The following is a 128,196-nucleotide window of genomic DNA, read 5'->3' on the forward strand; positions in this document are numbered from 1 at the left end:
CTTTGAAATAAAATTCTTGAGTTGGAATATTGGTCCTTTTGCTTTCAAGGTGATGGTCAAGTCATAGAATATGAAGAAAAGAACTTGGTCCAGTAGGTGGAAAACCTCCTTCAAAAGGGTTGAGGCCGCATAAGTAGATGCTTCATGGGGGGTTTTGTAGTGGAAAGCATGGTCCCATTTGGATTAAATCCACATGAAAACCAACAAAAACAAGGTGAAGTGAGAGACTAAGACAAGCAAGCAAGGAATATTTCAATGCTGCCAACAACATATCCATCCTTAACTTCTTCTTCTTAATGCAATAATTGTGTCATCCAAGTAGTCAATTGACCAATGCTTGACTAACCATAGGCTATCTAACACAAGGCTAGGTGACCCATATGGCACATTAAAATTGACCTGTGAATTATATGCTAGCTTCTCCCCCACCTGTGAATTATATGCTTCTCCCCTCCCCCCTAATGACATTTTGTAGGACCCAGAACATTAATAAATTATCAATATGAGTTAATTCAGGTGATTAAGTATTCATTAGCATGCTCGTTTAATAAGTGATTTGTATGTATCAATTTCAACCTTTTATGAAATTGAATGAATACCCTAACCCTCAACCTTTTCCATAATAATTTTGTGAAGGATTTCTCTTCATGCTTCCAACACTAACAAAGGTAATTAATCATATGAAATATAAAATTGACCCATAAAAGCACACCAAAAATTACCAAAAATATGTCATTTTTAAGACTCAAAACGCTAATAATTTACCTACATAGGTTAATTTAATTGGTTAAATATTTATTAATATCTTGATAAATATTAAGATTCGTATCTTACCAACAATCTCATTTAATAAACGATTTGTAATCTGAATAATGCCCTGACCCTCAACTACAAGTAAACCAAAGAAAGAAAACCCAAACAAGTCCTTTTCCAAAATAATTTAGTGAAGGATTGGATAAAATTGTCTCAAGCACTTTGACACCTTCAAAGAAGAGAATGTTCTACGTTTTCAATAACTTGTGAACGTGTTCTTCCTACTTTTCATTATGTCGGCAACATATATATGTGTGTAAAATGGTTCCAAAATGTATGTGCAACAGCCAGATTTGGGTGATTGGTGGGTTAGGTTTAAGTCCAATATTGACCAAAGCAGGAAAAATGAGGACCATGAATGTTACAGCTCCTTAGTGGTGTAGACATTTTCTCTTTCATTGAAAGTGAAAGTAGAGCAGTTTGGAGCTTTACAAATGTAAAATTTCAAAGTGCTCATCTTTGACTTTATTCCATTTCCATCCCTTTTTATTTTTATTATCAATCTCGATTATGAACCGTAAAATAAATATGAACCGTAAAAGAATTTGGTTCTTGTTCTTGGGATTTGAACATATTTTTGTCTAAATTAGTCCTTGTGCTTGACAATTATTTTCACATTGGGACATGAGTTAGGCAACTGTTTTCACAATAGCGCTTAAACTTTTTTTTATCCAAATTACTTCCTGAATTTGGTAATTATTCTCACATTACGCACAAACTTTTCTTTGTCCAACCTTTTTTAAGGAAATAATATGGGCTAATTTAAACCATAAAAAAAAATTCAAGTCTCAATATGTGAGAACAATTGTTGAGTTCAAAGATTAACTTGGACCAATAAAAAATTAAACGCTAATATAGAAATAATTACCTAATTCAAACTCCAAGAGTAAATTAATCTAATATTTTTTAATGTTGAATAAAAACTTATTTAAATTCTGAAGATGATAATCATCTGGGCAGTCATAGATTCTACTGTAATAATTGACAAAGCAAATATCCTTAGTTAATTAGTCCAATATTTGCAATTTCTTTTGGGTGGTACACCTGCAATTCATTAATAATTGTAACACTAAATTATTATTAAGAATGAAAAATAAATTATATAAAATGTTTATTTTAAAATTAATAGTAATTTTAAAAGATAATTATAAGTGGGTGAAATATAATTTAGTTTTAAAAATATTTATGTTTAAAATTAATTAGATTTTTAATTAGAAATAATCTCCATCTTTAAAAGGAGAATATTATATGCTTAAACGCATTTGAATTCATGTCTTTTAAGATATTACAATAACAATAGTGTTAATCGAGCTAAAATTCAATCAGTTTTTTTTACAAAGAGCAATTGCTAGCAAAAGTAACATTTTTCAAGGTGATTTTTTAATACTAATTTAAAGTATTTTATTTAAAGATATCGCATATAAAAATTAAAAGAAAAAGTGTCTTCAAAATATTAGTTACTAATATAAGAAATTAATTTTTCAACAAATTCTTAATTATGTTGATGTCAAATTAAATATTAATTCAATTAAGAATTTTACGATAGTATAAATAAATATTGATGCATATAATCTAATGTAGACAGTATAATTTAAAATACGATATTCGAATTAAATAAATATAAATTGTATAAATTATTTTAAATTATGTGAAGTTGATTAATTTTGTACGTATCAATTAAATCTTAGCTTAATTAGCATAAATATTATTATCAATATAAGAATATGTGAATTTAAATACGCTTCATATTGAAAGTCTTGCACCTCACAGGCCTCAAGAAGCTCAAAGTGGTGTGATATTGTGGGTTCTGTTTATGGCTCCTTTTACACTCCAGGTATGGAAGGCCCATGCATATATTGGACTTATATCAAAATTTATGTTAAAAGTATTTTAGAGGTCCTTATGTTATAGGAATTAGATTAATTTAGTTCCTCTATTGTTAAATGAATCAATTTAGTCCTTATACTATTACAAAAAATTAAATAAGTTCACATTATAACAGATTTAACATTTACCATATAAAAATATCTTAAAATTTTTTCTTCAATTACAATTAAATTCCAAATAAAAGACTTCATTTAAAGAACCATAAAACTTCGAAATATTAACTCTATGAAATGAAAATGACATTTTTATACAAGAAATGTTAACTATATTCTAATTTGACATTATTTAATTCTTTTTAATAGTATATTGATTAAATTAGTCTATTTAATAGTAGAAGAACTAATTTAATTAGGTCGGAACTCAAGTAAGTTGACCCAAATTTTACTATGTAAAAAAAATGTTTTTTTCTTTTAGTTTATAAGTAGATAGTGTGTTAACAGCTTAATCACACATCATCTCATTAACCAATGTCTGTCTTGTTTAGGATTATGTCGTACCATCACCATCTAATACAAAATTGACTCTTGCAAGACAAGAAATTTTCTTGCTCCATCACAAAGCTAAACAAAGCATAATTGTTTTTTACACAATGATCCCTTCAACTTGACATGCACTTGACAAAAGTAGAACAATTCATCAATGCTTGAGAATCGCATTCTTTTAATTGGGCTTAATTCTAAATTATTGTTATGATCATCTTGCATCTCATTCACACCATAAAAAATCATGAAGATGAACATCTTGATCATCAAAATCATCCCAAGAATGGAATATTCACTCATTATGTTTGAATCAAAGTCTGCATCGTTTATTAAAGTATCATCATCTGAGAATCCAAATAAATTATAGTAATCACAGTTTAAAATGTTTTGAAGTTCAAAGAATAATCACAGTTTTGGGATGTCTGGTGCAATTAACTTTTATTATAATTTCAAGTATTGGTTATAATTTTATAAATTATAATGAGTCATTGTTATAATTTCATGACCATGACTCAAGTCTTAAGAAGCTGAAATCTATTTATATATATTATTATAAATGACTTGTAATTCTGTAGTATCAGTCAAAACAACAATATCATGAATTACAGTATATTTTGCTACCAATTCTCGCTTCAAACATTCAATGGCAGAGCAGAAATCTGTAGAACTATAACTATACACAACAAACAAGACATTGCGTACCTGCTCTTTTGCTTGTGTCAGTGATTCCTTGCGTTTGAAGCAAAAGATATAATAAACCGTCCAAAGGAAGAGATTGTAAAGAGGCATCGAAATCAGCCACTCCATCATTGCTCGAAGGTCGTCATTGTCCATGCAGGGGGTGACAATGGCGGAACAGCTGCTGCTTCATCAGCTGCATTAGTTTCAACTCCCAGCACCTTCCTAGCAGATGTTTGTTGCTGTCTGCTTCTACCAATCTTTCTTGAAGTGTGAGTCGTGGGGGAAACGACTCTTGATGAGTTACTACTATCAATGGATGCTAAAAACTTGTCCTTTGAAATAGTAGTGGGGGCGTTAGCAATAACAGAGCTGAAGACACCGGACTCTCTTAGCCCCTGGATTATGGCCTGAGATAGCAAGAGAGCATTAATAGGAAGAGAAGAGGAACAGCCAGGGATGGGAAATTTGAAAACATAATCAAAGAGCAAAAACAAATTGAAAACATATTTTGAACTGTAAAGAGAATCTGAAGATCGTAAATTCCACACAGTTCCTAGACAATTAATGGTGAAAGTATTTGACAGGTCCCTCTATTATAGGGACTGGTTCAAATTAGTCCCTATACTTTTAAATGGATCAATTTAGTCCCGTACTAAGAATCAAATAAAGCCAAATTTTAGCAGATTTCAACATTTACTGTTTAAAAAATGTCATTTACTATTTAACAGAGTCAATATTTTTGAAGCTTTTATAGTTAAGCAAATGAAATATTTATTTGGAGTTCAACTGCAAATGGAAAAAAAAAAAGTTCATGTCATTTTCAAAACAATAAATGGTAATTCTGTTAAAATTTGGACTTATTTGATTCTTTTTACTAGGACAAGAACTAAATTGATCCATTTAAATAGAGACTACTTTGAACTAGTTCCTATAATAGAGAGACCTGATACATACTTTCGCCAACAATTAATCCACTCAAGTAGCTAAATAGACAAGTTCCTAGTCTCACAACGCATACATCATTTCAAACTGAAATCTACATATGAATGCTTATAAAGGCAGTTTTGGTTTCATGTCATATATAATTTTCACAAATGTCGAATAATTGGCCTTACCATTGGAGCATATATGCGAGTTAAAATCCCCTTTCTCAAGAGTTTAAGCCTTAGGTCTTTGTCACCCCACACGACACGTTCACGATACCTACAATAACCAAAGCCAATATATTTCAACATCAGCACATCCACACACCATATACAAGTCGAAAAGGACAATTAAAAAGAAAAAGACCCTCAATTGGATCATATACCAGTTAAGCATCTCTTCCTCTGTTTGTGTTGAAGCAATTATAAATGCCTGCAACAAATAACACTAACATTAGATAATCAAATAACAGTTAGAAGGAATTGATATCCAAAACAAGCAATAATACCAAGCACGATTATACATCAGAAGAGCAGTCTAACCATATAATGACATAAACCACAAATTCACCCCAAAACATCTGGTCCATGCTGGTAAAAGTACCATGGAGGCCTTTGTACTAGGAGTTGGGTAAATTAGTCCCTGTACATTAGATCAAAGAGCAAATTGATCCTCCTTTTAACAATTTCATCCATTTTTACTGTTAAAAATTGGTCACTGTATGTCAGAATGAGGTACATGTGGCACGTCACGTGTAACTGTCTAGTTATTCTGTCAGCAATGACAATTTTTAACAGAAAAAATGGATGAAATTTTTAACAAATATGACTAGTTTGCTCTTCGTTCTAACGTACAGGGGCTAATTTGCCCATTTTTTAAGTCAAAGCGGCAAAATGCAATCTGACTCCTAATACAAGGGCTTCCATGGTTCTTTTACCAGTCCATGCTCTAAGAACAAGGGAAAAAAGGAAACAACTGGGCAACTCAGGATTCCATTAAATCAAGAACCAAAATGGTGCTCACTCAAGTCATATAATGCTAACTACTTGGCTGTCCACTACCTCAGAGGAACATTACCATAACAGATGCATCAAAATATTGCCTTATGAATCGCTTGGGACCCTATCAAGCATCACTCCTAATATTGCTCCCCGTTTTATCAATGTTAATTATTAAACTGATCTTCAATGCTTCTAGCAACCTAGATCCATGTCTATAATAGTCTTTCCTTTTATTTTAGGCTCTCCAAATTTCTCAAAGAAGAAAACAAATATGGATATCATGACCAAAAGTTCTTATTTCAATGGTAAACATCTAGTTCATATGTCCTGAGGCTTACTGCATTTCCCATATTCTAATACTTGCCACAACTCATAAATAGCAGTAGTAAAGCTATCAAGAGTGTATATATACAAAAATACAAAAATAATAGAAGGTACCAAACTTACAGCTCTATCAAATTCCAACATGAAGCATCTCTTGACATCATCCTTGGTAGGCTTGCAGCCACACCGGTCACGTCTAGATGTAAGGTCCGAAAATTTGGCATATGTGTAGTGTAGAACAGCAGCCTCCTCCAATTTGATTTCACTTGAAGGAAAAAATAGTTATGTTCAGAGCCATTTGTATGCACACCGAAAATTATACAAATATAAGCAGTTACATTCTCACAAGTTACACAGTTTCAATTAAGATATGCTTATCCATGATAAGATGCCAACATAAAAATGCTCTCATTGCCAATGAACAAGCTGGCCCCATCCCCCAACACCAAGGCCCCAAACACTACCTTCCCCATCCTTCATGCTATATGCAAGTATAAGAATTTATGAGATATGTGCATTTTTGGTCAGGTTATCTGACCATGATTTTCTCAGAGTACAGAGAGTCATCATACTTTGGGGTTTTCATATAATTGTGCCATCTGTGAGCACCATTTGGACGAAGATGATCCTGAATGCGGGCAGCTGCTTTCCCATTCCCATAAGTCAAGAAATAATTTGGATTACCACGAGTTGATTCTTTATACATGCCAAAGTATGTGTCCTTTGGTAGATGGTCATAGTTCTTCTTGAACATTGACACCTGTTGTATGAAAAGAAACGTAAGCCACTTATGAAACTCCAAATCTTAACTTCAGCCATTCAATTTACTGAACTAATGAAAACAACAAAAGAGGACAAGTGACAATTTACCTCAGTAAAAGGATCCTTGATATCATCTCGTTCAACGCTGCTCTCCTAAACAAAAAGAAAGAAAAATTCCACTATCAAACATCAGAGACCAGCAATCTAAATGAAAAACAAGATATCAAATCATAACCGCCAGTTCCAAGCTCCCTTATTGATAACTTTTCTCATTAATCTATATACTGCCACTTACATAGTTAGGAAATATGACCATATCAACATTGCTAGGTACATTAAGTAGCAACTGCCTCAAAGAATATTCACTTGCACCAGCTGGGTGTATTAGCTCATCAGTATCAAGATGCAGTATCCACTCCATTCCAGCATCCTTATATTTCAGAAAGCAAAAGGGAAAGAACTTATCAGAATAAGCTCAAGAGCCGAGACTACTGTGCTAATAATTACAATCAACAAAACATTTCCATTCATGGAAATAGAATTGTTCATAGAGCATACCCTTGCCATGACAATGGCCATTTCCATATTGAGAGACTGCTTCACAAATAGTTCATAATTGCAAGGCTTGTAAAAGAAACTCGACAACCATGTTTCATTCCAGATCCGGCTGATAACCACAGAAAAATGGAAAAAGAATAAAAATCAAGTAAACAAACTCTGATGGTAAAATAAAGAACAGAGAAAGGGAATTGTCCCTAGAGAAATGGAAAAGAAACAGAATGAAGTAAACACAAATGCATGCACAAAAATATAATGAAAGAAAGTATCAAATAAAGTCAAAACAAAGACAATTTATCAGCAGCAACCTCCACATTATAGCTAACAGGAAGAAATATTGAGACAAGACAACCATGCTCTCACTTAAGCTTTAGAATCTATGAGATGTATTTCAGTCATAGAAGGGAAAAAGCTAATTGACCTTTTAGCCTGCTGCTCCTCAAGCTCTTTTGTTCTGTATACAACTTTTACTCCCTGAAGGGTAAAATCATAACACATTCTATAAGCAATTCAGACCAACAACAACCACTGCTAAATCAAGTGGAATAGTTCTACTTATATATGAAAAAAAAACAGAGTAAAACTAATTCAGAGGAGGCCAAAGACTTTGTAAACTCACGGGAAGAGACTCCAAAACTTTAGAAACATTAGGAGAAGCAGCATGCCCTTCCACAAAGAGGAAAAAGTTTGTGACACCAAGAACTCTATGATAAAACATCCATGGTAAAATCTGCTCCAAGCCAGCTGATGTACTTGTTGTAATACAAATCTGCCATTTCAAAAGCAAAATTGCTGAGTCTCATAAACAATCACTTCAGTTGCCTATAGAGGAAAAATCAGCTAAAAGAAACAAGGTATGGACTTGATTTAGGTCTTCCAAACATAATGAATCTATGGGTAAAAACAATACTATTGTTTTGATCTAAAGTCCAGAAAACGGTACGGATCTAATCCCATATAACAAGATCTCAAGCTGAAACTACAGCAGTTAAGCAATATCCATCAAATATTAATTACCAGAACCAAGATAACATTTTGACTTTTTTTGTAAAAAAAAGTACAGCCAACAAAATAGATCACCATAAAAGCAAAGTTCAGATCATCCACAAAAAGGGGGGAGGGTTACCTTTGGCTTTAAATTAGCTTCAAAACCAAATTTCCAGTCCCCATAGTAAGGGAGAGAATGAGAAGAGGTACGACCGAGATTGATGCAATCCGAAGAAGAATGCGATTTGGGAGAGAGAGATGAGAAAGTCTCCATGCCAGGGAAGATCTCGTGGTGGGACCCACGTGGTGCCCATCGGGAATAGGCGGCGGATGTGGCGATGGTGGGATCGGATACACCCCCTCCGCGCCACTGGAGGACGAAAGCTAAGGCAGCTAAAGAGAGAGGGAGGAGTGTTAAGAGGAGCAGGAGCTTAGAGACGAAGGATTGGGAGGAAGAGGAGGAAGCTGCCGTGGCGGACAGCAGCGGAGTAGAGCGGTGGTGATGGTGGTGGCTGGGCATTGTGATGGTTATGGTGGAGACAGTAACAAATGAAGAGGGAGATCAAGGAAAGGACTTTTCAAGTGTAAAATAAAATCAAAAAATTTCCAAATATAATTTTTTTTTCAAATTAATTTCCAAATATTTTTATTAAAAAAAGGGTAAATTAATTAATATATATTAAATGAAAGAGTAAAATAGTTTTTCTATTAAAATTTCTATCAATTTTTAGCGATAATGCTAAACGTGATTAAGGAAACAATCCGACAATAACACGTGGTGTGTCAAGTGTACCATCAGCAATTATTAAAAATAAAATAAAAATACTAAAAGTAAACATTTAACTTTTTTTAATAATTATTTGATTTATAAAAATATTAAAAATTAATAAAATAGGACCTGTCTACTTGATTAATTAAAAATATCAACTCGATTAAGTAGATACATATGTGTACATGCAACATCTACTTTTACATCATCATGATATATAGTAGATATGAATGAATTTTTTAACAAAATGGAAAATTTGCTCTTTGATCTTTGATCTAACATATAATGATTAATTTGCTCATTCTTTGAATAGACTCGTACTACAGGAGCTTCCACAATACTTTTACCTCGGATTTGTCAATTTCGATTGAATCAATTATTATAGCCAAATCGGTTATTTAGTTTATTAAATGCATAATGACTTATTTGGCCCTCAAACTTTACAAAAAATGTTATTTTAGCCAACAATGTAAAATTTTTTTACATCTTTTAATCCTCAAACTTGCGTTATTTGTCAAATTACCTAAAAATGAAAAAGATAAATCAGTTTTCCCATAAAACTCAAGTTTTTCTTATAAAATCCAAGTAATTCCATGTAAAATCCTAGGTTTTTCCCTTCTCTTTATTGAGAAAAAAAACTAAAATTAATTACGTATAATGATATAATATCATGTATATCCAAATAATTATAATAATAATCAAATCATTAAAATATATTGAAAACTATAATATTTTAAAAATATTAATAAAATCCTTAATCTATGAAATTTATATTTTGAGAAGTTATTTTTCAGAATACGTTTTTTAGAAGGTTAACTCCATTTTCATGTAGAGATGAAATAAAAAAATTTTACTTAAGAAGTAAAGATAAAATTATAGAATTTTGTAGAGGCCAAAGCTAAAAGCTTTGAATGGGCCAAAGTTAAAAAGGATTAGATTGTATTATTAATTTTTTGGAGGGGCCAAAAGTAATTTTTTTTCCATTCAATTAAGATCTAAAGACTCAAATGGAATGGTTTAATGTTTGAGAGGGTTCAAGAGATATTTTTCCCATTTACCAAAGAGGGCCAAGGCCCTTGCCTCCTAATTATGCCTTGTATTCATGGGTGCCGAGTTCTGAAAGATTTACTACATCGTTAAATTTTTTGTCCCGTTGAAATTAAGGTATTTATTTTTGAAATGCGATCCAAATAAGGAGATGTTACTTAGAATGCAATGACATTGGAGTATTCTCTTGTGTCTAAATTTCGCGGTAATATGAGAATAAATCTAGTTGATGATAGAATTATTCATCAATATATGGGTGAACTCCAAAATCTTTGACAATACCCTCGTAACCCTCAGTTACGACCTATTTCTCTTTGTTACTCGTAAATAAAAAAGAGAGGGTGTGCAAGCCCAATCCTCTTGGAAAGGCCATACTTGGTGGGGTTGGAGGAGCTAGTGCTTCCGTATGAGAAACCAAGGGAAATTCTTCCCTTTGATCCCTTTTTCCACCACTAGAGAAATGCCTTCTCCTCTTATTAACCTCGGATTGTAGCCTCTCAGCTTGAGCAACCAAAACATCTTTAAAACTGTGTTCTCTAGGACAACACTCGGTTTACAACCGCCAAGAAGCAAGCACTCTCTAAAGGCAAAACAATACTTTCAGTAAAAAGAGTAACAAATTCAAGAACATAATGTCAGCAACGATTGGGCAAACTGTCACAAACTTACCAGGGTATTCCTTTAAAGCCTCATTTGAGCCACCTTAGTCACCAACAATTGAAGGTCTAGAGATTTGCGCTAAGCTTACATGACATTCTATTGGGACTTCCCTGAACATCATCCTAGCTAAAGGATTCTTACAACATATCAATCATCCATTTATGGGACTAGGCCACACTGGCAAATCAGAATGTTCCTTATAGTAGGGCAAATCATTTGGTAGTACGCCATTCAGACTTCTCTTTCATAGCAGAACCTTAAAAACTGATTTACTATTAGTAGCTCATCAATTCGTAAAGCTTATCCATACCTATTTTGCTCAAATTACTTAACACCCTTAACATCCATAGCAAGAGCATAAGCATAGCGCTTAGAAGAAAGGAGCATCCAGGTTGTGGGAAACGAAAACTCATCTTCTATCTTGACTCGAGCCAAATGGCGAAGCCACACCACCTTGTGTAACAAATTGACACATCCCTAAAGTCTAAGTGACAAGGCCCTTACACGATAACACCCAAAGCAGCCCCAAGCCTCTCCAGCGATCGAGCTCAGATGATCGATCACTACAATTACTCTAAATGAACTTCACCAGATATCTAAAAAAACCTTACCAATGGCTCTCAGCACTATCATTACTTCCATTGTCAAATCCTACGGACTAATAATTAAGGGTTTTTTCGACCATGTGTCTGTCCTTGATGTTCGGGTACAAAGGACCATAATATGCCAACCTCTTGAAGAACATTTTCAAACTAAAATCTAAAAAAATGTTACTATGCTATAATTATGCCTTATTCATTCATATTGTAGCACCTAATTACAATATAACAACAACATTTTGATTGTTACATTAAAACTTAATAATATTAAACATGATACGTTTATAAAACATACGCACATAAAAGAACACATATAAAGGTGTTTTGAAATTTATATCTAAAACCAATTATACTAAACTATTAGGACAGCACATACATGATTATGAGCAAAAGCAAACTTGTGCAGCCAACTCGGAAACGTGGGAGAAAAGTAAAGGAAAGCTGCTGTGGATTGGTGACAGTGTGAGGCCGTTGTTTGTAAAGGAAGCAAGCGTGCTTTGGAAAGGCTGTGTATGTGCATACATGATTACTAGCCTTTCACTATGAAGAACCAAAAAGTAGAAAATTATATAACACATAACAGTTTACAAGTAATTAAATTAACATCAAATATGGGTTAAATGCTTGAATTTTACACATTTTTTTTTATATTGGGGTTTGAATTTGGTTTTAGTTTAAGTTAAGCTTTAAACTTGGTAATTGTTATTACATTGGGGTCTAGACTAGGTAATTGTTTCCACATGGGGCTTGAACGTTTTTTTGTCCAAATTAGGCCTAGAATTTGACAATTACTCTCACATTAGGGCATGAACATGATAATTGTTCTCACATTAAAGCCTGAACTTTAGGATTTTTAAGGATTAACCTAGACAAAAAAAGTTCAAGCTCTAATGTGGAAAAAATTGTTAAGTTCAAAGCAAACTTAGATAATAATAAAAAATCCAGACCCTAATGTGGGAATAATTGCTAAATTTAGAGATTAATTTAGATAAAAAAATTGAACCCAATATAAAAAAAGAGTAAAAATGCAGTTCATTCCATACATAATTTCTTATATGATTGTTTAATTAAGATCAAGTACATCTTTCTTGATGTTAGGTCAAATTCTGCATAAGGTAATTTAATTTGATTATTTTAGTTATTATATTTTTAAAAATTTGAAATTTCAGTTTTGATACAAACGGTAAAATTTAAATCTAACGGGTCAAATCTTGTTATTTTTAAAGGTATAATGACTTATTTAACGGGTCAAAATTTAATGCTTTTTAACTTTGTTGGTGTTGCATACACATGGATAACACGTCAAGATTTAATTAATTTTTAAAAATTTAAAAGTTCAAAAATTTATAAAAACTATTTTTAAAAATGAAAAATCATTAAAATTATTAAAAAATATAAAACATATTTTTAAATTTTAAAAAATAATTAAATGTCAAAATGTCATCTACGTGGCAATCAACGTGTATATCACGTTAACAAAATTAACATACGTTAACTTATCCATCCATTTTGGGGTGATTTGACAAAAAATGCAAGTTCAAGGGTTAAAAGGAGGGTTAAAATAACTTTTTTTGTAAAGTTGAGGACCAAAAAAGTCATTATGCCTTTTTAAAATCTTATATTGCAAACATTTTTTCATATATGTAATGTAAGGTATAAAGATTATAAGTGATAAAATTCAAGAAAATGAACTAAATCCACAACTTACGTTGTTAGCATAGTACGAGACTAATAGTGAATGATTAAAACATGTCATAAATCCCTATACTCTTCAAAAATTTGAAATTTAATACCTCTACCTTTTATTTTCAAGAGAATTTAGTCATTTTACTTTTCAGATTTCAAAATCCATGTCCAAGTGCTAACATTGCTTCTTTTTTCTTTTTCTTTTTTTTTTTGTTAAATTTAGGTTCGCCATTTTTTAAGTTACATGGCTATCGAGGTTTTTTTTTTTTCAAAATGTCACCCCAATAAATTTAACGGAAAAAATAACAGTATTAACAATTAGACTTGAATTTTAAAATCTAAAAAGTAAAGTGATTAAATTATTGGAAATAAAAGTACATGGACTAAATTCCAAATTTTCAAAGAGTATAAGAACTTATGACATATTTTAACCAAGTAGAATATAACCTAAAAGATTCAATTGCTACCATTTTGTTAAGATTAAAATTTCAAAATTAAAAAAGAATAGGATTAAACGGACCAAATTGGAGTACATGAACCAAATCCGCTACTTAAAAATAATACAAGGACTAATAATAGAAATTGACCTTTGCATTATTTTGCTTCTTTTTGTGCTTAATTTTCCCAAAATAGGAAAAGGAACACAAGTTTTCATTACCTTATAAATACCCACTTTGGGAAGCTAATCACTATTCCATTGCAGCTGAAATCTGATCCAAAAATGGCTTCCTTTGCTTCTCAAACTTTCCTCATCATCTTCACCCTCTTCTCACCTTTCTTCATTACAATCAATGGAGAATTCTCGATTCAATCCATTGTAACATCCACAAAACGCATGGAGAAAATGACCCATCTCCATTTCTATTTCCATGACACTATAAGTGGCAAACACCCAACAGCCATGCAAATCATCAAGCCACATAACAGGTCAGCAGGTGGTTTATTTGGTATCACTTTCATGGCAGATGATCCATTGACTGAAAAACCCAAGTCGAGTTCGAAACTCGTTGGGAGAGCTCAAGGGATTTACGCTTTGGCTTCTCAACATGATGTCGGATTGCTTATGGTCATGAATTTCGCTTTCTTTGAAGGAACTTACAATGGGAGTGCACTTAGCATCCTTGGAAGGAATGAAATTTTTCATGATGTTAGGGAAATGCCGGTTGTCGGAGGTACCGGAATTTTCCGGTTTGCTCGAGGCTATGCATTGGCTAAAACAGTTTGGTCTAACCAGAAAGGAGACGCTATAGTTGAATATAATGTTTCTGTTGTACACTATTGAATAATTTATGCTATAGGTGCTTGTGAAATAGATGTCTACTTGTTTCACGGACCGAGACTTTAATGTTACAACTTTATCTGTCAAGGAAATGAGACTTATATATGCTTGAACTTCAGTGGAACTTTTCATAAGAAGACTATGAGATTACAGAGAAAGAAAAAAACATGAAATTGTTTACAGAAACAAGCGCGCACACACAAAAATGGGTAAAAAGCTAAAAATATTAATCATAAGGCCTAAACCTCCATGCTGAAATTGAATATAGAGGTCTTTCTTGCCAACAAATAACCAAACATCCATTCTCTTCTTTGATTTTATAACCATCATAATTATTGGTCTGCAACAATCTACCTGCCTGCAGCATGCCATGGTAGCTTAAAGGTACTCTACCGAAACCGGCCAACTCAAGTCTCAGAATCCATTTCTCGAGCTTCTCGTGTCTCTCCTTTCTCTCGACACCTTCACAAGCTATAATATTCTTGATTTCCTCTCCGAAAAGCATCTTCTCGACCTTTTTTCGTTCTAACGGTGCTCTTGATACCGTGGACTCTAAGCAATCGAAGAGGGCAGCATAGAAATTCAATGCTTCCATTACCCTCTCCATTAAAGTAGAGCCACTATTGTTGGATTCCTGCTCGGTTATGACTATAAGTTTTGGTGACAACGCACGAAGAGCGGTTAGAAAGCTCCCCATTTTCGGTGCTGGTGCTAGAGAGAGCGGGGACAACGGTGATGGTGATGCCAAGTCTGAACTGGGGCTATATGCATGGACCGGCTCTTTCTTAAGCCATTCACCTAAAGTACGTTGGTTCATCTGCAAGACTCTGTGTGACCGATCGGTCTTAGACATGGATGGAGAGTTAACTTTCCATTTATGCATCTCATCATCCGTAACCAAGAGTGAATGAAGCTGAAGGACGGAACTAACCGCAAGAGCTTCACCGGTCTTAACACGCAAACTTTCGAGATCAAGATTCTCTAACTTACAAACAACCGGATTAAACTGAAACGGAATGTCCCATTTTTGGGCTTCTTCGGTCAACCGACGTGCCATATGATCTAACACTTCTTTTTGTTCATGCAGACCTGTAATTCTCAAATGAGGTGGCCCTTCTGGTCTAGCATTAAAAGTTTGAAAAAGATTAATCCATTGTGCAGGCTCAAAGCAATTAAAATCAATAATATGCACCATTTTCTCCCCTTCCATAGCTTCTACAATAGCTTGATTTGTGATAACATATGCAAGCTTCAAAAAAGGACATAACTCAAAGAACAGTTTCTGAACATGAATTTCCTCCGATACTAATGAGATTTTAGTCGAATTCAACGCTTTGCAAAGACCCGGCCATGCTTTAAGCATCCTATAAGCAAGTGCTTCATTGAAGTAAGCAGCAATTCTCTGCATCGTATCTCCATCAGTCGAGGCAAGATGGGATATTTGTTCTAACCCGATATTCGCATTCTCGAGACTACCGGCAGCGACGTGGTTCGCACACGAGACGAGAAGATGGATCAAATATAAACCCCTTTCTTCTGATTTGAGCTCCCTCAGCCATGGAAATGGGGATCCTAAACCAGGTGAAAATGACATCCAAGGGATGAACTGTAAGGGTGATGAAGTCACAAAAGATTGTCCCTCTGGAACCATTCCTGCCATTTTCAACAATTAAACTAAGCTTATATCTAAACAATTCTGATCCCAAATCAATCAATTCAAACTTGAAATTTGCAGAAACAGTACTAAATTAAGCAGGAATATATATATATATATATATATGGGGAACTCTGAGAGAGGGAATTAAATTACCTGAGGAAAAGAAGTGCTCAAAAGGAGGAATGGATTAAAAACTGGGAAATGGGTGTTGAAATTCATGAAAATCTTTGAAGACCCTTTTAAGGAAATTTGGAGAACAAGACCATTGAAACGTAGAACAGTTTGGCAACTAAAAAGGCAAGAGGGTTTGGTTTAGTGGTGTAAGGTTTTAGTTGGAGAATGAGTCAGTTGGATTTAAAGCTATTTGTCTTGAAGGACTTTTTCACGACTTCTTTGGCAACACCCACAAGAGGCTGTTTTTGTCTTCATTGTTTTTGTTTGTCTTTTTTTGAGGGTTCAAAAGAAGATGGAATTTCTTGGAACACATACTAAATCATTAAGATAATCTCCCCCCTCTCTCTTATTTAAATTATGCTATTAGTCTATGTATTCTTCATAAATTGCATATTTAGTCTTTATATTTTAATTTGGACAATTTTAGTTTTTACACTTTTTCGAATTTTGAAATTGCGGTCATGACTAAATGGTAGTTGTTAAATTCATTGACTTTTGTCATTTTCAAATTTTAACGTGGCAAATATATTATCACATGTGTAATGTCGTGTCAGCCTGTTTTTTCTACATATTACAAAAAAAAAAGTTAGTTAATGGATTTAGTCGTTGTTTGTATCAAAACTGAAATTTTGAAATTCATATAAGGAGCAAGAATGATCCGATTGGAAAACATGGACTAAATATACAACTTTACGCATAGTGCAAGATTAATAGCAGAATTCAAAATTCAAAAAGTACAAGGGCTAAAATTGATCAAATTAGAGTATAGGAACTAAACCCATTACTTACGCATAGTATATGGACTAATGTCATTATTTAACCCAAAAATAAAAATAAAATACACGAATATATCAAAATTTATATAAAATAAAAATGATTAATATATTACAATTTATATAAATACAAAATATTTTAAACATAGAATGAATCTTCTTACTAACCCTGTTTTCAGAATCAGATACGATCAAGATATTGGCCTAGAATCAGTCCCTAAATTGGGTTACAAAAACTAATTGAACTGGCTTTCTCTATTTTTAATATATTTTAAAATAAAAACATTTGTGGTACTTAATAATTTATTCAATTGAACCAAATAACTAATCGAACTGATTGAATAAGTCAAACCAAAATTCGATAATTTGATGGACCAGTCGAATTTCTGAAAACCTCACAAGTTGCTTTGTTTTTGTAAAGATGTGAGGTGGATAGAGGATTAAAAGGGAGCCAAAAATGGTATCATACTCAAACACAACACAAATCCAAACATGCCCTACCAAAACAAAACAACAACCTTAGTTGTTGCTTAGTGGGTGATAGTGGGAAATGCAAAGCCCTTGTCCAAATCTACATGTGCCTCCAAATCAACTCTATTTGTTCTCTTTTCCAAACCCAAAAGCTTAGCAATATCCACTTGGGGCTTTTTCTTCTTGCATTAAGACAAAGAGACACGCAAGTTTTAAGAAAAGCCAAAAAAACCCAAAAAGCATATTTTTAAAATTTTAATTAATTTAAGGATGGTGTTGGTCTTTGGGGTTTGTGTTGGAATATCTTTGCATTATTCCTTGTTATCTTCAAAAAAGGGGAAAAAATTGTTGGTTTAGAATGTAATGAAGGATACAAATTATGCCACATAATCATGGCTTAGTGATTTACCACATCATGTACTTAGATTAGCTCAATCTTCTTAGTGGCCAATGTGATGCCCACTTTCCTTTATTTTATTTCTTCTCATTTTGTTCTTATTCTTTTTGTCCTTTGTTTTTATGGTCTTAGTTGTGGTAGTGGCCAGCAATTTTATGTCTTTGCTCTTTTCAACTTGGGAGAGCTTTTTCGGTTTAAACTGATTAAACTAACTAATTTGTTTTAGGACCAGTTTAGTTTAGCGTTGTTTCTCAAAAGTATTTTTGCATAAAAATTAAAATTTTTGGCTTTTGCTTTTCTTAAAAGTACATTTGAAAAGCTCAAAAGGATTTTTTGTCCCAAAAGTGATTCTGAGAAGCAATGCTAAATTGACCCTTAATCGATTTTAGTTTATGTGATTCGGATGGTTTTTAGGTTTTGGATTTTGTTTTATTGGTTATTTCGGTCGATTATTAGTTTTTGAATTTTCAAATTAATCTGACTAAAAGATCAACTTAATTTAATTTTTTAAATTTTTTAAAATATATTTAAATTTTATATAATAAATATATTTCAAGCCAATAACTAAATTAAAAATAACCCAATTAAGTCGGTTAATCAGTTGAATTGACCAACTAAAAGTTGATTTGGTTACTTCGGTTGGATTGGTTTATGTAATTTATGGTTAGTTAAGTTGGTTTGATAAAAAAAACCAATTACAAATAACCCAATAAGGTCAGTTCACCGATTGCACTGATCGACTTAAAGTTGGTTTAGTTACATCGGTTCTTGAGCTCTAATTTGATCGGGTCGATTTTTGTAGATTATGATCAATATACATTCTTTGGATAGACTTTTTGACACTCAATACAATGGGTTAAAACAACACCATTTGGTACTTAAGTTTAGCTTCAATCTTTAATTTAGTACTTGAATGTTTTTTGTCTCGATTCAGTACCTAAAGGTACTAAATTTGACTTCAATGTTTAATTTGGTTTCCAATCCAAATGACATCATGTGGCCAAATGAATGTTTGGCATGTATGCTCTAACGAAAAAAATATAGGTACTTAACAGAGACAAAAAAAAGCTTAGGTATCAAATTGAACAATGAAGTCAAACTCAAGTACTTAATTGGGACAAAATGATACTCAAGAATCAACTTGAACAAACTTAGGTACCAAATAGTATATTAACCCTTTATAAATATACAATTGTATTCATATTGATTTTATCTGTTGAAATTAATTTTATCCACATGAAAAAAAATCGATTTTTAAATAGTATTTATTACATTGTATAAACTATTAATTTTCGATTAAATTAATTTAATATGCATTTACGTATAAGTGGTAATTTCTTCTCTTTTTTTGTATTTTTAGTTCTTATATTTTTAAAATTTACGAACGATAATTGTTAAATTCATTTAGGTAAGTTCATTATTTTCAAAATCGATCGGCAAAAATATTATCATATGTGCAATGTCATGCCAACTTGTTAAATTTCAAAATTCGAAAAATATAAAAACTTAAAATGACCTATTTAGAGAATATGGACTAAATCTAATTTTTTTCTTTAATATTTTATGAATACAGAATCAGATTTCAAACATTAATATATGTATTCCCTTCTTCCTCGTATGTATTTTGGTTTGTATTCTTATGGGAGTAGGAGGGGAGTAGTTAGAATCAAACAAAACCACATTATATCCAATGTAGAAAAAACACGAAATGATGGATGTTTTCAAGGTTTAGATATCATCTAATCTTTGAAAGAGAAAACTTATGCTACACACACTTTATATATATATTACATATGTCTTCATCCGTTCCACATTAAAAAAATTAATTTTGTTCGAGTTGAGCTTTTCCAATAAGGATAGACTTTAAGATTCAAACTTAGTCCAAATATATGGGAAAGAAGTTTACGACCACTTTTTCTAAACATCCCCAAACTATGACATTCGTTCTAAATTAGTTCTTAAACTTCAAATCATTCTAATTACATATCTAAACTATCTAAGATATATCAGTTAAGTCCTTTCGTTACTGAAATCATTAATTTAGCTGTTGAATGACACATCATATCTTATATGATATATTTAAAATGAAATTTGTAAAATAGACATTTAAAAAAATCTTAATTTCAAGATTTTCAAAGCTTTTACGCAAGTTTTATTGTTCACACTTCACTTTTTATGTTATTTTTAGTTTTTTAAGAATTATGCGGAAATATTTTATTTTTTAAAATTTTCATTTAAAATTTAGATATATAAAATGTTGATTTGACATTTTCGGTTATATATATATATATATACATATGCATTATAACATGTATCTTAATTGGAAAGAAAAACAAAAATGTCATTTTGGACGACAAAAATATTAGCTTATTGTCTTGAATGGGCAATCGATTTTTACGATGTAATTTATGTGTGGATGCTTTCAAGACTCTACATTTTGTACTTTCTGGGGCTAAGCATCCTTTCAATGGTGTTTTCTTCGATAAGTTATAACTTGGAATATAACAAAAGTTTCCTCTAAAATTCAGTTCAACTCCACCATATTTTATTAGCTTTACATGTTGATAGTGATATAAATTTTAGCCATGCGGGGTGGTGGTCGCTCATCGTCTAATTATGAGGTCGGAGGTTCAATTTTCACCCATGAGAATGGAACACAATTTATGACCAATCATTTATCTCTTCAAAAAGCACTGTGACGAGGGGATTAGCCACTACTAACAGTGGCGAATACTCTGATTTTGACAAAAAAAAGTGATATTTCATAATAAAATTTACATTTTAAAAAATACTAATATTTTTTTAAATAAAAAAGGAGTAGATAGTTTTCTAATGAAAAGTTACATAAGTAATAATAACTAGAAACTCTATTACATGCATATGCACATGAAAATAACGTATTTAGAATAATATGTATACTTAAAAATAATATATAATAAATAGTGAAACATATGGTGTTTCATTTGACTTATGGTTTGTGTGGGGATGCTTTTAAGGGTGTCTTGTTTTGAGAATGTTTCTCTATTGGGTGTGTGTTTATGCTATTGGATTCAAGCATGATTTTTCCTTTAATTTTGTTTGTTATTTTTTGTAAATTTACTGAAGTTTTTTTTAGTTATAAATATTTTGATAATTTTTTTAATTGATTAAGCTTTACATTTTAAATCAGAATAAATTTAAAGACAACTCACATATAACTTACGCAAAATGTAAGCCAACCTAAAACATTAACATCCCAAGACCTCGACTTTTGCTTAATATTGTCAAAATCTCAATAGCAAGAAGAATGTTACATGATAATGTGAGCAAAAAGAAAAATTATGTTAAAATTATACCAATCGATATATAATATGAGTACTTTTTTACGAATATAGTATTGAAGATTGGGATGGAGAATGATGGGATTTAAACCACCAATATGAGCACTTTCTCAAAAGGGTGATAATTAAAATTTTGAAAATCGGACTCGATTAAATAAAATATGTTTAAAAAATTCAGTTCAATTGATTCAATTGTCTAGTTCAACAGGTGTTTTGATTGATTTAACTGGTTTGTACTGGTACCCAAATCAATTAGTTTAATATTTTTCTCTGAACTGATATCCCAATCAGTTTTCAGTCTAGCCAGTCCAATCAATCTGATTGGTCCGATTAAAACAACCATGGTGATAATTTTGTTCAAGAGACTAGAGCTTTGCCAACAATTTAATAGGAAAGGCAACGACTTCCCCAGCATTCACTCTTTGGTTGATGTGGGCATAAACCCTTCAAAATAAGTCCAATTCTAAGCGATAAAAAGAGGGTATGCAATGAAATTCATGTTAGGGCTAAAGTGACCCTCTTATGAAAATGGTGTAATCTTTTGTTTTGGGCCACCCCATAACCACGGTCAAACTTTATAAGATGTTTGGTGGACATTATAATTCAATTGATGAGCACATAACACAACAAAACAAAATTATTTTAGGCCTTTTCAATTGTCCTAAAAAAACAACCCAAATAGATCATAATTATAAGTTTTATCTAGGGGTATTCATGGGTCAGGTTGGTTTGGGTTTGGGTCAGGTTTAATCATGATATTAACACTTTATATTTACCCAAGCTCAATTCGACAAAAAATATGGGCCTAAAATTTTGTCCAAGCCCATCTGTATTTGTAAATAACTAACCCAAGTTTATTTTAGGCCCATCCATATTATTTTTAAAAATATATTTATTTTAATATTTAATAATTTAATACATATGAATTTTTTTATTGTTTACATTGAACTGGTATTATATGAGAAGAGATTATATGAAACTGTGAATTTTTTAAATTATTTTTTAGCATTTTCAATTGGATTTGAATTTTTTCAAGAGAAAAAAGCTAAAAATTAAAAGGAAAAATCTGATTTATCATTCGCCTATTGGAAAGAGATATAAATGATGTGGAATAACAGGTTCATACAATCCTTTCTCAGTATTATATATTGTTATAAATTTAAAACATAACAACAGTTGAGGTCGATCTCAAGCCTTGAATGTTCAAGACTGAGCTTGCCCCATATTTTAAACAAGCTTAATTTTTTGCCCAAACCTATTTTTTTAACTTTATTTTCGTTCAAACCCTCTAAAATTCTGAATAGTCTTTTGACCTGAACAAGTAACATTACCCATGAAGAATTCTAGTTTTATCCAATATTTAACAAAAAGTTACCTATTTTACTTCTTAAAATCTACCCATTCTCTACTAAAAGCTATTGAGTTGTACGTAAATCTAGAATGGAAACAAAAGTTACAAACAAGGAAAATTAAACCATTTAAGGAATAGGATCTAAAAGGAAATTATATAAAAGAATAGGATCTAAATGTAAATTACACAAGGAATAGTTTGGCCAAAAAAAAAAAAAGGAAAAATCATAAAAGGAATATTAGGACAACAAAACAAGTGACAGTTAACGAAAGCCTCCTCTTTAGTATCAATGTAACAATGTTTCTGTCATGAACCCTATTTCTTCCTTGCACGTAAAAAAATGCTCCTCGCATATGCCTAATATTGTCTTGTCTCATAAATAAAAGGAATAATGTTAAATTTAGCTTGTAATATTTATATTTGCTATTTTGGTCCTTATTTTTCTTTTGAGTTAAATTTAACTATTAATTTTTAAAAAGAATCGAATTGCTTTTTTAAATGGAAATAGAGGCTAAAAGTTATTTTTAATAATGTTTGCAAGGCAGTTCATGTGTGCTTTATTCTAACATGACACTAATTATGTTATATGCTACGTCATTAAATAATTTAAAAATTATAGAAAATTTTGAAAAAAGAGCAAGAAATATAGGTGGATTACCATGTGAGCTGACATGTTTAAAAAATTTAACGTTTTAACCAGTATTTTCGTTAAAAATAGAGCAATTTGACTCTTTTTTAAAGGTTGATGGTTAAATTCAACTCTTTCTAAAAGGTTGAGGACCAAATTTAACTAAAAAATGAATAAGGATCAAATTAATAAATATATAAATATTAAGTATCTTTTCCATCCAAATTTCCAAACCTCTCCAATGACAAAAACAAAGCAAGAAAATTAAGATAATGAACAATAAAGCAACCCCAAAGTCCTATAATCTTTTTTAATTTGTCTACCTTACTATCACCAAAATTGCACCATTTCTTCTCCCAATGGAACAACATGCAACAACACATCATGTAAACAAACTATCCTTCATCCTACTCATACTTTCCCTTGCTTTCCCTTCCTCTTCGTTCGAATTGCGGCCATCGGTGGCCGATTCCACGTTCCTTCACCGCAACGACACTGCGATATCTGATTTTCGTGTGCTAAACCGAAGAGCTTTGTTTCAATGCCCTGATCTTAACCCTTATCTCCAAATCAATGTTACCACCCAAGGTGACCTCTCTGATGAACAGTTCATCACTGTGAATGTTAGTGGGGTTTTGGTACCTTCGGATGGTGATTGGGTTGCTATGGTCTCACCTTCATTTTCAAAGTAATTTTACACTTTTCCATTGTCTTCCCAAATTTCAATCTTTTTTTTTTCTTTTTGAAGTCTCATGTTTTGCTTTGTTTTTTCATGTGTATATGGTAAAAGTATCATGGAGGTTATTGTCCTAAGAGTCAGATTGCATTTTGTCTTCTCTACCCAAAAAATAGATAAATTAGTCATTATACATTAGACCAAAGAGCAAATTGGTCCTTGTGTTAAATTCCATCCATTTTTACTGTTAAAAACCAGTCCCTGTATGTCACGTGTAACTATTTAATTATTCTGTCAGCTAAAAAATATTTTTAATAGTAGAAATAGATAAAAATTTTAATAAGAATGATCAGTTTGCTCTTTGATCGAACATATAGAGACTAATTTACCCACTTTTTGAATAAAGAGAACAAAATACAATCTGATTTATAGTATAAAAATCTCTATAATACTTTTACCGGTGTGTGTATATATATATAGTGTGACTACTTGTCTTGGAAGTGAGGCTTATTATTTACAAACTGGTGACACAAGTATTCTTCCTCTTCTCTGCCACTATCCTGTCAAGGTATTTCTGCTCATCATTTGTTTATATTATTCATATGTGTGAATGCATGGTTGTAAAAGTTGTACTGAATTGTCTGATTGAATCTATTGAAAATAATTAAAAACTCGAAAAATCATGTTTTTTTTTATTCATCGAGGATTTTTAACAAAAAATTTGGGTTATTTTATTATGATTTGGTTCATTTCATTCTTATATTTTTGTAACTATATTTTTTTATGAAAATACTTCTTTAGTTTCTGAGCAATTTAATTCTTCTTAATTTTGGAAATGAGCAATTAAGGATAATTCATGTTTAGCTTTTTCTTCTCAATTGTACATAATTTATTGGTGCAATAACAAATTTAGTCCTCGATGTTTATATATTCTATGTAAATGTTGACAAAATGTGTAAATTTTGTGGGCTAATTTTGTTAAATCAGGATCAAATTGGTAGAATATGTAAATATTGTGAGCTAAATTTATTAAATCAAGATAAATTTGACAGAATGAGTAAACTTTGATGACTAAATTTATTATTATACTAATAAAAGATATGTACAATTGACAAAAATATTAATGTGTAATTGCTCACTTTCGAAATTGATAGGGTTCTAATTATTATTCATTAATATTTAAATTTCTTTTTAAATGATTGAACTGCCTAGGGTTTCGATTTTTTTTTTTCAAAATCGTAAATATATTAGACAACTATATTGTAAACGTAAGAAAAAGATGCAGTTGGAAATTGTGGTTGGTGCAGGCAAAGTATGTGACCAGTGATCCGAGCTACCTAAGTTGTGAGAACCAAAAATGCCAGAAATATGGTAATAACGGCGACTGCGAGGTTAGGACTTGCGCTGGCTCCTTGTCTTTCCATGTCGTTAACATTAGGACCAACATCGACTTCGTGTTCTTCGCCGGCGGGTTCAGCACGCCTTGCATTTTGACAAAATCCGACGTGCCGTTGAAATTTTCAAATCCCAATTCACCCCTGCATGGACATCTCTCCAGCATAGATTCCACTGCCACATCGGTATGGAAAAGAAAATTTTAATTTCTTCACTTTGTATAATAAGCAGGGTGCAAACCTAAAATTTTTCTTAGAAGGAGCTGAAAATTAATTATTAATTTTTGAGAAGTCAAAACATAATTTTATCATTTTTAAAGGGTTAAAAGAATTCCTTTTTCCTTTCTGAGGGATCAAAATACAATTTCACCATATATTACTTTATAATTTTATTATTTACTAGGGGATTAAAATAGTAAAATTTCATTTTTGAGAGAGTCAAGACTAGACCTGTCCATGGGCCGGGCGGCCCGCCCAAAATATGGGAGGGTTTGGGTAAAAATATAGGCCCGAAATATGGGCTTGGGCAAAATTTTAGGCCCGTTTAAAAAATGGGCCAGGCGTCGGGCAATTTTTTTGGCCCGGGCCCAGCCCGGCCCGGCCCGAAAAATATTAAATATATATATTTTTTATTTTTAAAATATAATAGTTTTTTATTTTAAGTTTATTTACTTTCATTTCCTTGACTAGTGTTACAAAATAATAATAATAATAAAACATCAAGTTTGTTTTACTAATCAAATGTTAGATTTTGTTACAACAATTAATACAATTAATACAATTAATAATTTGATAAATTTACTAATCAAATGTTAGATTTTATTACAACAATTAATACAATTAATACAATTAATAATTTGATAAATTTACTAATCAAATGTTAGATTTTATTACAACAATTAATACAATTAACAATTAATAATTTGATAATTTTACTAACAATTAATTTTAATAACAATTAGTTTTAATTTTATTAAAAAAATAATTTTAATTTTAATTAAAAACGGGCCGGGCCGGGCCGGGCTCGGGCCCATATTTTTTCTTCGGGCCGGGCCTGGGCAAAATCTCAAGCCCATATTTCGGGCCGGGCCCGGGCCTAGTAAACGGGCTGAAATTTTTTGTGGGCCCGGCCCATGGACAGGTCTAGTCAAGACCCCTGTCTTCCCCTTAAATATGTCCCTTAATATAAGACGAGCATATATATATATATATATATATGAGTTTAAAAAATTTTCTAAACACATAGAAAAACTTTAAAAAAAATAGTTCACATATATTGAACATATACCCATGCCTAACACTTATATTTGAGGTTGAGTACATTAACATTTTATAACACAAAAATGCAATTTGATAATAAAAAAGGGTTCCACTTCAGATTGGATCAGTTCGGATTGGTTTGAAATAAGGGATTAGATTGATTGACTTGTGAACCAGTTGAATCGTTCAAATTAATAGGTTGAACCGATTGAATCAAATTTCTTTATTTTCTTTTAATAATTTATTCAATCATCAATTAAACAGTTTAAAATTACTTGATTGTTAAAATTACTTTGCTTATCACTTGCGTTGTAGATGAGATTAACATGGGTTAGTGGAGATAAGGAACCTCAACAAGTACAATACGGAGATGGAAAATCACAAACATCAGAAGTTGCAACATTTTCAGCAGCGGATATGTGCAGTGAGTTTCGGCTCGGTACTATTCATAAGAGCTTGATTTTTTAAACAGTATTTTTGACTTTTTTTTAGGTTAAAATATATCATAATTGTGAAATGGTGTAGGTTCCGTTGTGGTACCAAGTCCAGCAAAAGATTTTGGATGGCATGATCCTGGTTACATTCACACTGCAGTGATGTCAGGATTGCAACCTTCAAGCACCTTCAACTTCAAATATGGAAGGTATATATATAGGCTATAGCCACAAATAGATCTTATAATGTTGGATTTCGTCCTTTTTGTTTTGTGTTCATGAAAGAAATGTTTAGGGGTTTCAATTGGTAACCAAATAGCCTTATGTTGTATGATTCAGTGATGCAGTTGGATGGAGTGCTGAAATTCAATTTCGGACGCCACCTGCTGGAGGATCGGATGAACTCAAATTTCTTGTTTTTGGTGATATGGGAAAGGCTCCTCTTGATTCTTCTGCTGAGCATTACATCCAGGTATGATAAAACTTAAACCGTTTTATGGATTCTGAATCGTCTCATCACTCTGAATGAAGATTTTTTTTTAAAGTTTAGACTTCCAAGTCGAAAGTTTGGACTTAGTTTTTGTATCATGGGTTCAAAAAATTTGCCATGTTTGTTAATATTACCCAAGTTGAGTCTTAGATATTTGCTTACTCTAGTAGTAACTTGGAGAATACCTTCGAACTTCCTCAAAACTCTGGGTGGCAATTATGAAGCGGTAGAACTTGTTCAAGAATATCATCGTTCTATGAAATCATTTGGTTCATTAGCATTTAGATTACCCCAATTTGGAATAATTGCCTGAATAGGCATAGGAATATTTGGTGCTTGCTTAGGCACCCAACCTTGTTCATGAACATCATAAAAAATCCTTGTATGACGTCGGTCTAGCCGATGGCAAAATGCTTGCATATTGTTTGTAAAAAACACTTTAGTTCCACTTCATGACACACTCTTGGTATAATTACTCTTTCAATCCTTCCTCTTTCTACCTTTAATTCAATTTTGTCATCTATACTTTTAACTTTCACCCCAACACTTTTCACACTCCTACGATATAGTTTATACCCCGAATTATTTTCTCTCAATACACAAATATTTTTAATTCTCTCCAATATCCAACTACTTTCTCAACTAACACTAATAATTTATTTACTTTGAGAATCCTAACACAGGAAAATCTCGAAACAACACTATTCTCATCTTAGGGGGGGTGTTAGACAAAATAAGGGTAAGAAAATGAATCGGTTGAAAGAGATTTAGAAATAGTTTTTGAGAGTCAAAATGACAAAGTGCTAAAAATCCCTTCACCAGTTGTGAGAGGCTCTTATTTATAGTGTCTCAAGAATGAGAATTACAAAGCTGAAAGCTAATAGGAGTAATGAATGATATTTTTTAGTTCCAAAGACATTTATGGTGTTTTTTTAATTAATAAATGATATTGTTGGTGATGGTGAATAGTAAATAAGAATTCACCATGTTTCTGAAAGGAGATGTTACAGGAAAATGTTAAGAAAGAACCTCTTAACTAGCTCCATATTTGATCTGCTAAAGCCAAGCTCGTTGAGATAGCTCAAGAGTGAAGACAACCCAAAAATCCTACCATATTCTAGAGTTATTTCCACTTCTTTTACTTTGGTGAAGCGGTCCCATGTGAAACATCTTCCGCAGAACATATCTTGAAATGCAAGATGAGGGTTGTTCCTAAAAAAGAATGATTTTTACTTGTTCTAAATGTGAATTATTCTTGACATAGTTGTTCCAAACAATAGTTATTTTGTGTTGATGCTTTTCTTAGTAGAGCTTGTTCTGAATAATAACTCTTCTTAGAAACATAATTGTTTTAAATAGAAGTTGCTCAAAATAACGATTGTTCTGAATATAGTTATTCTTGAAATGTAATTATTCTAAACAAAAGTTTGGATGACAGTTGTTCTAATTGAAGCCCTATTTTGAACGTAGTTGTTCTTGAACAATAATTGATTAAAACAACAACTATTCTAAACAAAAGTTGTTGCTTCAAAAGAAAATTAAGTAATACGATGATGCTACTTGTTCCACGCTTGGTAGCACAATTTCTTGAAACAATAACCAAAACTAAATATCTACAATACATATATAGGCTATGTATCCAAGACTGATATATACATTTTTTTTCCAATATTTTATCATGTACTTTGGATGCTCTTTGAATGATGATATCTCATACACATATTTATATATGAGTCGAATATGGATATTCCAAGAAATTAAAGCATTATCATGTTTGTGTGGCACATTCAGCCAGGATCAATTTCAGTGATTAAAGGAATGACCGAAGAGGTTGAGAATGGCAATGTAGACTCCATTTTTCACATCGGAGACATAAGCTATGCAACTGGCTTCTTAGTTGAATGGGATTACTTCCTCAACCTTATAACCCCTTTGGCTTCTAAAGTTTCTTACATGACAGCAATCGGAAATCACGAAAGGTAAATATCTTGTCTTTAAACCATTCGATTTTTATACGCTTATCAAAATAAAACAAATATGAACAATTGTTATACCCCACACTTTTTAGGGACTATTCAGATTCAGGGTCATGGTACACAGGTCCAGACTCGGGAGGGGAATGTGGGGTTCCATATGAGACCTATTTCCCGATGCCAACACCAGCAAAAGATAAGCCATGGTATTCAATAGAGCAAGGCAGTGTTCATTTCACTGTTATTTCGACAGAACATGACTGGACCGAAAAGTCTGAACAGGTAATAAAAAAAATGAATTATTAATTTCTTCAATCTGGTCTTAATTGTCATTAATTTTTGCACTAATTTACGAAACTAATTAAAATTTCGACAGTATGAGTGGATGAAAACAGATATGGCTTCGGTTGATAGATCAAAAACACCTTGGTTGGTTTTTACTGGGTAAGTTAAAAATGATGCAGTAATTTGGGTCTTTTGTGTATAATTACTTGAGTTTGACCAAACCAAAATATCAACCTTAAATATTAACCAAGTGAAATTCTTCCGCTTTAAATTTACACAGATAACTCGATTCTTAATCAAGTTGAATTTTTGTTTGGGAAATGCAGGCACAGGCCCATGTACAGTTCTCTAGGTGCTGATGATCAATTTCTTGAAACAGTAGAACCCCTTCTCTTGAATAACAAGGTAAAATTAGAAGCCAATGGCTTTCATTATTCATCAACCTGGTTTGATGTGAATTCCCCTATTTTGTAAAATGATGATAAGAGGATTTATAAACTAGGTGGATCTGGTCCTTTTCGGACATGTACATAATTATGAGAGAACGTGCTCGATCTACAAATCAGAATGTCTAGCAATGCCCGAAAAAGATAAAAATGGCATCGACACATACGATAATACCAACTACACTGCACCTGTCCAAGCTATCGTTGGAATGGCTGGTTTCAGCCTCGACAAATTCCCTGATGATGTAAGTTTAGAATTTATATATATATATAAAGCCAAATATTATAATTATAATCTGTTAATTAAATCATACATGGGCAGGCACCTAGTTGGAGCTTGGTAAGGATTTCTGAATTTGGGTATGTTAGAGCACATGCAACAAAGGATGAGCTGAAATTAGAGGTAAATAATTATTTGTAGTAAGAGTTAAATTATATTTTATCTTATTTATTTTTTAAAAAATGAGTAAATTAGTTTTTATACATTAGATCAAAGAGTAAATTGGTCATACAATTAAAAATTTCAAACATTTTTATTGTTAAAAGCTGGTTATATACGTCAACATAAGGTACACATGAAACGCCACATGCAATTATCTAGTTATTTTGATAGTAACATTAATTTTAATAGAAATGACCAATTTATTCTTTAACTAATATATATAGAGATTAATTTAATAATTTTTAAATAAAAAATAAATTAATTTCTAATGTATAATCTTCTATAATAACCATGTTTTCGCTTTAAATAGATAAATTAATTAAAAGATTTCCTTCCATAATTCTTTATGTTTGCAGTTTGTGAATTCCGATACCAAAAATGTTGACGACAGCTTCATCATCACCAAAAAGTAAAGGCCGATGCAATTCAGGCAACATTTATGTTTTTTTTTTTAAAAAAAAAGTGTACGATCTTGTTCATTATGTTATTTAATTACGGATTGTACGTTTAATTACTCCTAAAATATCTTATGACATATATATATTATGTATTATTTAAAGAAATATTTTAATACAATATTAAGCGAAGGAGTTTATAGTGTGACAAGAGATGAGCTTTATTTTTTTCCCTGTAAATAGAAATAGCATGAAGTGATTATATCAAACTTAATATTAAGTAAGTAACGGCACAGTATAATTAGCAAACAATAAATTTTGTACCAAAATCGGAGATTCTTTAAACAACTATAAGATTAAATTATCAATGACAGCACATTTAATCATATAATCTGCAACCCCATTATGCTCCCTTATTACATCCCACCTCCCACACAGAAGCTGATGCAAAAGCCTTAACTCCACCAAGCTACTAGTACCGTCACCACCTGCTAACAACAACTCTACAAATAAAGCATTATCATATTTCACCTCAATCCTCCTAAACCTCTTTTCCCAAGCTATAAAAAGGCCTTCCACCATCGCTCTAGCCTCAATATTTTATAATATTAAAATTAAAATTAAAACCCACTATTAATAATAATAAATAATATTTTCATCTTTTTTTTAAATAATTTATTTTTATCATTTAATTGTAAAATTAATTTTATTTAATTTCAGAATCACTTTAAAATAAATTAGTTAAAAACACTTTTTTGGGTTGCACAGTGAAAAATTATAAATTTCTAAAATTAAGTGTTTGTGTTATTTATAACAATAAACCCTAACCATATTTGAACCTATGTTTTGAGTTAGACGGTCTAATTTGTTTCCTAACTTTTGACCAACACAATCTTCTCTGCTATTCTCAAACTTTAATTTGCTTAGAGTGTAAGTTTTAACTTCACGAATCGATTGCACATAAAAAAGATTTTTATTAATTTTATTTCAGCAAAAGTTAATTATCTGTTATAGGGACAAAAATCAATAAACTGATCTCTCAAAAAAAACATAATTTATCATATAGTTAATTACTACTATTTTCCGGAAGAGTAGTGATGCTCAATATTCTATGTTCATGGCTTGAGCTATGTCCCTTTATATAGAGAAAAAAAAATATGGTTGGATAAGGGTTAAATAAATAATATTATTTTATTAAAAAAATACATTTATTCCCTACTGGAAATACCTAGGGGCGGCAACACCCTCATATCGGAATTAGGGTTACTATTCTTTATATGGTAGATGGGCTTATTGGGTCTGTCTCTTGTATTGAGTACAAATATATGTATTATTTTGATCTTGAGGCGAATATATTGTCATTTCGCTAAAATCTTCCATTGTGCCTTTAAAATGCTAAATGCTCTCTCAATACAACTTATTAAGGACGAATGGGCTTGATTAAAAAATTCTTGCGGCAATGTTGATTTTTGTAGATTCACAGTGGATTTTTTTTTTGAGATTTATTTTGGACTTTGGAGATGAAAGTAAAAATGTGAGAATGGATACTACTGATATCTTGACACTCCTATTAGGTTTTAGAGCATGTGGCAAAGAGAGTAATTTTTGAACAAGCATGGTCAAATATGGCATTTCACATATCTCATTTCTAATCAGCTGTTGAAAAAAGCTACTCACCCTAGTGTTTTTTTTTTTATTTTAGAGATTTTAGCTCAACAAGCTCTTGCAAACCTTCATTCACCAAACACTACAATTAGAAGGTTTCACTACGTAATCCTCCATTTGTGTTCAAATCAACTAAAAATGACCCAAAACTTTGTTTACCAAATACTCCCAATATATTTTATAAGTATTAATATAATAACTATTATTATATTATTGACTATAATAAAAGATATAGTATCGATAGTTATGTGTAATTTAGTATATTAACATACATATTTATAATTATAACTAACAATATATAAAATATTATTAAAATTTTAATATCTTAATAAAATATTATTTTTTAAAAGTAGATTTTGAATTGGGCTTTAACTTTTAGAAATTGTATTTGGGTATCGAGTCTAATTTCTTTTTATTTTGGACATGAGATTTGGATTATAATTATTTATTTGAGTCTAAGTAATAATGAGTACACATCAATTGGTTTTGAGCTTAGTATAAATATTTGAATTTTGGAATAAATATTTTAGAATATGAATATTAAGTTTATAAATCTAATAAGAAAGATAAAAAAATTATTCAATTGTCAGTAAAATATACAATAAAAGATATTTTTGTTAATTTATATAATATCATAGAATAATAAATTTTACATACAATAAACACTTTAATTATTTTATATAAAATATCTTTATTAAATATATATAATTTATGTTTTTTATAAGGCAAATTTGAATTGTAATGTCAATATATAAAAGTTTAATGAATTATTACATTCAAAATTAAAATATTTATAACTTAAAAAAATTCAAAATTATCTGAGTCGTCAGAACCGTCCAGCTTGACCCGTTTGCCAAATCCAATCTGACCCGTTTGCCAGCTCTCTTCAATTTTCATGATCTTTCATCTTTAAAAGAACCCCCTACAATTCGCCTATGCACCTGGTCAAGCCTTTACTATTCCTTTCATTTTAACCTTAATATTCATTTCTCGAACTCATGCATTTTATACCCTCAAAACTCCATTGTTTCACTTCAATGGAAAAACCCTTTTCTCCTCTCATCATTTTCTTCATCATCTTCATCTCGGATTTCCCTCATTTATATTCTCCATACCGATTACATCCCTCGATCACCGCCTCAACCTTGGTACATCGAACCCACACCGCGGTATCCGATTTTCATGTCATCAATAGAAGGACATTGTTTCAATGCCCAGATCCAAACCCTTTTCTCCAAATCAATGTTAGCAAAAGTTCTACCCTTCTCTCAAATGAAGAGTTTGTGGCAGTGATTGTTAGTGGAGTGTTGGTTCCTATGGCAACTGATTGGATTGCCATGATTTCGCCTTCACATTCTAAGTAAGATGAATACCCTTTTTAATTTCTAATGTTCATAATTTGAGAATAATATCAAACATTTGAATGTGATGCAGCATTGGAAGTTGTTTGGGAAGCAAATCATTTTATGTACAAACTGGTGATCTTAGTGATCTTCCTCTTCTTTGTCATTATCCGGTTAAGGTACGCAAATTATGGTATTATTGGCCAATTTTGGTTAATTTCTTTCATGGTATTAAGCTACCAACTATATATAGATATTGGTAATTTTTGTTTCAAAATGCAAGTTTGATTCTCCACATAAAATGTAAAAAATTGGGTTTTTTAATAATCAAACTCGACATTAATATTAACTGAAAACTCGAATATAAATGCATGGCCGGTTGGCTGTCAAGAAAATTTGAAAATATTTTCCCTCTAAAGCCAACACATAATTATTAAATACTTATATGTCATTAAACCACCGTTATTTATATGCTCCAATTGAGTTACAGACATCAATCAATTGAATAGGAATTTAATTGACAATTATGAAGATTAATAAGTATCGAGAGTATTGGTATAGATAGTACATTATATTTAGGGTAAACTATACCCGTGGTCACTTTTGTTTACCTTAGGTTACATTTCAGTCACTTATGTTTGAAATGTTACATTTTAGTCACTTATGTTATCGTGTTGTAACATTTTAGTCACTGAGCCGTTAATTGTCGTTAATGGTGTAATGGTAAGCTGACGTGGCACATTAAATCATCATTTCAAACAAAAACTTTAGGTTAAATTATACAATTGATCCCCATAATTTTTCGTTTTGAGCAATTTAATTCTTTTATGTTCTTTTAACTTTCTTTCTTTTTTTTTCTTTTTTTTTTCCATTCTCTTTTACTTCTCCCTCTATTTTTCTACCTTCTTTATTTCTTTTAACATACCTGGAAGTCGAATTGGTAGTGAAAAAAGAAGCATGGTATGGGTTTTGGTTATAGGCAAATGATGACAGTCGACTTCCTACTTCTTTTTTCATTGCCAATTCGACTTTCTAATATGTTAAAAGAAATGGGAAATGTATGAAAACAGAGGGAGAAACAAAAGTGAATGGAAAAAAAGAGGAAAGTTTAAAGAACATAAAAGAAAAAAAATTAAATTACTTAAAACTAAAAAATATGGGGATCAATTGTATAATTTAACCTAAAATTTTGTTTGAAATGATGATTTAACGTGCATGTCACTATGCTACACCATTAACGATTTATTAATGGCTCAATGACTAAAATGTTACAACATGATAACGCCAATGACTAAAACGTAACATTTCAAACATAAGTGACTAAACGTAACCTAAGGTAAACAAAAGTGACCATGGGTGTAGTTACCCTTATATTTATAGGAAGAGAATTGAAGTTCAAACTTTAGAGATAACATTATTAGGAGAGATAATTATGAGCTTCAAAAGAATTTATCTTCATTAATAAAAAACAGATATGGAAGACACCTTAAGTCTATCAATATATATATATATATATATATATATATATATATATATATACTATAACTATGATGGTATCTTTGTTTTTTTTATATTTTGTATGAAATTATACAAAATCATTTTAAACTCAAAATTACGCAGAAAGAAAAATGAATTATATATGAATTGAACTCAAAATTGATATCAATTAAAATTTAATATCAAATCTAATCACTAATTTCAGTGGTAAAAAATTAATTGACATTAAATTAAAAGTAGGATTTCAGTAACTCAATTATTTCTCTACTTATAAAATAAGAGGAGGGCAAAAAGTTCTAACAACAACGCGATTAGCACGACTTAAACCCAGATCACACTTAAGATAATGAACACCTTGACCATCAAGCCAACACACATGACTAAATTATTTTTCTATTTTATCGGTGATTTAGTTTGAATGTATTCTCAATTATTGAGTAGTGAAAATTTAAGTGTTCCACTTAATACTAGGCTTTATTTGGGGATTATTTTATGTGTGCTCTCACACCTATAATGTGACTTATCTGTAACCTTAAAAACTTGAATGCTTATTATTGATTTGGTACCACTTCTTTGCTCATTGATACTAAATTTCATAACCATTTCCCATTAATATATTAGCACACTTTTGAACTATAAACAAAATTACTTGATAGATATTGATGCAAATTAATAAAATTAATAATATTTTAAATGAAAATATATGTAAATATTGAGATAGATAGACATAGGTCATCTTATGATTCATATGATAAAACTGCACTTTAACTTTTTTTATAAATTTATTAATCCTAGGTAAGGTTTCCTAAGGTAAAATTATGCTCTTTAACATCCAAAATTTATAATTTTATTTCAGCCCGAAACACAAAACTCCTTTTTACATTTCGGGCGGTAATGATTCGGTTCGATCGGGTTTTTAAAATTTGTTAAACTGTCCATCGTAATTTGATTTGGTTCTCAATTTTTCATATTAATTTTTATTTTAGATTTTTAAACTTATTTTGACAAAATGAGTTTTGTATTTTTGGCGTTTGAATATTATTTGACAATATTTTAAAAGTTTTTCATAAATATTTCTAAAAAACAATAAATTTTCAAGAACTTTTAAATTATTTTCACTATTTTAAATATGCAATCTTTATTTTTATTTCAAAAAAATTAAAATTAATTATAAATTAAATAAAAAATAGAATCCAGATTGATTTCAGGTAACTGCGATTTTAAACATGCATTCCATAAACCATCCAAACACCTCGGTTTTGGTTGATTTTTGATTATTTCTTGGTCAACCCTACATCCACCCTGCATAAAAGTCTGCATTAACCTTTACCGTTAGTTTAGCATTGTATTTCAAAAATTTGTAGTAAAAAATGTACTTTAATGTATACAATGGAATTTGGTAATTTTTACCTATTTGGTATCTAAATTTTTTGTTATCTAACTAGTAACTAAAATTTTTTTTTGGACGTAATTAGTACCAAATTTTAAAAACCCACTTTTTTCTAGGTACTTGACTAACCTCGTTGCATTTTTCATCTCAACTAATTAAATTATGCGGCATGTATTAAAGAACCAATTATATTGCATCACTAATATGTATCTCCATCAAGATTTTCAAAATGGTCGAATCAGTAAGGCCACCGATTCATCAATCCAGTCAATTTAGACAGTTAAATTAAATAAATCATTAACAATTCATAATATATATATATTAAAAACAAGTTCAACCAATTTTTTTTAACTCGGTTCAATTAGTTTCTATCGGCTCGCAGCTCAATTAATTTAAAGCTTTTCTCCAAACCCCGATATCCGATTCGATTAAGATAAACATGATCTCAAATGATTTTTTTTTTTTTACTAAAAACTGACTGTTTTTTAACCTTTTGCGAACTAATATACATCGCCATTGAATGGAGGGATATTGCAGGCAAAATATGTTAGCAGTGATCCAACGTATCTAAGTTGCGAGAAGAAAGATTGCAGAAAATATAATAAGAATGGGAAATGCGAAATCAGAACATGCAGTGCCTCCGTAATATTCCATGTCATTAACATCAGAACTGACATCGAGTTTGTGTTCTTCGCCGGTGGCTTCCACACCCCTTGCGTTTTGAAGACCACCCTTCCCTTCAAATTTTCAAATCCCAATGCCCCCTTGTACGGTCATCTCTCCAGCATCGATTCATCTGCAACTTCGGTAATCTAACCACGTCGAATTAGCATTTAACGTCTAAGCTGACGACTAAACTAACTGAATATAAACATATACTTATATTTAACACTTAGCTCGTGTCCAAGGTAACAAAGTAGGGCACAGCTGAGCATTTTGTTTTAGTGGTGCAGATGAGATTAACATGGATAAGTGGGGATAAGAAGCCTCAACAAGTGATTTATGGGAACGGGAAATCACAGATTTCACAAGTTACTACTTTTTCGCAGGATGATATGTGTGGTTGGTACTCTTCAACATCATCATATTCTTAATTAAGCTTAAATTAATTTCTTAAATAATATTTTTCTTCTTTATTTGATTGTAAAAATGGATAGGTTCTACTTTTATTCCAAGTCCTGCCCAGGATTTCGGGTGGCATGACCCTGGTTACGTACACACGGCTATCATCACCGGACTTCAACCTTCGACCATCTTCAACTACAAATATGGAAGGTATAATGTAAATATATAATCTGGAGATAGGGAAAGGGGTTGCAGATACTGGGATTTGAATCTGGAATCCATGGATGTCTCCTCTTAAAGGTGACTACACTAAGTTCTAGTTAAGGAACATACGTATACAGGGGAGGGAGGGGTAGACAATGACCTTGATCTCTTAAAAATAATAAGTTATTCATATAATCTAAAAATAATTACTCATTTTTACTCTCAAATAATTTTCTAACTTCGTCCTGTGTGTATAAGGTAAATGTGAAGTAAACTGTACTAATGTTCTATGATTCAGTGATGCAGTTGGATGGAGTGATGAAATTGAATTCCGGACACCGCCGACCGGAGGATCAGATGAACTCAAATTTCTTGTATTCGGTGATATGGGAAAAGCTCCACTTGATGCTGCTATTGAACACTACATTCAGGTAGTGATCATTGCCACAATCGAAATTCACATAATATTCCGATTGTAGATGTAGAGAGTCGAATCCCAAACATATTATTATGCACTAACGAGGCTGATAAGATTTTGACACGTAGCCAGGATCTCTATCAGTGGTAAAAGCAATGGTAGAGGAAATGAGAAATGGAAGCGTAGACTCCATTTTTCACATTGGGGACATAAGCTATGCAACAGGCTTCTTAGTTGAATGGGAGTATTTCCTTCACCTTATAACCCCTTTGGCTTCTAAGGTTTCTTACATGACAGCGATCGGAAATCACGAGAGGTCTGTGAATGATTAATGGTTAAATTTTGTTATTAGTCCCTGTACTCTTTAAATTGGTCAATTTCAGGCCCTATACTTTTTTGAATGTTAAAATTTAGTCCTGGCCAAAAAAGTAGAAGTTAATTTGTTCGGTTAAATTCAATTACTAGTTTCATATCATGTGTATAGTTGTAGACTTAGCTCATAATCTACAATTAGATTATTCTAAGTCTATACTTTTGAAATTTCAGTATTGAAGCAAATGATAGTCGTTAATCTATTAATTGAATTTTTAGTGAGTAATATGTGAAAATAACAAGCTGACATGACATTATATATGATAAATGAATTTAACGGTTATTGTTTGGCGAGTTATGAAATTTTAAATTTTGAAATTGACCAAATTAATTTAATTGTGATATATTATTGTAGTATCACCATATCGATGAAGTTAAACGTCCTGTATTTCAGGGATTATGCAGGTTCGGGGTCTCGTTATGTGACTCCGGACTCCGGCGGAGAATGTGGAGTTCCCTACGAGACTTATTTCCCGATGCCAACCGCAGCAAAGGATAAGCCATGGTATGCCATAGAACAAGCCAGTGTTCACTTCACTGTCATTTCAACAGAACATGATTGGACCCAAAATTCTGAACAGGTTGGTAATGATATTGCAATCATTTATATGTATATATATACATGTAATTGACATGGTTTCAAAATTTTTCAGTACAAATGGATGATAAAGGACATGGAATCAGTTGATCGATCGAAAACACCTTGGTTAATCTTTGCAGGGTGAGTTACAGTCCGATCAAAAACACATTCATCGATCAAATTCAATGATTTGCTAACGATATTTTCAAAATGCAGGCACAGGCCAATGTATAGCAGCTATAATGGTCTAATCACTGTCGACGCTACTTTCCGTAAAGTCGTAGAACCGGTCCTGCTGGCTAACAAGGTAAGTTCTTGTGAATTTGGTTTATTATTATGTTAGGCAGTGAATGATGAGGAAGAATGAACTAGGTGGATCTGGTTCTTTTCGGACATGTTCATAACTATGAGAGGACATGTTCGATTTTCAAGTCTGAATGTTGGGCAATGCCGAGGAAAGACGAAAATGGGACAGACACATATGATAATGGTAACTACAAAGCACCAGTACATGCTATTGTTGGAATGGCTGGATACAGTCTTGAAAAATTCCCAAGCTTTGTAAGTCTTTAATCAACCTTATCTGCACTAATAGAATTTAGGGTAAACTATCAAAATAGTCACATTTGTTTCAGATTACATTTTAGTCACTTACCATGGTGTTGTAACATTTTAGTCACTGAGCCATTAATTGCCATTAACGGTGTAACGGAAAGTTGACATGGCACGTTAAATCATCATTTCAAATGAAAATTTTAGGTTAAATTATACAATTGGTCATTACATTTTTTTTATTTTGAGCAATTTAATTTTTTTCTTTTATGCTCTTTTAACTTTCTTTTTTTTTTTTCTTTATTTTCCATTCTCTTCTGCTTCTCCCTCTATTTTCCTCTCTTCTTCATTTCTTTTCACGTAATTTTTTTTATGTTTTTCATTTGTTAAAACTAGTCCACAAGCTCGCTTCACTTGAAAAAATTAAATTGTTTAAAAAAATAAAAGTTTAGGGACTAATTTTAACAAATGGAATAGAAAAAGTATGTTAAAAGAAATGGAGAATGAAGGAAAATAGAGGGAGAAGCAAAAGAGAACGAAAAAAAAAAAGTTAAAAGAACATAAAATAAAAAAAATTAAATTGCTCAAAACAAAAAAATATATAAGGACCGATTGTATAAATTAACCTAAATTTTTTGTTTGAAAAGATGATTTAATGTGCCACATCAGCTTACTGTTAAACCGTTAACGGTAATTAACGGCTCAGTGACTAAAATGTTACAACGCAACGCAATAACGTAAGTAACTAAAACGTAACATTTCAAACATAAGTGACTAAAATGAAGTCTAAGACAAACAAAAATAACTATTTTGGTAGTTTACCCTAAAATTTAATTCAGAATTTAGAATTTAATCTTCTACTTTAATTTCATAAAATTGGATCCTCCCAGATTTGGAATTTAATCCCTGTATTTTTATTTTTAAGAATTTAGAAGGTCCAAAATCATAATTTGACCATTGAGGATTTAGAAATCCAAAGAAAATAATGGTGTGCAATTGATATTGATGAACAGGCAGCTGGATGGAGTATGAAAAGGATTAGTGAATATGGTTATGTTAGAGCACATGCAACAAGGGATGATCTAATGCTACAGGTTGGTAACAATTAAATACATAAATATTACGGTTAAAATATTTGGGAGGTCCTTGTATTATAGGGACTAGATCAATTTAGTATTTATACTATTAAAATGAGTCCAAATTGTAATAGAGTCAACATTTACTTTATAAAAAACGTCTTGAATTTTTTTTTCAATTGCAATTCAATTTCAAATAAAAGATTTCATTTACGAACCGTAAAAACTTTAAAATATTAATTCTATTAAGCAAGAAATGTTAATTGTATTTCAATTTGACCTTATTTGATTCTTTCTACCAAGACATGAATCAACTTTATCCATTTAATAGTAGAGGGATTAATTTGATCGATCCTATAATAGAAGAAACATGAAGTATATTCACCTAAATATTACCAAATATTTGTTTGTTTGTTTGTTGATGCTAATTTATAAATTTCTTCACCTTTTGCAGTTTGTGAACTCAACAAGAACAGTAATTGATAGCTTTCGCATCACCAAAAGCAAAATACTTTGAATTAGCTGAATTCTAGGACTAGAATGTGAAACTAAAGAAACCTTGAGGATTTCTAAAGGGAAAAAAAAGAAGCTAGGTCTTCAAATATCATTGTTGAATAGAAAAGATGAAAAAGGAATAGGTACAAAAACTCCCATTTTATACAACAGTTTTAAATAATATTTCAATCACTAAACTTTTAAAAATTTCAGATTCATGTACACTATTTACTGTTATAGATTTATCACTATCAGACAGTTCTCCTAATTGTACATCATTCATGTTTAAGTCATCTAAATTAACTCTAACCCTATTTCATACACTCATTCCAGCATTATTAAACACATGATCACTTATTGCACAATCAAATCCATCAAAATCACTTAGTTCTTCTCTCTCACTCTCATTAAATTCATCATCAACTAAACTTGTCAAACAAATTTAACATTAGAAGTCACAATAAAGGCAATGGGGTCTTTGGCTTTTTCATACACACTAATGGCAAATAATATCTAGTCACTATCTAATATTTGGCAAGCATCCACAACCTAGGTCCACGTGCCAAATAATTTAATACAAATATATTCAGTTCTATCATGCACATGACAGACAATAACCAAGTAACACATGTGCAAACTATACAATACAAACCAAAAAAACATAAACCCATGGAAGCTCCCAAGAATTTAAACAATTGATAGTATAAAAGCATAACCCCATGTCAGGCCTGGGCAAATGCAACATATTTGAACTAACAAATCCAAAAAATCATAAACCCAAATCGCCCTAAAATCGAAAAACAATGAACCCAAATTAGAAACATTATTAAACCCTATACCAAACCCAAATCATGTCCTTAAACCCAAAAATAATTCAAATTCGAAATAAGCTTACTCGTTACAATCAATGGAACACCTTCGATTGGTTCTCTTCTATTAACCATTCCGACAATGTTGAAATTTTGCACAATAATTCCCCAATTTCGAATATTTTCAATCTCTTCAACAATTCCCTAAAAATTTCAATTGTTTTCCTTTTCTGAACAATTTTTTTGGCACATTTAAGTTAATTCTTTTTCAGATCACACAGTGGAAATTAATTACCTATTAAATGGACACCCGATCATGTCCAATGTGACACCTTAATGGGCCACGTCAGCTGTTCCGTTAGGTTTGTAACAAAAAATGGGTTTGAGTGACTGATTTATTGCTTTCCAAAAACGTTAGTAATTGATTTGTCACTTTTCGTAAACATTAATGACTGATTTGTTACTTTTGAAAGTTTAGTGACTGAAATGTTATTTTAATCAAGTTATTATTAATTTGTTTTTATGTATATATTAATACATTTGGGTAATTGTCTCTAATTTCTTTTCATATTGTCAATAATTTCTGTCTAATTAAATTAGAGAAATTTTATATTTTATATCACCGTCATGTAATCACTCAATTCATTAGATATTTTACATATTTATTAGAACAATTCAGTTTAAATAAAAGATTGTGTAATATTACATGTTCATGGTGATGATAGTTCGAAATATTATAAGTTTATGGAATTTTACACATTAATTTATTTAATATTAATTTTGATATGTTCATATATTTATTTTGTTTTTATATTCTTTTCATGTTTATCATATTTAAACTCTTCTCATGCTTCCATATTTTGTATTACTTTATTTAATTCAATTTTAATTTTATATTCATTTATTTAAATTCTGTATTACAACATGTCCTATGTTAATATAATTAATATAAATATTATTTTCAATTTCTTTTATAAGGGAAACTGGCAAAAATTGTTTAAGACAACCAAAGTTTGCATAATTGAGCTGATAGTCGAACTGATCAAACTATCGATTTACTGATTCAACTAAAAATCATAATAAATAAATAAATACCGATTCATCCACCGATTCACAAGTCAACCAACCCAATCTCTTGTTCCAAACCAATATATCCTAATCATTTCTCGGTCCAACCAACTAATCTGAACTTGTTCCAAAAACCATGCCCGAAACATAGAAGGAATGGCATTTTCCAGTAACCCTTGGAACAAAACCCCAACCAAGAACCCAAACCGAAGCAATTAATTTCAGTTCAATCATTTCAGGATTAATGGAGACTTAACATAACACAGTTTAGCAATGGCAACAAAGTAATTAATGGAGGACTAATCTTATTTAGTACACTTTGAAATTCAAGAAAAGCCGAAACTTATTTAGATTTACAATATACAACATAATACATTCAGCCCCAAATAAACCGAAAAATATTCTTACTAGCAACAGAGCTCACCTTGTTGTTACTTTGCTTCCTAAGCATTTCCTCTTGTGCAAATACGTCACCCTCCTTTCCATACCACAAATAATGGACCAATGTCAGTGAATCTCAAAAGATAACAAGAACAAAAATCAGTTATAACCGATTTAACCGACTTAACCGATTTTATTGGTTTATTCAGTTAAAGTATAGGTTGGTTAAGTTTGAAAAACTGACCTATAACCAATCAAAAAAACCAAATGCTCAAGTAGACCACTGTGTTACCCTTAGTGTTTTACAACACTAAATGATTGATTAACATTTATAACCCTACTAGCACCAAACACTTTCTCTTAATTCCACTTTTTAAACTACTAACTAAAGTCACTCTTATGCAGTTTTCTTAGCTCTAATAGTAGAGGTACCAAAGTAATAATTTAGCTATAGTACACGAGCCAAAAAAGGTATTAAGCCATTTCAATAAAAACAAAAACAAAAAAGGGCACTCACAAGAAGAGAGTACGCATTGGCAAGTGATACTAGTGTTGGATACAAATCGACAACGGCTATGGCAACCTCCTCGGTCACCTGGGGTACCTGCAATTAAATTATTCAAAATGTTAACAAGGTCGTTCATTGATATTTTATATACTTAAAAGGGTATTCAAGTGGATAAAAATATCATGGAGGCCCTTATACGTTAGATCAAAAAGCAAATTGGTCCTTCTGATAAAAATTTCATCCAATTTTACTATTAAAAACTAGTTCCTATACATCAACATGAGGTATATGTGGCACGCAACATGTCACTATCTGAATATTCAATCAGCCACGCCAGCTTTAGAAGTACAAATGGATGAAATTTTTAACAAAAAGAGCCAATTTGATCTTTGATTTAATGTACAGGGACCAATATGCCCATTTTTTTTAGTAGAGAAGGCAAAATGCAATCTAACTCTTAATACAAGAGCTTCCATGGCACTTTTACCTATTCAAGTGATACATCAGCATAATTATTTAAGCCCACAAATGAACTAGGTTCATGGTAAGCATATAAATCCTACATATCCAAACTGAACAACGAAACCAGGTCTTTGATGTTAATACTACCCATAAGATCAACATCCTAAAGAGGATTATCACAATCTATTGCTGAATAACATAACCATATTAGAGAAGATGATGCTAGTTCCTGAATGTTGTATGACCAGACTTACATTATTACTAAACAATGAACGTTCGTCAATGAAAGAACAGATATACCTGCATAAGTTGAATGGAAAATACATCACTGACTGTCATTTTATCCAGCTCTTGGCACCTTTTGATAAATTCATTAAAGGGAGGACAGACCCCAGACAATTTAGAATGGTCCTCAGGCAGATGCAGCTTATAATATTGAGCTATTGCTCGAGTAAGATACGCATACTTCCTCAGGGTATCATGTAAACCACTTGTTCTCTGAACATCAAACCCCTCCAGGATCTCTGTTGTGAAGCACCTGAATTAATAAGAAAAGTGTAAGGCAAGAAATATAAGCCTTTGGCACGCGAGCATTCGGCTTCTGGTTGGTGCATGATCTCTGTGATCAAAGAGAATAACAAGATGGAAATAGTTCCTTTGTGATGCAAAAGAGAATAAAGTGATCCCTAAAAGCATATATCTAGAGAAAAATCTTACGCTGTTTTGATGCTTTCAGCAGCTTCTGAAGTATTCGGATCACCTTCCACAAGAAATATCAGCTTCTTTAGTCCAGATCTCTTAGAAAATGCAAAGGGAAAAAAATGTCATGATGGCATTTTTTTTAAGTTGAAACCGAAACTCACAGCCACTCTATATGTATGTCTATATATATATATATATATATATATATATATATATGTATTCGAAACTAGAAACACAAAGCTTAAACAAGAAAAGGAGAAACTGGATTATGTAAATTTGTAGCTATGAATGTTTGTTGTGAATATCATAAGCACAAACAACCACAATATTAAAAATTCTCTATGTTGAAAACCAAGGGTGAAAAGAAAATTTGAGGAATCAATAATCACTTAATACTTTCTTATTTTTATCCACATTTTCTTATTTATTCAATTTAGCCCATAAAAGGCCAGTCTAACTAGTAACCCTTAAACAATTTAAAAGTTTCAATACTTGGATGAAAAAAGACCATGTGGTAGACATGCACCAAGTTGCTAGAACAACAATATGTCAAGAAATTTGCACAACATAAAGAAACATACTACACGAGCCGATAAAGATGGAACAGATGATAAATCCAAATCAAAACAAACCTACATGTATTTAACAATAGAAAACAACATGAACATTTCTAATTGGTGAAATTCAAGCAAGAAACATCACCATTAATTATGAAAACAGAAATCATGAAATATTGAATTTAAATATGAATACCAGAAGCCTTAGTTTTTGGTCCTTGTAGCGGTTATCCCGTATTGAAGACCGTAAATCAGCAACTTTCTTCCTCTCAACAATAAAGTCTAGAACATATTCGCTGGAAATATGTTTATGGCGAGCTATCCAAATTCCATCTCCAATAGGCAACCTTCTAACCTGGAGAACAGCCACTGTGTAAATAACTGTATTTTAATATATCATGTGGTGAAACCGGCAAATAAATAAGAATTCATATCTCAACTGCGAGGAATAGTTTATCGAGAATTCTAGTAGAACTCAGGCTTTTTAATAACAAAAATACTGACATGCATAATTTTAAATATTAACATCGAATTGCTCACTTCAATTTATTACAAAATTAAGATGAAAGTAAGGGATATAAAAAGGAAATAAAAGCTCACATCTATTTTAATTTTGAATTCTGAGCAAATCTTCTCTAACATTTTCTTGGAGCGCGCACTGTTAACCACAAGAGACATTAACATCACTCACTTCCCCAGAAGTTGAAACTTGTAAGTTCACATCCACTAAAAAGACAATGATATGGCGTACTAACCCTTGACTGGTAAATTGCTCTCGATCATCTAATATTAAGATTACTTCATATGTATCCTCGAATTTCTCCCCGAAGCTCAGAGGTGGAACACTTAAGACATTCATATCTGCTGTCAGACCATCTGAACTTGGTCTCTGCATAGGTAATCAAGCAAGTTATAAAGAGAACTCAGGATGACAGGGAACACAGTAACTGGAACTACAGACGAACAAACTACATCGACGTTAAGAAATTTCGAGAGCAAGCAATCATTTGATACTAGTAGCACCTCATTTTTATCTTTCCTTTCCTTTCCTTTAATATTACTTGCTAAGCATACAAAAAATAAAAAGCACACGCATCTTAACACAGTCTGAACTCTTTGAATTTGAGTGGATCTTTTATGGGAAACTATCATCTTTCGGCTCTTGCACATCATAAGGAAGAACTACTTATTACAAGCAACCTATCTAATCAAAATAATTTTCTTTTTCCTCTCCCATTTTTCAGTATTGTTCCTTCTAGGACAAATTTTGCTCAGTGTTTTGAGACCTCATCATAACATATCTGAGAAACAGGTGCAAGAATGAATTGTAATTCACATACAGAGGAAGAACAGGCTCTCATCGTACACAAGTTCGGCATATCTCCACCATTTTTACTTGATTGCATCCAAATACTTTGCACTCCATTATGAGCTTCTTGCCCTGAGCATTTAAAGAAGAATCATATCATGTTCCACAATTTTCAAAGACGAAATTGATTATCACTATATTATTTATCGAGTAATATTCAAAGGGTCAGCAGCTAACCATAAACTTGATCTTCTCGAAGGCGACACAAGACCGCTGGCCAAAGTGAAGAAATCTCCTTGTTCTTGGAAGTTTCAGAGACCTCAGCAAAAGCAGACAAAACTTGTTCCTTTAAGTACCCCATGCGAGTACACTACAAAACGGAAATCAAAAGATCAGGGGGGACAAAAACTCTATGAGAACAGAATTCATGTACATGCTAGGAAGTTCAGGAGCACAAGGAGTGAACATAGATTTCCATTTGCAGTAATTTCCACAGATAACTAATGATGCTTCATGGTCTAAGACGCTGACACTTGAAATGATAACTGTAAGTCTTAGTAAATCAACTGAATTTCAATCAGAATCTACAAGCATCTGAGTTGGCAGATACCCTTTCAAGACAATCAAGTGGAACATCAATGGATGTTTTCCTCTTAAAAGCAGCTCTTTCATTTATCTCTTCTATATCCGAATCAGAATGACATAAGTCCTGAACAAATGCATCCTGTGTGTCTGGTTGAGAAAGCCTTTCCACATCAACCAAATTTTCAAGGGGATCTTCCATTTTAGATTTCATGAGACATTCACGTGCTGCTTCCTTGCCTTCTGGCGTTAGCATATATCTGCAAAAAGGAAGTTTGCATTTCATACAAAAAACAAAGCAATCACGTGTGGCCAACCAAACAGAGTTTAGAATATGTTAAAAGCAAAAAGGTTCATGCATCATTCAGAACGACAAAAAAAATAAAAATAAAAATAAAAATAAACAAATAAAATTCATACTTTGCTGGACAACTTGATTTCACAACCAATCCCTTCTTTATCAGCATTGACATGCAGCTCCATCCACTATACCAGTCCCTAGAAGAACTTCCAAATTGGCTGGATTTCCCTTTTCCTTTCTCAGGCCTAAGAACATATAAATCCAGTTTTTAAACCACCAATCAAGCTCCAAAATTGCTAAAAGTATTGAGAAGCAAAATTTCAAATAAATTTCAAAAATCAACATACACAATTGGCGCTCGTGAAAGCCCACTTGCTTCGGCAGCATCAATAAGATCTTGCTTATGCATAAATTCATTCCCATCTGCAGTCTCCCTAAAGACAAGGCATATCCATCCCATAAGTCAAAATCTATATAGTAAAAAACACCTGTACTAGAAGTCAGATTGTATTTTGCCCCTTCTACTCAAAAAATGGGCAAATTAGTCCCCATACATTAAATCAAGGAGCAAACTGGTCCTTCTGTTAAAAATTTCATCCATTTTCTACTATTAAAATTTTCATTCATTTCTATTGTTAAAAACTGGTCTCTATACATCAACATAAGGAACAATGGGCACACCAAGTGTCACTTTTTGGTTATTCCGTCAACCACGCCAGGTTTTAACAATATAAATGGATGAAATTTTTTAACAAAAAAGATCAATTTACTCTTTGATTTAAAGCAGCAACTAATTTGCACATTTTTTTAGTAGAGAAAGTAAAATACAATCTAACTAGGGCCTCCCTAATACTTTTACCAAATAAATACCTGTATAATGTAATCAACAACGCATATGCCACTGAGTTCTTTTGGGGCAAATAACGTCTGTTTCCTTTAGTATTTTTACCTAAACATGCATCAAATGAGAACTGAAAAAAGGAAGAAAATTGAACAATTCAAGTGGACCAAAACACTAAAAGAAGAAAAAAAAATACAGAATTACATGTACCCTTTCTAGTTATCTCTTCTGATTCTGAACTTCCTGAACCACTATCGAAATAGCCACGCATAAGCACTAGAATCCATTTCCCAACACCTCTATCCACAAAAAAGAACAAGGGTTACCGTGATGAAATAACCAAACCAACTATTTCAAGTACTGATTTTGAAAAACACCCAAAACCCACACCAGGAAAAAAGAAACAACCCAAAGAAATCAATTTTAATTTCTTTAAAAAACTGCAAATGATCATATGAAAAAAAGAAGACGAAGAAGAAAAAGAGTATACATACTTGATGTCATTGAGATCTTTGAGTGTTTTGATGGGATGCTGAGCATTGCAAATGTTGTTGTAAGCCTTTGAAAGAGTCACGTCAGTGTTTTCTTTTATTCCTTTGGGTTTATCGGCTAGCTCTTGCCTCTTTTGCAGCAAGTAATTTGCTAATTCCTCATTCTCTGGACACAGTACTCGCCTATTTTTCTCCATCTCTTTTCTGGGTTTCTTTTCCTCAGTTGTGTATGAGTGTTTTTTCTGGGAAATTTGAGAATTTTATTAGGTTTTTCGAATTGGGGATTGCGTGGGAGAGTAGAGATTTGAAAGTGAGCAGAAAATCGCGCCACCTTATTTCTGGGCTATTCGATCGGCGTTGTAGTTGAAAAAATGAACATCAGCTTGGGCCTAAGAAAAATTGGGTTTAAGAAAAAATGACGCTTCTCAGATATTCAAAGCTGAGTCTGATCCAATTTATTTTAATTTATCTTTTATTTTTGTATATTTATAGTAATCTTTTATACACTATTGGGTGGGTCATGGGTATTACGGTTTAAACTCGTGTTAAAAAGTATTTGACAAAATTTTAACTATTTTTCATATAAATCAAAACATATGTTGTGATTTATATAATACTAAATTTGAATAAAAGGTAATATAAAGTAAATATTTAAAAATTATGTTAAGTTACTTCCAAGGTTTTTAGATCTAAACCGATGGTCTAATCGGTCAAGTCCTAGTTTAGTTTAATTGAATAAATTATTTAAAAAGAAAAACTATCCCTTATTTCAATCAATAGTATGCCCAGTTTGGTTCGGTTTTGAAATTTGTGATTTTTATATTTAAAAATGGGATAAAATAACATTTAGTCCTTGAATTTTGTAACTTTTTCAAACTTGGTCCCTAAACTTTTTTGCCCTTATCAGTCATAAACTTGGTTTATATCAAGATGTGATGACTGTGACACTCATATTGTGCGACACCATCACATAATAATTTAATATTTTGATATAAAATCCAAAAGAAATAAATAAAAAATATTTTTAAAGAAAAAATAAGAGGTGATATTACATAATTTCAGAGTGTCACGTCATCGTAAGAATTGGAAAGTGTAATTTTAAAATCTTGGATAGTTGTATTAAAGCATATGATATTTTATATATAGATATTAAATATTTATAAAAATATTTAATATAATTAAAATTATATTAGAAGTTTTTTTTTGTCACAAATTACATACCACTGACAGGAGAAAATAGATGGGAGATACAATCTGGTAATAGTTGAACCAAAGCTAGTGGCTTAGGCAGCTAAGCTAATGAGCCTCATTTGGTTCACATTTTCATCAATCCTCATCTAAAGACACGCAATGAGTGATTGGAAGATGTAAACCCACCATCAACCATAAGATTGTCTCCACTTATATACCCTGCATCATCACTTGCTAAGAACAGCACAGCATTAGCCACATGCTCCACAGTCAAATCCACCCCATTCAGGTTCGCGTTTTTCCCGATGAAAGCACGAAAACCGGTACGTACATCGCTGGTTCTTTCGTCCTCATGCAAGTGAGCAAAGGCCAATTCGGTTGCAACGGCATACGGAGAAACACAATTCACTCTTATTCCGTATTTACCTAACTCAGATGCAACATTCCTAGTAAGGCCTAAAACAGCATGTTTAGAGCCTGTATATGCATGAGGTCCTAGGCCACCGATGACACCTGAAACACTACAGATTGAAATGATTGAACCCTTTTCATGTGGGATCATAATTCTAGCAGCATGCTTCATTCCAAGGAAAACACCTTTTACATTCACATTCATTACTTTCTCGAAATCAGATAAGTCATAGTTGCGGATATCGTTATACGGTGGACCTGATAATCCGGCATTGTTGACCATGATATCGAGTGTACCAAACTTTTCAACTGCGTAGTCAACCGCGGCCCGAACTTGTTCTTCTATTGTCACGTCGCAATGGAAAAAACATACGTTAGGGCCGTTGCCGAGGGATTGACAAACTTGGAGGCCAAGGTTGTCTTGCACATCAACAATGCAGACTTTGGCACCATGCTTGTGAAATAGACGCACAATGCTCTCACCAATGCCGGTTGCTCCACCAGTGACCAATGCCACTTTCCCCACTAATCTGTCAAATCTCAAAGGGACCAAACATACAAAAATTGGGAAGTTTACTCCTTCAAATTTTCAGAATTTATTCTTTGTATTTTATGAAATATAAGAAATTAGTTCAATTGGGTATTACTATTAAACCTTCTCGCTAAATTATTAGTCTAGACGACCAGGGGTGACGGAGAGGGGCAGGCAGTGGCCTTGGCCCCAAAAAATAGAAAATTATCTATTAATCCCTTTAATTTTTAGAAAATTACAAATTAGTAAATTGTAAAAGTGCACTTTACTCCCCAAATCTTTTATTCATTATTTCTAGCCTCAAAAAGACAATTTTCTGGCTTCCTCTCTATCTAGAAATTTGCAATTCATCCATTTATATGTAAAAAAATTAGTAAAAATCAACGGTTCGAGTGTTTACCAATCACTAGACTAACTTCATAGATTTTGTAAGATACGAGTATCAAATTCTAATAAATTAAAACAAAAGGACCAAAGAGATAAAAAATTTCAGTAAAAAGATCTCTCCAACCCTCTCAATGTCTATATTGAGCAAGTTGGTCCTTTTAAAAAGTTTGAAGCAATTTGACAATTTCAAAATTGAGCAACTAAGAACCATTAATGATGATATTAATATTTTTCGTCAATTTTGCATAAACTTGATTGTTATAATAATAATTTTAGCTCCCATAATTTACACGTCCTATCAATGTGGCCATGATTTAACAAACTTAGCACACAATATTTTTATAAATGTATAAATGTTGAGACTAAATTTATTAAGTTTTTTAGAATCAAGACTAAATTAACAATATATGTAAACATCGAGGGCTAAATTTGTCAATTAAAATAATGTACAATTGACAAAAATTGTGATTAATTATCTTGCTCATGGGATTAACTTGCTGAGACTAATTTGCTGAATTTTAAAAGAGGGAGTGAAGAGGTCTGCTGCTACAAGATCAGCAGTTCAAAACTAAGAAATTGGGAGAAAACAATTGTCAATTCAGCAACAAATCTCACTGAACATATAAACAGCAAGCAAGAGATACTCAAATATGTGGTGGATATTACCCCCCAAAATATGTATAATATTTCATACAAAACCAATAATTGAATGTCAAATTTATACCATCAGAGCAGCAAAACCCAGACAGTCAGTGAGACATGCATGTTAAAAAGAGAGTAAAAACAAAGGGTCAGCAAACCATGGACCTGGATCTGTAAAACCAGAAGCTTGAAAAAAGAGAGTGCAACAAGGTTTTACCTTTGGCTGGACAGTGATGAATCTATGGAGTTGTTGCTGCTAGTAGCCATGGCAGGAGTTTCACTTCAACAATAAGTTCTCAGTTTCCTCTTCCCTTTCTTTTGTGGGCGTCACTGTTTGAGCAGGTGACTGCTAATTCAACAAAAAAATGGTGGATTTAATTCTTCTTTCCCCCATTTTTTGCTAAAAAAACTTAACTACTGAAGCTTAAGTAGCCAATTAGCTTAAAGATGGAGAAAGGACATAAAAAAAGAGAGGGTAGTTTGTTTTGATAGAAAATGATGCGAATGAGGCAATGAGAGACGGAGAAGGAATCCCACAAAACAGGTTCACTTGCTTTATGGAAAATGACAGGAGCATTAACCCAAAATTGAGTGGGGAGTGCAGTGCACCGATAACAACCAACCATTCGGGGATCATTCAGTCATCACCTCGATTTTTAATATAAAAAAATTAACTTTCTCATTTATCTAATTTAAGTAAAATGAATAAAATATAATCTAATTTTCAGGATTTTACGCATAACAATATAAATAATTACCTCTTGTCTTGTTCCTAAAGATTTGAGGGTGTAGACATTGCTGCCTGATAAATTAAGCAATTTTGACCAATGAAGAAACTTGTTGTGATGTGATGCACAGATACGAGAGAAATAGAGGCATAGATCCCTTCATGGAGAAACAACTTCAGCTTGAGGTAGCATAAGAATAAGCTAAATTGTAAACCATTTGAATTAAGTAGTGATATTAAAGCTAAAGGGTTAAAGAATAAGCTTCATGAAAGAACATAAAAAACAAAAATTTTAATTAAGTCGCTAACGCTTATTTTTACCAACGATTTATTTGGAGAGTACAGAGTAATTGAATAAAAGTGCAATTACTACACTAAGGTAGTAATTAACATATGTTCCTTATCATCATTTTTTAATCCTTGACCGAGATCATCATCACCTGATATAAATTAAGTTTATCAAGATCTCCTTCTATGCACTCTTCAAAATATGGATCATCCTAATTTCATCTATAAATAAAGTTATAAAGTATGTAACATGCTATACTAAGGTGATGTCAATATGAAAAAATGCCCTCTCAACAACATTTCAAAACTTTAAACGTCTCAAATTAAAGAGTTCATGAACCGTCTTTGGTGCTTCTATCTGGCTTCATTCTTCCAAACGGTATCATATCTCACGATATACTGCAAGAAAACATTTTATTTTGCATAATTAGCAGCTACCGTATAATATTTGGGTTCACGGTGCAAATAGTCTATAGCTTTGATTATAAAAACTTATATAAACTTAATTTAGAGAAAGAATTGTGCTAAATTATAGCTCTTTTTATAATACATAAATTAAGTAAAAAATAATATAAAGTTTTTTTTTTATAAAATGTCCAATAACTTTCATAATACTTCTTATAAATAATATAATTTTTCCATAATTTTAGAAAGTTAACTTTTATAAATCATTTTTGCCATAATTGAATTTTAGGATTGCTTTGACAAAATTTCATAATTAACATATAAAATTAATAATTAATTCTCATCAAATCAGTCCTAAAACTCAAAAAAATTCACAATCATCAAATTGTATTTAAAAATTAAAAAATTCACAATTAACACTAAATTTATTCTATTAACAAAATTAAAAAAATCAAACCTAAAAATTTTAGCAATTAACTTTCATCAAAAAATCCTAAAACTGAATTAAAAATTAAAAAATAACATCGTTATCTTTAAGTACCAAAATATGTGATTTTTTTCCAAAACACAAATACCATATTAAAAATATCCTATAAAATAATGGATTAATTTTAAAAAAATTAGTAGCAATCAAATATACTACTTTGTTAGTTTTAGAAGGTAATCTATATACCTATATATAGAGAGGAAGGTCCAAAGAACCTTCCTTTCTTGACTTAATGGGTCATTTTATTTTTCATATATAAAAAAAGGTTAAATTTTAATTTTGATCCCTATAATAATATATTTATGTAAAACATTCAGCACAACTTTTTTTCTTTTGCTTTATATAAGAAAATGGTAAATTTTAATTTTGTTCTTTATGCTATACTTAAATTTATAATTATATAATAACGATCAAATTTATATTTTGGTCTCTATACTACACTCGAATTTAAGATTTAATATTTATACTTTAACTTTTTGACAAAAAATGGTACCTCGACTTTTACAATATCATTAATTAACTCAAATACTTTATTTTGATTAAGACGTTGATGTAACTTTTAAGAGTTATATTTTTTACATGATTTGGTAATTTAACTTTTACAGTGTCATTGATTAGCTCAAATACTTTATTTTGATTAAAACGTTGATATAACTTTTAAGAGTAGTATTTTGACAAAATTTGGTACCACGACTTTTACAATATCATTGATTAGCCCAAATACTTTATTTTGATTAAAATATTGATTTAACTTTTACGAGTTGTAAACACTATTAATATTTTTTTGTTAAATTCAAATCTATTACAATACCATTTTTTTATTACATAGATGCTAAGCGAGTTTTTTTTATTTTAAAATGTTATGCCGATTTAATTTAACAAAAGAATTTAATGATATAAATAACTGTATCAGAAATTTTAAATTCAAAAATAGGACTAAATTCTTAAAATAAAAGTACGAAAATTAAATTTTAAATATCTGAAGAGTATATTTTAATATATTTTATAATTTAGATTAAAAAAATAAAAAAGCCATTTCTTTTTTTAGCTTAAAGAACTTTCCTCTCACCCAACTTCACACGTCAACATTCAAGCTTCACTTTTTCTTTTCTTTTCGTAGAGATGTAGCAATATTTGGTTAATTCCATTACTGCCCTCCTCATTTGCCACATATTACACATTCTTTAACATTGGGTTTGGAAAAGTAGTACATCTCTTTCACAAAAGAAATTTCCTAGTTCCACTCATTATTTCAATGTCAACTTTACAAGTTAAACATTTTACCTAACTTCATTTTTTACACTAGTGATCCACATTAGCTTACGTAATAGAAGATAATTAGGGTGCTATTGATTGCCTCTAATTAGGTAAGCTTTGTTGTAGGAAGAAGTATTACGGATAATATTTTTATTACACAAGAGGTAATACATTCTATGAGGACCTGTAGAGAGAAATAAAAAAGCATATTGCTGATACACTTGTTAAAGTGGGCATCCCTCAAACTATTAGGCAGGTTATTTTGCAATGTATCACCACGATTTCGATGTAGATTGTGTGGAATGGTGCACTAATTGAGGAATTAACCCCGTCACCATACCTTCTCGTACTTGGCATGAAGCAAGTTGGGCATAGTATCCGTAAAGCGATTGTGGAGGGGATCTTAGAATCTATTCCAATGTCTATAGAGTGCCAAAATATATCACACCTTTTTTTTTTTTTTGGTAGGGATGACTTGACACAAGCTAGAATGCTTGAAGGTATCCTGGATCATTTTGCATATTTTTTAGGGCATAAAACAAATGAGAACAAAATATTCTTTTTGCTCAATAATGGTGCAAGTAAGGTTAGCAAAATCAAAGAGCATTTCAGATTTCAACAAGTATATGATCTGAGCAAACACTTAATAAGTATTTTTCATAAAAAAAAAAAAAAGAGTCACTAGCAGTATTTTTTTATGATACATGCATGGATAGAGTAAATTTTATTCTCTTAAATTCATCGAAGCTGTTGTTTTTCAAGTATAGAAGATCAGTCAACTTATGATGAGTTTTTAGTTGGGATCCCCAACATGAACATAAATGGAAGGTGTTTGTAAAACCCCCCTCCAACCCGATCCTCGGGTCCGAGTTACGAAATGCTACAGTCGTTGCCGGAGTAACTACGAACGAATAACATTCAATGCAAAACATAAATCATACAAACATAACCATTTCAGTTCATATTCACATTACACAACTTTTCTCGGGTCTTATACGAGCCTATGTATGCTCTAAGTTAACTCAACATTGAACTAGGACCAAATTGCAACATTTCCAAAATTTCAACTTGACGTCGCGACGTGAGGGGGTTCCTCGTTGCAACATAACACACTAACTTGCCTTATTGTGACGATGGGGTTCCTCGTCACATCGTGGCTAGAAATCCAAATCTCGTCGCGACGACCATTGCTTAACGTTAAGCAATGTTAATAAGTTTGCAAGAGCCTAAGTTGTGAAGGGGACAATCCCAATTGAAGATCAAGCCCATTTGAAGTTCATTTGAATCACTTGAAGACTTAGTTGTTTTATTTTTTTGCCTAATTTGTCAATGGCTCAATTAAAAAGTTTATTTTTAAGCCAAGTTAATTTGTTTTCTTGTAAAATTTGGTCCATACACAACTATCATAAAGCTGACCAAATTCACTTATCTTTTCATTATTCCTTTAAGTTTCTTAGGAAGTAAGAGCCACCTTCCTTGGCTGTCTACATTTTTAGGCTAGTTTTCAGAGATTTTTTTTCTTAGCCATCCAAATTTTTAGGCTACATTTGAGGGATTTGTTTTTCTTTTTTCAGCTCACTCCTTGTATAAAAAGGGGTAACCACCCACCATAGAAGGACCTAACTTTAATTTTAATAAAAGTACCCTTTGAGTTCTTCTCCTTCGTAAGAAATTTTTTCTTGTATTTTTAGAAGAGTTTTCTGTTAAACTAAGCCTTATTAGATAATATGGTTTGATATAACAAATTAAAATGTTTTTGAATAAAATTAAAGTTGAGAAGTTTCATAAAAATCAAGTTGAAATGGTTTCAATTGAGTCAAACATTTTCAAATATGTTTTAACCATTTTTAAACAAATTAGAATTGCTCTAGGACAAAAAGTATTAATACTTTTTGTCTAAGTATCGATATTTTAGAAGATATCAATACCCTTCTGATAATTGATACCAAATTGACATTCTGCCATTTTTAAACCCTGGTAGGTATCGATCCAGTATCGATGCTTTTATCAAAGTATCGATATATTTCCTAAGGCATCGATATTTCTTCTCCAACGGTCACTGAAATCAGTATTAATTACAAAAAATATCGATACACTTTTAGTATGTATCAATACTCGTTGTTGCAGGTGAAGTTAATGACCTAGTATTTCATCCCCAACGGCTACATTCACTTCTACAACAACCACAATAGTTGGAAATCAATTAGAGGGTATAAATACCATCTTCCAAAGGTTTAGCAACAACAAGAGACATTTGTAAAACTTAAAGATCAATCAAAACAACCTAGAGCTTAATTCTTTCATACATTTTCTTGTAAATACTTGTGAGCTTTCATTGTATTCATTTAGCTCAAGTATTCTTCTTTATATTTGTGCTTAATTGGAAAACATCCTAATCTTGTAAGGATTGTTTCTTTGTTTGCTTATTTGTTTCTCTTTGAGAGAGGGTTTATTCTTAAGGTTTGGGTAGAAACCTTAAGCGAGTAGTATCTTAAGGTTTTGGGGCATAAATCTTAGGAGAGATTGTAAGCTTAAACCTTATCCTCAAAGGTTGTCAAATTAGTGAATTTGGGAAAATTCTTAGTTGTGGTAAGCTAAGGTAGTGGAGTAGGCAATTGGGGTCGAACCACTATAAATCCTTGTGTTCTTTGTTGCATATTTTTTATTACTTCCACTTCAACATCTCAAAGGCTTATTCAACTTCCCTATCGGTGTTCTCAAGTTGATCCTTCCAAGCTAACATTTTCAACTTAATCTTCTCCGATATTTTTGGTAGGAGTTCTTCACCTTTTGATTTTCCAAGTCATCTAGCTTGAAGGGTCGATTAAAGCCATTAGTGGAGTTTATTAAAGCTTGTTCTTCAAAGGGTTCTATTGGATATCTTTCTTCCTCATCTTGCCATAATCATTTTTATCATCCTTCCATCTTTCATCTCTATGTATTTTTTGGAAAACAATATTTGACTTTTCTCCTTCAAAAATCCATCAAACATTGGCTAAATCTATCTGCTCTTGTTTTAGTCTCATTTTCAAATCTATTTTATTTTCAATCTTCCTAATTGTTTGTTTAAATTTCATATTCATATTCTAAACATTTTCAGCAACTTGAAATCTATCTATTTGTTGCCACCTATCAATTTAGTTGTTTATGATTGATAAAGTTAAAAGTAAACTAAACCGGTGAGACATAAGACTATTATCTATGGCAAGACGAGTCACACTTGTTAAATCGATACTTATGACAATTCCCAACTATTTCATGTAGTCAGTGATAATACTTGTAGGGGTTTGTGATGAAATTAAAAAAATATCTCAGAATTTCATATGAGTCTTCATCTAATAGGAGAAAGCTTGCGCTTGTGCAATGGGAGACATGTTGTCAACCACATAACAAAGTTTTTGTGATGAAATTGGGAGTCCATTTGAAGGTTATAGGAAAGTTATTTTAGAAAGTGTTAACATGCTTATTGTTTGATTGATAAACAACAAAGAGAAAGAAGTTAATTATTTGGCACTAGTGAGAAGTATCAAGGAGTTATGCCAATGACAATGGGAGGTGCACGTAAATCATATATATATATATGGAAGCAAATTTTGTTGTTAATTACTTCACCAATGTTAAAGATATATGACCTAAATTCTTGTTAAATAAAAATACAAGTGTCAAGAAAAGGGGATCTATGGTACAGGCTGCAGAAGGGAAATCCGTATAGAAGTATGCTTCCTTTATTTGATGTTGATTAGAATAAGGTGTTTTAACCTTACTGCATTACTTCTATTTGACTTTGATTAGAATATGGTTTTGCAAACTTATAAATAGACATAGTCGTCTCTCCTCTTGAATCATTCGAATTCGACATAGTAAATTTTCTTCTCCTCTACCTGTGGTTTTTTTTCCAAAAGGGTTTCAACGTAAAATCTATATGTTCTATTTTTCTTTCTTTTCTTACCATTATCGACGTTCTATTTTTTACAACCAATTTAAGGACTAGAACATGCTATGGCTTATGTTTCTTTGGAGAGTCACCAACAAGGGTGGGAAGTATTTTGTTCATTGATAATATGCGAGAATTCTCTCGTGCATTTGAAGCACACACACAAGTATTTAATTTTTTACCAAAAAATCTTAAATTTTTTTTTTCAAATTTTGATATTGATATAAGTTAGATATTTTGGTATAAATTAAAAATATTGATAAAAGGTAAAACTTTTTGTGCACTCATTGAGCATACAACAGAATCCCCCAATACTGCGGATTACCATAAATGAAATTATATTGAACTTTTATAATAATGTATAAGGCTTAGCCTCCTTTTGTTTTAAAAATAATGAAAAAAAAATTAACATTAGAGATGTCAATGGGGGTAAGGTGAGGTTTTTGCCTAGCTTGAATCCAACCCATTTTTTTATACTTTTCATTCCGGTCCAGTCTTGGATTTGAATTTATTTGAAACTTTAATATCCAATTTGACTCGACTCCAATCTGCTCTATCCAAAAACATTACACAATTTTTTATGTTATATTAAATTTGATAAGATTAAATAAAATGTACATTATAAAATCTTATAAAAAATCTAACTAAAATATATAAAATAATTAAAATAATAAAGGCTTATAGAAATTTAAAAATTCTAATTAAAGTATATAAAGTATTTATAAAATTAAAAGATTAGTACTTTAGTAAATTTATCATAGTGTAGGTTTGATCTAAGTCAATCCTAGATTCCACCTCAAAATTCTTAATTAAAACCTGTCATATTATATCAAACATAAATCATGTCCTGTCTCATCTTAGTCCAAACTTGTTGAATTCAGATTATTTTGTTCTCTTGTCTAAAATATAAAAAAAAGAGTAAATTATTAAATTATTAGTAAATTTATGTGTTATTCACTCAACTTCAAAAAGTTATAATATGGTTTTGAAATTATAAGAAAGTTTTATTTAAGTCACTGAACTATTTGAAAATTTTTATTTAACTCACAAGATTATTAAGTTTTTGTTTTTAAAAAAAGCCTTACTAGCAAGTTCTAAGCGATGATTTGACAACTAGTATGGTGGATCAGTACTCATTGATGAGTAGAAGAACATATCTTAGATCCAAGTTGATCTGACGTTCAGTATCAGAGATCAGAGAAAAAAGTTGTTTGGATTTTGATTCGTAAATTCGTGGCGTTCAAAACTATTTAATGAAAAAAGAAACTGAATTGTAGAAGAGAAGGGATTGATCGATGCGAGAAGTGCGAGCAAAGAAGGCAATACGACAGGATTTTAACAGCCCGGTGACTTAAATGAAAACTTTCAAATAGTTTAGTGACTATTTTATAACTTTTTGAAGTTGAGTGACAAAAACATAAACTTATTAATAGTTTAGTCACCTTAGATATAATTTACCAAAAAATTAAAAAAATAGTGTCAAGAATGTAATAATAAACTAATCCGTGTCTACTTAGCGAACTCTCCGTTATATATTGAGTGAATGTATGTGGGATCTTATCCTCATCTTTGCAAAGCACTTTCCCGACTTTCTTTTCTCTTAATTTACTGAAAGCTTTTTTTAGTTGAAATGGAGATTCTTCCACAGCGATCATCATTATCCTCAACTCTGAATCCCAACGCTCCATTGTTCATTCCATTAGCATATCGGATGGTCAAGGATTTCTCTGATCAATGGTGGGCTCTCGTCCAATCATCCCCTTGCTTCCGCGACTACTGGCTTCAAGAACGCTTCCACGATCCCGAAAACGACGACGTTTCTGACGACGACGATGATCCTCTCTTCCCCGACGACCTCGATGACATATTTGAGCAATACGACGACGTTTTACTCGACCCAAGACGTAAGTGACTGAATTCAACTCACACCCGACGAAATTAAGTATATACTCGAAACTTTTTTTTTTTTTTTTTGCAGCGGAGGAAAAGGAAAAGAAATTGGTACCGTTTGGGACATCGAAGTGGCGGAAGGACCGAGTTGTGACTGAGTCACCGAGGTTTATCGAAAAAGCACCCAAGATTGTGAATGTTAAAGTGAGTCCAAGGACTATTCACCAACCAAGGTAAATCAACTCGTACTGAGTTGACATGGGAGGTCTCATTTTAAGCTTTTTAACTTCTTTTCTCTTATTGATTTGTAATATATTAGGTACAGAGATCTCTCTTCCTTTAGATCCCAGTCTGTGAACTTTTTAAATTTCGCAATAAATGAAAATTAACTTCACCCAAAAAAAAATAATGATTTTGTTTTATTCTAGCTATTACAGTAGATTTTGAACCCAAAATCAATCAAAAGAAAAGCCAAAATTGTGAAATTAATCAGATTCCCAAGTGGTTGCTTGTTTGCCGATTTTTTGAAGAACACGAATGACTTCATCGTTGGTAACATTGCCTGTCACTATAACCTTGTTCAGCTTAGTATCAACGTTGTAAGTTTCAATATCTGCAATCAAATTTTCCCCAATCAAAAGGTAAATTATAGTATGTCTTTGTTTATAGTGTAATTTACCCTAATCAAAACAGGTAATTCCTGAAGAAGATGATTATTACCCTCTATTTTCTTGATAGCTTTGAGGATTTTCTTGATACATTCGTCACAATGCAAGCCCACTTTCAATTCCACTACCTATAATACAAAGATAGGAACCTGAATTTAGCTGTCTATGATAAGATAATATAAAAAAGGAAGAAGCAAAAGGGTTACTTACATTGGCCATTGATGCAAATGAAAGAAGGAAACTTGAAGAAACAAATGTGAGATTTTTATTGTTTGGTAAAGGGGTAGCCTTGGAGCATATAAATATATACACTGTTAAGTGAAGGTATTGGATTCTTTACGTGATTAATGGGGGAACTTTAGTTTTTTTTTTTGTTTTTACTTTTTGCTTTTGTTAAAAGGTGCTTTCATATGTGAAGATTTGCATTTATTCCAATAATTTGTTGACTTTTGTAAGAGAGGAGCCACCGCACATCTGGTTGCCAATATATTGTATAGCTAGAGAGCATTAGATGTTTCTAGGATTCTTTTCTCGTCTCATGGATGTTAGTAAAGGATTGGCGTGTGTGAAGGTAATGTTTACTCTACGCATAGTAAATATGGTTGCAGATATCATGGTAGCTTTAGGAAAAATGTTTCTCTTAATTTGAGAATTTATGATTTCTTCTTAAGATGGTCGAGATGGAGATTCTACAAGACATTGTTGGTGTTAGATATAATTCCTGTTGTGACTATATGTATTTAGATTCTTTATCTACCAAAAAAAAATGTTAATTAATTTATGTTTTGGTTATTTAATTTTAAGAAGTTATAAATTTGTCATTAAATTATTCAAAAGTTGTCATTTAAGTTTTTGAACCATTTAAGTCATTGAGTTGTTAAATTATATCTTTTTAAAATATGGTGGAGTATCTACTGACGAGTAGTGGAATATACTTTATACCCAAGTCAATTTGTTGATTAATTTCAGAGATCGGTGAAAAAAACCGTTTGGATTTTGATTCACAGATTTGAGATGTTCTGTGTCATTACAAAAAATAACTATAGAAGAAAAGGGAAAGGAAAACTTTTGATTGGTGCGAGTAGTGTTAATAGAAAAACAATGATTTTAACAGCCTAGTAATTTAAATGACCGAAACATAAAATTAATAATTGTTTAGTGACTTTTTGTGTAATTTATCCTAACGAACATATGTTCGGACCAATTTGAAATATTAACTTTAATTTATTAAAATTCATTTATATTTGTAAATGAATAATCTAAATCCATTAAGCTTAAAAATATAATTATTTTTATTTGATATTTAATAATTATATATTTGACTACCATTAATATTTTTTATTAAAACTTGAAACATGATTAACTTAATATATTGTTATATATTTACTTTACAATACTATACTACTATATTTAGTACTTAACATATAAAAGAAAAGAAAAGTTAATATATTATAAATTTGGAAAAGAATGGGTCAGGTCAAATTCGAACTTTAAATATTGGAGGTTGAATTAGGCCTATATATTAAACATTTTGTTCAAATTTATTTTTTAAGTTTAATATTTTTGCTCAAAACTTCTAAAGGTTTCTTGACCTCGAATATGTCTAATGTAAATAACTCGTGAACTAAGTTTAAAAATGCATCTCCCCTTCTTGAAAACAAAGTATAGATCAATATAATAAGGAAGAGCGCGGAGTTTTTTTTTTCAATGAATGATTTTATTCAACAATGAATTCGAAGTTTTATTGGCTAAACTCCAATCTATTCTTATATAACGCATAATTGCAGCCCAACAAAAAATCTCAATGTTAAAATCACTCACCCCGAATAATCTTATAATAGAAATACGAATGTAACACTTCACAACAAATAAATTTGGAAATTACAAACAAGCTCTTAGACAAGCACCCGAAAGGGATGCACCAAAGAGCATCGAAATGGTCTATTTATAGGTTTGAGTTGATCAACGTTGCACTACTCTTCATTTTCTAATCGAAAATAAATTTTCTATCAAAATAAACACAATTTAAGCTCAGAGTAGAAATAATTTGCTAATAGAAAACCAACCAAGATAAAACTAGTCACAGATGTCAACAAAACTCACCTACTTTAACTATCCTGACTTGTTGTTTCAAGGGATGTTCGAACATGTCATGCGACAATTGAATCAAAAGTAATTAAAATTTCAATATGTGGTTTAATATTTCATTTAGATACGAAAATACATGCATCTAATTTTTTTTAAAAAGAAAAAAAAAGGATATTATGCTTTGTTTTTATTGAGGTAGGAGTTATCTAACAATTAAATCCGAGATTAGTATCAACTAAATATTTATTATAAAATTTTAATTTTGGCTTAGCCGCATTAAATATTCATTCAAAAATTTACTTTGTGGATTCGAATCATAGAAATAATCTTATATTTAAGCCGACTAAAATCGTGTAAGTCAATTATAAATATATCAAAAAATAATATAATTTCTTTTATAATTTTACTTGCGACTTAATCGAGTTTTATATATAATTTGGTACCTTTCCTTTCCAATGAACTTTATTCATTACACTTATAAAGGGTGTTGGGTTGTACCTTGTAGGTGCAAAAATATCCTTAATTATGAATTAGACCAACGATTTTTCGGTTCAATCGATTTTTTTAGTCAAATCAAATAATTTATTAAAAATTATAAAATTATAAAATCTAATTTATTTGCAGTCATTGATTGTGGGAATTAATCAAATTCAGAATTACACTAGAATTGGATCAATTTACTTTGATTAGGGTTTTAATTTAAAACACTTTCGGTGTCATCTGAGCAATCGACAGCACTCTCTCCCCCATCATCGACGATTGCTTGGATCATTAATTTAAAAAATTAATAATTTATGTATGCAATATAAACATAAAATGATGTAATATCAATAATTGTGTTAATAATTACGTTTTTACATTCTCTTTTCAAAATCGAACTCTTTCAATAAATATACCATAAATTGATTTATTCACTCAAATATTTTTTAAAAACCACATTTTAGCTAATTTAACCTCAAATATTATCATTTATACTATTATCATAACTGATCATAACAAGTTCTTTTTATTTATTTTATATTGTCCTACATTCGGCTGCACCTGATCATGGAAAGAGATAAGGAAATGACTAAATTGCCAGGACAAGACCCGGCACAGACTTCCCAACTCTATTGGAAAAGCTGCTCTCCCAAACGGAAAAGCAATGCACAGGAGTAATCTCAGCCGTTGATGAAGAACCAGAGGACGGCGACGGTGATGACGATGACGATGATGAGTTGTAGTTGAATGGTGGTGTTTGGCTAGAGTTCACAAGACGAGTAACAGTGAGAGAAGTATTGAAATACTCTCTCACTTCTGTTATTATCCCATCAGTACTTACAGTCCAAGCATGAACCCAAGAGATTGAACGTTTATGATCACAGCCTTCAACGATGACGGTGGACCCAAAAGTGGTGACCGAAAGAGGGTCAACGTCGAAAATGAAAGTTTGGTCCGATGAAGCTCCCGTGAGGAGGCGCATCATAAACTGGTGGGCTGGAGGACCATGGAACCACCATTCAAGGTCAGGGGCAAGGATTTGATGAACGGTTTGGACGTCTCGAGTGTTTATGGCCTCATAGAGGACGAGAACCACTTGTTGGTTCTTGTTGGTTTCCTCCAGAATGCTATCCTTTGTGTTAGCCAGTTCTTGATTATAAAAAAATGGCTTAGAAAACTATAACACTAAAAGAGGTTTTAGAGAAAGTGAAAAAAACCCAGAATATAACAAGTTGTTGCGAGAGGGTGAAGCAAGTAGGGTTTATATAAAGAATCTCTTTGGGTTGGTTTTTGTATCCATTTCTTCTTTGTACTAACAGTCTCGGTATCATGTCAACATAAAATATATATGAATTGTATGTATGAACTGTCACGTAGATTGTCATGTTATATCGTTAAAACAAATTATTGATTTAATCAACATTTTTATTAAAAAAAAATTTAATATTTTTTAAAAAATTAATAATTAAAATTAACTAAAAAAATATAAGGATTAAATTAATAGAAAATATAAACTGAGAATAAAATTTATCGTTACGCCTTAAAAAAATATGATTACTTCATGTAAAAAAAGCAAGATTAGTTAACCACCTTTTACTTATTATTATTTTTCACCCTCTTGTGGTGTGACTTCATCTAGTTGCGCATGTGTAAACAATGACAATGGCTAGTTGAAGCCATATAATTTCAACCAAAAAATGCCAAAAATGATTCCATTATCACTCACTCAAGAAAAGCATAGCATTAATTTTTTTTATAAAAAAAAACATTTCTTACATCTAAAAAATCAAACACATAACTCCTCCCGAACCCATAAAATAGGAAGATAATGCGCTTCAGCACACTTGATCCCGTGCCTTTCTGCATTGACAATAATATTTATCCCAATCGAGCTAACACTCAATCAATCATAAATTATCAAGTTTTGAAATGGTGCTTCATTTGTCCCAAATAAGACCACATTCCGAGAAACAGGATTAAGCAAGTTTCTAAATATGGTCATTGGTTTGTCTCTAATCTAATCACATTTACCATAGGCATGGTGGTTGAAAACTTGGAAAAACAGTAGGCTATGCTCCAAAGTCCAAAAAGCAGCTTGATGCATGGAAAGATGGTAATGTTTTGGAAGCTGGAAATTAAATTGACAGGCACCCAAATTAAGCAAATGGGAGCTTAGCTGGATACTCTTAAAATTTCAATGATTTATATACTTCATATGGAAATCAAATCAGTGATATCTTCCCTGTAATGAATCATGCTTATATAATATGGAATCAATTGTGTTCTTGAGCTGGCAAATGGCTTTTTTTGGCTAATAAGTTAAAGTTTCATTGGTACCCAAAAGTACTAAAACTAGTCACCCAGACTGCATCCCATCTATTGTATGAGTAGTCAATTGATGAAAAATTGTCATAGATATAAAGAGTTCAACCACTCAATGGACATCACCATCTCTTCATATATTAAGAAAAGTGTTGGCAGAAAACTATTAAACCATCTTTCCACAAAGAGGACTCAATTTGAATCATTTTCTTTTTATTTATGTACCAAAAAAGTAATCTATTTTATTTTGCAAATAAGTGAGAATAAGAGAAACATTACAAATGTTAGTAACTCAAATCTAATATCAATTGAAGGAAATCTATGTTTTTCAGGTATTTGGACCAAGTTTGAATGTTGGAGTCGACATTTTTGGGAAGACTTTATCTGGATACCACTTCTGGCCCGAACATAATTAAACTCAGACCCTAAAATAGATGAAGGCACCTATGGTTATATAAAAAAAGTTTATGTAAAAACCAAATAAAACCTTTTTTTATACAACTGAGTCATTGGCATGATTGGCAAAACCAAATGAAACTTTGGTAACAATGATAAAATTGAAAGTTTAAAATTTATAATGTTTAAGTCTTCACCATCTCTTAGTTTTTATTGATTTTATACAAAAATATAAAAAATCCTTATAATAATATAATTTTGTAAAAAGCATGAAATTTAATTAGAAATTCTAAGTATATTAATATCTATACTTGCATTAAGGCCATCATTGATTGGTTTCATGAGTCAATCAAGCACCAACTCGATTAAAATTTACTAAAATATCTCATTATGTATAAAATTAGTTACATTACTATGAAGGTGTTTTTGTCGTTTTACAATTTATAAATCAATAAAACTCAATCATAATAAAATTTGAACCCATGGCACAATGAAATTTAAACATTTAACTTTACCATTTGAATCAAAACATCATTTGTTTTTTCGACAATCTTGAATTTTATAATGTAGATAAGTCTCCTCATACGTGAGTTTTATTAATTCTTTATAAAATATAAAGAAAACAAAAAAAATTCTCATAATAATATAATTTTGTGCAGATTAAATCTTAGCTTAGTTGGCATCGTTCATGCTGCAACAACTAGAAGGGCGTAAGTTTAAACGCGTTGATGTGTGTTTTATCTTCTAATTTAAGAGTTTGAGAAAATAATATAATTATGTAAAAAGCATAAATTTTAATTAGAGATTTTTAGCATTGTTTTCTGAATTAGACCAAACTGGCTTGTCAGACTAGTTGGATCGAGGATCAGTTAAGATATTGGTTAGATTGACGATTGAACCAATTTTCTAATTTTTTAATAATTTATTCAATTGAACTGGATAAATCAATCGGATTAAAAACCAATGATCTAACTCATTCGATTATTGATCTGATTCTGAAAACCGTACTTTTTTAAATCCTTCATTATTGATATATTATAAACAAACCCTTGATAAATTTTCCTCCTTTTGGCAATGACCCACTTATCTCCATTTCAACTATCTATATTTTTTTAACCACTCAACACCAAAATAGGAAAAGAAATGGACAAATTATTGAATCAACTTAAGCTTCTTAAAGACATCGGAGGCCATAATTTTCCCCCTTAAAGGGCAAAACAAACTAGGGTTAATGGCTTTTCGAGTTGGCTTTGAGCCCTGTGAGTCTTTCATGGTTTCATTTGGTATTTAAAAACTAGGGTTTCCATGGCCATTTTCATGCACCCGCACCAACTTAACTTTGATGATATAATATTTCATCAATCTGTACTGTCAAATCGTGCCACCTATATCGAACCACTTCATTTCCACCGTCCTGTTTGACGCAAGCCCTTTCTAAAATGTCACCTTCGGTACTTGGGAAAGACAAAGCAAAGCAAAAAAAAAGAACCGAAAGGCAAATGGCAAATGACTCAAAACTCAAACCTAAATTTTCTGTCGTCTTCTAAAGGAACAATTTTTTATATATAGTTAATATATTACTTGGTATCTATATTTGGTTTGAATGTTCAATTGATATATTTGAGTTTTTTTTTTTATACAAGTATTTAAGTTTGACTTCAGTGTTTATTTTAGGGGCGAAGCCAAAATATTTTTCTTAAGGAGGCGGAATTAAGTTGTATATTTTATAAAAGCTAAAATCCAATTTCAAATTTTCAGTAGCTTATTTTTTATGATTCTTAAAGGACTAAATAAAAAATTTATCATTTTTTTAAAAGCCAAAGTGTGATTTTACCATTTACTAATTTAAAATCTTATAAATTTTAAAGTCCAAAAATGAAAACTTCCGACGCCGCCCCAACAACTTGGTACCTAAGTTTTTCTTTTGTCCCAATTAAATACCTACGTTTTTTTTTATTACTAGAGTGCACATGTCAAATATTTATTGACCACACGATGTTGTTTAGATTGGGTACCAAATTGAACATTGAAACTAAATTTAGGTACCAAATTAAGACAAAAAAACTTCACGTGCCAAATTGAGTATTGAAACTAAATATAGGTACCGAATGATATATTAACCTATATAAATATATTATTTAGGTAATCATAAAATTATTCTACTTAGGCCATTGAGGAATAGAGATGTTCATAGGCCGAACCGGACCTAACCAAGGCTCAGTTCTAAAAGAATTTTTAAGCTCAAGCTCGTTTTTAGGTCAACTCATCGAAAAAACTAGTTTCACTATTCAAAAAGTATTATAAAATATTAAAAAATTTTAATTTTAATTGATATCTTACTTATTTTAAATTTAAAACACTTTTTTATTGGTTAATTTAAATTCGAACTGAATCCAACACAAAAAAATGCAAAAATTCTTATCAAGCGCGAACTACCCGACGGAGAGTTTCTATTGAGGAAGCAAAACATGATTATACATCACAATTAATGGGACCTCGTGACATGCTGTGTTAATAACAAATGCGTACTTCTCACTTTTGTACTTAGAACTACACTTTGATGCATGTTAACAAATGCGTTATTTGCTGAACAAAATAAAGATACAAAACCTATATAAGTCTCTACAATATGTAATAATCAGTTTAACATATCTTTAAACGGTTCTTCCAATCGATAGTTCACGGTTCATCCGAATCCAGGTTCAAAGCAGACAACATTTCTCTGGTGTTTAAATCACAATGGTGGTGTTTTTCCAAGGAGATGAAGTCAAAGTATGCAGCAAGGAAGAAGGGTTCTTCGGTTCTTACTACGAACCTAAGATCATATCCCCGTTGAATAACAATACTCTTTATAGAATGAAGTACAAGAACATAATTGAAGAAGAAGATCAGACTTGGCCTCTGGTTGAGATAGTTTCAACCGACGAGGTCCGACCAATGCCACCTCCAGCAACAATCACAACAGCTACTCAGGTATTCCATTATTTGGAGAGGATGGATGCTTTTGACAACGATGGTTGGTGGGTGGGGATGATTTTTTTTATTATTGTAGAAAAAAGTCTTGAATAATCATAAACCTAGAGTTAAGGATAAATAAACAGATTAAAACATACATAAAAACACACACCAAAAATGTTATTTCATTCAAAATTGAGAATACATCATCCCATTTTTATTTTCATATAATTAAAATCAACAAGCACAATGGCAAACATTATTATTTTTGCAAAGAGCATCCCTACAAAACTGTTGTGTTGTACAGAATTTAAAGCAGCTGCCATCAGGAGCTGCATCGTCTTTCCCATGCTCACATGGACCCCGATGATAATCAGTGCAACATCCATCACCAACTACACCCATATTCTCTGTAATTTCAAATGCAATAAAATTAAAAATGCACTAAAACAAGTAATTTAATATTTTTATACATAAAATAACATTACATACCTATAGATAAGACGAGGACGAGAATCAGAATGAACGATAAAATCTTCATTTTTGCCATTTCTTTTTTCTTTCAAGGTGATCAAATTTTCTTTATTGAAAAACCCATCTCGAATATGTAATTTATAGTGTTTAATTTTAATACGTTTCCTTAAATAAAAATGCAAAATCATAGCCATAACTACATGCAAATAAATTTCTTAAACGGAAATTTGGCATTTACTTTCAACTTTTATGATCCTCTCGCATGGAAAATATATATTAATTGATATTTTTGTTAATTTCTATATTTAAGGATGAATTTTCAATTTTATATTCTAAAAAGTTACTATTAAATATGTTTAAATAAATAAAATTATAGTATTTAAATATTATATAATTGCATTTATTAAATTGATTTAAATCTTTAAATTAATTAATAATTACACATCACATATTTTTATACCGAGACATGCTTAATTTTTGACTTTTTTGATTTTTTATTTAGGGTGGGGTTTGAATGGTGATTGGGTGCGGTGTGATGCATTATAGTATCTAATCTCACCGCCACTGTTGTTTTTACACTAACTGCAAATAAACGCACCGTCCATCCGAACTCACCCTTAATGAGTTATGAAAAACATTATTATTTATTTTGGATAATTGAACCATATGATATTATTATATTAGATGACATGCCATCTGATTACATGTACTCAAGGGTCGGGTTTATCCGTATTTAGGTTTGAATTGGTATATTCTAATATATTTTGGTTACATTTTATTAGTTTATTTACATTCGTTAGTTATTTACTGATTGTAAATTTTAATTTGTATAGTTGTGACTTGTATTTTTGGACAAACAGACGGCGACGTCACGATGGGGAGGATCACGATCAACTTAAAATATTCTATATTAGATTATGATAATACATCCAAGATGTAGGTGAAAAAAAATATTTATTAAAAGTTCACGTAAAAATCAAATAAACTTTGATAAGAATGGTAAATTTGAGGGTTTAAAATTTATAATGAGTTAAGTCTCCTCATACGTGAGTTTTTATTAATTCTACATAAAAATATGAAGAAAACAAAAAAAAAATCTCATAATAATATAATTTTTTGCAAATTGAATCTTAGCATAATTGGCATAATTCATGTTGCAACAACTAGAAAGACATATAAGTTCAAACATGTTGATGTGTGCTTTATCTTCTGATTTAAAAGTTTGAGAAAATAATATAATTTTGAAAAAAGCATAAAATTTAGTTAGAGATTTTTAGTATTGTTTTTTGAATCAGACAGACCAAACTGGATGTTCAGACTAGTTGGACCGGGAGCCAGTCAAGGTATTGGTTCAAAATTTATTTTCCTACATTTACGGGGTCTGGACTAGAAAGAATATTCACTATCTTAGCACATTTTACAATAAGTATTTCCAAGCTCTAACACTCACCAGTTTAGACTTCTCACATTTGTACTTAAAATTTAAACATCTATCCTCTGTAAGTTTTCCCTTGAAATCGTAGGACTCTAACTAGGTTACACACTTGATTATTACGCTTCCATGCACTAAAAAATATGTTCCTCGCTGAACAAAATAAAGTTCTCTCAACCAGTAGAAATTTTATATAGTCTCCACAATATATAAAAACTAGTTTAACATTTTTTAAACTTTTCATCCAATCGACAATTCATGGTTCAAAGGCAGTTAATTCGATTCCCAATATAGATGGTTTCTTTCTCTTATTCTGGATTGGTGTATCGATGATTCTTGATCCAAACAATCTAACCATTTAATGTGGTTCCAAAAATATTGTTCAAAAGTAATATAATAAAATATTTAATTGGGTTATTAAATATATTAAATCAATTCTTAAATTGTGTAACAATCTCTTTTAAAAAATCATTTAAAAAATATTAAAGAAATTACTTTCTAAATTTATTAAATGAATCATTTATAGATTTAAACTAGTTTTTTACAAATGAGAAGCACAAATAATTTTTGAGATTAGACAAAAATATCAGTCTAAAAATGGGTTTGGATAAAAATAAGGTCCATTTTTTAAATGGGTTGGAAAATGGGTTGGGCTTTGGGTAAAGTTTTTTGCCCGTGCTTGGCCCAACCCAAATTTTCCTAATTTTTTTCGTTGTTGTTTGATGTCGTTTTGCTATTATATTGTTACTATTTTGTTATTATTATTTGTATAGTGTCTTGTTTTATTATTACTTTTGCTATTATTTTAGAGGCATTTGATATATTATATATTTTTTAATTTATTTTAATATTAAAAATTAATAACCTTACAGCGTTACAAAGAACTTCAGGACATTATAGCTATCCTTGGGTTGGACGAATTGTCCGAAGAGGATTGCTTAACCGTAGCAAGAGCGCGAAAAATTGAGCGTTTCTTATCACAACCCTTTTTCGTAGTGGAAGTAATTACTGGTTCCCCGGGGAAATATGTTGGTCTAGCAGAAACAATTAGAGGATTTAAATTGATCCTTTCCGGAGAATTAGACGGTCTTCCTGAATAGGCCTTTTATTTGGTAGGTAACATCGACGAAGCTACTGCGAAGGCTACGAACTTAGAAATGGAGAGCAAATTGAAGAAATGACCTTAAATCTTTGCATACTTACCCCTAATCGAATTGTTTGGGATTCAGAAGTGAAAGAAATCATTTTATCTACTAATAGCGGACAAATTGGCGTATTACCAAATTACATGCCTATTGCCACAGCTGTAGATATAGGTATTTTGAGAATACGCCTTAACGACCAATGGTTAACGATGGCTCTGATGGGTGGCTGGCCGAATTGAGTTCGAGTTTAGCATTTTTTATTTGGGTTAGGCTTGAACAAAATTTTAGACCTATTTTTTGAGTTGAACTATAGACTTGAACTTAGAAAAATAGTCTAAAATTTTGCATTGACCAGATCCAAACTAGACTTGACCCATAATCAGGTCTAATGCATATTAACAATATGGATATTTTTTGTTAATTAACATAGTACCAAACAGTTTAATTATAACATATAAAAAACTACAATTAATTATTTATAAAGATAATATACAATTATAAATCTAAATGTTTAATAAAAACAAAAGGTAGATTATTATTAAAAAAATTAAATAAGTCCTTTTAAAATATAAGAGAAAAATACTATTAAAATATAAAACAAAATTTTAAAATTAATATTATATTATTTTAGATTACTTAATTAAAATTAATTTTGTTTAATACAAAATATCATGTAATTCGAAGAAATAACTTAAGGCGGCATAAACCTTCTATAAAACAACACTCGATTACTAGTTTTTTCTGCACAAACTTCTCCATTAATTCAACACTATTTCTCTCTCTCGTATGGGGATGTTTTTCAAAGGAGATAAAGTCGGAAGTATGCAGCAAGGAAGAAGGGTTCTTGGGTTCTTACTACTCTTTATAGAATGAAGTACAAGAACATAATTGAAGAAGAAGATCAGACTTGGCCTCTGGTTGAGATAGTCTCAACCGACGAGGTCCGACCAATGCCACCTCCAGCAACAATCACAAGAGCTACTCAGGTATTCCATTATTTGGAGAGGATGGATGCTTTTGACAACGATGGTTGGTGGGTGGGGATGATTTTTTTTATTATTGTAGAAAAAAGTCTTGAATTATCATAAACCTAGAGTTAAGGATAAATAAACAGATTAAAAGATGCATAAAAACACACACCAAAAATGTTATTTCATTCAAAATTGAGAATACATCATCCCATTTTTATTTTCATATAATTAAAATCAACAAGCACAATGGCACACATTATTATTTTTGCAAAGAGCATCCCTACAAAACTGTTGTGTTGTACAGAATTTAAAGCAGCTGCCATCAGGAGCTGCATCGTCTTTCCCATGCTCACATGGACCCCGATGATAATCAGTGCAACATCCATCACCAACTACACCCATATTCTCTGTAATTTCAAATGCAGTAAAATTAAAAATGCACTAAAACAAGTAATATTTAATACTTTCATACATAAAATAACATTACATACCTATAGATAAGACGAGGACGAGAATAAGAATGAACGATAAAATCTTCATTTTTGCCATTTCTTTTTTCTTTCAAGGTGATCAAATTTTCTTTATTGAAAAACCCATCTCGAATATGTAATTTATAGTGTTTAATTTTAATACGTTTCCTTAAATAAAATGCAAAATCATAGCCATAACTACATGCAAATAAATTTCTTAAACGGAAATTTGGCATTTACTTTCCAACTTTTATGATCCTCTCGCATGGAAAATATATATTAATTGATATTTTTGTTAATTTCTATATTTAAGGATGAATTTTCAATTTTATATTCTAAAAAGTTACTATTAAATATGTTTAAATAAATAAAATTATAGTATTTAAATATTATATAATTGCATTTATTAAATTGATTTAAATCTTTAAATTAATTAATAATTACACATCACAAATTTTTATTAATTCTACATAAAAATATGAAGAAACAAAAAAAAATTTCTCATAATAATATAATTTTGTGCAAATTGAATCTTAGCATAATTGGCATCGTTCATGTTGCAACAACTAGAAAGACATAAGTTCAAACACGTTGATGTGTGCTTTATCTTATGATTTAAAAGTTTGAGAAAATAATATAATTTTGTAAAAAGCATAAAATTTAGTTAGAGATTTTTAGTATTGTTTTCTAAATCAGACAGACCAAACTGGTTGTTCAGACTAGTTGGACCGGGAACCAGTTAAGGTATTGGTTCAAAATTTATTTTCCTACATTTACGGGGCCTGGACTAGAAAGAATATTCACTATCTTAGCACATTTTACAATAAGTATTTTCAAGCTCTAACACTCACCAGTTTAGACTTCTCACATTTGTACTTAAAGATTTAAACATCTACCCTCTCTAAGTTTTCCCTTGAAATCGCAGGACTCTAATTAGGTTACACAATTGATTATTACGCTTCCATGCACTAAAAAATACATTCCTCGCTGAATAAAATAAAGTTCTCTCAACCAGTAGAAAACCTATATAAGTCTCCACAATATATAAAAACTAGTTTAATCTTTTTTTTTAACTTTTCATCCAATCGACAATTTATGGTTCAAAGGCAGTTTAATTTGATTCCCAATATAGACGGTTTCTTTCTCTTATTCTGGATCGGTGTATCGATAGTTCTTGATCTAAAGAACCTGATCCCATTTAATGTGGTTCCAAAAATATTGTTCAAAAGTAATATAATAAAATATTTAATTGGGTTATTAAATATATTAAATCAATTCGTAAATTGTGTAACAATCTTTTTAAAAAAATCATTTAAAAAACATTAAAGAAATTACTTTCTAAATTTATTAAATGAATCATATATAGATTTAAACCAGTTTTTTACAAGTGAGAAGCATAAAAATTTTTTGAGTTTGGACAAAAATATAGGTCTAAAAATAGGTTTGGATAAAAATAAGGTCCATTTTTTAAATGAGTTGGGCTTTGGGTAAAGTTTTTTACCCGTGCTTGGCCCGACCCAAATTTTCCTAATTTTTTTCTCTGTGGTTTAATATCATTTTATTATTATGTTGTTACTATTTTGTTATTATTATTTATATACTATCTTGTTTTATTATTACTTTTGCTACTATTTCAGAGGCATTTGATATATTATATTTTTAATTTATTTTTTTATTAAAAATTAATACGGGCGGGCCGAACTGAGATCGAGTTTAGCATTTTTGATTTTGGTTAGACTTGGGCAAAATTTTAGACCTATTTTTTGAGTTGAGCTAGACTTGAACCTAGAAAAAGAGTCTAAAATTTTGTATTAATGACCCTATCCAAACCCGACTTGACTCATGATTAGATCTAATGCATATTCACAATATGAATGTTTTTTTTATTAATTAACATAGTACCAAACATAACATATAAAAATCTACAATTAATTATTTATAAAGATAATATACAATTATAAACATACATGTATCTAAATATTTAATAAAAAACAAAAGGTAGATTATTATTTTAAAAATTAAATAAGTCGTTTTAAAATATAAGAGAAAAATACTATTAAAATATAAAACAAAATTTTTAAAATTAATACTATATTAAAATTTTTAATAATATTATATTATTTTAGATTACTTAATTAAAATTAATTTTGTTTAATACAAAATATCATGTAATTCGAAGAAATAACTTAAGGCGGCATAAACCCTCTATAAAACAACACTCGATTACTTGTTTTTTCTGCACAAACTTCTCCATTCAACACTATTTCTCTCTCTCGTATGGCGATGTTTTTCAAAGGAGATAAAGTCGAAGTATGCAGCAAGGAAGAAGGGTTCTTGGGTTCTTACTACCAAGCTAAGATATTATCCCCGTTGAACGACAATACTCTTTATAGAGTGCAGTACAAGAACCTGGTTGAAGAAGAAGATCAGACTCGGCCTCTGGTTGAGATAGTTTCAGCCGACGAGGTCCGACCAGTGCCACCTCCAGTAACCTTCACAAAAGCTACTCAGGTTTTCCATTATCTGGACTCGGTGGATGCTTTCGACAACGATGGTTGGTGGGTGGGGAAGATCACTGGGAGACAGGGATCTAAATATTGGGTTTATTTTGAAACTACCAGAGACGAGATTGCTTACCCCGTTTCTCGATTGAGACATCATCTTGAATGGCGCGATGGCCACTGGATTCTTGCCAACAACACCTTCTTCTGATATTCATCGCTGTTTCTTCATGGATTCTGTTTTTCTTTTAGTGTCTATTTGATGTAAGGACCTGTTCTCAATTTCCTCTATGAATTAACTCTTGCTTCGGCACCAAGCAATCAGCAACTTAATTAAGGAGAAAAGCTGATGTACTGTTTCAACTTAATTTTCATTAATACCAATTTTATTTTACTTATAATTAAAATCAACAAGCACAATGGCACACATTATTATTTTTGCGAAGAGCATCCCTACAAAACTGTGGTGTTGTACAGAAATATTTAAAGCAGCTGCCATCAGGGGCTTCATCGTCTTTCCCATGCTCACATGCACCACGGATGAGGATGATTGTTTAATTTTCCTCCATAATTGTAACAGAAGCGTTCTCCACACCTATAAAATCATTCCAAAAAAAAAAAAAAGAATCATAAAGCAGTTTTCTATGTAAAAATCAAAGCCAATTGAATGCGATATTAGAGGCATGAACTGACCGGCATTTAACATGATGGCAACCAAATGATTTTCCAACCAACATCTTGCAATTAGGGCATTGCCTCCACTTCTTCCTCGTAGCCAAATTAACAAACATAGCATCTGAGCCAAGGGTTTTAAGTTTCTGAAACTTGTTGCAATCCACACCTGAATGCCAAGCTACATTGCACTGCACGCAAAACACCCTCTTGCACAATGGACATCGGGATCTCTGAATGCTCTTTTCCCCATCATTCACCAACAGTGCCGAGCAATCTTGATAAGGACAGTAGAATTTTTCAGAGGCAAGCAAAGCAGATTCACAAAGGGCTTTCCCCCACCTGTTAAACAAATCCCTTGGCAGTATCTCACTGCAAAAATCAGGGTCCAACACCCCATCACAATCTGTTACTGGACATTGGATTCACTCACGTTATCATCAAGCTTGGATTGAATGTACTTCACTGCGCATTAAATGCGGTAAAAATGGGAACAACCTTTAATGTTGAAAGAGATATCCAGTGGCTTTGCCTCAACATAGATTTCACACACATAAGCTGGGATACTGCCATTGTTGCTATGTTGATGAGTTTCAGAATCAAAACTCAAGAAATGATTATCTTCTTTTCCATTCATGACTGAGTTTCCTTCAACCTCCACTTGCTTTCTGCATATAACATTGTTGAGAAACTTGCTCAATTTGTAGCGAATCTTGCTCAATTTCTTATTACACGAATCGGATGAGAGATACCCATTGAGACTGGTTTTCTCAGCTGAATCAAGGAGAGAACGCAGACTCAACCCTAATCAATTCTGACTTATACAAGAGATTCAAGGAGTGTGTGCATATATTGTGAGGAGAGATTTTAATAAATCAAAGATTTGCGGCAGATTTTAATTATTGTCTCCTCGTATATAGCTGAAAAGTGGCTTTAATCATATTGATGAAGGATACGGAAACTATTCTTGAAGTAGGATTAATACTAATTAAAATTAATTTTCTTTAATACAAAATCTCATGTAATTCGAAGAAATTACTTTAGGCGGCATAAACCCTCAATAAAACAACACTTGATTACTTATTTTCTCTGCACAAACTTATCTGTTCAACACTATTTCTCTCTAGTATGGCGATGTTTTTCCAAGGAGATGAAGTTGAAGTATGTAGCAAGGAAGAAGGATTCTTGGGTTCTTACTACCAAGCTAAAATCTTATCCCCGTTGAACAACCATACTCTTTATAGAGTGCAGTACAAGAACCTGGTTGAAAAAGAAGATCAGACTCGGCCTCTGGTTGAGATAGTTTCAGCCATTGTAGAAATAAGATTCGAAGAATTGAAGATGTCGAAGTTAAAGAGTAAAGAGAAAGTTGATGATGGTGACCGTTCGTGGTTGGAGTTGTTGAATGGTGTCGAAACATCTACTTCTAGTGAAAACGAAAAGCTACACAAATTAACTCAGATGGTATTGTCCAAGTTTGTAGCTCGTCTAGTCACGAAGATGGAGAACAAGATGATGATTGAGAAAGAGGGTCTCAAATCCTGTCATGAAGCTGGAGTTGAAGAAGGAAAACGGGATTACTTGATCGGCAAGTAGAAGAAACAAAAGACGAGGGGCAACAGAAAGAAGAAGCAGAAGATTAATGATCAGAGAAAGAGACAAAATCCGGAAAAGGTGATGGAAATGGGTTTGGAACCACCTCCGGATATGCGACAAGTATTCAAGGATTGCATTCAAGACTTTGGTGGGATATGCCACAAGTATTAAGGATTGCATTCAAGACTTTGGTGGGAGTGAAATAAAGCTGGTTATTCAAAAGTTTCTTCAAGTTAATGATTTAAGGTCTCAATAAAATCGTTTGTCAATTTCATTGGAACAAATTAGGAGTCCATTCCTAAATGAAGATGAAGAGAGAATGCTTAATGCCAAAAGACAAATAGCACTGACTCTTGTAGAACCAGGTCTAGTGGAGTATCAGATCGATCCTGTCATATATTATAAATGGAGATTACAGTAAAGTGTTTGAAGAATAACATGGATAGTCTGAAGCCAAACGCTGTGGTTGAGATTTGATCGTTTTGTGTCCAACCAAATTCGCAGCTCAATTTTTCCTTCATCAAAGTTATAGACGAAAAAAAATAGTTACATCATTGATTAAGGATACACCAAACTTGCCAGGTGCTTCTGTTTTTAAATTATGACAGCGTCACGACCGGCTTACAAGAGAGAGGCCCATGGAAAGCTCCCTCTGCTGCTCTCTTTGTTGTTTTACATAAATGGTAAAATTATAATTTTAGGACCCTCTCTCATATTTTATTTATTTATGTAGTTTAATTTAACTTAAATTCTACAGTTAGTTCAATATTAAACACTATTAACAATTTTTTTCTTCGAAACCGACAAAAAAAAATCTGTCAAATTTTGTCCCTTTACATTTAACTATTAACTATTAATTTTTTTGGTAATATACGTTTATCTGTTAATATATTTTGTAAAAAAAAAAAGTCCACAAGTATATTCGTTAACATTAATTAATTTTTAAAATTAATAAATTTAAAAATGTGTCTTTTTTATTTTAAAATTTAAAAATATATTTAATTGTTGGCGCATTATCCACATGGCAATTCACATGTATACCACGTTAGTAAAATTAATTACTAGTTTTAACATAATAATAGACGACACAATTTTTATAGCAAAATCCAATTCATAAATATATGCGAAGTTTAAAATTTTAAAGTTAACTCATAAAAGATAAATTAAAATTAGAGGCCTTAATTTTTTTTCAATTAATGAATTAATTTATAAAAAGCACAGAATAATAAAGAAATTATATATAAATCAAACTTTTAATATTAAATATTATTATTACAAATCAAATTCAACAATATAAAGGTTTTCACACTAAGTTACGTAAATATATATATATATATATATATTATTTAAAGAAGTTTCTTATGCAATAAAATCTTAATAAATGGATATTAATCCTTTTGAGAACAAAACTAAATAGTTTCAATAAAATAAAAAGTTTTTACACTTCAATACGATATATGAATCAAAGTTAGACATGGATTAGAACTTGAATATATATATATATATATATATATATAGGTACTAGTTTATTCATACTAAAATTTTTCATTAATAAATTTGTCATTATTGAAATAAGTTTCGAAGAATCGAAGATGTCAAAGTTAGCGAGTAAAGAGAAAATTGATGATTGTAATCGTTCATGGCTAGAGTTGTTGAATGATGTTGAAGCATCTACTTCTAGTGAAAGCGAGAAACTACACAAATTAACTCAGATGGTATTGCCCAAGTTTGTAGCTCGTCTAGTCGCGGAAAAGGAGGAGAAGATGATGATTGAGAAAGAGGGTCTCAAATCCTGTCATGAAGCTAGAGTTGAAGGAAAACAAGATTACTTGACCGGCAAGCAAAAGAAACAAAAGACAAGGGGCAACAAAAAGAAGCAGCAGAAGATTAATAATCAGAGAAAGGGACAAGATTGGAAAAAGTTGATGGAAATGGGTCTGGAACCACCTCCGGATATGCCACAAGTATTCCAGGATTGCATTAGAGACTTGGGTGGGAGTGAAATAAAGCTGGTTATTCAAAAGTTTCTTCAAGTTAGTGATTTGAGGTCTCAACAAAATCGTTTGTCAATGTCTTTGAAACAAACTAGGAGTCTATTCCTAAATGAAGATGAAGATAGAATGCTTAATGCCAAAAGACAAATGGCAGTAACTCTTGTAGAACCATGTCTTAGTGTATCTACGGTGAATTTGGCCAAGTGGAGCATCGGATCGAGCATGTCATATATTATAAATGGAGATTACAGTAAGGTGTTGAAGAACAATAGGGATAGTCTGAAGCCAAACGCGGTGGTTCAAATTTGGTCGTTTCGTATCCAACCAAATTCGCAACTCGGTTTTGCCTTAATCAAAGTTACAGACGGAGAAGATGGTCACGTTATTAATTAAGGATACACCCAACTTGCTGGGTGCTTCTATTTTTTTATTATGACGGCACCACGGTGGCACTTACGAGAGAGAGGCATGTGGAAAGCTACGTTTGATACCTAGCTATGATTTTAATCCCTCTCTCATATTTTATTTAGTGTTGAATATTAAACACAATTAACCATTTTTTTTCTTAGTAAACCAACAAAAATAAAATCTGTCAAAAACCAACAGAAATAGGATTTCAACGTTATATTATTTTAATTTTAATTAAGGAAAAAAGCTGATATTTTAATACTAATTAAAATTAATTTTGTTTAATTCAAAATCTCATGTAATTGGAAGAAATAACTTGAGGCGGCATAATCCGTCTATAAAACAACACTCGATTACTTGTTTTTTCTGCACAAACTTCTCCATTCAACACTATTTCTCTCTCTCGTATGGCGATGTTTTTCAAAGGAGATAAAGTCGAAGTATGCAGCAAGGAAGAAGGGTTCTTGGGTTCTTACTACCAAGCTAAAATCTTATCCCCCTTGAACAACAATACTCTTTATAGAGTGCAGTACAAGAACCTGGTTGAAGAAGAAGATCAGACTCGGCCTCTGGTTGAGATAGTTTCAGCCGACGAGGTCCGACCAGTGCCACCTCCAGTAACCTTCACAAAAGCTACTCAGGTTTTTCATTATCTGGACTCGGTGGATGCTTTCGACAACGATGGTTGGTGGGTGGGGAAGATCACTGGGAGACAGGGATCTAAATATTGGGTTTATTTTGAAACTACCAGAGACGAGATTGCTTACCCCGTTTCTCGATTGAGACATCATCTTGAATGGCGCGATGGCCACTGGATTCTTGCCAACAACACCTTCTTCTGATATCCATCGCTGTTTCTTCATGGATTCTTTTTTTCTTTTAGTGTCTATTTGATGTAAGGACCTGTTCTCAATTAACTCTTGCTTCGGTACCAAGCAATCAATAACTTAATTATTGTATTTAATTAGTTGATTCTTTGCATTCTTAGATTAAAAAAATTTCATAGTTTAATTTTTGACGTTTGTGATTTTGTATTTAATGAGTTACGAAAAACATTATTATTATTTTTTTATTTTGGATAGTTGAACAATATGATATTATTATATTAGATGATATGCCATCTTACTATATATATTTAACGTTCGAGTTTATCCGTATTTAGATCTGAATTGGTATATTCTAATTTATTTAAGTTAATGTAGGGAAAATTCAATGGATGGGAGCCCTACCCCTATATCTTTGTAACTTGATATATTAAGGACGCATTATTCTTGATCATGAGTTGAATCATCTGTTCAGGTCTGAAGGATCACTTAAAAAATTAAAGGGTTTGAATAAAATTATAAACCCTAAAAATGGACTACAAAAAAAATAAAGCTCGTTTTTAAATAGGTTGGGCCTTAGGTAAGATATGTTAGGCTCAAATCCGACCCAAATTTGTCTAAATTTTTTTATTGTTGTTTTGTTGTTCATTGCTGCTATTTTGCTGTTATGTTGCTACTATTTTGTTGTTATTGTTTGGATATTGTATAACTCTTATTTTATTATTAATTTTACTACTATTTTAGAGGCACATTTGCTTACTAAGTTGCAATTATCTTAGTGTTATTTAAGTATAAAGATTTTTTTATAATGTACTTTTTATTTGTTGAGAAATATTTATTTTAATATTTTTAGCGTATTTGATGTATTATATTTTTAAAATTTATTTTTTATATAAAAAATAATATAAAAAAATTATAATATGGGCGGGTCGAGCGGGGCTCGAGTTTAGTACTTTCTTATCTAGGCCGAGCTTACACAAAATTTTAGATCTATTTTTTAGCTAGGCCTGAGACTAGAGTGGTCTAGTCTCAAAATTTTAAATTGTTCTTATTAATCAATGTACAACTAAGACTTCAAGGGAAAAGTTTCAGTAGAAAGAGTGGTCTAGATTGCGTTAGAAGTGAGGCTGCAACTTGGTGAATGAATTGACTTAAATCATGTATTGTACAAATCAATTTATAGCGGATTACTTTCTAAGTAAACTTCTGCAAATGTAAAATAAAATAAAATTGAACTACGCAACTAAACTTTTGTATTCATCTCTTATTGTACAATTTTTCGTAAATTAGTCCAGTTGTAACTGAACATGCATCTAAAAGGCAAAATCAACGAATTCTCATTTTATATATATATATCCAAAGATATATATTTTGAATATTCAGATTCAAGCCATTTTACTAAAATTATGTTAAATTTGAAGTTAATGATGATTAATTGATATGGAATGTAGTTGAACTTAACTTTTTTTACGTTATAATATCATTATAATATTTAATTTTATCGTCATTATTATTTTTATATTAATCACACAAAAATACACCGCCCAAAAAACAACCCTAAAAATGATGAACATGGTCAACGGGAGAGGATTTATGATGTAAGGGGTGAGGTGGAGGAGTTATCTGATAATTAGACACGAAAAAGATGGCTTCAGTGATGGTGTTTGATGTTACACATATTTGCACCTCTAATTCTATCCTATCAAATCATAACCTAACCTATCCTATCACTTCCAATCACATCATCTTTCTTGCTTTCAACTCCCCTTCTCTTCATGTTTCAATATATATATATATATATGCATGATATCTATACTAATAATAAATATTTAACTGCAAGAAATTCCTTTTTCCCCATTGATTAATTCTGTTCTTCCCAACTAGTTTTAGGAACCAAAATTTGAGTATGTCGTGTTTAATGGATGGAAAACATGATAAAAGTGAAATGAGTTTATCTTGAAGAAGTCAAAAGTGAAATGTGTTAGTGTCACATTTTGCATGGAACTTTTTTATTAGATTAACATATCTATATGCTTAATCTTTTATGTATGAAGATATGACCAACTAATCCAAGTCATGTGTTTATTAGATTGACCCAATCCCAAAGAAGCAACTAGAAAGCATCATATTCCATCTCATCTAAAGGAAAAAAAATATTTATTTTTTTGACCCTCGATACAATTTTTTGACTTCACCTTTACTCTTAAAGACGGTAATATTGTAAGGAATAATCGTGAATTTTGAAAGAATAAGTCTCTATAAATAATTAAAAAAACGAGTATTGAAGATGTTTGGTTAGTTAAATATGATGATTTAGAAAGAAGCATTTGATGAGGGTAGCATAATAGCATGTCCTCTTTTGGACATAGTTAGGATGTCAAGAGGAACCTATGTAGGTTTTTTTTTTCTCCTTTATCCAACGACCAAAGTTTGTTAGCTTTCACGATTCTTCATTTGGCAATTCCTATTCATATATGGGAACTCCACACTTTAGGACAAGTATCCTTTATGCCATTATTTGACAAGACAAAAATTAATTAATTAAAATTAAAATATAACACAAAGTAATTGTAGTATAAATATAAAATATTCTAAATAAGATTAAAAATAGAAAATACATGACAAATTAATATTCGGGATCGCAATGAATAGTGTATAGCAATTAATCAAGGAACGTATGTGAATTTAGATAATAAATATTCAGATTTATTTAAGTTTTGTATGTAAAAATTGGGATAATTTAATTAATTCTAATAATATTATTCAAATTTAAAATAAATTTATGAATTTAAATTTGACAAAAATCCTAACTATTCAATCAATAGTTAAAGATATACTTTTTACCCATTTTCAGCTACTTCCATCTAACCTTCCCCTATCTATATATCAACCTATCCTAAGCCTAATGAAACTTCTATCAAACTTTCCCTTTTTCACTTTAAAAATTCTTTAAATAGAAAATAATATTCCTCTCAATCTCACACAGCCTTCAACCGCGTTAAACTCCCGTCAAAACTAAATCCCAGGAGAGTCAAGTCACCGTCAAAACCACCGTGTTCACACCCCCCACCACCACGCGCTTCCTTTACCCGCTGACCTTCCTCCTTTTATGTCTTATTTGGTTCCGTGTATATATATATATGCCTAACTCCAATACCCTTTGTTCCCATCCTCCAAATATGGACATTTCTTCTTTCTCATTTCTTAGTCCCGAAGATTTTTGTAGTATTAGTACTAACCCCTGGTTCCAAGACCTTGATAACGGGTTCAACAGAAGGCGTAAGAAGGAAGATGATTCCAACGGTGGCTTTGGCAATGGGTGTTTCAATGAAGGAGGACTGAAGAAGAGTGGATATGGTGATATACTAGCTTCGTTGTTGTTATTAGAAGAAGAAGCCAAGCAAGAAGAAGCAGAGTGGATGAGTGAATCCCAACAAGAGAAAGCTTTGTTTGAATCCAATCACAAAAGAAAAGTTCAAGCAATGAATGAGTTTTACGATCAGCTTCAACAACATTACTCTGAAACTGTGAAACCATCTTGGAAATCTGTTTCTGCTTTGGCTGCCACTGTTGCAACGACTTCAGGGAATGACACGACAACGAAGGCGGAGGTGGCAGTGGCGGGGGGTCAACAAAGGAGGTTATGGGTGAAAGATCGATCAAAGGATTGGTGGGATCGCTGTAACCATCAAGATTTCCCGGAGGAAGAGTTCCGAAAGGCGTTTCGGATGAGTAAATCGACGTTCGGGTTAATATGCAGGGAATTAGAGCCGGTGGTGATGAAGAAGAATACTATGCTGAGAGATGCAATACCTGTTCGACAACGAGTAGCTGTTTGTATATGGAGGTTGGCAACAGGGGAGCCGCTTAGGCTTGTTTCAAAACGATTTGGACTTGGGATTTCAACTTGTCATAAGCTGGTATTAGAGGTATGTTCAGCGATAAACAATGTCTTGATGCCCAAGTTTCTTCAATGGCCCGATGAGAAGAAAATGAAAGAAATTAATGAAGAATTTGAGTTGATATCGGGGGTACCAAATATAGGAGGTTCATTGTATACAACTCATGTACCAATTATAGCACCTAAAGTTAATGTAGCAGCTTATTTCAATAGAAAGCATACAGAAAGGAACCAGAAGCCTTCTTATTCAATTACAGTACAAGGAGTGGTTGATCAAAAAGGGATTTTCACAGATGTTTGTATTGGATGGCCTGGTTCAATGCCTGATGATCAAGTGTTTGAGAAGTCTGCTTTGTTCCAAAGGGGTTTGAAGGATGTTTGGATTGTTGGGAATTCTGGGAATCCTTTAATGGATTGGGTTTTGGTCCCTTATACACATCAAAATTTGACTTGGGCTCAACATGGTTTCAATGAAAAAATGGGTGTGGTTCAAAATGTTGCTAAAGAAGCATTTGCTAGATTAAAAGGGAGGTGGTCTTGCTTACAAAGGAGAACTGAGGTGAAGCTTCAAGAGTTGCCAATGGTGCTTGGAGCTTGCTGTGTTTTGCATAATATTTGTGAGATGAACAACGAAGAGATGGACCCTGAATTACAGTTTGAGCTATTTGATGATGAGAAGATAGCTGAAAACAACTTGAGGTCTTCTAATGCTGTGCTTGCTAGGGATAATATTGCCCATAATCTGTTACACCACGGTCTTGGTGGAACTAGTCTTCTGTAGTATTTCAATAACATGTCATAGTCCATTATGTAAAACTCAAAGCAACAAAAGTCTAAAAGCTTATTACACAAAAGAATTTAGGTTATACAATTGATAAACCTCTCTTCAATCTATAGTATGCTTAAATAATTGTTCTATGGTAATCCTGGGAATTCGATAGACTAATAACATAGTACAGATCACCGACTACACGTGCTCGGGGCACTCCATAAGTAAAACCACAAAATGATGTGAGAAAACAAAATGCATACCCAAGGACTTTGTCACATTATCTCTGCAAAAGTATCATAGGTAGGAGAAAGAGATTAGCCGATGCCATGAAATGATGGCAAAACTGCAAAGAGTGGATCTCCGTAACCAACGGCGTCTGTTCAACACAGTTGAAACAAAGGCAAGAGTTAAATGCAAATCAACTTTAATCTACTCTCCAGTAATTATGCATGTGGCATTGCCATACAAAGGTGTTTTAGACATTTAAACCGAAATAAATATGAAATGCACAGATAAAATTATACCTCCATCTTCGAAGAGGATCTTTAAGACTGTTCCAGCTATATCAGACTGTTTTAACAAATACAAAACACAAGCCAGTGAACACCTACTTAATGTGTGTATATATATATATATATAAAATAATAACAAGTGGAGATAAATTGAATTCACCTTAACAGGTAGTTCAAAACCAAATTGATTCAAGAATCCTATCACTTGTCCTTCTTTGATCAAATCACCCTGCAAGTATTTATTACTTACGAGGATCAAGAAAAGCCAGGTGAAGATACAAGATCATGATAGTAAGAAATCTACAACATCAGCATTATCTGTAATCAAAGAATGTTTGAAATGTTTTAGCTCCGAATGCCCAATTGACACTGAAATAATACCTCCTTACAGATAGGAGGTTGCCTTTTTCCCTTGATTGTTCTACCTCTTTGGAATATACCAACCTGCAGTAAAGTGATGCAACTTAAAAACGATGTTCAAAGAGATATAGGATACAACATAACCCTAGCTCTTCAGAAACAGCACATACAACGGGAGAAGGTACTAGAACATAGTTGCTAGATCCAGAAGCCTCCAAGGCAGCTAACTTGGATGACTGCCCAAAGGCAGAGCTTTTAAATGGAGAAGGCTTCTCAGGAGAGGGTTTAGGTGGTGATGGAGGTGGGGTAGCAGCAGCTGCTTCATTCATTGGTTCAGTTGGGATTGATGGGGCTGTTGTAGGTGAAATGTTAGACATGGGAGCTTTTGTGGCACCAACATTCCGCTTCAGATGCATTTCGAAGTCCCCAATCTGTCACCATGAAACAGATAACTGATTCAACAAATATTGTACTTTGTGGGAAAATGCAATCCATAAAACAAACTGAAAACCTGAAGATGGCTAGCTGCACTGAGACGTATCTTTGCCAAACTTTTCAGGTTAATTAATGAGACACGAAACTAAGTTTAGCAGAAGCATGCAAGCATCTGACATGACAAGAGAAAAGGAAGTAACCTTCATTTTCAGCTCCGCGACCTCAGTTTCATCACACACCTCCAGAATCAATGCCTGACAGTTTAAGCAATTAAATGTTAACTATCAATCCATGTAGAATCCAAAGGAAGAACTTTTTGTTAGATAAATACGAAAGGAGTAAAAAGTAAGAGTGAACTATTCTCAAAAAGAAGTGTGAGCAATGACAAGCAATAATGAAAAAGACTCAGTTTGGAGATTTAGTAATCACCTCAAATCCATTTGGAAAAGTTGCTTTCCGTGAAGGTTTCTTCTCCAATGAGCCTTTCTTGGTGCTCTCTGGTGGAACTGTGGCAAACATGATTAACACTTTTAGCATGCAAAACAAGACAAATGCTAAAGCTAAAGTAACTATATAATAAATTACTTTAATATCCATCTTGATTTAGGTATTTAAAAGAAAAAAAAATAGTTTTGCTTTTGACAATCAGTATAAATCATCAATAATGAAAAGCCAAGTTTGAATATAAGAATAAACCCAAATGCAAAAGTGATTAGTTTTAGCACTGAGTCGTGATTCAGTGGCAGCTAAACTATAATGAATTAAATTTTTGAGAAAAGAGAATCATGAGATAAAATTTTAATCAGAAGGCAATATAATGTCACCATTTGACTTGGCTGTTGCCGTAGCTTCAGGCGTCTTTGCAGAGGATGCTAAAACTACAGTTCGTCTTGTAGAAGAATTGTTCTTCCCTCCAAACATCAAGCCTGGAACACATGATTTTCTTGAATTTGGCCAGCAACTAGAAGACATATGCAATGTACTGGGCCTTTCATGCGTGCAACAAGCTTGTGAAACAGCACTTACAGAATCTAAAATTTTAATAACAGCACATGAACTTTCAATGGCCAAAAAAAGCCACATATGCAAAATGCAAATTCATAAAATTGCATACATATTGCAACCATACTTTGCTAATGTGAAGAAATCAAAAGCCTATATGATAAATGGATGCCAACAAAGAACCAGATAAGCCAGCAGCGACCATGTTATTTGTACCAAGGACATCACACCACAGATTATACACAGGAGAAGAAACACAATTTTACATACTATCTCAACTAAAAGACTCTAAAGAACAAGAAATACAACATTCCAAATACTGAAGACGTTCAAAATACACTTGTAGCTATTGCTTGTCAGTTAGACAAATACATAGTTCACTTGGCATCTTAAGAAGAAATTCAGCACCCACTTTTTCTATTTTAGTTCTTCCCACTTTCATTGCTGAGGGAAGACATTGACCAATCAAGAAGCTTAAACTTTTCATAAAAAAAACATTTCTATAATATACTTAAACTTTAAACCTCATCGTTCAACAATAGAAGCAATCAATGAAAGGAGCTAATATTTTTACAAGAGAATAAGATAGTCCCAGCATTATACTTCCACCTAAATAATGAAACCCAAATGAAAATTACAACATTCCGAAAAGAACTTCCAAAACTAGCTTCCACTAAACCTCCCCTCAAAGATTTATTTCCTTTTTAATTATTATTTGAATATCGGTTATTGGAGCAAGAACCTAGCATGATCTCAAAAATAAACTGTTATAAAAACAATATTGTTGATGTGCCTCGTCTATGCCAAGAGCCCTGTGAGTTTACAAGCTCAGGCATCAATGGGAAAGCATAGTACCACCTGAACTAGCTAACTCAATTGCACCTGGCAACTTTGTAAACTCGACGGCTGTTCAGGCATTTGGGCTACCGACAGTGTGGAGAGACAAAACTTCCGCCGAACCCTCAACAAATATAATCAGTAAAAAAAACTCTAATTTTATTTGAAGGAAATTAGGTTGACATAGTTAGCTAGCTTAACATTCTCAGCTGATATTCACAGCATTAAAAGAAGTAAATAGAAAAAAAAATTAGAAAGAAAAAAAAAGAAGAAGCAGATCTCCGCAGCTTTTGGAGCTAATTTCAAATTTCTCAGCGTCGAAAGCACTATAATTGACACTACAACTAAAAATATGACGAAAATAAATAAATACAATTACTAGATCCAAAACTTATAAAAGAACACTCAAAATTATTCAGAAATGGATATGAGAGAGAGTTACAGTGAAAGGAACGGAGAGCAGCGGAGGACTCCATTGGAAGAGAAGAGAGAGAGAGGGGGACTCGACAATGAAGGGAAGGGGCAAAATGGGGAAAAACTAAATGAAATAGAAAGAGGATTGGTTATTGAAGCGTTTGGTGGAAGAGTGTTAAATTAGACACACAAAGAGAGAGAGCGCTTCGAAATGTCCGCCGTTTTTCCTCAGTTTCTCCACCTTTTTAAACAACTGCACTCCTCTAACGTGCACCTTCGGGTTGTAAGCACCTGGTTTATTTAATTTTGTTTTTATAAATTATATGATAAATAAGTATTTGCTTCAGTGATTAAATAATATGGTTGTGTGTTTAAGGTCTTGTGTTTAAGTTTTATTTTTGAAAATTTTGTTATTTTTGTTCCTAGCCTTATCCTTGATTGCTTGACTTAAATTTTACTTACAATCAACTTATATTAGAATGAGTTTATCGGTTCAAGTGTTGAGGTGTTAGCTTGCCCTATGGTCCTATGTTTGAACTCCTCTGTGAGTGAAAGATGATAATTTTTGCTTTCGAATGTGTGTATCGGTGATGTAATAGAGGTTCGGTGGAATTGAAAGTCTATAGTAGTGGATGAGAGTTAGTAGGTCGGTTTTAGTAGGATTTGTTAGTTAGTGTGATAGTGAGGAGTTGGGATTTTATTTGAGTTTTTTTTTTAACTTTTAATTTTTATTCTTTCCCCAAACTCTTCTTCTTCCTGACATTTTTTTTCTTTGTCTTTCTCTGCAAACCTTTTGCTTCTTCTTTCCTTTGAATTTTGTTCGAAAACATTCATTCAAATCGCTGAGTTTTGGTTTCGTGTTCCCTATTTGGATTGGTAGGTAAGTGTTCTTTAAATTCGTGTAATAGTGGATTTGTTTTCGGGTGTGTTAATGTTGTGAACTCTTGTGGTAGGTGTTAATTAAGGGGATCGAAATTTGTCTTCTACTGTGTAGTTGTGGTTGGTCCGACGTATTTGTCTCGGTAAGTAGTTGAACTTTGGAAGGATTGTTTTCGATTTATAAGGCTAATAATTTCGAGTATGTCGTTTGGGGTTTTGGTAATCTGGTGATTCAATACGTAGAATTGATCGTTTGTATGATGTTTCTAGGTTCTAAAGGTCTCGTGGTGGTATTTTCGTCGAAAGTGAACCAGGTGTGTAATGAGAAACTAGAAAAACAATGACAGGCGAAAGCCAAAAATTAGGTCTACCGAGCCACACGGCCGTGTGTCTGGCCGTGTGGTAGGCCGTGTGTCACACACCCGTGACCGAGTCACACGACCGTGTGGTAGGCCGTGTGCAACACACAGCCGTGTCACGGGTGTGTGACACACGACCTAGGTCATTTTGGGCGTGTAGGCCACACGGGCAAGGCCATTTTGGGTGTGTGGGCCACAGGAGAATGTAAGCCCAAATTTTATAATTTCTCCTTAGGGTCGTACATGTCATCCCGGTTAACTGTGGTCCTTTCGTGGGGTTAATATGGGCTTAGATAAGCCTTAAAGCATGGAATTGGATAAATTTTTTATATGGTATCTAGCATAAACAATACCTAAATGCATGTAATGTAATGCAAAATGTATGACCTGCTATGTATATGCATGTCTATTGTCTGTTATTCGAGCATGTTTCATATAATAATTTTGGTATCTAGGATTTGATAATTCTATTTTATCTGGTATGCTATTGTATCTGACTATGGGGCGGGATATGTGACATGTGGAGGAAGTATTTTGTGAGGCGATATCTCGCCAATATGTTGGCAGCACAGCTGCGATTATTCTGAAAAGTGTCTTATGGATGTTAAGTGATGTGTAGGGCTGGGTGGGTATTTTATACCCCCACGTGGTGTGTTGAGATGGTCAGAGTTGGTGTATAGAGGATAGGGGTAAAACTATGCATATCTGTATATGTATATGATTTTGTTTACAATCTAATTTTTTAAAAGGGATTTATGTTTGCATATGTTTTGCCATGTGATTGAATTTAAAATTATATTTCTGATAAGTTACACACTGAGTTTCAAAACTCACTTTCTGTTTGTTTGATCTGTTAGGCAATCCTTAGACTTAGGATAGTCCGTGCGACGAAAGCTCAGTGGTGACCACATTTCCGTATAAATTTCATGCCTTTAAAATTAATTTAAATTTTTCTAATTTTTTTAGAGTTTTGTAATTTTAGAACTCTCTGGACATTTTGGTTTAATTTTTGAATTTGGATTTAATTTGGAATTTTTGGCACGAGGTTCGACAAAACGATTTACGAAAACAAATATTTTATGCAACCATACGTTTTTTTTTGCGGAGACAAACTCGGTTTTCAAAATAAATAAATGACTAAAAACTTTAGCTGTAAATTATCTGTTTTATTGAAAGAGTAAGCAACCGACGCTTTCCTCTTATGAGTGTAACAACATGTTTTTTAAAATAAGTGGCCTCTTAAATAAATAAAGAGGTACGATGTTTTTAAAGAAAAAGACTAATTTTTAACTTTTCTTCGTAACATTTTCAGATTCAACCATAATGTCTAGACCGAGTTTGGGGTGTTACAGGGGTGGTGCCCGCCTCCTACTTACATGGTACCCATTAAGTTTCGATAGATAAAATTGAATCAAATCAATAAAAAAATAAAATATATATAATTAAATAATTTTACTTAGAACCAATATATATAAGAGAGAACGTTTCAAAATTTCCGTCGTTTTTCCTCAGTTTCTCTACCTTTTAAAACGAATGCATTCCTCTAACGTGCATCGTTGGGTTGTAACGAACTGATTTATTTAACTTTTTTTTATTATGAATTATGTGATAAATATGTATCTACTTAAGTGATTAAGTGACATGGGTGTGTGTTTAAGATTTTGGGTTTATGTCTCATTTGTAGAAATTTTGCTATTTTTGTTCCTAGCCTTATCCTTTATTGCTTCACTTAAATTTTATTTACGGTTAACTTATATCAGAACAAGCTTATTGGTTCAAGTGTTAAGGTGTTAGCTTGTCTTATGATCCTAGTTCGAACTCCTGTGTGAGTGAAGGATGATAATTTTTGCTTCTGAGTGTGTGAATCGGTGGTGTACTAGAGGTTCGGTGGAATTGAAAGTCTTTAGCAGTGGGTCAATTTTAGTGGGATTTGTTGGTTAGTGTGATAGTGGGGAGTTGGGATTTTATTTGAGTTATTTTTTTTAATTTTTAATTTTTAATTTTTAATTTTTAATTTTTATTCTTTTTCCCAAAGTCTTCTTCTTCGTAACTTTTTTTTCTCTGTCTTTCTCTACAAACCTTTTGCTTCTTCTTTCTTTTGAATTTTGTTCACAAAACATTTGTTCAAATCTTTGCGTTTTGGTTTCGTGTTCCTTATTCGGATTGGTAGGTAAGTGTTCTTTAAATTCATGTAATAGTGGATTTATTTTTGGGTGTGTTAATGTTGTGAACTCTTGTGGTAGGTGTTAATCAAGGGGATCAAAATTTGTCTTCTACTGTGTAGTTGTGGTTGGTCTAACGTATCTGTCTCGGTAAGTAGTTGAACTCTGGAAGGATTATTTTCAGTTTATAAGGCTAATACTTTCGAGTATTTTGTTTGGGGTTTTAGTAATCCGATGATTCAATACGTAGAATTGATCGTTTGTATGATGTTTCTAGGTTCTAGAGGTCTCGTGGTGGTATTCGTGTCGAAAATGAACCAGGTGTGTAATGAGAAACTCGAAAAATAATGATCGGTAAAATCTAAAAATTGGGTCTGTTGAGTCACACGGCCATGTGTCGGATTGTGTGGAAGGTCGTGTGCGACATACAGTTATGTGAAAGGCTGTGTGTGACACACGGCCGTGTGACGGGCGTGTGTAACACGGCCTACGCCATTTTGGGCGTGTCGGCCACACGGGCAAGACCTTTCCAGGCGTGTGGGGCACACGAGGATATAAGCCCAAATTTCATAATTTCTCCATAGGGTCGTACATGTCATCTTGATCGGCTGTGGTCCTTTCGTGGGGTTAGTAAGGGTTTAGATAAGCCTTAAAGCATGAAATTAGATAAACTGTTTGTATGGTATCTAGCATAAGCAATACCTAAATGCATGTAATGTAATGCAAATTGTATGTTTATTATCTATTATTCGAGCATGTTTGATATAATAATTCTGGTATCTGGGATCTAATAATTTTATTTTATTTGGTATGTTGTATCTGACTATGGGGCGGGATATGTGGAGGAAGTATTCTTTGAGGCGATATCATGCCAATATACTGGTAGTACGGCTACGATTATTCTGAAAAGTGCCGTATTGACACTATGTGGTGTGTAAGGTTGGGTGGGTGCTTTATACCTCATGTGGTGTGTTAGGATGGTCGAAGTTGGTATGTGGAGGATGATGGTCAGACTATGCACATCTGTATCTGTATGATTATGTTTAAAATTTGATTTTGTAAAAGGGATTTATGTTTTTGTTGGATTTGTCATGTGATTGAATCTATAACTATGTTTATAATGAGTTACACACTGAGTTTCAAAGCTCACTCTCTGTTTGTTTGATCTGTTTAGGTAACCCTCAGACTTAAGAGGGTCGGTGCGACGGAAGTTTAGTCTTGACCACATTTCCGTATAAATTTCATGCTTTTAAAATTAGTTTAAACTTTTCTGATTTTTTTAAGAGTTATGTAATTTTGAGACTCTCTATACATTTGGGGTTTAATTTTTAGATTTGGATTTGATTTGGGGTTTCTGGCACAACGTCCGACTAAACGATTTACAAAAACAAATGTTTTATGCAACCAAACATTTTTTGCGAAGACAAACTCGGTTTTCAAAATATATAAACGACTAAAAACTTTAGCAGCAAATTATCTATTTTATTGAAAGAGTAAACAACTGACGGTTTCCTCTTATGAGTGTAACATGTTTTTTAAAATAAGTAGTCTCTTAAAGAAATAAAGAGGTACGATATTTTTACAGGAAAAGACGAATATTTAACTTTTCTTCATAACATTTTAAGATTCGACCATAACGTCTAGCCCGAATTTGGGTATTACAGGGGTGCTGTCCGCCACCTGCTTACATGCATCCCTTAAGTTTTGTATGTAACAAATTCGGATAATTTAATTAATTCTAATAATCTTATTCAAATTTAAAAGAGATTTATGAATTTCAATTTGACAAAAATCCTAAATATTCAATCAATTTAACCAATAGTTAAATAAATACTTTTTACCCATTTTCGGCTACTTCCCTCTAACCTTCCCCTATCTATAAATCAACCTATCCTAAGCCTAATGACACATCTATCAAACTTTCCCTTTTTCACTTTAAAAATTCTTTAAATAGAAAATAATATTCTTCTCAATCTCACACAGCCTTCAACCGCGTTAAACTCCCATCAAAACTAAATCCCAGGAAAGTCAAGTCACCGTCAAAACCACCGTGTTCACACCCCCCACCCCCCACGCGCTTCCTTTACCCGCTGACCTTCCTCCTTTTATATGTCTTATTTGGTTCCATGCATATATATATGCCTAACTCCAATACCCTTTGTTCCCATATGGACATTTCTTCTTTCTCATTTCTTAGTCCCGAAGATTTTTGTAGTATTAGTACTAACCTCTGGTTCCAAGACTTTGATAACGGGTTCAACAAAAGGCGTAAGAAGGAAGATGATTCCAAGGGTGGCTTTGGCAATGGGTGTTTCAATGAAGAAGGACCGAAGAAGAGTGGATATGGTGATATACTAGCTTCGTTGTTGTTATTAGAAGAAGAAGCCAAGCAAGAAGAAGCAGAGTGGATGAGTGAATCCCAACAAGAGAAAGCTTTGTTTGAATCCAATCACAAAAGAAAAGTTCAAGCAATGAATGAGTTTTACGATCAGCTTCAACAACATTACTCTGAAACTGTGAAACCATCTTGGAAATCTGTTTCTGCTTTGGCTGCCACTGTTGCAACGACTTCAGGGAATGACACGACAACGAAGGCGGAGGTGGCAGTGGCGGGGGGTCAACAAAGGAGGTTATGGGTGAAAGATCGATCAAAGGATTGGTGGGATCGTTGTAACCATCAAGATTTCCGGAGGAAGAGTTCGAAAGGCGTTTCGGATGAGTAAATCGACGTTCGGGTTAATATGCAGGGAATTAGAGCCGGTGGTGATGAAGAAGAATACTATGCTGAGAGATGCAATACCTGTTCGACAACGAGTAGCTGTTTGTATATGGAGGTTGGCAACAGGGGAGCCGCTTAGGCTTGTTTCAAAACGATTTGGACTTGGGATTTCAACTTGTCATAAGCTGGTATTAGAGGTATGTTCAGCGATAAACAATGTCTTGATGCCCAAGTTTCTTCAATGGCCTGATGAGAAGAAAATGAAAGAAATTAATGAAGAATTTGAGTTGAGATCGGGGGTACCAAATATAGGAGGTTCATTGTATACAACTCATGTACCAATTATAGCACCTAAAGTTAATGTAGCAGCTTATTTCAATAGAAAGCATACAGAAAGGAACCAGAAGCCTTCTTATTCAATTACAGTACAAGGAGTGGTCGATCAGAAAGGGATTTTCACAGATGTTTGTATTGGATGGCCTGGTTCAATGCCTGATGATCAAGTGTTTGAGAAGTCTGCTTTGTTCCAAAGGGGTTTGAAGGATGTTTGGATTGTTGGGAATTCTGGGTATCCTTTAATGGATTGGGTTTTGGTCCCTTATACACATCAAAATTTGACTTGGGCTCAACATGGTTTCAATGAAAAAATGGGTGCGGTTCAAAATGTTGCTAAAGAAGCATTTGCTAGATTAAAAGGGAGGTGGTCTTGCTTACAAAGGAGAACTGAGGTGAAGCTTCAAGAGTTGCCAATGGTGCTTGGAGCTTGCTGTGTTTTGCATAATATTTGTGAGATGAACAATGAAGAGATTGACCATGAATTACAGTTTGAGCTATTTGATGATGAGAAGACAGCTGAAAACAACTTGAGGTCTTCTAATGCTGTGCTTGCTAGGGATAATATTGCCCATAATCTGTTACACCACGGTCTTGGTGGAACTAGTCTTCTGTAGTATTTCAATAACATATCATAGTCCATTATGTAAAACTCAAAGCAACAAAAGTCTAAAAGCTTATTACACAAAAGAATTTAGGTTATACAATTGATAAACCTCTCTTCAATCTACAGTATGCTTAAATAATTGTTCTATGGTAATCCTGGGAATTCAATAGATTAGTAACATTGAGTACAGATCACCGACTACACGTGCTCGGGGCACTCCATAAGTAAAACCACAAAATGATGTGAGAAAACAAAATGCATACCCAAGGACTCTGTCACATTATCTCTGCAAAAGTATCATAGGTAGGAGAAAGAGATTAGTCGATGCCATGAAATGATGGCAAAACTGCAAAGAGTGGATCTCCGTAACCAACGGCGTCTGTTCAACAAAGTTGAAACAAAGGCAAGAGTTAAATGCAAATCAACTTTAATCTACTCTCCAGTAATTATGCATGTGGCATTGCCATACAAAGGTGTTTTAGACATTTAAACCGAAATAAATATGAAATGCACAGATAAAATTATACCTCCATCTTCGAAGAGGATCTTTAAGACTGTTCCAGCTATATCAGACTGTTTTAACAAATACAAAACACAAGCCAGTGAACACCTACTTAATGTGTGTATATATATATATATATAATACTAACAAGTGGAGATAAATTGAATTCACCTTAACAGGTAGTTCAAAACCAAATTGATTCAAGAATCCTATCACTTGTCCTTCTTTGATCAAATCACCCTGCAAGTATTTATTACTTACGAGGATCAAGAAAAGCCAGGTGAAGATACAAGATCATGATAGTAAGAAATCTACAACATCAGCATTATCTGTAATCAAAGAATGTTTGAAATGTTTTTGGTCAGAATGCCCAATTGACACTGAAATAATACCTCCTTACAGATAGGAGGTTGCCTTTTTCCCTTGATTGTTCTACCTCTTTGGAATATACCAACCTGCAGTAAAGTGATGCAACTTAAAAACGATGTTCAAAGAGATATAGGATACAACATAACCCTAGCTCTTCAGAAACAGCACATACAACGGGAGAAGGTACTAGAACATAGTTGCTAGATCCAGAAGCCTCCAAGGCAGCTAACTTGGATGACTGCCCAAAGGCAGAGCTTTTAAATGGAGAAGGCTTCTCAGGAGAGGGTTTAGGTGGGGATGGAGGTGGGGTAGCAGCAGCTGCTTCATTCATTGGTTCAGTTGGGATTGATGGGGCTGTTGTAGGTGAAATGTTAGACATGGGAGCTTTTGTGGAAGCAACATTCCGCTTCAGATGCATTTCGAAGTCCCCAATCTGTCACCATGAAACAGATAACTGATTCAACAAATATTGTACATTGTGGGAAAATGCTATCCATAAAACAAACTGAAAACCTGAAGATGGCTAGCTGCACTGAGACATATCTTTGCCAAACTTTTCAGGTTAATTAATGAGACATGAAACTAAATTTAGCAGAAGCATGCAAGCATCTGACATGACAAGAGAAGAGGAAGTAACCTTCATTTTCAGCTCCGCGACCTCAGTTTCATCACACACCTCCAGAATCAATGCCTGACAGTTTAAGCAATTAAATGTTAACTATCAATCCATCTAGATTCCAAAGGAAGAACTTTTTTTTAGATCAATACGAAAGGAGTAAAAAGTAAGAGTGAACTATTCTCAAAAAGAAGTGTGAGCAATGACAAGCAATAATGAAGAAGACTCAGTTTGGAGATTTAGTAATCACCTCAAATCCATTTGGAAAAGTTGCATTCCGTGAAGGTTTCTTCTCCAATGAGCCTTTCTTGGTGCTCTCTGGTGGAACTGTGGCAAAGATGATTAACACTTTTAGCATGCAAAACAAGACAAATGCTAAAGCTAAAGTAACTATATAATAGATTACTTTAATATCCATCTTGATTTAGGTATTTAAAAGAAAAAAAAAATAGTTTTGCTTTTGACAATCAGTATAAATCATCAATAATGAAAAGCCAAGTTTGAATATAAGAATAAACCCAAATGCAAATGTGATTAGTTTTAGCACTGAGTCGTGATTCAGTGGCAGCTAAACTATAATGAATTAAATTTTTGAGAAAAGAGAATCATGAGATAAAATTTTAATCAGAAGGCAATATAATGTCACCATTTGACTTGGCTGTTGCTGTAGCTTCAGGCGTCTTTGCAGAGGATGCTAAAACTACAGTTCGTCTTGTAGAAGAATTGTTCTTCCCTCCAAACATCAAGCCTGGAACACATGCTTTTCTTGAATTTGGCCAGCAACTAGAAGACATATGAAATGTACCGGGCCTTTCATGCGTGCAACAAGCTTTTGAAACAGCACTTACAGAATCTAAAATTTTAATAACAGCACATGAACTTTCAATGGCCAAAAAAAGCCATATATGCAAAATGCAAATTCATAAAATTGCATACATATTGCAACCATACTTTGCTAATGTGAAGAAATCAAAAGCCTATATGATAAATGGATGCCAACAAAGAACCAGATAAGCCAGCAGCGACCATGTTATTTGTACCAAGGACATCACACCACAGATTATACACAGGAGAAGAAACACGATTTTACATAGTATCTCAACTAAAAGACTCGAAAGAACAAGAAATACAACATTCCAAATACTGAAGATGTTCAAAATACACTTGACGCTATTGCTTGTCAGTTAGACAAATACATAGTTCACTTGGCATGTTAAGAAAGAAATTTAGCACCCACTTTTTCTATTTTAGTTCTTCCCACTTTCATTGCTGAGGGAAGACATTGACCAATCAAGATGCTCAAACTTTTCATAAAAAAAACATTTCTATAATATACTTAAACTTTAAACCTCATCGTTCAACAATAGAAGCAATCAATGAAAGGAGCTAATATTTTTACAAGAGAATAAGATAGTCCCACTCCCAGCATTATACTTCGGCCTAAATAATGAAACCCATATGGATATTACAACATTCCGAGAAGAACTTCCAAAACTAGCTTCCACTAAACCTCCCCTCAAAGATTTATATCCTTTTTAATTATTATTTGAATATCGGTTATTGGAGCAAGAACCTAGCATGATCTCAATAATAAACTGTCATAAAAATAATATTGTTGATGTGCCTCGTCTATGCCAAGAGCCCTGCGAGTTTACAAGCTCAGGCATCAATGGGAAAGCATAGTACCACCTGAACTAGCTAACTCAATTGCACCTGGCCACATTGTAAACTGGACGACTGTTCAGGCATTTGGGCTACCGACAGTGTGGAGAGACAAAACTTCCGCCAAACCCTCAACAAATATAATCAGTAAAAAAAATTCTAATTTTATTTGAAGGAAATTAGGTTGACATGGTTAGCTAGCTTAACATTATCTGTTGATGTTCACAGCATTAAAAGAAGTAAATAGAAAAAAAAAGAAGTAGATCTCCGTAGTTTTTGGAGCTAATTTCAAATTTCTCAGTGTCGAAAGCACTATAATTGACGCTACAACTAAAAATATGACGAAAATAAATAAATACAATTACTAGATCCAAAACATATAAAAGAACACAAAAATTATTCAGAAATGGATATGAGAGAGAGTTACAGTGAAAGGAGCGGAGAGCAGCGGAGGACTCCATTGGAAGAGAAGAGACAGAGGGGGGAAATCGACAATGAAGGGAAGGGGCAAAATGGGGAAAAAGGAAATGAAATAGAGAGAGGGTTGGTTATCGAAGCGTTTGGTGGAAGAGTGTTAAATTAGACACACAAAGAGAGAGAGCGCTTCGAAATGTCCGCCGTTTTTCCTCAGTTTCTCCACCTTTTAAAACGACTGCACTCCTCTAACGTGCACCGTTGGGTTGTAACGAACTGGTCTATTTAACTTTGTTTTTATGAATTATGTGATAAATAAGTATTTGCTTAAGTAATTAAGTGACATGGGTGTGTGTTTCAGGTTATGAGTTTAAGTATTTTGTTATTTTTGGTCTTATCCTTATCCTTGATTGCTTCACTTAAATTTTATTTACGGTTAACTTATATCAGAATGAGTTTGTTGGTTTAAGTGTTAAGGTGTTAACTTGTCTTATTGTCCTAGTTCGAACTCCAGTGTGAGTGAAGGATGATAATTTTTACTTTCTGAGTTTGTGTATCGATGGTGTAGTAGAAATTCGGTGGAATTGAAAGTCTGTAGTAGTGGATGGGAGTTAGTGGGATTTGTTAGTTAGTGGGGAGTTGGGATTTTATTTGAGTTTTTTTTTTTTTAATTTTTATTCTTTTTCCCAAACTCTTCTTCTTCCTGACGTTTTTTTTAAATTCGTGTAATAGTGGATTTATTTTCGGGTGTGTTAATGTTGTGAACTCTTGTGGTAGGTGTTAATTAAGGGGATTAAAATTTGTCTTCTACCGTGTAGTTGTGGTTGGTCTGACGTATCCGTCTCGGTCAGTAGTTGAACTCTGGAAGGATTGTTTTCGGTTTATAAGGCTAATACTTTTGAGTATGCCGTTTGGGGTTTTGTTAATTCGGTGATTCAATATGTAGAATTGGTCGTTTGTATGATGTTTCTAGGTTCCAAAGGTCTCGTGGTGGTATTCGCGTCGAAAACGAACCAGGTGTGTAACGAGAAACTCGAAAAATGGTGATCGAAAAAACCCAAAAATTGGGTTTGTTGAGTCACACGGTCGTCTGTCTAACCGTATGGAAGGCCGTGTGCGATACACAGCTATGTGGAAGGCTGTGTGCAACATACGACCGTGTGACGGGTGTGTGTAACACGACATAGGCCATTTGGGCGTGTGGGTTAGACGGGCAAGGCCATTCCGTGCGTGTGGGCCACACGAGCATGTAAGCCCAAATTTCATAATTTCTCCATAGGGTTGTACATATCATCCTGATCGACTGTGGTCATTTTGTGAGGTCGGTATGGACTTAGATAAGCCTTAAAACATGAAATTGGATAAACTGTTTGTATGGTATCTAGCATAAACAATACCTAAATGCATGTAATGTAATGCAAATTGTATGACCTACTATGTATATGCGTCTATTATCTGTTATTCGAGCATGTTTGATATAATAATTCTAGTATCTGGGATCTGATAATTTTATTTTTTCTGGTATGTTGTTGTATCTAACTATGGGGCGAGATATGTGATATGTGGAGGAAGTATTCTTTGAGGCGATAGCTCGCAAATATACTTGCAGCACAACTGCGATTATTCTGAAAAGTGTTGTATGGACACTATGTGGTGTGTAAGGTTGGGTGGGTGTTTTATACCCCACGTGGTGTGTTAGGATGGTCAGAGTGGGTGTGTAGAGGATGATGGTAAGGCTATGCACATCTGTATTTGTTTGATTCTATTTAAAATCTGATTTTGTAAAAGGGATTTATGTTTGCGTCTGTTCTATCATGTGATTGAATCTAAAATTATGTTTCTGATGAGTTACACACTGAGTTTCAAAACTCACTCTCTGTTTGTTTCATCTGTTTAGGTAACCCTCAGACTTAGGAGGGTCGGTGTGACGAAAGCTCAGTGGTGACCACATTTTTGTATAAATTTCATGCTTTTAATATTAGTTTAAATTTTTCTGGGTTTTTTTAAAGAGTTTTGTAATTTTGAGACTCTTTGTACATTTGGGTTTAATTTTTGGATTTGGATTTGATTTGGGATTTCTGGCATAGCGTTCGACAAAACGATTTACGAAAACAAATATTTTATGCAACCAAACATTTTTTGCGGAGACAAACTCGGTTTTCAAAATATATAAACGACTAAAAACTTTGGTTGCAAATTATCTATTTTATTAAAAGAGTAAACAACCGACGGTTTCCTTTTATGAGTGTAACATGTTTTTTAAAATAAGTGGTCTATTAAAGTAAGAAAGAGGTACGGTGGTTTTAAAGAAAAGGACGAATTTTTAACTTTTCTTCGTAACATTTTCAGATTCGGCCATAACGTCTAGGCTGAGTTTGAGGTGTTACAGGGGTAATGCCTGCCTCCTACTTACATGGCACCCCTTAAAGTTTCGACAGATAAAATTGAATCAAATCAATAAAAAATAATATATATAATTAAATAAATTTACTGGGAACCAATATTTAAAAAGTAAATTAACCTGTCATTGAGTCTTAGCTCGATTGACATGGGTTCGAGTGCGCTGAAGTGCATTATCTTCCTATTTATGGGTTGGGAAAGGGTTATACATAGTTTTAGGCATTGTGTCAAGAAAGAGTAGAAATGATTAAAATCTATTTGTATCTTTGATAGTTTGTCTCCATGCATAAAGCACCAAAGCTAAAGTTTTGCTTTAGGGGTGAAATGTCTCGAGACAAAGCTTTCTAAGTCTTGAGATATGTTCATGATCTCTCGAGACATCATTTATATTGTCTTAAGACACCCTACTCTAACATTCATATTTTTACCTAGATGTGCTCGAGAAATCCCTTCTATGTCTCAAGACATAAACCTACATATTATTTTAAATATGCAAAATCAATATTCCCAACAGCTAGAAACTCTCAGAAATCAACGAAAGGATATAAGTATGGATCAAGGACACTCAAATGAAGACAAAAAGATATGCGTAGAACAAAAATCCAATCATTTCACCTTGTTATTCTTATTTTCTCTTGTAAACACTTGTGGGTTCAATTCTTATTCATTAAGTGTAATTCTGTAATTGTGAGAGCTTTATCATCGTATATCTATATTCTAGAGGTACTTATTCATTCTTAATTGTTTTTCTCAAATTTGTGAGAGGTTATTCAAGGTTTTGGGTAAAAAAACTTTAAGAGGAAGTGACTCTATATTGCCTAATTGAAAAGATAGTCTTGTAAAGGTTAAACATTGCCTTTTAAAAAATTCAAATTAGTGGAAAAATCCTATAAATGAAGCAACAATTAGAGGATTATGGAATTGCCATGGATCACATCCCCATAAAATGTGACAATACAAGTGTTATATGTTTGACCAAAAATCTAACCCAACACCCTTTTAAACCAAGAATATAGAAATTAGACACCATTTTATTAGAAATCATGTGCAAAAGAGTGACATAGTTCCAAAACTTATAAATACTTTGCATAACACGACCAAAACTTTTATTCAGTTTAATTAGGTTGTACGTCTAAGGAGTTGTCATGCCTATGACGTGTAACGTTCTATGCAAAAATAAAAAGAGAATTTAAATTTAATAAAAGTAAAAATAAGATAAATTTGTATACAAGTTTTAAAATAAAACTAGATAATTTTGCAATCAATTTAGATGGTGATCAATTTATACTATAAAGCAAAAACATTTGGGTGAAAGTACCTTCAAGTTTTTCGGATTCGAGCAAATTAATCTCTATTTAGTCTCTATACTATTAAATAAATCGAATAAGACCAAATTGTTATAGATCTAATATTTATTGTTTAAAAATTTAAATATTTTTCCATTTGAACAAAAGATTTAAACCGTAAATGATGTTTTCTTTTAAATAGTAAATGTTAGCTTGAAATTTGGTAACTTGCAAAAATATATTCATCTATAAATTTGGTATAATCAACTAAGAAGTAATACTTCATTATGATAGTTCAACTTAGAAACAAAATTTAAATCAATCGCTTAGTGATACTACCCAAAGCACCAAAAACTTGTAATGAGAAAGAAAAAAAGTTAAAATCTTATATGCATGGGCATGACAAAAATCAATTACAAAAAAGATTTGATGTATAAAATTTCATGATAAAATAAAAATATATTTTCAAGGATAGAACAACTTGGAAAAGAGAAGTTCATTCCAAGTGTCTTGAAGGCCTGGCAAACACCAATGGACGCAATCAGCATAGCTAACTGGGTTGGCTAGCTGCTCGGCCGTTAATGGACTCCACTGCTTCTTATAAATCGACGTGTGTGCGTCTTTACGATAGCTTGAGAGTTGAGTGATGTTGAGAAATGTGATGGGAAACTTGGATTTACTGAACTCTTCTGCAATCACATTCATTATGGTTTTCCTACTATTCGAATCCCAATAGTTTGAATCTTCAATTATAGTTGTTTGATTATAACAATTCTCTCCCGGTTCACCTCCCCATTCAATGCCCCTGCAAAAATGTGTAGAAAACAAATTGCTTAAATAACTCTAAGCTCATCATCTTGTAAGCTTATGAAATTTGTACTCACTTTCCATGAGTAGGAGACATGCTAGTGAAAAACACTCTTGTCTTCTTGCGATCCATGTTTTTCCTCACCCATCTCAGCATGCTTCTCATTGCCATACGATAGGCATCCTCGGCCGACACTTCAATTATTTCTTTCTCCTCATCCTCAAAAGACCCTTTCCTGTTGAAAACATGGATAAAGCATACTCCTTAGCCCCAATAAAATGAAAAATTGTTGCTTTAGTCTCTTAAAATTTACAAAACCTTAAGTTAATATATGATAAAATTATAGCTTATTCCTTTCCAAAGTGCTAGAATTTTGATTTAGTCCTTCTAAAAACCATAAAAATATAAGCCAATACGATAGCGAAATTACGTTTTAACTCTCATAAAAATATATAACTTAATCTTTACTCCTCCCAAAAAAGTTTCTAACTTTGTCATGCGCAAAATGTGTGTGAATTACATAAAAAACAAAAAGAATGCTGAAAATTCAATGCAGAGGCAATACAAGATTTTTATGTCCAAGCCAGTCATCCACCATAAATAGGTGTTGAAAACCAAAATATCAACACCCTTCCAATGCTTGCCATGCTTATTTATCGAGCCTCTCCTCACGATCCGATCCGATACCCGGTGGACTACGGCATTATCCGAGTTTGATTCGAGAAGAAACGGAGCCCAGTAGAATTCAATGCTGGCATTGTAATCCTACACCAGAGTAATAATTACAAAATTGAAAACTCAAAGGAAATTTAGACAAATTTGAGTGATGTTGAATAACATACCTTGGCTCGGAACACTGTGAGGGCATCATTATTGTATGATTTCATGGACTTAGCATGCTCAGGGATGAGCCTGTGAAGAAGGCAGATCATTGAAACATATTGACCTCGGTTCAATGAGTCTCCAACAAACATCATTCTCTTTCCTCTTAGGGTCTCCAACATCAATGTCGCATTGAAACTGTTTAATTATTACAGAAGAGAAAAATATGTAAATCTACTAACATAAATAATTTATTAAGTTGATGGTAAATTACTCCAAACGAAAGTGGATTGAGTCATAGCTCGATTGGTATGTGTATTAATGTCAATGTAAGAGGACGTGGGTTCAGTGCACTAAACTACATTGTCTTACTATTTATATGTTGAGAGGTGTTATGCGTAGTTTTAGACATTATCTCAAAAAAATTTTGATTGAAATAAGTTTTAAGTTCGATTCCTTAACAACTCTTAACCTTTTTTTCCGTATAAAAAGTTATAATATTATTTTAATTTATTCTGTTCTAAATTCTCCTATATATAATTCTTGACCTCACAGCACAAGATAATTAAAAAAAAAAAATTCTATTTCAAGATAAAAATAAAATTGGCACCAACAAATGTTGGCTGTAATGTGAAGCTCAAGGAGGGTAGATTCAAATCTTGGAGATACCATTTTTTAGAGGATCAACTACGAACTCTAAATATAGACTGTAAAATAGACCAAATATAGACCGTAAAATAGATATGGAAGATTTAAATAAAAAAAATGACAATAACTATTGATTGAGTCTTAGCTCAGTTGGCACCGTTGTTAAGCTGTAATAACTGTCGGTTAAGCTTTAACTCAGTTGATACCATTGCTATTTCATAATTAGGAAGACGTGAATTTGAATACATTTATGTGTGTTTTTACTCTAATGGTTGGGGAGGGAATAAGGTAAAAAAAAAATCACATTTTCACCAATGATGTTTGAATCAGATCAGATCGAACAATTGAATTAGGAATCAATAAGGATTAATTGAACCAATTAAAAATTTTTAATAACTGTTTAATCGGATCGATGAATTGATAGTTTAATTGATTCGACTATCACTCTAATTCTAAAAACCGAAAAAAGAAGAGAAAATTGAAGTTCGTGTTTCATTTTTACCTAGGAAGATCACAGCCATGGGGTTGCCATCTCCATTTCTGATACTCAGTATCAGGTCTTCCATGTTCTTGACACGTCAACTGTGGTTGTATGTACGGACACTCCGATTCTTCATACAGCGGACGACTCAACTCGTCCCTTACCCACCTCCCTTTGAATACATCACATTTCTCTTCACTCTTCCCTATGGCGAATGCCAACTTCTCCCTTTTCTTCACTAACCCCAAATCCACCCCCAAAACTCAGTCAAACCCCCAAAGCAATATAAGATAAAAGAGTGCTTGAGTTTAGTAGACTAAGTTAACTCACCTGGTCTAGAGATAGCTCGGCCGGGAATCGGTTCTAGCTGTCCAAAAATGCATATAAAGTCTTCTCCATATAAAATAGTAATGAAAACTATGAAAGTTAACAATGTGAAGAGATAAGGTGACAAACGAGGTTTTCTAAGAACATCCATGGAAGAAGAAGAAGAAGAAGATAGTGGAGACTTCATTTTCTTTTAAATAAATAATACTTTTCTTTTCTTTTTATTTGAATGGGATTTTAATTATTTTGAAGATCGGATTCATGAACTAAATATAGGAAACTATACAAAGGGTAGCAATCGAAGTTTGGAAAAAATTTAATTTAATGAGATATGAAATTATAAAATAAAAACTTATGAATATAATAAGAGAAAGGATTGTATAAAATGGGGTATCGCGTCATTGATATATAATTTAATGATATTTTAGTAATTTTTTTTCATATAATTGATATGTAATTTTGGTTATTTTTTTAATCTGAATCTTAAATCTCGAATCTTGAATTCTAAATTTTAAAACCCTGAACCAAAAGGCCTTTTGTATAAGGTTTAGGTTTTAGATTTAGAGTTTAAGATTAAGGGTTTTGGGTTTTGAGTTCGGGTTCGAGGTTCAAAGTTCAGGGTTCAAGTTAAAAAAATTACTAAAATTATGTATTAATGACACGAAAAAAATTGCTAAAGTGTCATCAAATAATTGTAAAGGGATTTAGGATGACGTGACGTCCTTATTTCGTACAATCCTTTCTCATATATTAAAACTATACATAAATTTTGATGTAATGTGTAATGTCATACATGAACTTTGATTTTGTACGATTTTATACATGAAATTTTATTTTGATTAAATTTTTACAAATTGCTAACAATGTTATCAACTTAACAGCATATTACATCGATATATTATATACACAAACAATTATATTAATTCAATATGAAAATAAATATATGTATTCATTTATTTAAATGTGTATAATCAAATCAAAATTCCATGTATATATATAAACCACAATTCATATTTCATGTGTATAATTATACCAAATCAAAGTTCATGTACCAAATTTGCACGTCAAATCAAATTTGATAAATAAATTTAATATTTATCCAAATATATATATATATATATTTTTTTTTTTATTTTGATTGCTCATGGCACGTGTGCAACACAAAAGAATGTTGACCAATACCTATCAAATTCATGCTTTGACTTAACTTTCACTCAAATGAATAAATGTTATTTGGTTGAATGTTATGCTTTGATGTAAAATATAAGGGAAAAAAAGGATAAATATCAAAATTATACATGAATTATGGTTTAATGTGTAATTGTATACATGAATTTTGATTTTGTGTAATTTTATACATAAAATTTTGATTTGATCCAATTTTGTAAATTATTAACACAATTATTAATATAACATCATTTTATGTTTATATTGCATACATAAATAATTATATGTATCCAATATAAAATAAATTTCCATATTTATTTTTAAAATACGTATGATTAAATCAAAATTAAAGTTTCAAGTGTACATTTGAACCACAATTAGAGTTTGACGTGTATAATTGTACCAAATTAAAATTCATATATACAATTGCGATTAATTCAAAATTAATATATAATTTTGCGATTTATCCCCAAAATTATTAGATCTAGTTTGATTTGTAAAATTATTACGTATTTTTATGTCAAAATTAATATATAGATTTAATATAAAATGATTTGTTTTAAAACATATTTATCAATAATAGTAAAATAAGTTATTTTTAAAATTTCAAATATTTTTACTTAAATTATTTTATATATTTAATGAATTTTAAATTCGAACAAATTAATGTCCCAATATATTTAATGAAAATTTAAATTTAAACAAATTAATATCAAGTTTGATTGTAATAAAAATGTTTATGCGTCGGATCAAGCTAGAGTTTGATTGTTTAAAAAATAAAATAATTTTATTTAAATATAATTTTTTTATATTTTTATTATTTTAAATAAAAAACGAATTAACTCGAAGTTAAAAAGTTTAAACCTAAACTTGACTCAAAACAGGCCGAATCAACCAACTAAATTAACCACCAGACCGATAAACACCTTTAAAAAATATTTACTTTGCAAATAAATAAGTGGTTTTTTTTTTTTGTGAGTATAATTAAATTTAAATAAAATTGGTGTTGAGTATAGTAGAACGGATGTTGCACTTTTAAAGGAGAATATAAATTAAAATTTTGGAGACAATATTATTGAAAGGTATTGTTACATATCCTCAAAAGAATTAATTTCGTGGACCGTAAAATAGATATGAAGAAAACATTGATTATACTAAAAAAAAAAAACCCAACTTTTATATACCAATTATTACAATGACTTGGCGAAGTGAAAAGAAAATGGTTCGATGAATATGCTGACACATGACGTGTCACGTGTACAATCATGTTAACATACAAAAACCAATTTTTAATTGTATAAATAAATGAAAATTTTAAGAAATAATCAATTTGCTCTTTAAACTAATGTATAGGGACTAATCTGATATTTTTTTACTTTCTTTCTTTTTAAGAGAATTAGGTGAGAATTTGGTGGCATTTCACCTTCAATTTTGTTGGCCTTTATATGTTGTCTTACTCTAATCCTCAACAAGAAAGTAGCTGTTAAGTGATATACAACTGGTATGATTTACCAACCCAATAGTGATGGATCAACTAAACTGTTTTCCACCTATATTTTTTTTTGGTTTAGTGAAGATTCAGAGGATTTCTCTATTCTCCATAGAATAATATTTTTTATCTATTGTTTGTGGTTTTTAGAATTAAATTGATCGATCAAATCAATTGAATTAATAATCGATCGAGATACTGGTCGAATCATTGTCATTTGAGTATCTCATGATGGATTACTTGTCAAGCCAAATTAATATTTTTTTTTCATTGCTAAACATTCCAACACACCTTGTTTTAAAAGTTGAATGATGTTGAGTATTTTAGAGTGCGTCCTTCGGATGGGTTAAATTGTGTATTTATATTATATTGTTATTGTTCATGGATGTGATATTTTAGGTAGGTTTTCATGCATGTCGACACGTACCCTATTCTTTTTTAGAACCCACATTATGCAGTCTCATAGAAGGGTGCGAGCACCTTGTATGCAAACCCAAAACACAAACCGTGTAGAGTATGGGTTAGGGCCCGATTGGGTAATCGGATAGTGGGTCGGTAATAGTGAGTATAATAACAAATGCTTTAAAAAATATCAAAATTTTTCATTGAGAATTAACAACCATAGAAGATGGCAAATGGAGAATCCAAAGAAAATATCAAAATCTTCAAAGATCTCTTGCTTGGTTGCTTTTAAGAGTATTCTTGTTACAACATTTCATTGCTTTAGAAGTTTTTAGGTTTTTTTTATTGAGGTGCTCAAGACTTAAGCTCAATAACATAAATAAATTATCTAAGCCAGTGAGATTGGTAGGCAAAGATGCAATCCATTCAAGAAGCCTCTAGTTTTCAACTTGGAACTTTTTTAGTGCGGTACCTTGGTGTATCATTGATCACAATGAGACTTTTAGTGAAGGATTTTCAAGATCACTTGTTGGGCAACAAAGCTCCTCTCATACATAGGTAGGCTATAGTTGATCCAAGTAGTAATCTTTAGCCTTAAAAATTACTAGTGCAAGCTTTTTATCCTTTCTAAGCTAGTAGTGAAGAAGATACTGCAATCTTACAATGGGATTGTAGGTTTAGCTAAAGGTGCTCCAAGAGGCGTGTATAACACTGTCCTTAAAGATAATTTCTAGGATTCAACAAGTATTTCTGTTTCAGAAGTGAATAGGGAACATGAAGTACGAAATAGTACTCACCTAAAGAAAGAATGATGGTTGATTTGGTGTTGTTTAGAAAGCTGGGCAATGCAAGGTACTTGTACATATCATGTATTGCCTAATTTTAGCAAACAAAGGAAGTGAATGTTGAAAATTTTAAGGAATAAAACCATACTCAACTAAAAGATGAATGACTATCGATGATAGAGCCCGGAATGACAATGGAGCGGAGCAGGGGCGGATATTGTTAAATTCACTTATGCTCCACGATTGGCATAATCTGCTTCACCATCCGTCCCGCTCCATTGTGGACGTATAATATTGAAAACCACTACCACCTCCATGTATGTTGGATGTATCTATCACCACCCCCACCCCCTTCCGCTTCGCTTCAAGTTAATTTTTAAATTATTTTAAAGTTAATAAATATTTAAACATAATTCTTCAAGCAAATATTGAAACATAAAATAAGTTATTTTTTTTCTATATTATGTTACTACATTTTTAAAATTTTTAATAGTGAAGTAGGTCGGGACGGAACAAGTAATGTTCATTACCACTCCATACTCACTATCTAAAAGAAAAAAACCACCCTAATTAGAGAGTAGTGGTTTAAAATTTTACTATCCCTTTACTCTAATCGATAGTGAGTGAACTCGCAAGCAAAATAAACAAAACTTCACCTTATTCTCACACATAAGGGAGGAATCAATAAATTTGCACTTAGACTCAATTCTTAAGCACACAAGGATATCTTCTCACTTGGATCTGGTAATGTCGTTGTGATTTATAAACAAAATTCAAGAGACTTAACTAAATGATGTGGGATTCTTTTGAAATACAGTCATCTTTTCAACAATTATATCCTTGAGCTTGGCTAGTATTTTTAGGAATCTTTGGGCTATCCTTAGTGGAATTGGATCCATTTGGATTGCATAGACAAAATGCTATGTTCTCAACGATAAAAGTCTATTACAAGTCCCTATCAAAAGCATTAGAAGTTGGAATTGGAAAAGCTTTTGCATTCGAGGGGAAAGCTCTACAAGTTACCATGAATACATTAATGGGACGCTAGTGTGGCCTTTTCTCTGGATATAAATCTGCTGCGGCAACTATTTGGCAAGAACTAAGACAAGGTACCTAGGCATAGGTTGATTTGGGCTCAATTTCTTATTTCTAAGCATGCGGTGATTGCTTGGATGGTTATTGTTGATAGCTTGGCTATAGGAAGCAGCCTTGCTTAATAGGGATCATTATGCGACACATTCACCATTCTACGCCTAACCCAACCCATTATTTTTTATATTTTTCATGTTTGTTTTATTGTCAATATTTAAAGTTTGTAGATGTCCATCTCGATAATATGATTTCCAAAGTTCGAACCTACTATCTTCTTGGAGTCCAATAAACATTACCATTATACCTAACACTTAGTGGTAACCAATCTCGAACTGATTTCAAGTTTTGGGTACTAGTATGTGTTTAGATATTTAATTCATCAATCGTAGTGCACTTAAGATAATGAGTTATGTAAAATGAGCCAACAAAATGTTGACATTGTTGGCAAAAGTTGAAGCGTTAGATTTTTGAATTCGAAATTCATCATGTGTAATTGTCACGAATGAATTTTATAATTTATGTTAGCTTAATTTTATTTTATAATTACTTAGACATATATTATATTTATACTTATAAACCGAAAGAATAATAAAAGTATAAGATAAAAGGATCTCATAAAAAAATATGAATACTTAAAATTCGTTTTACATGGACGATAGTACAATATAAACACACATATGGTTTCCATGAATTAATGGAGAACGTGGGCTTATGGTCCAAAACAGAACCATTCTCCCAATACATCAACCAAGAGAAATCCATCATCAAGAGAATTCCTTTTATATTTTACGTTTGTTCATATTTAGGGTTCGTGACTATTCCTTTTAATAATTTCATTTCAAAATTTAAACTCGCATTCTTTTTCTAAAAGTACAACCGTTGCACCCAACACTTGCTGATTGCTAGTTTTTCTCTCTTTGTAATATTCTCAATGTTTTCTTTACTTTTTTTCCTCTCTTTACTCAAAGGCTATACCGTAAGTATCTCATTGACTCTGGAGATCTAATCGTGGGATAGTGATTAGAGGTGAGTTCAGTTCGGTTTAATCATATTTTTTGCACCATTTATGATAATTTAGTTTAGTACGATTCAATTCTTAATCTTCCATATTATATTTGGGTTTTGAATTTTTAAGCTTATTTTGACCCAAAAAAAAACTTTATTTATTGTTTCTGGGCATTTAGTAAAGTTTCAATGTGTTCTTCATAAATATCTACAAAATTAACTTTTCAATTAAATAAAATTAATTAATACCTCTTATATAGTATTTTAAAAAAATAGATTTATTTTATGTAAATAAAATAAAATATAAATCAAATCAAATAAAAAATTTAGCTCAATTTAGATGATCATTGTTTTTAACTTGTATTCCAAAAAGCGTTCAAATTGATTTTATTTTTTCTGCTCGATTCAAATCACTTCACTATTTTTCCTCCTTGCCTCTAATGATGATGAGTGTAAAAGATTTTAACTATGTCAAACATAAATCTTAAAGTGCGTTTAGTTTGTCAAGCCTTTAATTACATTTCATAATAAGATTACGGAATATTAGATTACAAGTGGAATATAAGATTATCTTTGTATGGTTCACTTGAATGGAATGTAATATTCATGTTTTTGGTTGATAAATGTAATATTACCTAAAAGTAAATTTTACTATATTGTCGTTGATATAAAATTTTGTCTTGTACAAGTTCATTTCCTTCAACATTTTTAGTCTCAAATTTAGGGTTTTTTACACAAATAGGGTAAAAAAAAAGCTACTGAAATAGGGTGTCAGAAAAAGTATTTACCAAAATGGGTTACTTTTTTCATTGGAGCCTATTAGATAGGCGCCAATGAATAAAAAAATATTAAATTTTTTTGAATAAAATATTATTATTTTTTATTTTTTAAAAAAATTTAAATAAAAATACGGGTCAAAATACGGTCAACGGGTCAAAGGGGAAAACGGGTCGGGTGGCGCCTCATAGGGAGGCACCATTAAAAGTGCCTCATAGGGAGGTGCCAATGGGTAATTTTGTATGTATATTGTAATTTTTTGTATGAATATTATAATTTTGTATGAATATTGTAATTATTTTATAATTAATTTTGTATTTATAGTTTTGGATTAGTATTTTGTACGAATATTGTAATTTTGTAATTTTGCATGAATATTGTAATTTTGTATGAATATTGTAATTTTGTAATTTTATATGAATATTATAATTTTGTATGAATATTGTAATTATTTTATAATTAATTTTATATTTATAGTTTTGATTAGTATTTTGTATGAATATTGTAATTTTGTATGAATATTGTAATTATTTTATAATTAATTTTGTATTTATAGTTTTTGATTAGTATTTTGTATGAATGTTGTAATTTTGTATGAATATTGTAATTATTTTATAATTAATTTTTATTTATATTTTTGATTAGTATTTTGTATGAATATTGTAATTTTGTAATTTTGTATGAATAGTGTAATTATTTTATAATTAATTTTGTATTTATAGTTTTGATTAGTATTTTGTATAAATATTGTAATTATTTTATAATTAATTTTGTATTTATAGTTTTGGATTAGTATTTTGTATGAATTTTGTAATTTTGTAATTTTGTATGAATATTGTAATTTTATAATTTTGTATGAATATTGTAATTTTGTAATTTTATATGAATATTGTAATTTTGTAATTTTGTATGAATATTGTAATATTGTTTGTATGAATATTGTAATTTTGTAATTTTATATGAATTTTGTAATTTTGTAATTTTGTATGAATATTGTAATTTTGTATGAATATTGTAATATTGTTTGTATGAATATTGTAATTATTTTATAATTAATTTGTTAGTAATTTAGGATTATGTTATAAATTTTTGTGTTTGTAATTATTTAAAATTTAATTTATTAGGATTAAGCTATAAATTGTTGTGTTTAGTTTAGTATTTGGTGAGTTTAACATAAAAGTTTATAAAAAATTAAAATCATTTTATTAAAAGTTTAATTATAACTGACTTTTTAATCATATAGTTGTTGTTAACTCATTTAATTTTTATATAATGTAACTTTTATAGTATGTAATTTTATTTGATTTTGTATTTATTTAACAGTATTTATTGATTTTTTGAAACAAATTTTTATATAAAATAATACTATTGGCGCCTCTCAACATGGCACCACTAATGGCACCTCTCAGATAGGCACCACCATTGACGCCTCTGAAATAGGCGCCAATACTATGTATTATAGGGGTCATATACTAACCCGGGAAAATATTTAATTATATTTTATAAAAAAATTTAATATAAAATATTCATTGATAGGCGCCATTAAAAAAGAAAAAAATTAATATTTTTTTATTCATTGGCGCCTATCTAATAGGCTCCAATGAAAAAAGTAAATACTTTTGGTAAATACTTTTTCTGACACCCTATTTTAGTAGATTTTTTTTCTTACCCTATTTAGGTAAAAAAACCCCTCAAATTTACAAGTGAAAAAGGTAAGAAAAAAAAGAGATTTTGGAGTATACCTCTTATTTCAGGTCAAAATAGGGAGTGATGTCGCAATGAGCAACCGTCGTCACGATGAGAAAAAATTTTCGTCCCAACAATGCGACGATATATGGAAATATGCAGCTGATTCCTTGGACAGTAATTTTGAGATTATTTCCTAATTAGACCCTAAGCATTTAATAATGTATTGCATTAATTAGTATCTAAAGTGTATCTAGGGTAAATGGGCACCAAGTAACATGTAGCTTATATAAGTCGCCTTAGAGCCACTGGGATTTGTGTGTGAATTAGACCTAAATAAGAAAATAACACAATTAAGAGAGAATTTTGTGTTTCAATTTGAAGGGTTTTTTTCTTTCGGGGTTTCGAGTTTTTTTTTTATTCTCTTCTTCTTGTACTCTTCTCTTATTAGTGAAATCTCCTTTTGCCTGTGGTTTTTTATCCTCTTCGGAGGAGTTTTTCCACGTAAAATTTTTGTTATTTTACTTATTTGTTGCTTACATGAATTTATTTTGTAAATAAATAAATTTAAAAAAAATCAAAAGAATCAAAATTAAATAAACCAGACCAAATAACAAAAATATTCAATTTGATTAATTCAATTGTATCAAGAGAGTCAATCAACTCGATTTGATTTAGTTTTATATTTGGTTTATCTAATTATTAATACATAGAAACCAAATCAATCAAATATTCACTTTATTTTTGCTCATATACTAAATTTTTTGCAAAATAAAATAGGGATGCTATGAAACGAAAAGCAAGTTGAACCAATAAAAATAATAATGTCGATTAAATTTTAATTCAGTTGGTATCATTGCTTTTATAATTACAGGATGGATATGGGTTTAAATGTTCTTATGTGCATATTTTCTTCGATTTAAGAGTTTAATGGATTTAAATAGATAGACGTGAGCATTATATATATGTATATATAAGAAAGGATTAATAGTTTTTAAGAAAATAATAACAGTTGTCTCGACTTATATAAAGTGATGGTTAATTTTTTTGTTAAACGCCTGGTTGATACGAGTTTAAACCATATTAATTACATCTCTTACCTCTAATATTGTATACAAACCAAAAGAATAGTAGCTATTTTTGAGGCATTGGTTGTATTTCACCATGAAGTAATCATATGCAATAACTATAGCACTCAGTTATGTAATTACTAAGTAAATGCACTCGGTTGTGCAAAATTGTGTCCCCAGGATCCCATGCTGCCTCCTTTCATAGTCAACATTGAAACAATAAAGCTCCAACTAATATTCAAAATGCATTTATCAAACACCTAACACATCTTGCTGCTGCACATTCCACTCCATTGACTCATCGTTAACAATGCCCTTAAGAAAATAAGTTAGAATTTACAATTTAAGAGATTATACACCAAATTAGTCCTTGAATGTTACATCAAAGAGTAAAGCTATCATTCTGTTAAAAAATCATCCTTTTCTACTGTTAAAAACTGGTCTATGTATGTCGATTAGTAAACTGTCTGGTTATTTTATTAACCATGCTAAGCTTTAATGGTAGAAATAGGTCAAATTTTTAATTGAAAATGAATAAAAGAAGGTTGAAACTCAGTAAAAATTAGTATATATATTAGGTTAAAGAGACATGAAAGGCAACAAGGTTTTAGGAAGGAAAGATAAGTTGAAAAATTAAAACATGCAAGGGAAGAGAAACAAACTTGAGTCTCAAAAACAATTTCACTGATACTTAACCAACAGATCAGTAACTTATTTTTTATATAAACATGCAAACATAACCTTAAAAGTTAAAGAGTGACAACTCTCAGTTCACTAACTCAATTCTTAAGATGTGACATTAACAGCAAAAATAGGTCATTTTTAATTGAAAAGACTAATTTACTCTTTAATTTAATATAGAGGAACTAATTTACTAATTTTTCAAGTAAAGGAGACGAAATACAATTTGACTCTGATACGATAACCTTCATAGTACTTTTACTGAGATTATATTCTTGTAGGGTAAGACTTTTTTTTTACTTATTTGCTCTTATTAAAGGGTAAAAGATTAAAATAAGCTTTGATCTAGAGTTACTAATTTTTTTGTCGAATTAAGGTATCGTTATCAATAACAGTTATTAATTCTTTTATTATGATAGTTTTCCAATGATGTAAATAGTTGACCTTAAAGTATATACTCAATTTGATGAATAAAATCGAACTTTCAACTATATAATTAAAAGATAAAAGTGAATTATCATCGTGTCATAATTTTAAATTTATTGATTAATTTTTAAAATGTCACTTTTTTGAATTACGAAGAAAGATAAATCTCTAATAAAACATAATTAAAATCCAAATCACAAATGAAGTGATGAATATCCTAACCATCATGTCTTTACGAGTTTTTTTTTTGAAATGTCAGTTTTTAGTAACAGTTACAAATGGAAGTAGGAGTAAATATTCATCAAAGTCCCCATTTTCCTTTCAAAGAAAATCCCATTTGTAAGTGTTCTTTGATCTATATATAGACACAGCTGGCAGATCTTCATTTCTTCTTTCATAATCCAGCCCCTAAATGATACCCTGAAATGTCAAAATGCCCCATCTCTCTCTCTCTCTCGCTCTCTTCCATCACCATTATTACACCCCCAAAAGCTTTGAATCTGAATATCTTTAATTCAAATCCCCATTCTCCATACATACTCTCATCTAGATCTAGGGTTCCCTTCATTATCTCAAAAACCCCTATATATCTACAAACCTTGCAAAAAAAACACCCCCCAAAATCAAAATCCCTCTCCAAATGATTCCCCAATGGCTAAGATCACCAAGCAGGGCAGCAACAACAAACCCCACAAAATCACCTTCCCATTTCTCTTTCTCTTCATTCAAAGACATTGATGCTATCCTCAAAGAAGAAGAAGAACAACAAGTCCTCTATCCTCAATCCCCTAAAAGACCCTCCATTTTCCACCGTGTCAAGCTCTCCACCACCGTCTTACGCGCCTGGTCCTCTTCCAACCGCCGTCCACTTACACTCCCCAACGCTGACCAACGCGTCGTCGTTTACCTCACCAGCCTCCGTGTCGTTCGAAAAACCTTTGAAGATTGCAAGACCGTTCGATCAATCCTTAGAGGATTCAATGTTCCCATCGACGAACGAGATGTGTCATTGGATTCTAGTTTCTTAGACGAGTTACAAGGGATCATTGGGCGTAACAAAAGTTTCACCCTTCCCTTGGTTTTCATCGGCGGAACGTATATCGGCGGAGCAGAGGAAGTGAAACGATTACATGAATGTGGTGAACTGAAGAAGATGATCGGTGGGTTACCGTCGGTGGTTGGGTCAAGTGTGTGTAATTTATGTGAAGGGCTGAGATTTATTCTTTGTCCACAATGCAATGGTAGCCATAAGATCTACTCTGAAAAAACTGGGTTCCGAAGTTGTGCCGATTGCAACACCAATGGTCTGGTTAGGTGCCCGTCTTGTAATCCCTCCGGTCACCGGCGAATTAGCTATCCTTTTTCGTAGCTTTAAAAATATATACTAGATTAATAAAAACAAAAAGAGAGAAACGTAATTTATTTTCTTCTCCTAATTTTCATTAGAGCATTTGACTGTGGAAGAAATGCATGTACATTTTTCTCAAAAGTAGTATATTATTAGGGTTAATGTCACGGTTGGTCCCTAAACTTTCACCTAATGTGTAATGTGGTACCTGAAAGAAACAAACTCAATTTAATACTTGCACTATTTTATCATGTATCAATGACTTAGCAATAATCCTCATATTATTGATTTTGGATTTTATATAATATTCATGGGTTGATTAAATTTTAAGTTATTTTTTATAATTTTGTTTAATGTTTGAAATAGAAAAAAAAACTCAAATAATATAATTACTCAGTAAAGTCTAGAACCTATGATATGAAATCACATGGCATCCATTTAATTGTGGTTTCCAAAGTCAGCATCTGAATTAAATGGTGTTAAGGTTTTGGTTCACATGGATACGTGGTAGTTTAGTACATGTATTAAATTAGACATTATATTTGTATAGGTATAACCTTATTGCATATTGGATTAAAGTTTAGGGGCTAGTTGTGATATTAACCCTTATTATTATTTTAATGTGTGAAGTAAGATTCGAGGTAAAAGTACCATGGAGAAAACTGTAGTAGTAGAACGATTGTATTTTAGAGCAAATTGGTTTGTTGTATTCAAAATTTCATCAATTTATATTATTAAAATTGGCGTGGTTAACAAAATAACATGTGACGTGTCACGTGTACTTTATATTGATATACATGGATTAGTTTTTAACAATGAAAATGGATGAAATTTTTAACAGAATGGCTAGTTGATTCTTTAATCTAACGTATAGGGTCTAATTTACTTGTTTTTTTTATTATTAAATGAGACAAATGTTTTAGGGAAATAACCCGTGTATGCAACGAATAAGTAAATAAAGTAAAATCGATAAGATCGAACACACAAATTTAATGTGAAAAACCCTTCAAAAGAGGATAAAAATCACGGACAAAAGAATATTTCGCTATAATAAAAAGAGAGTACAAAAGATGGAGAAAATTAACTCGAAACCCAGAAATAAAGACCCTTCCAAAACAAAAACAAAAAAATTCTTTCAATCTAAATATTTCTGTTATTATAAAACCTAGAGTAACTAAGGTCTATTTATAAGTTGAAATTCATAGCACATATGACTAGAATATCCCTAGGTTAATCAAAGTTTAAGCGGGAATTTAAAACAGAGTTTAACTGAGAAAAGAAAGTCGAGAAACTTAAAGTGTACGTCAAGATAAAGAGCTTCTCCTCGTTGCGACATCACACACTATTTGATCGAAAATACGAGAAATATTTCTACAAATACAATAAACTCTTAGTAATTGTATTTTCACCCAAAATTTGGACAGGCAATAACATAAGAATAATATAATTTCCAGTATTTTCCAGGTTGCCATATGTTATAAAAGAGTGACTAATTATTCTATCTCACGTGGTTTCCCATTGGAATCTCAATAATCCATAGTTTGGACTCCTTAATTGACTGGTAAATTCGTGATACAGTGGGTTTTAGGCTGGCTTTTGCTAATGTACACGTTAACATTAATTACATTAAATTATACATAAAAATTATATAAATATAACATGGTTTAAACATAATCGGTCTCATAAAATAAAGGCTAATTAAGTATCTCTTTGAACGAGTGGTACGGTATGGTGCCTTTAACTTATTTTTTGTCTCATATTACAGTATTATTACAGTATCTAATCTCACCATCACTGCTATTTTTATACTAACCGTAGATAAATACATCGCGTATCTAAATCCATACTAAAAAACACCACCTTAATGAATAATGATAGAATCTCTTGTTAATGATGAAAAGTTTAATACTATAATCAAGTAATAAATAATAATATCTAGATTATTTTTCATTTATTTATTTTCAATATTAGGCATCCTAAATTACACCCTCCTCTTTTTTATAAGATCGAATTCATCAATGATAGAATCTGTTGAAAATTCTCGAGAAGTCTTCTATGTAAGGAGCCGAGAGGAAGGTGATTTGTATTTTTTTTATTATGTGCTCTCAGTCTCGGCATCAAACTCCTTTCTTTTTCCCTCGACAAGGTCGCCACCTCGCCAAAAAAAGATAATTCCTTAGCAAGACATACAAGTCAAAATGCAAGAAAGTTATTAACTTAATATGTATGGGTATAGGCCGAATCAATTAATTCTGAAATTTAGTTTTAAAGTCCATATTGGGCCTCTAAATTGTCTTTCAAGCCCATACATTAATATTTGATTATTATTAAAGTTATATAATTAAAAACTGAAAAATACTTTGTTAACATAAAGTATAACCTTATGACTTAAGAGGGCAAATTATATAAAATATAATTTGGCCAAGGGGGACAAATGTTATACGATATGGACACCGAATCTACAATACATTATAATTTATATATAAAATTCAAAAATCTAAAAATTCCACCCCTGAATCCATCCCGGATTACAGCTTCCTGTCTATATTATAGCTTATTAGTGATGGATTAGTGTAAGCATAAGTGATGGATTTTGTATATTAATAAATTTAGCCCTCAACTTTTATATATTTTATCAATTTAGTTATAATTTTAAAAAATTAACCCTCAAATTTTACGAATGATCTCAATTTGATCCTAATTTTAAAATTTTGAAAAAATATATAAAAATACATAATTATTTTAAATATAATAATAAATTTAAATTGTATATTAATATTAAATAAAATAAAAATTGCCCACCCGGTCCTTCTCCCTCTACCCCTCCCCCTCGACCGTCCCCGTCCCCCCTCTCCTCATCTCCACCACCGTCCCTATCCGCAGGGTTGTGGTTGGCTTCATTAGTAGTAATTGGTAAACTTGAAATTTTGATTTCTCACCATCTTAATATAATAAAAGATTTTTTGGTCTATGCGATTAAGCGCTAAGCTTTTTGATGGCTCTGCAGCAGCAGAAGATAGAGAGAGGGAGGGGGTACGGGGGCTGTCGGTGATGGAGGGGAAGGAGAGAGGGAGGGATGAGGTGATTTTTATTTTATTTAATATTATTATAATTATTAAATTTATTATTAATTTTTTAAAAAAATATTTATGTATTTTTATATTTTTATATTTTTAAATTAGGATGAAATTGAGATTATTTATAAATTTTGAAGATTAATTTTTTATAATTATGACTAAATTGATATAATATTTAAATTTTATATATATTTATAAAATGTTTACTTGTTTAATCTAGATCAATCTTTAGGACATGTATTAAATCCGTATAGGACTATATTTATTCTATTAGACATTGGTTATAAAAGGGTTGTTTAACCCTTAAAAATGTATAACAGAAAACCCCTTGTATTATTGTTTTTCAACATTAGTGAATTTCTTCTCCTCTTCCCGTGATTTTTCTCGATAAGGATTTTTCACATAAAATCATGTGTTCTTATTTTTTCTTTCTTATTGATTTACGATCATTCCTATTGTCATTATCATGTATAGTATAACAAATAAGTTAAGAATAAAATTCTCAATTTAAATGTAACAATCCTTTGTTTTATAGTAACATTTTATTTTCTATAACCTTTGTTTTATAGTAACATTTTATTTTCTATAAGTGGACATGACATTAGTATTTGTTCTCAATTTATAAATTAAGGGTAGATTTGGATGAGCGGTGCGTTTATTTGTATTTAGTGTAAAAATAGTTGTAGCGATGAGATTAGATACTATAGCAATACTATAGTGTGAGACAAAAAATAAACTAAACGCATCGCAACACATCCAATGATCGATCTAAACCCACCCTAAATATCTTCTAAATTTATGTTTAATATTTTTATTTCTACATCATAAAATTACTTTTTAGTGCAAACATATAATTATAAAAATACAATGTCAATGCCAAACAAAGTAAATTATATTATTAAGGGTGTTTTGTTTTTGTTTTTGTTTTTGTTTATATATATATATATATATATATATTTATAAATAAAATATTACACATAATGATATGGATAAATTATACCATTAGTTACTAAATTATGAGTAAGTTTTTTTTTTTCACTTAACTAAAAAAGTTTCAATTTGGTCACTGAACTATTTCAATATTTTCATTCAAGTCGTTGAACTATTCAAAAGTTTTTATTTAAGTCACTAGTTGTTAAGTTTTTTTTTTTTTTTTTTTAAGTTCTACCTTTGAGATCCAAGGGATGATTCGACGACCGGTACGTGAATCAATACCCATCGATGAGTAGAAGAATATATATACCAACAAGATAGGTGCAACTTAATAAGTAAGTGCCTCTAAAATAGTAACAAAACAACAATAAAACAAGAGTTATACAATATCTAAACAATAACAACAAAATAGTAGCAACATAATAGTGAAAACAAGAAGAAAATAGCAACAAAACAATAAAAAGAACTTTTTTTTTTGGCATATTCAAGTTGGGCTGCCTGACCCATTTTCTAAATGGGCTTTTTTTTTGTCCAACCCCATTTTCCGTGCTTATATTTTTACCCAAACCCTGTCACTTTTCGGGCGGGCCTTCCGGCCAGGTCGGGTGACTCAACCCATGAACATGTCTAGTTCTTATGTATGTTACTTTTTAATTCTTTTATTAAAAATTATATAAAAGTATGAAAACACAAAAAAGTCATCAATTTAATAAAAATGTATAGTAATAATTTCCTAACCGATTTGGCACCCGATTAACCCATGACACCAGCTTAGTCAGGAGTTTTATAAATAGTATAAATGTTAAAAACATGTTTGGCTAAATGTGTTTCACAAAAACACATCTTTAGGTATAAAGATAAGTTTAGTTCTTAAAGTTTACATTTTTTTTCCAATTTGATCATTATTCCATTTTAGCTAAATTTAACCTCAACCTTTTAAAAGTTGTTAAATTTGATCTTCAACCTTTCAAAAAGTTGAATTTCTATTTTAATAGAAATACAAAGTTAAAATTTTAAACGTAACAACCCGCATGACAATCCACGATACTTCATTTTTTAATATGTTTATAATTTTGAAATTATTTGTCGATGTAGCATGCAAGACAAATAATGTTATGTTAATATGAAGTACATGTGGACTACCAGAGAGGTTACCATGCTAACATCGTTAAATGATTATGGTTTTAGTTAGTATTTCCATTAAAAAAAGTGATTTGTCACTTTTTGAAAGGGTAAAGGCCAAATTTAGCAAAAAAAAAACAAGAATAATGGCCAAATTGACAAAAAAAGATATAAACGTTGTGTAACAGCCCATTTTTGGGTCAAACCGGAATAGTGATTTCGGGACCACAAATCCGAAGTTAAAATAATATTTTTTTGGGTCAAATCAGAATACTGGTTTCGAGACTACAAATCTAAAGTTAAAATATTAATTTTATTATTATTTTAATGTTTACAGCATATTAGTAGAGTCATATGAAAATTTCGTTAAGAAATTTTATCGTTTGCATGCTTAATTCGATAAAAATGACTAAATCGCGTAAAGTACAAAACTTAAGTTCTATTAGTTAAAGGTATCAAATGACAATGTGATTAAATGGTTAAGGGTTTTATGTTGCAATTAGACCATATAAATTGCTAGTGGACTTTTATGGCCATTAAAATGAAATTATAAAGGTTATATGTTAAGGTTAAATTAGTAAATAACCAAATAAAATTAAAATAAGTAAAATTAAAGTATCATCTTCCCAAAAGCTAAACACTACTGAAATTTGAAGGTTAGGAAGCCATAGTTAGGGCTTGAAGCATTCGGCCAACATTTTTAGTGCATATCAAGAAGAGAGGAATCCGAAATTAGATCGGGGGAAAGGCAAAATTATCGAGTAATCGATCCGATTCGTCAATTCCGAGTACAAGGTAAGTTCATAAGTAAATAAATGTTTTTGAATTTAAATGTATATGTTTTATACATTGCCGAATTGGTTTGTATAAAGATATACATTGCCGAATTTGATTTGCTTATAGATATACATTGCCAAATTGATTTGTATATAGATATACATTGCCGAATTTGAATTGTTTATAGATGTACATTGCCGAATTGATTTGTTTATAGATATACATTGTCGAATTTGATTTGTATATGGTTATACATTACCGAATTTGATTTGTATATGGATATACATTGCTGAATTGATTTGTATATAGATATACATTGCTGAATTTGATTTGTATATGGTTATACATTGCCGAAGTTGATTTGTATATGGATATACATTGCCGAATTGATTTGTATATAGATATTCATTGCCGAATTTGATTCGTATATGGATATATATTGCCGAATTGATTTGAGCATTGGATGACTGGTTTTGTGCATGAATTGATTTAATTACGAAGTCGAAAGCTCCGAATGAACCTTAGTAAATGTATTGGATATTGATGTCATGATATTAGGACTTTCGAGGTGTAATTTCGTGTAAGACTATGTCTGAGACATTGGCATCGAAGTGAGAAAACGTGTAAGACCATGTCTGGGACATTGGCATCTTATATGATTCGTATAAGACCCTGTCTGGGACAGTGACATCGATATGCGTTAACATGTAAGACCATATCTGAGATATGGCATTGTAAGAGTTTTATATGATTTCCGTAGGATCTTAACAATTTCAAATGTGAATTTGAGTTGAATGGTTCAGGTATGTGTGAAGTTAAATGTTCATGAAATATTAAGGTAAGTTTAGTACTTAATGTGATAATATGCAATTATATGAGTTAGTTAAATGTTTATGTGTTTGAGATTTATTTGAATTCGACCTAGTTGAATTGAATTATAAATATCATTGAGATGATTTATTTGCTTATGGCTTACTAAGCTAGCTTCCAAAGCTTACTTTGTGCATTCTTCTATTGTTTTATAAATATATAAAGCTAGCTCGAGCTCGGGGATCGTCAAGGATTATCGTCACACTATCAATTGACAATTTGGTATTTTTGAAAGCTTGATATTATGGCATATGACATGTATAGACTATGGTCAATTTTGAGTTGTATATAAGTGGCCATGCGAAATGGCTTGTTAGAGATACTAATTATTATGTATATTCGGTCATGTTATAAGCTCTTTTGGGAAGTATGTTTCAAATTATATATGAATGATAATGTTTGGTTATAAGATTCGGCTTGAGTAATGATTTAGTTGGTTCGAAAAAAAAATGGTTTGTATATGAAATATGATTAGTAGACATGAATTGTGATAAATGACTGTGTTAGATTGTGTTGAGTTAGGTAGTGTCTTGTAACACTAATCCAGCGATGGATACGGGTTAAGGGTGTTACACGTTAAGGGTTAAATTTATCATTATGCTTATCTTTTATCTACTAGTTG

The 128,196-nt window shown here is 31.7% G+C and overlaps 18 protein-coding genes and 1 pseudogene across 29 annotated transcripts; 10 read left to right on the forward strand and 9 right to left on the reverse strand.

The window, feature by feature from the left end:
- Positions 1 to 3,701: 3,701 nt before the first annotated feature.
- Positions 3,702 to 8,994, reverse strand: LOC105782525 (glycosyltransferase-like KOBITO 1). Its single transcript, XM_052626714.1, is given in 12 exon segments — positions 3,702 to 4,018; positions 4,021 to 4,270; positions 4,979 to 5,066; positions 5,173 to 5,219; positions 6,236 to 6,377; positions 6,685 to 6,872; positions 6,983 to 7,027; positions 7,170 to 7,304; positions 7,433 to 7,541; positions 7,854 to 7,906; positions 8,052 to 8,201; positions 8,559 to 8,994. Coding segments are annotated over 12 exon segments (1,890 nt in total). The 5' UTR covers positions 8,940 to 8,994; the 3' UTR covers positions 3,702 to 3,716.
- Positions 8,995 to 13,882: 4,888 nt separating this feature from the next.
- LOC105782527 (dirigent protein 22) lies at positions 13,883 to 14,577 on the forward strand. Its single transcript, XM_012607321.2, has one exon. It carries the CDS (start codon positions 13,902 to 13,904, stop codon positions 14,460 to 14,462), a length of 561 nt encoding a protein of 186 aa, XP_012462775.1. The 5' UTR covers positions 13,883 to 13,901; the 3' UTR covers positions 14,463 to 14,577.
- On the reverse strand, positions 14,552 to 16,462 carry LOC105782526 (scarecrow-like protein 3). Of its 2 annotated transcripts, XM_012607320.2 has the most exons (2): positions 16,270 to 16,462; positions 14,552 to 16,112 (listed from the first exon to the last, which is right to left on the reverse strand). In XM_012607320.2, the coding sequence occupies exon 2, from the start codon at positions 16,108 to 16,110 to the stop codon at positions 14,686 to 14,688; it is 1,425 nt and encodes a 474-aa protein (XP_012462774.1). In that variant the 5' UTR covers positions 16,111 to 16,112; positions 16,270 to 16,462; the 3' UTR covers positions 14,552 to 14,685. The 2 variants fall into 2 exon arrangements, with proteins under 2 accessions (XP_012462774.1, XP_012462772.1); XM_012607318.2 differs by lacking the exon at positions 16,270 to 16,462 and having other exon boundaries at positions 14,552 to 16,119.
- A 6,992-nt stretch (positions 16,463 to 23,454) lies between these two features.
- On the forward strand, positions 23,455 to 31,236 carry LOC105782528 (probable inactive purple acid phosphatase 1). Of its 2 annotated transcripts, none has more exons than XM_052626210.1 (13): positions 23,455 to 23,918; positions 24,387 to 24,474; positions 25,214 to 25,486; positions 26,876 to 26,999; positions 27,086 to 27,203; positions 27,334 to 27,466; positions 29,276 to 29,463; positions 29,553 to 29,739; positions 29,834 to 29,901; positions 30,069 to 30,147; positions 30,245 to 30,433; positions 30,511 to 30,591; positions 30,987 to 31,236. In XM_052626210.1, exons 1-13 carry the CDS (start codon positions 23,590 to 23,592, stop codon positions 31,041 to 31,043), a joined length of 1,914 nt encoding a protein of 637 aa, XP_052482170.1. In that variant the 5' UTR covers positions 23,455 to 23,589; the 3' UTR covers positions 31,044 to 31,236. The 2 variants fall into 2 exon arrangements, with proteins under 2 accessions (XP_052482170.1, XP_012462776.2); XM_012607322.2 differs by having other exon boundaries at positions 26,876 to 26,984.
- A 2,491-nt stretch (positions 31,237 to 33,727) lies between these two features.
- Positions 33,728 to 41,704, forward strand: LOC128036014 (probable inactive purple acid phosphatase 27). The gene is made up of 13 exons (XM_052626496.1): positions 33,728 to 34,050; positions 34,125 to 34,212; positions 37,458 to 37,727; positions 37,874 to 37,979; positions 38,078 to 38,195; positions 38,488 to 38,620; positions 38,736 to 38,923; positions 39,374 to 39,560; positions 39,633 to 39,700; positions 39,776 to 39,866; positions 39,932 to 40,120; positions 41,125 to 41,205; positions 41,642 to 41,704. The coding sequence occupies exons 1-13, from the start codon at positions 33,728 to 33,730 to the stop codon at positions 41,702 to 41,704; spliced, it is 1,905 nt and encodes a 634-aa protein (XP_052482456.1).
- Positions 41,705 to 43,778: 2,074 nt separating this feature from the next.
- On the reverse strand, positions 43,779 to 50,093 carry LOC105782524 (crossover junction endonuclease MUS81). Of its 3 annotated transcripts, XM_052626170.1 has the most exons (16): positions 49,697 to 50,093; positions 49,413 to 49,501; positions 49,232 to 49,310; positions 48,709 to 48,795; positions 48,481 to 48,606; positions 48,089 to 48,320; positions 47,716 to 47,848; positions 47,510 to 47,610; positions 46,925 to 47,058; positions 46,770 to 46,827; positions 46,366 to 46,524; positions 45,628 to 45,707; positions 45,377 to 45,448; positions 45,211 to 45,268; positions 44,458 to 44,544; positions 43,779 to 44,037 (listed from the first exon to the last, which is right to left on the reverse strand). In XM_052626170.1, the coding sequence occupies exons 1-16, from the start codon at positions 49,888 to 49,890 to the stop codon at positions 43,936 to 43,938; spliced, it is 1,791 nt and encodes a 596-aa protein (XP_052482130.1). In that variant the 5' UTR covers positions 49,891 to 50,093; the 3' UTR covers positions 43,779 to 43,935. The 3 variants fall into 3 exon arrangements, with proteins under 3 accessions (XP_052482130.1, XP_052482129.1, XP_012462769.1); XM_052626169.1 differs by having other exon boundaries at positions 43,779 to 44,034; positions 45,211 to 45,448; XM_012607315.2 differs by having other exon boundaries at positions 45,211 to 45,448; positions 49,697 to 50,091.
- A 756-nt stretch (positions 50,094 to 50,849) lies between these two features.
- LOC105783205 (xanthoxin dehydrogenase) lies at positions 50,850 to 53,397 on the reverse strand. The gene is made up of 2 exons (XM_052626713.1): positions 53,074 to 53,397; positions 50,850 to 51,825 (listed from the first exon to the last, which is right to left on the reverse strand). Exons 1-2 carry the CDS (start codon positions 53,121 to 53,123, stop codon positions 51,027 to 51,029), a joined length of 849 nt encoding a protein of 282 aa, XP_052482673.1. The 5' UTR covers positions 53,124 to 53,397; the 3' UTR covers positions 50,850 to 51,026.
- Positions 53,398 to 61,502: 8,105 nt separating this feature from the next.
- LOC105783518 (protein EARLY RESPONSIVE TO DEHYDRATION 15) lies at positions 61,503 to 62,253 on the forward strand. The gene is made up of 2 exons (XM_012609019.2): positions 61,503 to 61,858; positions 61,933 to 62,253. Exons 1-2 carry the CDS (start codon positions 61,585 to 61,587, stop codon positions 62,079 to 62,081), a joined length of 423 nt encoding a protein of 140 aa, XP_012464473.1. The 5' UTR covers positions 61,503 to 61,584; the 3' UTR covers positions 62,082 to 62,253.
- Positions 62,235 to 62,978, reverse strand: LOC105783519 (copper transport protein CCH). Its single transcript, XM_012609020.2, has 3 exons — positions 62,723 to 62,978; positions 62,565 to 62,640; positions 62,235 to 62,457 (listed from the first exon to the last, which is right to left on the reverse strand). Exons 1-3 carry the CDS (start codon positions 62,729 to 62,731, stop codon positions 62,330 to 62,332), a joined length of 213 nt encoding a protein of 70 aa, XP_012464474.1. The 5' UTR covers positions 62,732 to 62,978; the 3' UTR covers positions 62,235 to 62,329.
- A 2,609-nt stretch (positions 62,979 to 65,587) lies between these two features.
- LOC105784200 (wound-induced protein 1) lies at positions 65,588 to 66,332 on the reverse strand. The gene has a single exon (XM_012610005.2). The coding sequence runs from the start codon at positions 66,063 to 66,065 to the stop codon at positions 65,670 to 65,672; it is 396 nt and encodes a 131-aa protein (XP_012465459.1). The 5' UTR covers positions 66,066 to 66,332; the 3' UTR covers positions 65,588 to 65,669.
- A 4,205-nt stretch (positions 66,333 to 70,537) lies between these two features.
- LOC128036016 (protein AGENET DOMAIN (AGD)-CONTAINING P1-like) lies at positions 70,538 to 70,867 on the forward strand. The gene has a single exon (XM_052626497.1). The coding sequence runs from the start codon at positions 70,538 to 70,540 to the stop codon at positions 70,865 to 70,867; it is 330 nt and encodes a 109-aa protein (XP_052482457.1).
- Positions 70,868 to 77,441: 6,574 nt separating this feature from the next.
- Positions 77,442 to 78,323, forward strand: LOC105784561 (protein AGENET DOMAIN (AGD)-CONTAINING P1). The gene has a single exon (XM_012610465.2). The coding sequence runs from the start codon at positions 77,523 to 77,525 to the stop codon at positions 77,955 to 77,957; it is 435 nt and encodes a 144-aa protein (XP_012465919.1). The 5' UTR covers positions 77,442 to 77,522; the 3' UTR covers positions 77,958 to 78,323.
- On the reverse strand, positions 78,272 to 79,055 carry LOC105781282 (E3 ubiquitin-protein ligase RSL1-like). The gene is made up of 3 exons (XM_012605817.2): positions 78,917 to 79,055; positions 78,440 to 78,824; positions 78,272 to 78,341 (listed from the first exon to the last, which is right to left on the reverse strand). Exons 1-3 carry the CDS (start codon positions 79,053 to 79,055, stop codon positions 78,272 to 78,274), a joined length of 594 nt encoding a protein of 197 aa, XP_012461271.2.
- A 3,709-nt stretch (positions 79,056 to 82,764) lies between these two features.
- LOC105784562 (protein AGENET DOMAIN (AGD)-CONTAINING P1) lies at positions 82,765 to 83,434 on the forward strand. The gene has a single exon (XM_012610466.2). The coding sequence runs from the start codon at positions 82,824 to 82,826 to the stop codon at positions 83,256 to 83,258; it is 435 nt and encodes a 144-aa protein (XP_012465920.1). The 5' UTR covers positions 82,765 to 82,823; the 3' UTR covers positions 83,259 to 83,434.
- Positions 83,435 to 86,311: 2,877 nt separating this feature from the next.
- Positions 86,312 to 88,020, forward strand: LOC105783869 (protein ALP1-like). Its single transcript, XM_012609558.2, has one exon. The coding sequence runs from the start codon at positions 86,381 to 86,383 to the stop codon at positions 87,920 to 87,922; it is 1,542 nt and encodes a 513-aa protein (XP_012465012.1). The 5' UTR covers positions 86,312 to 86,380; the 3' UTR covers positions 87,923 to 88,020.
- Positions 87,925 to 102,330, reverse strand: LOC105782596 (biotin carboxyl carrier protein of acetyl-CoA carboxylase 1, chloroplastic). Of its 8 annotated transcripts, none has more exons than XM_052626404.1 (9): positions 102,109 to 102,329; positions 100,666 to 100,872; positions 100,270 to 100,346; positions 89,421 to 89,474; positions 88,956 to 89,216; positions 88,807 to 88,869; positions 88,586 to 88,654; positions 88,438 to 88,483; positions 87,925 to 88,289 (listed from the first exon to the last, which is right to left on the reverse strand). In XM_052626404.1, the coding sequence occupies exons 1-9, from the start codon at positions 102,140 to 102,142 to the stop codon at positions 88,228 to 88,230; spliced, it is 873 nt and encodes a 290-aa protein (XP_052482364.1). In that variant the 5' UTR covers positions 102,143 to 102,329; the 3' UTR covers positions 87,925 to 88,227. The 8 variants fall into 8 exon arrangements, with proteins under 8 accessions (XP_052482364.1, XP_052482363.1, XP_052482367.1 ...); XM_052626403.1 differs by lacking the exon at positions 100,270 to 100,346 and adding an exon at positions 89,650 to 89,726 and having other exon boundaries at positions 102,109 to 102,328; XM_052626407.1 differs by lacking the exon at positions 100,270 to 100,346 and adding an exon at positions 89,650 to 89,726 and having other exon boundaries at positions 100,666 to 100,802; positions 102,109 to 102,327.
- On the forward strand, positions 97,000 to 98,640 carry LOC105782595 (protein ALP1-like; annotated as a pseudogene).
- Positions 102,331 to 106,142: 3,812 nt separating the features above from the next.
- Positions 106,143 to 109,113, reverse strand: LOC105784137 (protein trichome birefringence-like 33). The gene is made up of 6 exons (XM_012609934.2): positions 108,871 to 109,113; positions 108,562 to 108,778; positions 107,432 to 107,609; positions 107,155 to 107,354; positions 106,666 to 106,824; positions 106,143 to 106,586 (listed from the first exon to the last, which is right to left on the reverse strand). Exons 1-6 carry the CDS (start codon positions 109,052 to 109,054, stop codon positions 106,247 to 106,249), a joined length of 1,278 nt encoding a protein of 425 aa, XP_012465388.1. The 5' UTR covers positions 109,055 to 109,113; the 3' UTR covers positions 106,143 to 106,246.
- Positions 109,114 to 120,087: 10,974 nt separating this feature from the next.
- LOC105782704 (uncharacterized protein At5g39865) lies at positions 120,088 to 120,816 on the forward strand. Its single transcript, XM_012607624.2, has one exon. It carries the CDS (start codon positions 120,088 to 120,090, stop codon positions 120,814 to 120,816), a length of 729 nt encoding a protein of 242 aa, XP_012463078.1.
- Positions 120,817 to 128,196: the final 7,380 nt, after the last annotated feature.

Source organism: Gossypium raimondii, chromosome 13, assembly GCF_025698545.1.
Source record: "Gossypium raimondii isolate GPD5lz chromosome 13, ASM2569854v1, whole genome shotgun sequence".
NCBI lineage: Eukaryota > Viridiplantae > Streptophyta > Magnoliopsida > Malvales > Malvaceae > Gossypium > Gossypium raimondii.

Excerpts from the sequence above, each read along its gene's own strand:
- LOC105782527 (XM_012607321.2), top strand. The coding sequence starts at position 13,902 with ATGGCTTCCTTTGCTTCTCAAACTTTCCTCATCATCTTCACCCTCTTC.
- LOC105782526 (XM_012607318.2), bottom strand. The coding sequence starts at position 16,119 with ATGGCAGGAATGGTTCCAGAGGGACAATCTTTTGTGACTTCATCACCC.
- LOC105782528 (XM_052626210.1), top strand. The coding sequence starts at position 23,590 with ATGGAACAACATGCAACAACACATCATGTAAACAAACTATCCTTCATC. Across the intron at positions 29,740-29,833 it reads GGACCGAAAAGTCTGAACAG|TATGAGTGGATGAAAACAGA; the intron begins GTAATAAAAAAA and ends AAATTTCGACAG. Across the intron at positions 30,148-30,244 it reads CCCTTCTCTTGAATAACAAG|GTGGATCTGGTCCTTTTCGG; the intron begins GTAAAATTAGAA and ends TTTATAAACTAG.
- LOC128036014 (XM_052626496.1), top strand. The coding sequence starts at position 33,728 with ATGGAAAAACCCTTTTCTCCTCTCATCATTTTCTTCATCATCTTCATC. Across the intron at positions 39,561-39,632 it reads GGACCCAAAATTCTGAACAG|TACAAATGGATGATAAAGGA; the intron begins GTTGGTAATGAT and ends AAAATTTTTCAG. Across the intron at positions 41,206-41,641 it reads GGGATGATCTAATGCTACAG|TTTGTGAACTCAACAAGAAC; the intron begins GTTGGTAACAAT and ends CACCTTTTGCAG.
- LOC105782524 (XM_012607315.2), bottom strand. The coding sequence starts at position 49,890 with ATGGAGAAAAATAGGCGAGTACTGTGTCCAGAGAATGAGGAATTAGCA. Across the intron at positions 48,607-48,708 it reads CTTTCACGAGCGCCAATTGT|GCCTGAGAAAGGAAAAGGGA; the intron begins GTATGTTGATTT and ends ATATGTTCTTAG. Across the intron at positions 44,545-45,210 it reads TTTCCATTCAACTTATGCAG|GTACCCCAGGTGACCGAGGA; the intron begins GTATATCTGTTC and ends ATTTAATTGCAG.
- LOC105783205 (XM_052626713.1), bottom strand. The coding sequence starts at position 53,123 with ATGGCTACTAGCAGCAACAACTCCATAGATTCATCACTGTCCAGCCAA. Across the intron at positions 51,826-53,073 it reads TCATCACTGTCCAGCCAAAG|ATTAGTGGGGAAAGTGGCAT; the intron begins GTAAAACCTTGT and ends GAGATTTGACAG.
- LOC105783518 (XM_012609019.2), top strand. The coding sequence starts at position 61,585 with ATGGAGATTCTTCCACAGCGATCATCATTATCCTCAACTCTGAATCCC. Across the intron at positions 61,859-61,932 it reads CGTTTTACTCGACCCAAGAC|CGGAGGAAAAGGAAAAGAAA; the intron begins GTAAGTGACTGA and ends TTTTTTTTGCAG.
- LOC105783519 (XM_012609020.2), bottom strand. Across the intron at positions 62,458-62,564 it reads AGCTATCAAGAAAATAGAGG|ATATTGAAACTTACAACGTT; the intron begins GTAATAATCATC and ends ATTTGATTGCAG.
- LOC105784200 (XM_012610005.2), bottom strand. The coding sequence starts at position 66,065 with ATGATGCGCCTCCTCACGGGAGCTTCATCGGACCAAACTTTCATTTTC.
- LOC128036016 (XM_052626497.1), top strand. The coding sequence starts at position 70,538 with ATGGTGGTGTTTTTCCAAGGAGATGAAGTCAAAGTATGCAGCAAGGAA.
- LOC105784561 (XM_012610465.2), top strand. The coding sequence starts at position 77,523 with ATGGCGATGTTTTTCAAAGGAGATAAAGTCGAAGTATGCAGCAAGGAA.
- LOC105781282 (XM_012605817.2), bottom strand. The coding sequence starts at position 79,055 with ATGAATGGAAAAGAAGATAATCATTTCTTGAGTTTTGATTCTGAAACT. Across the intron at positions 78,825-78,916 it reads TATCTCTTTCAACATTAAAG|ATTGTGATGGGGTGTTGGAC; the intron begins GTTGTTCCCATT and ends GTCCAGTAACAG. Across the intron at positions 78,342-78,439 it reads TGCCATCATGTTAAATGCCG|GTGTGGAGAACGCTTCTGTT; the intron begins GTCAGTTCATGC and ends ATGATTTTATAG.
- LOC105784562 (XM_012610466.2), top strand. The coding sequence starts at position 82,824 with ATGGCGATGTTTTTCAAAGGAGATAAAGTCGAAGTATGCAGCAAGGAA.
- LOC105783869 (XM_012609558.2), top strand. The coding sequence starts at position 86,381 with ATGCCTAACTCCAATACCCTTTGTTCCCATCCTCCAAATATGGACATT.
- LOC105782596 (XM_052626404.1), bottom strand. The coding sequence starts at position 102,142 with ATGGAGTCCTCCGCTGCTCTCCGCTCCTTTCACT. Across the intron at positions 100,873-102,108 it reads TGCTCTCCGCTCCTTTCACT|ATTCTGTAAGTGCTGTTTCA; the intron begins GTAACTCTCTCT and ends TTAAAATTTTAG. Across the intron at positions 88,870-88,955 it reads TTCTAGTACCTTCTCCCGTT|GTTGGTATATTCCAAAGAGG; the intron begins GTATGTGCTGTT and ends ACTTTACTGCAG.
- LOC105784137 (XM_012609934.2), bottom strand. The coding sequence starts at position 109,054 with ATGAAGTCTCCACTATCTTCTTCTTCTTCTTCTTCCATGGATGTTCTT. Across the intron at positions 107,610-108,561 it reads CATGGCTGTGATCTTCCTAG|TTTCAATGCGACATTGATGT; the intron begins GTAAAAATGAAA and ends ATAATTAAACAG. Across the intron at positions 106,825-107,154 it reads GGCTTGGACATAAAAATCTT|GAAAGGGTCTTTTGAGGATG; the intron begins GTATTGCCTCTG and ends TGTTTTCAACAG.
- LOC105782704 (XM_012607624.2), top strand. The coding sequence starts at position 120,088 with ATGATTCCCCAATGGCTAAGATCACCAAGCAGGGCAGCAACAACAAAC.